Source organism: Corticium candelabrum, chromosome 1 (assembly GCF_963422355.1).
Source record: "Corticium candelabrum chromosome 1, ooCorCand1.1, whole genome shotgun sequence".
In the NCBI taxonomy this organism is placed as follows: domain Eukaryota; kingdom Metazoa; phylum Porifera; class Homoscleromorpha; order Homosclerophorida; family Plakinidae; genus Corticium; species Corticium candelabrum.
In genome coordinates, this window is record NC_085085.1 from 7,458,357 (window position 1) to 7,592,960 (window position 134,604).

Here is a 134,604-nt window from a genome sequence, read left to right on the forward strand (position 1 = left end):
TCGCAAGAAGCCATTACTAGTCTAGAGTAGATTCTAGGTGCTACACTTCTCGTACAAGAGGTGTACTTTTTGTCACAGGAAGGGCATCCGGGACTACTATCAATGGCAGCGCATCCGGGACTGCAATCAACTCAAGTACATGTCTGGAGCCAGGCTATTATCCTGCATTCTTTTGTAAGAGCCTGTATTTGTGGCTAATGTCACCTTTACTAAGTAATATAATAGCGTTGTGTTTCAGTAGTATGGAATTCTCATACATTCCTTAGCTGTCAAGCTTTGGACTACTGCTTACCGTTTCTAAGCGTGGTGCACTCTTACTGGAGTGTGGCACAGCGCCACGCTGCATCGCTGTAGCGAGAACCCTGATGCACTGTACGACTGTATTTATAGACTCCTGAGGCATAAGCAGAATATTTCCCACTTACTCTCACTACAAGCTGGCACAGATGAGTGCCAGCGGGTTGTGCCCAGTAGCTATGGGTGTTTACTAGTAACAGGCTAGGAGTTACTGCAGAACTACGTTACCGGCAAAAAGCTTCCAACCACCCTCTTTTTCTTCCATTTCACAAGACCATGTAATAAATTGTAAGTTGAAGTTACTCCTGAATATTATTCTGCAGTTGTCTGCATGTCTATTTAAAAAGAATACAAAAATATTTATGTAATAAATAAAGAATAAAGTAGGAATGGCTGTGTACTTTAAGCTAGTGCCTAGGGGTCGAAACTTTTGCAGACAAGTACTCATACTTTACATCTGAAACCAATCTCCCACAATTAAATCCCTACTTCACTTCTATTCAAGCAGCCAGCCACCTTCAAAGCAGACGTGAGTGAAGTAGGGGCAAGTTGATCAGCACTCAAATCTCGCGAGTAAATCGACGGGTGTTTCAAGTAACAGGCAAAGAACGGCAAAGCGAAGATCCTGTGAGCGACACGAAAATCCTGTGAGCGAAATGAAGATCCAAACTGGCAAGTCGATCTGCACTCAGGTCTCGTGAGTAGGCTAATTTGGCGAGTGTTTCTACCTATACTAAAACGTAAGGAATGAATGGAGAAGCGAAGATCCTGTGAGAGAAAGGCATGGCGAACGGTGTGTCAAATTTCACAGTAAAACTTCGTCCCAACGTTGTAGCGCCAAAGTGATAGTCAAAGATCTTAGCGCTTGCGTAGCCACGCAAGATGATATAAAAATTGTGGCATTTTGTGTAATTGCATTTAAATTTCATTATCCTTACAAGCAGCGACAACTACTAAGTGTAGTTGCTATTCTTTCCACTTGACTGTCATTTAGGGATGTTTACATTACACGAAAGGAGGTCTGTGTATGTCACGTACAATAAAGACACCTGGATGCTATTTTGACAGTCCCATTATATATATATATATATATATATATATATATATATATATATACTAGCCCACCATCTCGTTGTTCACACTGGCAGATTAGCTGTTTTTAATATTACTAATGGTTAGTAAATTTCTATTATGTGTCGTTATGCCCCTCCATAATGGGCAAGTGGGGTCTTTACCTCCATCTGGGCGCCCATCAACCCGGCAGGTAAGCCCAGCAGGGTACATGTTTCTGTGTAGTCCATACGGCAATCAATGACTAGCCAATTCGATATAGATTGCAGGCATTACGGTGACCGCGAACTCGTGGACAGCACATTATTGTGTGTGTCGTTATGCCCCTCCATAATGGGCAAGTGGGGTCTTTACCCCCATCTGGGCGCCCACCAACCCGGCAGGTAAGCCCAGCAGGGTACATGTTTCTGTGTAGTCCATACGGCAATCAATGACTAGCCAATTCGATATAGATTGCAGGCATTACGGTGACCGCGAACTCGTGGACAGCACATTATTGTGTGTGTCGTTATGCCCCTCCATAATGGGCAAGTGGGGTCTTTACCCCCATCTGGGCGCCCACCAACCCGGCAGGTAAGCCCAGCAGGGTACATGTTTCTGTGTAGTCCATACGGCAATCAATGACTAGCCAATTCGATATAGATTGCAGGCATTACGGTGACCGCGAACTCGTGGACAGCACATTATTGTGTGTGTCGTTATGCCCCTCCATAATGGGCAAGTGGGGTCTTTACCCCCATCTGGGTGCCCACCAACCCGGCAGGTGAGCCCAGCGGGGTACATGTTTCCATGTAGTCCATACGGCGATCAATGACTAGCCAATTCGATATAGATTGCAGGCATTACGGTGACCGCGTACTCGATACAGCACGCCTAGTGGATATCAACGACCACCAGGAAAGCACTGGACGTCATCATCAACAGACCGTTCGTCAGACCACAGAAACTTCTCAACGACTGAAACGAGTCATAGTCTCATGGATAAGCTAGAGAAACATGAGAAAGAAAGACAGACAAGTTTCACAATTTACTGTCGTCACTGGGGTTTGAACCCCCAAACCTTGGAGTGGTAGCCATTGTCGCTAACCACTAAGCCACAGCGGTGACTTTTATGTGTCGTTATGCCCCTCCATAATGGGCAAGTGGGGTCTTTACCCCCATCTGAGCGCCCACCAACCCGGCAGGTGAGCCCAGCGGGGTACATGTTTCTGTGTAGTCCATACGGCGATTATTATTATTATTATTATTATTATTAGTTGTTAGTAAATAATTTATTGTTGTATGCAAGTTTATGTCGTAGCATGATTTCACATGCATTTTTACTCCGTTCTGAAAAATTAGCAACCAGACAGAATTCTCATTCAGAATTATATCCCGTTCAATTATACCCTGTTCTGAGAAATTAGCAAGAATCAAGTATCCCAATATGCAAATTTATGTTGTTGCATGAGTATCCCGTTCTTATTTATCATCATGAATTGTATCTCTGAATTATTATCAACCAGACAGAATTCTCATAAAGAATTTGTTCAGAGTTATATCCCCATCAATAGTATCTCGTTCTGAGACTATTAATTGTTAGATATCTAGTATCCCGTGAAGACAGAAAATGTAACAGATTGTCCCGTTTCTAATAATCCTGTTGATTGGATTATGGATTGGTAGTATCCCGTTGAAGCCATTTGGACAGTCCCGTTGGACGCTGCGTTACTTCAAAGAGGTGTTGCTGCTGCCGTTGCCAGGAGCAGGTGTATGGAACTTGGCATCTATTTGACGCGAGTCCTGTTTGGAAATATATCCAAGCAGCAGGAACCTAGAAGTCACGTGCAGTTATGTACTCACTCGGATAATGTGTTCCCAGTATATATCAAGTCACGACTCGTGCTGACTCTCGCCATTTTGACAGTCTTGCTGAACGTTGTCACTTTGAAGGCATTGCTGGCATTGCAGGAACAGGGGTATGGAACGTGGCAGCTCTTGGACGATGTAGATGGGCAAACGACTGCAGGCGTTTTTTCAAGTCCCGGATATAAGCAAAAATATCTTCCCTTTCCTGACGTCGCCCCTACTAAACATAAACGACATGCTCTGCAAGTATCGTCCAACGTGGGGAACACTTGCAGTTTAAGTTCGGTGGAGATCATCCGATTGGCTGTTCCGGAGATATTCCTGCGTGAGGGAAGATCGGTTCCAGGCTGGTTCCCTCTGTAGGAATTCACGTAGTCTCCGGAGAAGTACAGAAGACGACAACGATCTGACTTTTGACATGGATGGATTCAGCATGCGCAAGCCAAATTTGGTGGAGATCAGACTCGCCCTTCTTTGGAGATCCTGATTTACACACAGATACACAAATGGACAAATGTCAAGCCCTCCACGTCTTCGACTTCGACCTTGAGGTCAGTTGCGGAGATATCTCCCCCCTGCCTCTAGAGACAGGACCTCCATGCGCTATGTGGCGGCTTAGGGCCAGCGTTACAATCCACTTGGAGCTTGGCCAGAGTCATCCAGGGGGCACTGACTATGGCGCAGCTCTGGGAGTGGACACCAAGGCCCACAAGTACCCATCTATTGCATGATGTTACTGCCAAGCCAGCGGTCATGTCCACCCCAGTCAATGACCAGGTACTCATTTATACTTCTGAGTCGAGAGAAGCAATTGTGTGTAGGTTTCTTGCTTAAGGAAATTATGCCATAGCTCGCCATCACTGAGACTTGAACCTGTAACCCTGCAAGGTTCCAGATGTTTCATTCTGCAAATGCACTCTCTAACCAATTGAGCTATAGCACACAGCTACACACACACACACACACACACACACACACACACACACACACACACACACACACACACACACACACACAACTCACCTTTATATACATATAGAGATGCCATAGAACAAGCATGCAGTTACCACTACAATTATTTACCTGGGCCACATGGGTGTGAATGTAATGATTGTCTTGTTGTGTAGGCTATAGTGACGGTGTTTGAAAATAAATTTTTTGCTTTAGATTTCATCTCCTGGGAGAAATGATGCAGACCAGAAACTGTTTGACCTGACTTCAAGATTTCAAGCCTTTAATCGATTTTGGTATTTACAAACATTAAAGTAAGGTCACCACTTTGTCTTTTTAACGTTCATTAGAGCTGTTGTATCTAGAGATGATGAAACTGACCCCATTGCTAATGGCTCTTCCAGCTTGACAGAAAGACGCCAATAACCTGCAAAGCTTGGTTCTATTTGGAGTTTGGAAATGTAATCGTAAAGAAGATCAGCTGCTGCATGTATCTATTTTCTGTACAGTTTAATTAATTGATATGGAGGAATAACATTAACATGAATCTCTTTGGTAATCTATATATATCGCTCCTATTCATTTCATGATGTATAAAGTTTGAAAAGAGAAATGTTTTATTGCAATATTGAAGGAGTCCGATGGATAAGTGTCCCGTTGCAAAAAAAGCCCGTTGGTTGGATATGGATTGTTAGTTAATATCCCGTTGAAGACAAATGAAACGTAACCGAGTGTCCCGTTCCGTTAGAGAGATCCAGAACGTAGAAGTCACGTGCAGTTACTTAGTCACCCGTATAATTAGTTTCCCGTATATGTGCAACTCACGCTGTCATTTCGACGGTCCCGTTGGACGTCGTCACTTCGAGATGTTGCGGGAACAGGTGTATCGAACGTAGCAGCGCTATTCGACGAGCGTAACGAGCAGACCTCTTTCAGGCATTTCGACAGTCCCGTTGGACGTTGTCACTTCGAAGACGTTGCTGGCGTTGCAGGGAACAAGCGTATCGAACGGGGCAATTATTCGACTCGCGCACACGAACAAGCTAGGCACCCATGTATACTCGAAATAATGCTTTTAGTCTTGCTTTTTCGACATCGCCGGCATTAGAACGACACGCTCTGCGCGTCCTTAGTTAGTATTAGTTATTAGATGGGTAGCTGGTGTTTATGGCATTTATTGACCCGAGGCCTCACGGGATTATCAACGAGATAATTGACCGAGCTGGAGGCGAGGTTCAATTATCGAGGTGATAAGCCCTGAGTCCGAGGTGTTGATAATGCCATAAACACCACATACCCATGTAATTCGGTCAATAAATCGGGTGGTATAACTGCCTGGGGCTACTGGTTTATCAAGACGAAAATGGTTTGTACAAGGATATCAACGCCTCAGCTGGGTGCTACAAGCCGGTTATAGACCTTCTGGCAAGTGTAGAAACGAATACACCCCGCTGCGCCCAGCTCGTTAGCACTCGGGCTTCGCCCTCGTGCCAACTTGTGGGCCGAGCGGGGTGTATGTAAAGGTTATCGCCCGCGTTCCAGGGCAATATCATATTTATTGCCGGAGCACCGTTTATTGGGCGAATGCGATAAACGGTGAGAGGGCAAGAAATATGATATTGCTCTGGAACAAGGGTGATAACCGACTTAGTTACCGGCACGTGGCCCTACCCAATGAGCGTTCGAGTAGCTGACCATATATAATAGTCAACGTAGTACGTTGTTGCGATGTTGTGGTTAGTGTAAGATTTAGTGTAAGGTTTCAGTATCAGGGACAGTCCCGTGGCAAGCATGCTATAATTATATAATTGTGAGAGCGGGCACTAACTACGGTATGTGTGCAATAACTAAACAATGCAGACACTTGGCCAAATACAGATATTATTGCACCGTCTACGAGAGCGCTCATTGGGTAGGGGCCACGTGCCGGTAACTAATTCGTTTAGACACTCACCAACGGTCTATAAACTATACTTATAGGGGCGTGGTCGGGTACGCAATATGAGCCAGTTACAGCGCTTGTACAGGTCACGTGGAGGTAGAATATAACAGATAATCCACCCACTGTCATAGCTACAGAATATACCCTGGGTATATTTTAGAGTAAACATCAGGCTCGAATACAATACACTAGATGCCATTTAGTCTATTAGTATCTTTTCCCTTAAACAAACTTTCACAAGCCACTAGCTACCAAACGTAACACAACACCCTTAGGGCACGGTGCCTGGAAGACCGACTCTAGTAGTTGAAGGTTATTCCGTGGATAAATAAAGCTTCATCATCATCATCATCATCATCATCATCATCATCATCATCATCATCATCATCATCATCATCAGGGCAGTCACATAACACCTATTACCTCTACTAATTACGTCAGCAAGGTTACAAGCACAAACAAGTTATTTATTGCTTGTTGCCCATGTAGAATGTAACGCTGCAATTTGAAAAGTGGAAGGGGAGTGCAGGTGTTGCTGTTTCACATGACCTGTCCCATTCAGCAGCATTGCTGGGGTTGTTCTCCTTGACGTCACTAGTGGGTGTTGGCTTCATGCAATCCACGCCCATACAATAAATTACATTCAAAATGTAGCGGAAGTGGAATATGTCACTTATTGTAAGCGAATACTGGACACTGATTGGCGCAGACGAAGCTAGGGTGCTACGAGTCGCAGTAATAGTGGCGGATTTAGATGGACGCCCTCAATAACAATTGCTCTGTCTAGTATTTCTGTCCGCAATCGCAGTCTAGCCTTGCAGGGATACTAAGATAAAACCAGGGCGTCGCGCCGTATAGCTTCTCTAGAGGTAATCCGTTTCCATGCTACGTCCTGGGAATGACCACATCCGAGATAAATCTAATAATCCTTAGCTAATACTCCATTGATTTTTTATTTGATCTAGCTAGTAAGTAGTAGCTAGAACCTAAACAGCGAATGAGCATTCCGTCTGCGGTTTTCACTCTTAATTATGTCTCTAGAAAGGATGACAGGACAGACTCATGCACAGTATACATGTACGTACGCACTGTAGTGACTATACCGTATTTGCCCGTAATAACGCCCTGGGCGTCTAGAAAAGAAACACTTTTTCTGGGCGTATACTAGGGCATGGGCGTTAGTTTGGTTCTAGGCGTATACATGGTCACAAAATGCTGTCGTTTGGCCAGTGATCATCTAGATACTTGAAGATAGAAATGTCACAAATGCTTGCAATTATCCTACACGCAGAAACTAAACTCTGTACAGGGAATGTGACACAAAACCCATCTTAACATGTGTTATACATGGGTTTCTGTAGATCGAGTTCGTAAAACCCATAGAAAACACTGCATGAAACGTTCCAAACACACATGGGTTTAATTCGACGCATGCGCAGCTGGTAATGCTGCATGAGAGACAGCATAGCTAGAATTCGTAGACATTTGTAGTTTGTAATCGCCTAGTCTAAGTAACTAATTATTTGATCTCAGTAGACCGCGTATATGGCTACGGCTATACGAAACACAAGGAATATGGGTTTCTAGGGTTCTGATGAAAGAACCCACATAACAATAGTTGGGAAATCTGAAACCCAGCCTGAGCAGAGAACTGATGCGTTTACAGTAGCTAAACGTGAGGAAAGCTGCGAATCAAAAGTGATGTAAAGTGCGTTTACGAATTAGAGCGACTGGTGGAAAGCAGGGTACACCCTAAGGCGTGGCGTAGTGGTTGTGTAAACGAATGTTATGTTGTCACAGGAGACAATTAACATCTATGTTTCAGAGCGTATGGTGTCAATAACAAATTAGGTAACTACATTGTTACGTGAAAGTGTACGTATGAACGTGTTGCCTCTGGCTGCCTCGCTGGCTTGAAACGCGGTTTGCTTCATGATGCAATGATATACTAAATATTGTACTTTTCCTATAACCCATGACAACAGACCTGGCGTTTCTATGCGCTCACTGGTTGTATGTGTCAGTTGCCTCTTTTAGGAACAGCTATATCTGTAAGGAGTGTTCTTAGTGTAATTAGATTATAGTCGTTATATACACTAGACAGTAGTTGTAATATATTATTATCGTTGATTCTTGCTACTTGCTTGCAACACAACGTTACATGATGTCAGGAGTGAACGATAATGGAGGAAGAAGCAAATCAGCCAGCAATAGTTGATCAGAATCAAGCCGACGCACCAGCAGCGCCAGCACTAGCAGCAGAAAACGAAGCCGCGGTTCCTCTTCTCATGCAAGGGCGAATACCCTTACCTAAGCAGCTACCAGTAACAGGGAATCTCGCTCAACACTGGCGTGAGTGGAAGCAAATCTGGACCAGTTACGAAATTCTCTCCAATCTACAGGTGCGCGACAACAAATACCGTATAGCGACCTTTATCACCTGTATAGGTGCTGATGCGCTACGAATCTATAATTCGTTACCATTTGCTAACGACGAGGACAAGTCTGAAATGGACAAAGTTTTGGCTGCTATGGAGGAATATTGTCTGGGAGAGACAAATGTAATCTATGAACGATTTGTCTTCAATCAAAGAGCCCAGCAAGAAGGAGAAACATTTGATCAGTTTCTTTACGGCATTGAAAGAGCTAGCGAAGACGTGCAACTTCGCAGCTATGCACGACGAGCTGGTACGAGACAGAATTGTGGTTGGAGTCAAGGACTACAGCGTGCGGAAACTCCTCCTACAGAAGAAGAACCTCACTCTCCAGGAATGCGCAGACATGTGTAGAGCGAGTGAATCGACAAATGAGCAAATGAAAGTCATGACTGCCAAAGACACAGTGCATGCCCTACAAGCACAGGCGCAACGCAAGAAGAAGAAGGCAGCAGAAAGTGGGAGACAGGAACGTGCCAAAGCGAGTGGCAAACCACAAGAATGCAAATATTGTGGCACGTCTCACCACAAAGGAGCAAGGTACTGCAAAGCATACGGCAAGCAATGCCAAGCATGCGGCAAAATGAACCATTACACACGCATGTGTAAATCTAAACCACTTGACAAGACAAACAGTACAAGGAAAATGTCAAGGTTGCACACTATGAAGCATGAATACGATTATCATAGTGAGAACGAGACCTACAGCAGCGACGCCTCTCATAATGAGTATGCTTTGACATTGACGGGAAACGAGCAGACGGTGAACACTCTCACTAATCAGCATCTGAATAGAATATACGCGACTATGGAAGTGGACGGACGCAGAACAAAATTTCAGCTAGATACAGGCGCGACATGCAATGTATTGAGGAAATCTGACCTCGGAAGAGACAAATCAAATCTTATCATTCTGACCGAAGCAAAAGTTTTTAGTGTCTTGGATGTTCGCAACGGATTCTGGCACATCGAATTGGACAAAGAATCAAGTCTATTGACAACGTTTGCTACACCCTTTGGGCGGTACCGATGGAAACGAACGCCCTTCAGCATTTCTGCAGCTCCTGAGATTCCAAAGAAGACTAGACGCTGCTATACAAAACCGGCCAGGAGTTTTTACTATCGCAGATGACATATTAGTAGTCGGAATGGGAGCTACCGAGCAAGACGCAAGGATGGATCATGATTCCAAGATTATCCAATTGCTGAACAGATGCAAAGAAAAAGGATTATAGCTGACCCAAGACAAATGCAAAATAGCAATGCCTCAAGTTGCATACATGGGACACATTTTGACCAACAATGGACTTAAGCCAGACCCTACAAAGGTGACAGCAATACAGAATATGCAGAAGCCACAGGACAGAGCAGGAGTTTAAAGACTCATGGGTATGATAAACTATCTGTCAAAATTTTTGGGCAATTTGTCAGATTTATGTGAGCCTAACAGACAGCTCACTCACCAGGAAGTGGAGTTTTGCTGGACAAGCAATTATGATGCAGTATTTGAAAAGATTAAAACAGCAGTCACGACAACTCCAGTCCTCAAGTATTTTGATCCAGCAGAAGAGATTACTGTGCAGTGCGACGCATCACAGACAGGCCTGGGTGCGGCACTAATGCAAAATGGACAACCCATTGCATACTCAAGCAGAGCCCTCACAGAAACTGAAAAGAACTATGCACAGATTGAAAAGGAGTTACTTTCTATTGTTTTCGGAATCGAGAAATTCCATTGCTACACCTATGGAAGGAAAGTAAATGTGGAAACAGACCACAAGCCACTGGAGACAATATATCGCAAGCCTCTCCAGTCTACACCGAAAAGGCTACAAAGAATGCTATTGCATCTACAGAAATACGAGATCAATGTTGTCTATAAGCAAGGTAAGCAGATGTACCTAGCAGACACATTGTCAAGAGCATACATGGATGGAACATCAGCAAGCAATGGCGACATTTCAGAAACAATACATCTACAGACGGAGCTAGAAAAGGAATTGGAATCTATAGACATGGTGCAGCACACACCAATACCAGTAACAGACCAACGGTTGCAGGAAATTAAACAGGCAACAGCACAGGATCCTGACATGCAACAATTGATTGACATTATCGTGCAAGGATGGCCAGAAGTAAAACATGAAATAACAAGTCATAGAGTACGACAATACTACAATGTCTGAGAGGACTTAGCTGTGCAAGATGGAGTGATTTTTCGTGGACAGAGAATTGTAATACCACAATCCTATCAAAGGAGAGTGTTGGAAAGGATACACAGCTCTCATATCGGAATAAATGGCTGCATTCGGAGGGCACGAGAATGCGTCTATTGGCCGGGGATGAACAGTGCAGTAAGGGAGTATGTGGAGAAATGTTCGATATGCCATTCATTTGAAAGAACTCAACAAAAGGAAACACTCCAAAACCAAGATGTGCCAACCCGACCATGGGCCAAGGTGGGAGCAGATCTCTTTACCTTCCAAGATCGAGAATACCTTGTCACTGTGGATTACTATAGTAATTTCTTTGAGGTTGATTGATTGGAATCAACAGCATCAGAGGAGGTAATCTATCAATTGAAGAAACATTTTGCTAGACATGGGATTACTAGTAACGGACAATGGTCCACAATTTTCATCAGCTATGTTTCAGAAATTCACTAGAACTTGGGACTTTTCTCATAGAACAAGCAGTCCAGGATATCCCAAATCGAATGGAAAGGTGGAAAACGCTGTCAAGACTTGCAAGGTATGTCTACAAGTCCAGCTCAACGATTAATGAATAGAAGAACAAAGACTTTGCTACCGACAGCAAGAGCCCTGCTGAAGCCTAAGGTTACAGAAGAATATCAGGCAATAAAGCAAGCAAAGGAAAAACAAAAGAGCTATTACGACAGAACAGCAAAAGATTTACCCGTAAGCCAAAGAGTCAGAATCCAGCCTTTTACTAAGTCAAAGACATGGCAAGAAGCCACTGTAAGAAAGAAATTGTCAGACAGATCATATGAAGTACAAACACCAGCTGGAACAACCGTACAGAACAAACCAAGTACATTTGAAAGCAACTAAAGCAGAAGTGAAGCCTATAGCACCTGGGAGGAATTCCAAAGATGAAACAACAAATACAACAGACAAAAGGAAACCAAGGACAGCACCAACATTGAAGAAAACAGCAGCTGCAGAAGACAAACAGAAAACACAACAAACGAAGAGGGGCAGAATTATCAAAAGGCCTAGTTATTTAAAAGACTACACTACATATATAACTGTTTTGTTTTGTTTACACATAGTTGGGTTTTCTTATAATTGAAACTATAAAGAAAGAGGGATGTAAGGAATGTTCTTAGTGTAATTAGATTATAGTCATTATATACACTAGACAGTAGTTGTAATATATTATTATCGTTGATTCTTGCCTACTTGCTTGCAACACAACCTTACAATATGTACCAGCTACATACACTCATTCACTTCTGGCTCAGAGAAGCGTCTGGAAACCACGAGAACTTGACTAATTTGACCATAACAGAACCAAACTGACCAGCCATTTAGTGCATTCTTGACTAATTTGACCATAACAGAACCAAACTGACCAGCCATTTAGTGCATTCTTGAGCGTTGATGACATCACTATGAGGACTTTGACCTTCCTGCTTCCTCTGACCTACAGTTATATGCTGCACAGCACAACACATAGGGATTGCTGGGTTTACGATGGAAAACATCAAGCGCCTGTGTAGAGAAGGTCTAGCAAACGTTACTGTGGAAAAGTGGGCAAACTGCGTGAGGCACGTAGGTGAGAAGGTGGAGAATCATTACAGGACAATACACGGTGTGTTAGACGATGTTGTAGAGCAGATGGTCATTGAAGTTGGTCCTGAATCAGAAGATTCGTCGTCATCTGAAACTGAAAGTTCCATGCAAGGATGAAGACTAGAAACTGATCCTAGACGCACTCTTTTTAGCTAACTGACACCCCAACTGGGAAGTGTACTGTGTTGGGTTACTGTTAACAGCCTGCTAGCTATGTCCAGACGCTAATATGATTCCAAAAGGAAGGTAAATTTTCGGTTCGTCACGCTGCATTATAAAATCCCGCTCTCGTCACCAATGTAGTGTACACGGTGATTGCAGGTAAAAAGACTGATGTACTGTAACGAAGAAGTGTGTATATAGTAAGTGGTATGCTAACGTGCGCTAAGTAATTATGACTACTATACTACATTACATTATTATCACCTTACTAAATATCATTGCAAGTGTGAGTGTCTCTTCACTAAGCAGAGAAGACATTTTTACTTGGAATATTGAGTGCTTCATACAAATCTATCGAAGATGGCTTTACTACTTGCTGGTCATCTTCAACATTCTGCAAGACAGTTCAAACTTGTGAGACCGTCAAGAAGGTACATTTGAAGTTGCAGCTGACATTGTCATATGATGTGTAAGCAAAGTAGCCTGTCCATCCACCACTACCACCTTCGTACATATACTGTTTCTGATATTTACACAGATCTCTCCATCCTACAGTCTTCTCCATTATCAAAACAATTTGTGCCCACTGCACACAACAAGCAAACCAGATTGCGTATAAATGAATTTTAACGTGTAGACTTTATGGATCTAGAAGCTTTAACGCATCCAGAAGCTTTACCTGTCGAGTCCATTCCTTTCTTGTATCGGCAACAGTTTGATATGTATTACCCATCATAGCAATCAGCATATTAACAAGCAATGTAAACATTAAAACCATCATGACAACAAATAGTGCCTGACAGGAAATAAACACTTCCACATATAAAAAGCACTCAGAATGCAACAAAGAGTACAGTTTCACCTTAGCAAGAAACTGATATGAAGATTGTGACATTTCATCATAGTGATCCTACACATACCAAAATACAAATTAAAGCTGTTGCATACTGACAACGCACATTTATTATTAGCACAACCTGAAATTCACCCAACGTCATGTGAAAAAGGCCAAGCATTGCTCCAGCAGGATGATTAAATAGCTCAGTTGATGTTCCAACAAACAGCACATACAATGCTATCAAACAATAACAATAGACTATTACTGGCCCTCATCTTTAATTATATTGACACCAATAGTAAGCAACTAACTGACCTTGTGAGAATCCCATCATAAAAATGGCATAAATAAGGATAAAACGAACAAGGTCTGCTTTGCACATTTTAAATATCATTACAACAAATGGTCCAACTAGTTTGAAACCTCTACAGACCACAGTAGCAGTACAGCAGTAATGTTGAAAAAGCGTGCCGATATTTAAGCAAACCTGTGGAAGAACATGTAGTATGGCCAAGCAAGGACTACTGCTAAAGTAAGGAGAATGTCTTCATAATCAGAGTGGCATGCAGCCCGCCCAGGAATGGCAAGAATGATCAGAAAACATGAAAGCAAAACCAACATTTCAGTTGGAGATTGCAGCTGCAACAAGAACATTCACATAGACACCACCAAGATGGCTTCAAATACAAATCAAGACATTGCAAGCACAAATAGCTAGGCCAACAAGCCACCATATATTGAAGCTGACAAGAGAGCGATGAATGGTAGCTACGCAACTAGATGAACATGACCAAGCCAAGTGGAAGACTTGAAATGACCAAGAAGGAAGACAGTAAGCACTGTGTATAGACAGCAGACAGACAAATAACAAACAACACCACAGACACTGCCTACAAGCTGACAAGTTCAAGAAAGATAGCTACATTGCCTTAATTGATTAGTATCGAACCAGAGTAGAGAACACCTTTTTCCATCCTTGAGTCTTCATGTGATACCCAAAAACTCCGAGAAAGATTAAGGCTACTATCAAAGCTCCAATCTCAGAGCAATATCGCCACTTAATTGAGACAAACACAGATCACATGATAAAGAAATGCATAATGACAGAAGCTGAATCAGTACTATGCAATTAGCATCATCCCAGCAGTCTCGTAGATAGCATGGATCACCAATCTGATTCATCACCAAGCTACTACAATTTCTGCTGATATTGCTTGCAATGCCTGTGCATGCACCTACGATGGTTTTGTTGACCATGAGTTGATTAGAGTCCTACAAAACAAACTACACATAAGATTATATTTCTTCATTCTTGCCATAAGCTCCTTAATTATTGCTGCTGGTCTAGCTTATGAGTGCACAAACAATGTCAGATGTCTGACTGTTATATATGGCGTCGTACGGTGTCGATACATAAAAGAAAAGAAAATCGCGAGAGAAAATTCCACTGTAAATGATTAAACAGAATGTAATTCTGAAACATTTCAACCCGAAGGCCTTTTTCAATCAGGTATAACCGTTATTGACTACTGTTTGTTGTTACCTAGTTTTTAAATGTTCTCCTGTTACATCACAAAATGTGACCACCAATCGTTAACTACATTAAGTACAGAATCTTAATTCATACTATGTCTATTTTTCTGATCATGTAGCCTCTTTTACTTTTCTTTGATAGTCTCCTCTTTCTGTAATGAGTTTTATTGCATCTTTCTCAGTCTATTTGATGTCCTAGTTTCCAACAATGTGCTGCCACTGCGTTTGTGTTTACATCTCCTTCTCTTGACTGAAGCTTGGTGTTGTTGTTCAAACGTTTTAAGTGTCTTACCAGTCTCTGATGTAGGTGGAGTTGCAGTCTCAACATGCTATTTGTTACACAGTGTCTATTTGTTGCATTGATGGAATTGAATCTTATGGATAGCTTATTATTGATGCAATGGTGGATTTGTATTTACAGACTAGGTGGACACTTAATTAAGCGTTTGCATAGACGATGAATCTTTTCTGTCATCCCAGGTATGTACGAAAGTTGTAACGTTAGTTGTGTTTCATTTTTGTCTATTGGATGTTTCTTCTGTTTGTCTAATTGTTGTTCTATAAATCTCCTTGGATATCCGTTTTTGGTAAACGTTCTTCCGATATATGAATTTTCTTTTTCTTTATCTGCTGATGTGGTGCAGATTGTCTCAGCTCTGTATTTAAGGCAGTTGATGATTCCAGCTTTGACAGAGTAGGCGCAGATTTGTAATGGAGATATTTGCTGGTGTGAGCTGCTTTTCTGAAACTACAATCAACTTCCCTTCTTAGACTGTATGATTAAAAGAGACACCGGTGGACGATTAACAACATCTATTTACAGAAAAGCAACTCACACCAACAAATATCTCCATTACAAATCTGCGCACACCTACTCTGTCAAATCTGGAATCATCAACTGCCTAAAACACAGGGCTGACACAATTCGCACCACATCAACAGATAAAGAAAAGAAAACTCATATAGAAGAACGTTTACCAAAAACAGATATCCAAGGAGATTTATAGAACAACAATTAGACAAACAGAACAAACATCCAATAGACAAAAATGAAACACAACCAATGTTACAACATTCGTACATTCCTGGGATGACAGAAGATTTGTCGCCTATGCAATTGCTTAAACGTCAACCTAGTCTGTAAATACAAATCCACCATTGCATCAATAATAAGCCATCCAAAAGATCCAATTCCATCAATGCAACAAATAGACACCGTTTAATAAATACCATGTTGAGACTGCAACTCCACCTACATGGGAGAGACCGGCAAGACACTTAAAATGTATAAACAACAACATCAAGCTTCAGTCAAGCGAGGAGACGTAAACACAAATGCAGTGGCAGCACATTGTTGGAAACAAGGACATCAAATTAACTGGGAAGATGCCAAAAACTCACTACAGAAGAAGGATACTATCGAAGAGTAAAAGAGGCTATAGGGATCAGAAAAATAGACATAGTATGAATCAGGATGCTAGACTTAAATGTAGTTAACGATTGGTGGTCACATTTTGTGACGTAACAGGAGAACATATTTAAAAACTACATAACAACAAACAGTAGTCAATTACGGTTATACCTGGTTGAAAAATGACCTTCGGTTTGAAACGTTTCAGAATTATATATATTATTAGTAGTTAGTTAATTAATTTATCATTGTATGCATTCATGCTTGATGAATAGCCATATATGACCACGCCCCTTCTGTTGTGCAACCCGCATTAGAAGCCTCACAATGCTCGGCAATAGAATACCCGGATATCCTACTCAAAAATATTTTGTCTTTTATGACGTCGCCGGTGTAGCGGCGGATTTGTTTGTTGGATGTAGTCGGCAATAAATGACATGCTCCGTGCATACAGTCAGAGGTAAGGAATGGGCAGTTTAATTTTGATGAAGATATGATGCGCACAAGTAGAGTTGGGTCCTCCTGGGATATTTTAGAATATACTCAGCACGTTTCCAACCAACCCACGCACTGAACAACATTTCTATTCGAAAGTCTTATCTCTTTGCTCTAGACACAGTTTCATGTTTAGGATAAGCAAAATCAACTACAGCTACAGTAGCTCAGATAATCAAGTCTGATGGGACTGCTAGATAGCTATAGCATTATGAAGTAACATTAATGGCATGTGAAGAAACAATAGATATTGAAAGTGAGCATTGCACACCTAGTTATGAGAAAACAAAATTACCCTAAAAGATTGAGCTCACGTCACAGAACTTCCGTCAAATTGAGTCCATCAGAAGCATGCAGTCTCCTTCCTGAATGACGAACAGCATTATGTCGTTCTATGTCGTTCTCCCAAAAAGGGACCCGACTAAAACTGAAAGCCGACGCCACCCTGCCTATGTTCTTATCCATGCCGAGTTACGCCTGTACCCCAAATTTTAGCGTCGTGGGTGATCTGGTCTATCAAATTAATACATACATACAGTAGTGGACAAAACTATTTGCCAGGCAAGAAATTTCAAGGGTTTTTCAGAATGTTTGTGTTTGGGTGGAAGCACAAAATACTAATAAAGCAACTTGTTGGTCAATGTTTGTCATGCAATGGCAAAATCGAGACAAATTGGTACAGAATTGAGTCTAAATCAGTTGGTTGTTGCAATTTAAGATTATCGTTACAACCTAGTTAAGAGTCGATTAAGTTTACATTACAACTTATCAAAGCATATTCAATGCAAACAATATTCCAACCGTTGAAAACAAACTACCTTATCAATTTATGCTCATATCAGCACTTATTTCCATTCTGTAGGCCAGAATATGATAAAAAAATCAACAAAAAAACTACCCGACAAATACTTTTGTCCACTACTGTACATACATACATACATACATACATACATATACATATATATATATATATATATATATATATATATTAATTTAACAGACTAATGGTGACCCAGTAGAGTCACCATAACTGTCATGATGCCATCTGATATAGACATGTCCCGGATATATACGGTAACGCTCACTAGTAGATGAGCTCCGGCTTTCATCAGTTTTTCGAGATAGATTTGTTTGCGATTGTTTTACTTTGGCTTCATTCAACTTGTTAATTGGCTTGTGTGGCATTCCTGTTGCTGTTTCTGCGTCTTTCGAACCAAGAGTTTCAAGTTTGAATTTGATCTGGACGTTTGACCATATTTTATCTCTATTCCATTTCATCTTCACTGTCTCTGACGTCAACGTTATTATCATTGTCATCAAGTACTACCTATGTTCCGCAATCAGCCGTTTCTTTTGTTTATCTTCAATCTCAAATGCAGAAGAAGGTCAATATGGAGATGGCATGCGTTGTTTGGGTTCTCAAGGTTGTGCACCTCATTCTGATCCTGATGCGTTTCAGGACCTTCTTCAACGTCACCCGCAGCATGATCTATCAGCTTTTTCTGAAGATTTACCAGCTCCTCTAGCAATTGATTCCATTGCTGTTCTTACTGCCCTCAGGGCATTTCCCAGAGGCAAAAGTCCAGGAACTCCCAACTTCAATCTCAGCATTTACTTGACGCACTTGCAGGATCTGTCTACCAGTTACGCAGACTTGTTTGGATCAGCTTACTAGATTAATGTGCTAATGTTTGTTTCTGGAAAGTTGAGTGCTAGCATATCTCCGTGGCTGGTAGGAGCTCCACTGACCGCCCTCCGCAAGAAAACGGGTGGTTACCGGCCAATAGCAGTGGGGGAGTTATCCGTTGTTTAGCTGGGTAGGCTTTGTTGTGCGGCTGCAAAATCTCGCCTTCCAGATTTATTGCTGCCATATGGTTAAGTGAGTGTTGGAACCAAGGGAGGATTGGAAGCTGCAATTCATACATTGCATATTGTCTTCAAGGAGGAAGGTCACAAAGATGATCTATGCTGTTTTAAAGTAGATATGCAAAATGCATTTAATGAATGTGATCGTTCATCATTTTTGGAGCGTGTCAAGGAAGACTTGCCTGATTTATTTCCCTATGTGCAGTGGTGTTACACAACTATTCTCGCTTGTAGTCCTTCAATTGTTGGATACAATAGGTCCAATCGATGGACTTGCCCTTCACGTTTGGTATCTTGATGATGGTACCTTTGTTGGGACCAGAGACACTGTTCCTCGTTCTTGAGTTCATTGATTACCAACGGACCGTCTTTTGGCTTAAAACTCAACCTGAAGAAGTGCAAAGTCTGTTGGCCGTCAGGTGGTCAATCATTTCCCAAATCTTCATCACAAATCCCCCACATCTGCATTGAAGATGCCGGAGTTGAGCTACTTGGGTCACTCGTCTGTGGAACAGATGATTTTTACAGTGCTGTTATAGGCAAAAGGCTTGACAGTGTGCTTAAAAATCAAAGCCTTCTGCCAGAATTGAACAACCCCCAAGTCGAGCATCATCTATTTCGTAGTTGCCTCAGCCTCTGCAAGATCAACAGTCTTCTCAGAACAGTTCCTCCGAGCACAGCTGATCACCACTGGACACACTTTGATACCAGGACACGACGTTCTCTAGACGTTGTAACCAAGACTTGTCTGCCTGATGCCTCTTGGCAGCAAGCTACTCTACCAATGCGCGTGGGAGGACTGGGGTTGAGACAGACAGTTACAACTTCAGCCGCGGCTTTTCTTGGTAGCTGTCAAGCTTCTCGGAAGCTTTCAACACACCTTCTAGTCCAGACAAGAAGTTGTCTACACGTGTTAGTTCCAGCGTCACCAATGTCTGTCAAATCATCTTGTACGCCGATAACCATCCCAGGTGAAGAAAACGTCCTTGCCCGCTATAGACAGGTTCTGGCTAGTTACAGCGCGGACGGTCATCCTAATAATAACTCGTCTGGTGAGTCTCAATGTGTATTACCGAGGCAGCTGGATGACGCATTGCTCTCCACCCTTATAGACACAAGCAGTCTTTGAAACAAGGCACATCTCAACACAGAGTCGTCAGTTCATGCTGCAGCATGGTTACAGGCCATTCCAAACGTTAGTTAGGCCTATCCATGGCCCCGCATGAATTTACAGTTGCTCTAAAGCTATGACTTGGAATTCCGATTCTTTCTCCTTTGCAATCAATCATTGTTCCTGTGGGCGTGTAATTGATTGCTTTGGCGACCATCTTCTTGGATGTGGTCACCGTTCTTTACGTTCTAAACGCCATGATGCACTGAGGGACATCATATGCATTACTGGTGGATAACGAAGGTGCTCAGCTCGAGCAACGCTGTGGTCCAGACACCAATAGCCGCTCTGGAGATATCTTTCATCCAGATTTCACTGATGGACGACCAGGTTATTTTGATGTTTCGATGAGAAACATCATGCAGCCACCGTACATCACTAAATCCGCCATTTCTGCTAGAGCCGCTGCAATGGCTGCTGAAGAAGAGAAAGACCCTCGACACGACAGCAAAGTCAATGCGGCAGAAGGCTACTTCTACCCAATAATAGTGGAGTCGTTTGGATTGTGGACGCCTTCCAGTCTTGCCACTTTGAAGGTTATCGCGTCCAAGACCACAGCAAAGAGCAGAATAATTATCTTTTAGTAGGACAGTCAGTAACTTACTGCAACAGCCTTCAGTTTGCTTATTTCAGTTTAACGCACTTTTGATTTGCACTAGTTTGCGATTTGACACTGAGTTTGACTTTTGGGATTTGCCAACTTTGGCAGGGGACGAGTAGTTAGTTGTTCTCTGCAATAAGAATATATTGATATATAAAAGTAATATATACTAGCACTAGTTTACTAAAAATTGTGGTTGTAAAGATCTGCTCTGATTAGCAATAGAGACTACATGACTCTACTTGTGTCTATCATCGACTTGACTCGATCGCAGGACTATGTACCTATGGAGTACCAAATGGACTTAATTGCTTCATTAATGACAACTAGGAAGTTGAGAAAATGTGATAGATGAGGTACCTCAACACAATGTGAGCAAAACTGCATGTAGATGTTCAATGGGTAGTTTGTCATTACATACTGTAAAGTGGGTTGCTGTAGTAACAAAGGAAGACAGCATGCAGAAACCTTCACTGTTCAATAGATAACAATATTCCATATAACCATTCATCTCCATTAACTACTGAGTATTAGAAACTTCCATGACAATTAATTTGGTTAAAAGCATCAAGCAATACACTTGCACCATGAATTTATTTTTGGTCTAGCAATTTGTAACTGTTAAATTTGAAATGAAAGTTGCATGTAAGTAGTACATGCAGTCATGTTTATAGTGCCATGCACAGTAGACTTCTCCCACTAGTGTGCCAAATTCCACAACTATTACCAAATTGCAGTGGACCCAAGTAAGGAAAAGACACACTTTAAAGGTGCCCACTCACGATTCACCACGCATGAGCAGGCACACCCACGTAAACGTGAAATCATGCCACGGTTGATTTCAAGTTGTGTCATAACGAAGCAGAACTAGGGACATCTTACATCACACCACATTCTATGACAAATCTCTATTCCGGCTATCAAGAGAAATACAAATTGCGTTCTTGCCCGCCACGGCAATTTTGCTCCCTGTACTTGACATTTTGAGAAAGCTAACGACGAGTGTGTTAGATTATTTACCACACATTTTACCATTTACCACCTTGAGATAGCTTGCAGTTGAACGACAAAGCGCTTTCTCGATCACTTTCTTGTTGCACGTGACCCGAAAATGGTGGAAACCTGAGCATTATCGCATGGCATCCAAAAATCGCGAGCGTGAAAAAACTTAGAAGCCGTGAAGAGGTGCCTCATGTCGTCAACAATGCAGATCGCACATCCATCTTTACCTGACAGCCGCAATAGAAAGCTAGAATTGGGCAATAGCCTACGCTAGCAACAGACAATGCGGTAGCAGTGTTTCTTCTACCGAAATTCACAACTGCAAGTCAGATGTATGCGTTGGTACATATAGAGCTCTAGACATGGTAGATGTTTCGGATGCCATCGTGATAATGCTATGCTCCACCCATTTTCAGGGCACGTGCAACAAGGACAGCTCAAGAAATTGTTTTGTCGTTCAACTGCAAACTGGTAAACAGTAAATGTGTGGATAAAGGCATGATTTCAAGTTTGCGTGGGTATGCCTGACTGTGCGCGGTGAATCGTGAGTGGGCACCTCTAAGAAAGCTAGCTTAATTTGGATTCACACAGCCAGTAGAGTACCGTCGGTCTAAAATGATCAATTTTGATCCATTTTGATCACTAATCAATCCCCTGCTTGTACAAAAGTTTAATTACATGCTTTGCTGATGCTTTATTTAAATAAGTTGTTAGAAATATTTGCAATAGCATGCTTTCTGCAAACAACAAATTTAGGCAAGATATATACTGCACTTTGCCAGCTAAATCTAACTCAAAAACACTATACAATTAATATAGCTTCATCAGCATTGGTACCTTTGATGGACGAAGATAAAGTGATGCTGTGAGGAGAACAATGTAAACAGTAAATACAGCTAACTGCCGAAAAAACCTAAAACAAAGTAACAGTACTATACAAATTAGTAGAGCTACTGAATTACGTGTGTTTGCTTGCTTATTGTGCATGCATGGGTATGGGGCTTGTGTGTGTGTGTGTGTGTGTGTGTGTGTGTGTGTGTGTGTGTGCGTGTGTGTGTGTGTGTGTGTGTGTGTGTGTGTGTGTGTGTGTGTGTGTGTGTGTGTCAACAGTAAAGTTGATGTGCATGCATGTACTATGCCATTAACCTCCACTTTGCATATAGTTTCCATTTCGCTTGGAGTATTGCATAAATGAGACCATCAATCATCTCAGAGTGAATAACTGTATTCTACACGCAAATAATTAACGTCAGTTCTTCTTAATTCCACCATCCTGACTTCTGCAATACCCGAGTGACAACATGACTAATAACAGACATCTGTTTCTCTTCTTTCCTACAAGACACCTAGCAATTCATATATCATTAGAATATTACACATATTTTATAGATATGGTATTTCCACAATAGAGCCCCATAAAGTTCCACTCTTTCAATTATCTGGACAGTCAGCATTATTTGAGCATGAGACACTATTCGAATAAAGTTCTACTAATTCTCTTGCTTTGCAGTAATATTTCAGGTAAGCCATGCTACCAGTAACTACAAACACACAGTTGATGTACTGCAAATCTCAGCCTTTTTTGGTGTCAGACAATTTTGCACTGCACCATCAAGATCATATATGGTGTTCTTGATCGATGACATATATTTGTTCAGGTGGCATGGTTGTTGTGGTCAGTTCTTGCACTTTCTTTTTGAATGTGTTCTGTCCTTCAGGGCAAGGTTTAATGATTAATACTCCATGGAGCTATATTTGAACATAGGGCTATATTTTCAAACAAAAAATTTTGGGCTTCTATCTGAAAATGCGGCTCTATTTACAAAATACGATGTTGCCACCACGCAACTGACCGTGTCTATCTCCTGAAGAGGATAGAGAGCACAGCAAGTTTTTCCATAGCTCCATAATGGAATGCATTTCAGCTTTAGTATGAAATGAAACATGTCACTTTTTCCCAAGTAAGCAGCTAAAGACAACGGTGTAAATCCTCTGTTATTGTGGTGTTGATCGTTGCAGTGACATTCCAACAACATAAACCGGTACATGTGCTAAAATCCACATCAAATTTGAAACAAGCTACGACAAAGATACTTTATAAGAAGACAGTGAACACACACACATACACACACACACACACACACACACACACACACACACACACACACACACACGCACGCACAGATGCATGCACACACGCACGCACACAAACACACACAGGTCTGTGTAAAAAGCGGAATGAAAAAATGTGTAAAAGGCGGAACGGAATGGCTCCCTTTGTTTACCTTGCTTTTTTACCTTTCAGTGAATCGTTCGTATTGTGATTCTGCAGATATTGCTTTCTTACAAAAAAAATTGCTATTAAAATTTGTTCTTATTATTCAAAATCACTATTATTATTTGTTATTATCATTATTTGTTATTATTATCACTGCAAAAGTTTGAAATTTTGTTTCCTTACCTGAAACGAAAGTTCGTGTTGACTACAGTACATAAAATTTATTCCCGCATCCTCAATTCTTTTCTGTTTGGGCTCCGCCTCCACACCTCTGCAAAACACTGCTATCTAGCCCGGCGACTGGCATCACCACAACCAAAGTGTTAACTTACCTGTTAAAAACAATTAACCAGTTAACCATTGCCGATAACGTGATTCATTGATAGTGATCTCATTGCAAATGTCCTCTAGCAACTTTGTGTAGTCATCATCTGATGAAGGACTGGATTGTTGATAATTATAGCTCTCTAGAAATGCCTTGATGATGCAGTGTTCATCACCATAAATGGGAATCCTCCCAAATCCACATTGAGACAAAGAGCTCTCAAGTGAGGCGGTTACATAGGATCAGAATCCTACCTAGTACTTTACATCACCACAAATAATCATTTTACACACCTTCCATAAAGGAAATGAAATGATAATCAGGGAAATGGCAGCTGACAAGATGACAATGATGCCCACGTGGAGCAGTATCCGTGAATTATAATATCCAAGAAACTATTGATTCGCTGTAATCCTGTCGTGAGCCTGCCGAAGGGTATTGGTAGAAAAAAGGTAAAAAACAAGGTAAACAAGGGGCGTTCTGTTCCGTTCCGCCTTTATACATTCTGCCATTTACACATTCAGTCATTCCGCCTTTACACATTCTGCCATTTACATTCAGTCATTCCGCCTTTTACACAGACCACACACACACACACACACACACACACACACACACACACACACGCACACACACACACACACACACACACACACACAGAGACCACACACACACACAGACCACACACACACAGACCACACACACAGACACACAGACACACAGACACACACACACACACACACACACACACACACACACACACACACACACACACACACACACACACACACACACACACACACACAACACAAGACACAAAAATAATTTATCTAAAAAATTTAACTACCTACGTATATTGTTTAATTAATATGCATCTGCCACTAGCATAGCTGCTGTCTGTCTATCTAGATCTTCTATACTGCATGTGTACTGTCACCCGCCTGTCTGTCATAGACAAATAGTTTCTGTTGACTGCAACATAAGATATAACAGCATCAATCCTATACTGTTTTCAGAAATATATATTATCACAGTGGTGAGATGAGCCTGTCTAAAAAAGAATCAAACTACAAAGTGCAACAGCAATGCATTGCTATCTTATTTATGTCATAAGAACAGTTCACAAACTTAAATGTTTAACCAATGACATGATAATGTGGTACACTAGAAACATGTAATTAAGTATTAAGCCATCGCTTTAACTAATTAACTAAGAAGGAATGTGTTGTTGTCTTGCAAATATGATTATAATAGATGAATGTGCTAATAACAATATAGTAAATGTTTGTCATTCGTGTACCCACTTGTATGCAAACAAATGACACCTTAGAAATCAGAATTCTAGCATTCTAAATTTAATTAGCATGCTATAAAAATATGAACACACTACTTCATTTACGCTGGTTTAATACGCCATAAATGAAAGCAGATCAATGACCAGCACCATAAAACTGGACAATAATATGCAACTAAAAGGTAATGAAAATTCATTGGTAGCTTGACAATACCGCAGGTCTCCCCTTGTAGGAAGGAGAATGGCTGCACCCTCGCACCTATCACTTACACAGACAGTGTGTTGCATGCAATTGCATGCATCATTCTTTTTCGAATAGTCACATACCTTCAAACCACTAATGACCATCATGTGCAATACATTATTTCCGTTGGCATCAAGCCAGTGTTGCATTGATTTCTTATCATGATGTTGTCTTTGATTTGAGTACTGCATAAGAAGGCGAACAATATTGAATTGGTTGTGACAAGCTGCAAACATCAGTGGATACTCTCCAAAATAGCAAGGTCTAAGAAATCAATGTACATTCATCGATTAATTAAAGTGGATCTACTGTAGATTAGTCTGTATTTCAATGCACATATACATTCCACACACCAAACACACAAGATATCTTTTAAATACAGGCACACAAATTTAACTAATGCACACACCTTAATCTCATCTCTCATTGTGGTGTGTATAAGGTCACATGGACGGTCACTAGACACATGCCAAGACATGTCTAATTAGATAAATTGCGGCATCCGCTGGTCACAAGAGCATATGCGTGGAGGCATGTCTACAGCCAAGTCCGTCGTCTACAGCCGGCATTACTGTCCCCTAGTGCTTCTGCACTTTGGGTAATAACAACTACTTTGGTCTATTGCAATTCTAGAAACCACCTCAGTTCTCCAGGGAGTCTTCACAGTCACTATTACAATGTTTAAAAGGGTTTGAAATTTCACAACCAAAGCTACTTTCATTCGCTATAGGTGTGACCAAATTGTTTTTACACATCAATGTTAATCAACAATAAACTGGTGGTCATTTAACTGTAAATCTCTGTGTTCATCATTGCAAAATATATGCTAGTTGTTGAATGTGATTCAAATACCTTATGAGCGTAATAAGATGTGTTGATACAAACTTAATTGTTGACAAATGAAATGACCGTTTGCAGATTGAAGATGTTTATCAATCAGTTAAACATCTTTGATAAATAGATAAACATGATCTTTGGTGTAGGCCTTCGTACCTATAGCACAGGGATTCTCACACAAAGAGGGCAAACTGAGTCAAAATCCTCATGGCTAATGTAGGAAATTCTGGTGCAGTTTTCAGAACCTCTTATTCAGCTTGTGGGATCGTACTCTTCCATCTGGGAATTGTTGATTTTGCATGGCTTGTTATCTACAGACAATCAAGAAGCCATGCTTGCACCTTGTATACATGTACTCTTCTCAATGAAAAGATGTCTGTCATAGACCATCAGAAGCCTTAACTCAATAGCCAAATGTTTCAGCAAAGCATCTCCCGAAAAGCCTAGAGCGTGTTCACACCAACATCTGAACTACTTATGAATAGCCTAATTATTATTAGACCAACATTAGCACAAGCACGTTCACACCACTAACTATGATTAGTAAGTCATGTGGGCATGTGAAGGTAATTTGCCTAGGCAGTTTTCATCTGTCATATCCTGCAAGAATTCGCGTGAATTGTCTTGACAAATCCATTGCTTTAGGTTTTGAAGAGAGAAACAGTTTGTTTGCTTTCTCTGGCAGCTCCTTCAGAAATGGCAGGAAGTTGTCACAGGCACGGAGGACACATCTGCATGCGCTTCCGTATACCTCGCCACGTTGTTGCTGCGTTTGTATATTTAATTAAACATACAACACCACATCAAAAACATCGGCGGCATGCTCTTCTTGTATACTACCTCATGTGTCAAAGTCACATGCAACCATTAACGCCTCTAATGCGGTTGTAATGTTACTCTCTACGACGTTAGAATCATGATTAGTGATCATGATTAGGCCTGGTGTGAACACACTCCTAGACTTGTGTACATGTAGTAGTGAGCTGGATCGAGCTGGTAGCTCTTGATGCAATGCTTTCTGAAAAGTTTAAAACAACTGACCAGTAGCAGTACATCTGTGCACAGATATGGGTTGTAATAGTCATCCATGGTCTGGGAGCTAAAGATTGACCAGACTTTCTATGTGTGTGGTTGTAGTCTGCATTGGTGATGCCTTTCTCACTCAGCACTGTAGAAGACATGCTTGCATGGGTGGTAATGTGAGATTTTTCATTGAATCATGTTCAGTCATCTATGTACCTGTAGGAATAGACACCATTCCTCAAGAGTACTTGACACTTCTCATCGTCTGGCTTGTATTGCCTCATCACATGCATGATAGTGAGTCCTGCACTTAACCAATTAATCCATGCAATGAGGTCAACAGCACTTGAAAGCTGTTGATAATGACAGTTGTCTTAGGAAGAATAGGATGTACTTCTCCATGTTGTTCAAAATGCAATTAATTGATCTTCTCTTCAACCTTGGAGATGGCTTGCATCAAGAGATGGATGTTGTATCCCTGGAGTGAATAACCATGAGAATTGTGGTGGGTTTTGGGGAAATCACAGCTTGAAGTCGCATGCAATGTATGTTTCTTTTGGGTATTGTCCTGCAATGGAGTAGTGATTGCAGATTGACAAGGTCACATTTAAGGGGTTCAGTGCAGATACAGCAATTTGCACTTTGGTAATATTTGGTGGTCTTGTTAAGTCATTTGTAAAGGTTTCGGGTAGAAAGGATAGTCTTGATGTTAACCTTCTTTCAAATCAGGCATTCCAAGACATACTGCATCAAGTACAAGTCGTTGGCTTTGAATATCATACCGAACACAGATGTACGAGAAGTCACAGACTGCGAGAAAACGTCTTTGAGTGTTCACACAGTTGCTCTTGTCAAACTGCATTCACAAGTCATTCAATCTTGTTGATAAGTACTTCAAAGTCAGCATAGAGCACGTAGGGGCTTGTAGCTAACTGTGCCAATTCTGGAACATGAGTTTGCTGTTGCATACTTTGGGCTTCTCCACTCAGATGCCTCTGTGTCTTTGGCATTCTGAGAAGTGTTGCTTGAAGAGGTCTTCTTTCCAGTGGAAGGCACCACTTCCTGAAGAACATGCAATGGTTGTGCTTGATCTGATTGTGGAGCAGGCAGATGATATTTTTGATCCAGGTGTAGCGCTGTTTGCCTTCCTTCTCTATGAAAAAGTTGATCCTGGTAGGAACCTCAGATTCGGAAATCTTGTACACAAACACGCCCTTGTTCCATCCGAAGATGTTGATAGCGAGTTTAAGGATTTGTTTTAAAAACAGAATCGGATTCGTAGAAAATTTGACATGAATATAGGTACATATTTTTAATTTTTCCTTTAACACCCTTTCTTAAACTAAAAACCACAGAACAAACTAGAAGACTAATAAAGCACTCTCTCTACAGTCCAACACTAATCTGTGTAAAATTATCTTGACATTATATAACCATAATGTAACAGATAGCTGTTTGTGCAAGTTAGTGGTAGTCTTGTTCATTGATATATTTCCTTGAAAGGCAAGTCTGCTAACAATCTTCTTGATGACCAGCAAACTATATATGACTGGTCCACAATCCAAAAGTCTCAAAGACCAGTATGTGAAATATGCCACCAGTAGCTTTCACAAAATTATCGTGATGGCTGTCTTTTTCAATCTGACCTGCTTCTGCTGCTGCACCTGCATAGTGTGCAGCTTTGATGATGTACTGTGGTTGAAAAGAATTCCGTACTGACATATCAAATACGTGGGTGACTCTTGTTCGAAATCAGGATGGAAGACATCACTTGAACGCATGTTGCTGTCGACTGAACAACGTTGTTCTCTTCAAAAGTTAGCATTGTCAACTGAAAAAGCGTGAAGGAAGACATCACACAGAGCATCATGACGGTGTGTGTTCTCCAAAGTGATCCAAACTCTAGTTGCAAAAGCATCGACTCTTTTTTAGGCAAAAAGTGGAACGCCAAGCCAAAAAGCGCAAAGATATCATGAACTCTTTCTGGGATATGGCAAGGCCAAGGCTGTTAGGTGTTGCCTATAGCCAAGCTCCTGCAACAAATATATATAACTAAAAAAATTAAAAATTAAAATTAAAAATACAAATAAATAAAATATATAATACACACACACCACACACACACACACACACACACACACACACACACACGCACACATGCACACACACACACACACACACACACACACACGCACACATGCACACACACACACACACACACACATATCTGATCTGTCTGTTTGTCTAAAGTAACAGTGTCACAACTACAACAACAGATTACACAACTACATAACAAGTAGAACTACAAACAAAACGCTAGACTCCACAGCTAAGTACAAGTTAAGCAAGTCAAAAGAAATGATAACATCAGAATCCAAAGAAGACCAAGAGATGATGATGACAGAATCCAGAGAAGACGCACTAGGCCACAAGGGCAAAGTAAAGCTGCAATAATCCCAGAAGCTGACGTCAGAATCTGGAGAAAACACACTAGGCCACACAGGCAAGGTAAGGCTGTGATAATCCCAGATGCTGAAGTCACAAGATGGATGATAAGAGGAAGACGAAGATAAGATGATGACGACAGAATCCAGAGAAGACGCACTAACCCATGAGAGAAAGGTAGAGCTGCAATAATCCCAGACGCTGAAGCCACAACAGTAAAGACAGAACGCAAACTCGATCACAACAAAAGAACATAAACCACAAAAACAACCAAAGCTGAAAAACAGCTCAACAAAAGCGTTCATTCCAGAAACGGGGACCACATGCAACCGAATAGGACTGACACAATTGACAAAAGCGGAAATAACCGCTGACGTCAAAAAGAATCCTGAATAAGCTCTCCTCTTCTGTTGATGACTTCAACTTTGCAGAAACTGTAAGTTGCAAGCACTGCTTCCATTCATCCGGGGTCTGCCTGTCTGTCTGTCTGTCTGTCTGTACCATCAATCATGCCAAAACTGCCGGGCCAATCACCACAAAACCATGGATGAAGACTGTGTTCCACACCACAATGCAAACGCATGCTTTGGTATTAAGACGGTTCCCTCAAGGAGTCGACCCCAAGTGAAATCTCGCGACAACATGACCACTGTGCAACTTCGAATTTTGACACATACGATCCCTATGCACATGCCATGAGAGACGGTCGATTTCTTACTGATTGAAACTATCTGTTTCATGCCTGGGTTTCGCTCTAGCGGCGCGGCGCCAGCGGATTGAGTGTACTCTCTACTAGCGAACGGAAGTGAGTCATGAATGGGACATCTGTTGCTATTACAATAGTAATCAAAACTATCTGGCTATCTTCTTATCACAATCACATTATCCACCAAGAAGGCTCTGCTACATGATTTTGCATTCAAATAGGCTGAGTGTGGTGTCATTTTACACACGCCCACCTAGCATTCCCAATTTCTTGCTTCCCCACTTCCATCTTCATGATGGACAGTTACTGTTCTGCTTCTGCACAAGCTATATATAGGAGCTGTGTGTGTGTGTGTGTGTGTGTGTGTGTGTGTGTGTGTGTATGTGTGTGTGTGTGTGTGTGTGTGTGTGTGTGTGTGTGTGTGTGTGTGTGTGTGTGTGTGTGTGTGTTGTTTGTTAGTGGTGTGATAGCTCAGTTGGTTAGAGAGTCATCGTATGGAGAGATTACATCTGGGACCTTAAAGGGTTGCAGGTTCAAGTCACAATGATGGCGAGCTATGGCATAATTTCCTTGGGCAAGAAACTTACACACAATTGCCTCTCTCGACTCAGGAGTATAATGAGTACCTGGTCTTCGACTGGGGTGGCAAGGCCTCCGACTGCGACAAAGTCCATCACCCACTGGGGTCTGGGTGGGACTTCGGGTGCCCACACCACAGTTGGCGTCGCGGTCAGTGCTCCTGGTTAGTGCACAGGAACCCAGACATCTGGCTGGGGCGCATTACCGTTTAACAGCAGCTCCTTATCCATTTGCCATTTCCCATTTTTGTGTTTGTTGATTATGTCCGGGTCTTTAGATAATTAGATAAAACATTTGGTCACATGCACTGAACGAATTATTCAGGGGTGATTTCTTTGCCCAGTAACTGAATTGCGTATAATAGAAATTGTGTTAATTACTTTTCCCGGATGAAGAACGGGTTAAGAACCTAATATATATATATATATATATATATATATATATATATATATTCAAACTCAAATAATCCCCCAAACAATCCCCCAAACAATCCCCCAAACAATCGCCCAAACACCCCCAAACTAACAAGTCTTAGATTACACTAGGTAGATGTCAACTATCAACGTCCTGTACTTTCAGCTGAATTCTCTTATGAATCATTCTCGAATTACATTTTCACAATTGAATAGAAAGTTGCTGCATCATATTTTGGAAAGCCTGGTGGAATTTAAGGCCACTGACTGCTGAGGTTTTAGAAGCAATAGCTTTCAGAGTTTTGATGCTGAATAATAACCAGAGCCCCAAGGTCTTAACCACTAAGGAGAAAAAGAGACCACCAGCTGCATGAACTCTGTCTTCATGGCGAATATCCTTTTGTTCTTCACCTGCCTCTGCTGCGGCTCCAGCCCTTACAGCTGATTTGTCACATATAACGGCTGCAAAGAGTTTCTAACTGTTACGTCAAAATAGGCAGGTCGAACCTCCAAGAAATCAGGGTGAAAAGCATCACCAGGACGGCTTTCAGTAGAACCATTGCACCTCATCTCCCTCATAATTTCTCTGTTCTCAATCAATAAGGCCTGGGAAATAACTTCTGCCAATGCATTGTGTTTACGTGTGCACACTGGACCAAACCACAACCAAGAAGGTGATCTCCAAAAAGTGTCAATGTGCTGACCACAACTGCACAGAACAGATAATCGTGAACTCAATCTAAAGACTGCAACTCAACATCAATTTCAAGGAGTTCTTGACTCCTCGCTGCAGAATGATACAAAGAAGTCAGCCAGTCTGCGAGACCTAGCTCGTATGAATTCAATATTAGCTCCTCATGTAAGGTCATGGCTTATGGCAATACCCAACCCCAATTTAGGCGTGGTCATGTCACCATCAGAATTCGTTGTTGACGTTCCGATTCGTCTAGGTTTTACCGTTCTTTCCATTCCCACCTGCTTCATCAAGATGTACCTGTGGTCAAGTCCTCGACTAGCCTTGAACTTCCAGACCAGAGAGCGTGCGAACTCTATTCTGGACCACAACGATACTAAAATGATTTCGGAAGTACTTATCAAAAAGTGATGCTAAATGGTAGTCTAACAGCCTACGATCATTTTACTAAGTTCAATAATGAGATGGGAAGATACCAAACTTTGGCATTACGGAAACATATCATTTGTAAATGCCACGCAATCTCACGAACAAAGAAGAGACGTCTGCCGTGTTTGCTGCGATATCTTGGTGGAAGGCATGAAACGACGACTCTTTCATTCTGCGGCAGAACCCTAGTTAGTCTAACAGGTCAACTAGCAACACTACCGCTTGGCCAGTTGTCAAAGGTGATGGTCTAGAAACGCTGCTGTGCATGTCCTGTCACCGTAAGCTTGAAAGATCGAAGAACTGAAGCTGAAACTAAAACTGAGACGTGTGCGTCCACCAGAGTCTATTCACGACTCTTGCATGCACTTGGCACCTCTGGCTTGCATTTAGCTGACAGAAGGATTTCACACACGCATATCAACGTTAATGCACTAAGCATAGCCAATTACTGTTAAACCAATCAGAATTTACAACTAACATTCCAGTTCTAAGACGCTGATTGGCTTAGAAGGCTATTTTCGAAATCATTTTAGTACCATCCTGATCCAGACCAGAGTTTGCACGCTTTGCGTGCTGTGCTCTCTGGTCTGAAAATTCAAGGCTAGTCCTCGACCACTTTGGTGACCACATCTTGGATTGCCATTACGGACTGTTACGTATAAAGAGACATGATGCCCTATGTGACACAATATTTCATGCCCTTATTACTGATAATTCTGGATGCCTTTGCAAACAACGCTGCAAGCAGCGACACAAATTTGACACCAGGGATTTGTTTCACAAGGAATTTCAACAAGGTCGTCCAGTGTATTTCGAGATAACTACGCAAAATTCTCTTCAGTCGAGTTATATCAGTATATCAGCTCAAGAAGCTGGAGCTGCAGCTTTAGCAGGAGAATCAGAGAAAGATGAGAAACATCAGGAAGCAGTGGAGACAACTAGCTGCATGTTCTTTCCATTAGCTGTTGAAACCTTTGGTGTATGGTCTGCCAACAGTCTCGAGACTTTGAAACGCATTGCAAGGACAATTTTAACAACAGGAAGAACTGTCAGCAAAGCCATCAGCAATGTACACCAACAACTTTCTGTTCGCTTGTGGCAATATAATGTAAGAATAATTTTAGAAAGACTAGCTATATGTAGTGTGGACTCAATCCTATCCAAGCAGCCAACTTGAAAGCAAAGTAGTGATTTAATTGTAAAGTATGAGTACTTGTCTGCAAAAGTTTTGTAATCGGCGTGTGAGTTCCAGTACCACACAACTTCCTTTTCTACCAGTTAGAAAGAACTGTCTCTATCACACGCAAATGCACATTTTCTGCGAAGATCTTGTGAGGGACACGGAGATCCTGTTTGCGGGCCCATGCAGAGAACGGTGTTTCAAGTAACAGGCAAAGAACGGTGTTTCAAGTAACAGGCAAAGAACGGTGTTTCAAGTAACAGGCAAAGAACGGTGTTTCAAGTAACAGGCAAAGAAAGGCACAGCGAAGATCCTGTGAGCGAGACAAAAATCCCGTGAGTGAAACGAAGATCCAAACTGGGAAGTTGATCGGCACTCAGGTCTTGTGAGTAGGCTAAATCGACAAGTGTTTCAAGTCTACCTACATACTAACACGTAAGGAATGATTGGAGAAGCAAAGATCCTGTGAGCAGCTTCGAGAATGGCGAAGATTCCATGAAACTGGCAAGTCGGCACGTGCATGCGACTCTATGTCACACGCAGAGAAAAGCGTGGCAAACAGCATGCCAAAATTTCACAGCAAAAAACTTGTCCCAACTTCGTCTGAACGTGCTAGCGCCAAAATGATAGTCAAAGTTCATGCCTCCTGCATAGCCATGCAAGACAATATAAAAATTGTGGCATTTTATAGAAGCATTTCAGAGCTAGGCTATCCCAAAGTGAAAATCAGAGTTAATATGAACTACTAGTGCCATCCCTACTTAGGGAGTGCTAGCGCACTCCCCAATAAAAACATTATTAATTAATAAATAATATATATATTTATACAGTGGGTAAATCCCACCGCTCTACATTGGAGCACCCCTCACTGCCTTATGCAAGAAGAATGGAGGTTACAGGTCAATTGCGGTGGGGAGTTTTACGACGTTTGGTAAGTCGTCTGTTGCGCAGCTGCAAACTCACGTTTTTTGCCTGATCTTTTTTTGCCATATGTACAAGTTCGAGTGGGAATAAAGGGGAGCATGGAAGTTGCTATATACACTTTACAAACTTTCATTGAAGAAAATGGTAATAACGAAGATCTATGGTGTGTGAAAGTTGACATGGCAAATGCATTTAATAATTGTGACCGCTCTTCATTTCTCAACCGTCTTTTAAAAAGAAATGCCTAATCTAGTGCTGTGGGTACAATGGTGTTATACATCTGCAGAGAAACTCAGATTTGGTTCACATCATATATTGTCTCCAGCAGGGGTTCAACAAGGTGATCCACTGGGTCCGTTTCTGTTTTCTTTGGTCATACTGCAACTCTTGGATGATATTGATCCTCTCTTGGGTATGCAATTGAATCTATGGTAGCTTGATGGCGGATCTCTTGTTGGATCTCGTCATGCGGTTTGCCAGTTATTGAACTCGATGTTGGAGAAAGGCCCTTCATTTGGTCTCAAGCTCAATTTAGACAAATGTGAAATATTTTCGTCAACAGGTGACCAGATGTTCTCAGAATTCCAACTGCAATACGTCGAATCTGTTTGATCAAAAGTAGAGCAGAACTTCTTGGTTCTCCAATAATTGGGTCTGATCACCTTTTTGATGAGTTTATTAGCAAATGTGTGAACAGTGTTCTTCAAATGCAGAGTCATTTACCTGATCTCAACAATTCACAAATTGAGTTCCATCTTCTTCGATCGTGTCTTGGTCTGTGCAAGATCAATTACATCCTTCGAACTGTCCATCCTAACCATACCATGTCTCGTTTTACTGCATTTAATGCAGGCCTTCGTCATTCTCTGGAAATATCGATACATGCTTCTTTACCTAATCATGCATGGCAAGAGGCGATTTTACCCATGCGTTTTGGAGGTCTTGGTTTCAGACAAGCAAAACAACTGCACCAGCAGCTTTCACTTCCTGTTGCAATTCTATCAGAGAATTTCATTTTCTTACTCCAACTATGTCAGACAATTGGTACGACCTACTTTACAACCACAACAACATCTGATGCCTCACTTTCTGGATACATACCTGGAGAAGATGAAGCTCACAGTCATTTTAGAAACATTCTTGCTGATTTTCATAAGGAGGTTACTACAGACTTGTCATCTATGTCTGAGAAGTCTCTACAGTCACAGATCCAGTTCTTCGCTAATCTCAAGGAATCTCGCAGCCTTCAAGATAATGCTCGCCTAAACACCGTATCATCGATTTATGCCGCAGCCTGGTTGCGGGCAATTCCCAACCCAAAGTTAGGCCTCGCTACGGCTTCGCATGAATTTGTGATTGCAGTCAAACTCTGGCTGGAAATTCCTATCTTTCCAGATTTTTCCAAGGCTATACGTTGTATGTGTGGACATACAATTGATTCATTTGGAGATCATCTCCTTGGATGTGGTCACGGTTCTCTACGATCCAGACGTCATAATGCTCTTCGAGACATCATCTATCACATGTTACTTGTTGATGATGCTGGTTCACACCTTGAGGAGCATTGCAGTACCACTTCTTTCAATCGTCCTGGGGATGTCTATCGTCCCAATTTCACAAACGGCAAGCCTGCTTATTTTGATGTTTCCATTTGGAACACCATGCAGCCTTCGTACATTATACCTGCTTCAACTTTGGCTGGAGCTGCTGCATTTACTGGAGAGGAAGAAAAAGATGCTCATCGCCAGACGAACGTGGAAGCTTCTACCCTTTGATAGTTGAAACGTTTGGTTTTTGGACACCTGCTAGTTTAGCTACACTAAGAATAGTTGTCTCTAAAATGATGACAAAAACTAGACTATCATTTAGTCAAGCGTTTAGTAATTTGTTAGAACAATTATCTGTTCGTCTTTGGCAGTTTAATGCTAAAATACTAAATAATAGATTATATTTAGCAGTGGATGTAGAGCGGTGGCATTTACCCACTGTATAAACAAATATAAAGATATATATATATATATATATATATATATTTATATTGTTTTTCTTTTTTAGATTGGTTAATTTTACACATACCCCTCATAGTTTGTCTCCTCTTCCTGCAGCCTGACATGCTCAGAATATTGGTCGTCTTCTCTTCCATTCTGCTGGTCAAGGGGATAAAAAAAGCTGCCAATGGCCATTTCATCAACCCATGCACCATTTTCAAGTAGAATTTTAACCATCTCATAATCCCCATTAACAATAGCAAGGTGCAGAGGTGACTCTCCTGTAAGGATTTGACATGCATCAAGAAGAACTAAATATTACATAAAATACGTACACACTGTCACATGTCACAATACCTACCATAGTACAGATCTCCAAGATATATGTCATTAACAAGTCCTGGACATTCTGCAATCATCTCTCTGGCAAGATCCTTGTACAGCGAGCTGTTGTTGAGTAAACACAAATGAAGAGCAGTCTCTCCAACAGCTCCCCGCTTGTCAGTATCCCACCAAACTCGCCGAGTTTGCGATTCCGGGACGTGTCCGGTTTCTATGACGACTTCAGGAAACACGGAGTTCTTCTTGACATATCGTTGTTTCTTTTTGTTCCCTTTCTCTTTGGACTCCCTGTATACCCGGCGTTTTCTCACCAAATCCCTTATTGACACTTCGTAACCCTCTCTTCCATTTCTGAGAAAAGGAGCCAACTTTTGTCGTAACAGACGTCTGAAATCGTCCATGGCGTCAGTCGTACCGTCCGTCTGCGCTTTTCTCAACCCTTCTACAAGCATGCCTCCTCCTTTCAGCTTTACTAGTGAATAGAGACCAGACTGATCGTCGCGGGAGTTCACTTGATCCACGTTGCTGCGTGAAGCTACTCCTGAAGTCTGAATGCGATGAATTTCACTCTCCTCTTCTTGTGAGAACAAGTTACCCATGATAGGTAATAAATTGCTGACCAGTTGGCCTAAAAGAGTGTTAGTTGTATACAGTCGTCGTCAGTGATGCACGGTCTAGCTGCGTTTCACGGCGACGCTGATTGTAATAATTTGCGTTAGATCCGGGAAATGACGAAGGCGCGGGATGTCTCAGTTCTAGAGATGAGGCGATCCCCGTGTCACAGGCTATAATTTCCCCGTGTGAATCCCCCGTGTGAATCCCCCGTGTGAACTCCCCGTGGGAATCCTGAACCTCTCCGTGTGAAGGCTCTCCCCGTGTGAAGGCTCTCCCCGTGTGAAGGCTCTCCCCGTGTGAAGGCTCTCCCCGTGTGAAGGCTCTCCCCGTGTGAAGGCTCTCCCCGTGTGAAGGCTCTCCCCGTGTGAAGGCTCTCCCCGTGTGAAGGCTCTCCCCGTGTGAAGACTCTCCCCGTGTGAAGTCTCCCCCCGTTGAACCTCCCCGTGTGAGCCTCCCCGTGTGAACTCTCCCGTGTGAATACTTCCCCTGTGAATCACCCCCTGTAAATCCTCTCCCTGTAAATCCTCTCCCTGTAAATCCTCTCCCTGTAAATCCTCTCCCTGTAAATCCTCTCCCTGTAAATCCTCTCCCTGTAAATCCTCTCCCTGTAAATCCTCTCCCTGTAAATCCTCTCCCTGTAAATCCTCTCCCTGTAAATCCTCTCCCTGTAAACCCTCTCCCTGTAAAACCACCCCTGTAAAACCACCCCTGTGAATCTACCCCGTTAACCCCTTGTGAATCCTACCCTGTGAATTATCCCCGTGTGGAACCCTCCCCCTGTGGAACCTCCCCCGTGTGGAACTCCCAAGTGTGAAACCGCCCCCGTGTGGAGCTCCCCATGTGGATCCTCCCCCGCGTGGATCCTCCTCCGAGTGGATCCTCCTCCGAGTGGATCCTCCTCCGAGTGGATCCTCCCCCGTGTGAACGTCCCACCGTGTGAATCCTCACTCCGTGTGAATTCTCCCCGTGTGAATTCTTCCCCGTGTGAATTTTCTCCCGTGTGTTAATCTCCCCCGTGTGAATTCTCCCCCGTGTGAATTCTCCCCCGTGTGAATTCTCCCCCGTGTGAATTCTCCCCCGTGTGAATTCTCCCCCGTGTAAATTTCCCCCATGTGAATCTTCCCGCGTGTGAATGTCCCACCGTGTAAATTCTACTACCCGTGTGAATTCTTCCCCCGTGTAAATTTTCCTACGTGTGAACCTCCCCCGTGTGAATCCTCCCCCGTGTGAATCCTCCCCCGTGTGAATCCTCCTCCGAGTGGATCCTCCCCCGTGTGAATTCTCTTCCAGAGGTCTCGCCCTACTGTCAAAACTTCCTCGGAGGTAAAATTCTAGCGTCATGCCTCCCCTCCTGGAGCTATTACGTTAGAGTCTAGCCTCCGTCCCTATGAGTAGAAACTCCGTTCCTTTGGAGGTTCTCTACGCTACTACAGTGCTCTACGCTACTACAGTGCTAGTAGCGTCGGAGCTCCCTGTCAGAACTAGGTGAAATATTAGCGCCAGAAATCCATATGAGGAAGAATCCTAGAGTCAAACACTGTTAAAGTTCTGGGTTGGCACTCTCAAATTAAATATCTATTTGTTATCTCTTAAACCTTTCATTTATATGAATATCAAACTTCAATAGCATGCCACATTATAACACAACTCTCACTAAACTCTAATCAAATTTTCAGTCTCTTACTTAGTTCTGCTTGACAGCTCTGCAAGAAAGACAACAAACTGTTTACCAGGCCGTTTTAAACCGACACACTTGAAATGAAACCACCTATTGCATAAGTCACATTGAACCATTTTCCTTGAAAATGTTCAGACATTCTGCACACACAGTAGACACAGAAAGTCAAAACAGTACTTCGACATCTTAAAACAGGTCTTTGTTTCCGTGAAGAAAAGGTCTTTGGAAAGGCAGTTATTACTCCTCATAGCAAACATATTTTAGATGTTTCCTCACTCCACTTTGTACCTAGGTAATGAGGGTCAACTCCCTGAGCAATATCTATTGCAAATGCAATTGCATTTACCTCACAGTCACTTCCTTCTTGTTGTTGTTGCGCTGCAGCTACAGATACACTAATCTATGGTTCATCTGTTCTGTATATGATTGAAATTTGTTGCTGCAGATCACTTGATATGCAGTCGCCAGTGTGTCTCCGACTGTCATAAAGGGTGATGGCTGCTGTCTACGTACTTGATGTTACAACCCAGTGATTCCGTGTTGCAACACAGTGCATGTGGATTGAGCAGCTATACCTCGAAACTGAAAATTTGCATCCTTGGGACAAAAGAGAATCTTGAAACCCACTTTGCTGGGGAAACTGTTTCTTCAAAAGTTGCTGAGCATGATTGATAATTCCGTCATCAAGTCAAAGTGCTGGGCTGTCCAAAACACTTAGATCAATAGCGTTGTTGCTGTTGCGTCTGTTGTTGTTGCTGGTCTTCATGGTCCTATTGCTGTTGTTGTTGTTGTTGTTGTTGCTGCTGCTGCTGGACCTCCTGTTCTTGTTCCTGTTGTTGCTGGTTCTCCTGTTTCTGTTCTGCTGCTGCTGCTGCTGCTGTTGTTCCTGCTATTGTTGACTGGAAACAAAGGACTTTTAGAAGTGTGCTATTGTAGACCTTTTTCATTACTTTCCCTTCAGCAATTCTCAAGCGATACCTTCCCTTTGGCAATACTTCAGCAATGTGGTATGGCCCTAGCCAAGCAGCATCCATTTTGCCACCCATTTGATGATTGAGTTTCACATTTCGTAGCAACAGAAGCGATCCAACGTCATATACCTGTCCACTTTAGAGCCTGGTGTTTGCTATCGTACTGTTGCTTCTGTCTGCTTTGAGCTCCCTTGATATTCTGCTCGGCTATCTAGTATACATTCTCAAGATGAAGCTCAATAGTTCTGTCAACCTGGTCTTCAAAAGTGAGTTCAACATGAACATCCATGTCTTCAACTCCTTTTGTGTATAGTAAATGCACAGTTACTGTTCTTGGATGTCGATCATAAAAAAGAAAGAAATGGAGAAATTTAGAAGCCCGCTGAGATATCCTAGAACAATACAATTATCACCATACATATATGTAGTGACAACCAACAGTTCCCAAACTAATTAATTAAGATACTTGATTGGATATACTTATATAGAGTACTGAATCGATTTTGTCATCCCAGTCATCACTCTGTTTATCAGTCACTTTCTTCAGACCATTCATGAGTGTCTGCTTGAACTGTTCAACAAGTTCATTAGTCTGTGGATGATATGGGCTACTTATTCTATGTTCAATTCCTGTCCTCTCACACAACTCTGCAGTAACTTGATTCACAAATTCACGAACCTGGTCAGATATGATAACCTCTGACCATCCATGACAGCAAAACGTTTCAAAGAGAAAAGTGGCCACAGATGCAGCTTTTTTGTCAGTAAGGCTGTGTTTCCACTAGCTGCACGTTAAACTAGTTTAGCTTAAACAGGTTTAAAAACTAAACCAGTTTAAGAGAGAGACTGTTTCCACTACGAACTTTCCTAGCCACGTGATGTGTGACATATCTGGGACAAATCCGTGTAGAGTAATGTTGCAATATTCTTGAATCGAAGCTTGTTCGGATGCGTTAGGCTGCTCTGTAGCCGAATCAGACCAACTTATAGCTGTTGCTAATGCAGCAGCCGCCTCCGGATCTACTACTAGGCATGAAGATGACCAAGGACATCGTCAAGCACGTGGGTCATCTTGGGCAGAGGATGAAAGTAGCACGTTGTTGAACATATGGGGACAAGCAGAAATACAGAGAAGATTTAGAGATTTGGAGGAATCAACCTATTTGGGAAGAGATTTCTCGAGATATGGCTGACAACAGATATGCAAGAACTTGGGAGCAGTAAGTAAGAGTCGAATTAAAATTTAGAAACGCAATACAAAAGATAAAAGATGGCACAATGGAAAAAAACAGGAAAAGGAGGCATACGCTGGCCATTCTATGATGTGATGACTAGGTATAGATAAAATTTTTCTAAAACTATCCTACTATTGGCTCAATTGTAATGACTCCCCTCCCCGTGTGATTTAATTACTAGATTATTGGCCAAAGAAGGTCAGGAGCTCCTTCCGTCTCAGTCAGCAGTTGGGATACATCTCTAGACACACAGGACAACCAAAATACCAAAGAGTTCAAGGACTGCAGCAACCTTGATAGCCCAGCCTCTCATGATCATGACCAAGAAAGGTCAGAAGAATCTGCCAACACTGTTGGAGTGGATTCAGACGTTGGTGCTATTGTGGAAGATGTGGGGAGTGCAGACTACAGAGAAATGAAGAGACCCTACTGGCCCATTGAATGGTAACTACAATATCCAAAATAAATAGATCAACTAGTCTGTACTGCAGGATTTCTTTGCAGCAAAGAAACGAAGTGCTAAAAGATCTAAGACTGAACAAGTTCTGTTCGTGATGACAAAGGCCCTGAAAGAACTGGATGATACAACAATGACCAGAGAGGAGGAAACAAGAAAAAAGAAGATAGAAGATTATGGGAGGAAGAGCAGGATAAAAAGCAGATGGAGTTTATGAATAACTTGACAGTGGGCAATACGATCAAGAACTCTCAGATTCATTTCACTGGTTGCTTTACATCATACTGATTGTGTAAAGCATTACAACCTCTTTACTTACATAATATAATGCACCACAGCCTGTCTAATAGGTTGCACATTTTCTTGTGTCATGCCTACAAAACTGTCAGTTTCTCTTGTTGCTGGCCAGCCAGGATTTGGAGAACAATTTACCCACTCATCTTCAACACCATCTCCATGACTTAGGCAATAGTTGTGGAGAGTTCAACAGGCAACAATATTTGTAATAGCATTTTCAACAGTTTCATTTAAGCATGCTCCCAGGCACCTCCACCTTCCCTTGAGCATTCCAAACGATCTCTCTACCACCATCTGAGTACTGCTATACTTGTAATTGAAATTTCGTTTTGCCTCTGACATGTCTATACTTCCTAGGAATGGTTTCAAGAGCCATGCAAGTAAAAGGATAAGCCGTATCTCCTAAAATAATTGCCAGAACATCAACTCCGAAGATTTAAACAGTGGGAACTTCAGGAAATACTCCTCCTTCCCTTTCAGCCAATTTATATTCCCTTTCAGCCAACTTTATACAAAGGACTATTCGAAATACTCGAGTGTCATGTACACTTCCAGGGTACTCTGCAAAAATGTCTGTAAACCTAATTGATGAGTTGACTAGTGCTTGAACTTGCAGAGAATGGTACCCTTTTCTGTTGACATAATCTTCAGGACAGTCAGTAGGTGCAGTTATCTCAATGTGTGTCCCATCAATAGCACCAGCTACTTGAGGTAGTCCACAAATATGCTCAAAACTTTCAATGATTTTCTGAAGCTCTCTCCCGGTTGGCTTTTTAATTTGCAAAAAAAGATGACTTGAAACAGCATCGCAAAACTCCCTTGCAATTCGATGAGCAATTGTCTTGCCAATGCCAAAAAGATGAGCTACTGTTCTATATTCTGTTGCTTCCGCCGGTGATACAGAAAAACGCCATCTTCTCTCTCTCAGTAGCTGCTGATCTCTCTCATTTCTTTTGCAATGCATCTTTTAATGCAATCCCATACCAACACAATAATAGTCAAAATCACCAAAACAACGTCATCAGAAGGCATCTTCAAGCACGCAGGCTACTGTCACGTGATAGTTAAACCTAAACCACTTTGCTAAACTTACTTTGAAGTAGGCTTAGGAAAGCGATTTAAGTTTAAAAATATAACTGGTTTAGTGCAGGTGGAAACAGGTCAATTCTTAAACCAGTTTAGCTTAAACTACTTCTTAAACCAGTTTAAGCACTAGTGGAAACGCGCCCCAACTGGTTTGCCTCAGGTCATTTAGACAAGTAAATAAACCAGTGTTATCATATACTTGTTTCCTTTGCTGGTGACAGGAAGTGGGCCAACCATATCAATGGCAACATGCTTCCACACATCACTGACTGAAATAGGATGAAATTCTGAGGTTGGCATTTGTCGCTGTGGATATTTTTGACATTTCTCACATTCCTTGCAATACACTTCCATGTCTCAAAACAATCATTTCCAGAAAAATCCTTTGATATCTACACAAATTGTAATTACGACTATTGATTCAATTGGATGATAGTCAACATACTGTAAAGACCTCCAATGTCAGACATAACCATTTGGTTTGTAATTGGCAACAGTGTCAAGACCTGGACTTACTTAGAGACCAATGGGAATTGGATAGGCGCCTATCAGATATAGAGATACCGTGGGATGCAATTCTTTTATTCAACCAGACCGGTGTTGTCACAAACCACTCTTGGAACCATACTGTGAAAGTACTACCCATGCACTACGTACTGCAGGGCAAAATAGTATTCCAAAGAAGAAGTACAGACGAGTTTGGCTCCATGGACGGGATAACAATATTCGACTAAGACAACAGGAAGCATACTGGAAATGGAAGCAAAGTGGAAAATGTCGATCTGGTAGACTCTTTGATGAAATGAGGGACGGCCGGAAAATATTCTGAAAAGAAGTCAAGAGAGTTAAGCAGGTGAGTGAAAAGAGAGAGAGTGAGATCCTCTTGGAAAAACTTTGTTCAGCAGACAAGAACAATTTCTGGAAAAGAATTAAGAAACAAGGTCGACCATCATGCAGTGGGTTCAGATAGGGATGGCAAGAACGGACAGAGACATTAGCAATTATTGGAAAGAGTATTACCAAAAATTAGGAAATATTCAAGATCAAACATTTTGCGATGTATTGAACAACCAGCTTGATAGAATGGTAGAAGAAGAAGATATGAGAAAAAGAACCTCGTGGTGACACTTTGTTATCAATGTTCCTTTGTTGTCTGACTGGGCTGATAGAGATGTCATCCCTTCCTTTACAACTTCAATTGACACAAGAGACGAGTTCTCCTTACTGATATTTAGCCAAGCAACACACAAGAGTGATTCTCACGGAAATTTGGCGTCTCCGTGTCCTGTGCTTGAACCAAGTTGGTAGAAGCACGAACAGACGGTCTGACAGCAACTGAAACAAAATACAAAATGTAGATCTTTACTGTGGAGGGATGGAGGGATTGTACAGGATTAGTGTCTTCTTTCATTCATGAACTGTTAGCCAATCAACTGTCTGTCTGTCTGTCTGTCCATCAGTCTGTATGTCCATCTCTCTGTCTGTCTGTCCATTGTTTGTCCATCTTTTTGTCTGTTTGTCTACTTGTCGGTCCATTGTCTGTCTGTCTGTCTGTCCATCAGTCTGTTTGTATGTCCATCTCTCTGTCTGTCTGTGTATTGTTTGTCCATCTTTTTGTCTGTTTGACTACTTGTCTATCCATTTGTCTGTCTGTATGTCCACCTGTCTATCTGTCTATCCATCTTTCTGTCTGTTTGTCTACTTGTCTGTCCATTGTCTGTCTGTCTGTAAGTCTGTCTGTCTGTCTGTCTGTTCATCTGTCTGTCTGTCCATGTCCATCTCTCTGTCTGTCCTTCTCTCCATCTGTCTGTCTGTCTGTCCGTTGTCTATCCATCCATCCAAACATCTATAGATAAGTGCCATTTTGTCCGTCCCGTCCATACGTGGAAGTTGCGTCATGCTGTACAGACAGGAAGTAGAGTCGGGACAGGTTGGAGGCTAGTCACTTTGATTCTCCATCTGTCTGTCTGCCTGCCTGTCCATCTGTCTGTCTGTCTGTCCATCTGTCTGTCCATCCATCCAAACATCTTTGATTCTCCATCTGTCTGTCTGTCTGGCTGTCTGTCTGTCTGTCCATCTGTCTGTCTGTCCATTTGCCTGTCTGTCTGTCTGTCTGTCTGTCTGCCCATCTGTCTGTCAATACATATATTTAAAATTTCAACACTATTACGTCTGTCCATCTGCCTGTCTGTCTGTCTGTCTGTCCATCTGTCTGTCCATCCATCCAAACATCTTTGATTCTCCATCTGTCTACACGTCTTCCCTTCCATCCAATCAACTTCCCATCATCCGTCTCTTTCCCTCTGTCTGTCTGTCAAGTCCAACCATTTGCCCACTTGTCTGTACATGCTGCTATCCCCTAAACTCTCCCATTAACACGTCATACCAACTGGCTGTATCGTTGACATCACCGGCATCGAGCTCGTTCCCAGTGTGCTCACATTTCCGGCTTGAAATGCTTGAAAGGACAGTTGGGCTTGAGGCAGCCACTCGGTTGAAGCTCAAAGCAACACAACAACTCACTCTTCAACGGCTAAACATTCAACATTCTCACAAGAATGTGAGAAATAGACGAAAGTGTCACCATTCACAGTGATATGCATATGTCTGAACGAACATGCTGATTGAAAGTACGATCCTTGTAGCCACAACGTACAGACAGTGTTGTTACCGAGTGCAGCTTGACCGTGACGGAAAGGGCATTGGTCACCCTGGAATAGAGACCACAGTCAAGACGTACAAATAATTTATATAAATAAAAATAACAAAAATAAAAAAATGTATACAATTAATTTATATAAATTAGTTATATGCAAATTATTAATTAATTTATTTTTATTTTTATTTATTAATTAATAAATCAATAATTTGCATACAATTAATTTATATTTATATTTATTTATATAAATTAATTGTATGCAATTTATTTATTTATTTATTATTTATTAATATAAATAAATAGCATACAATTAATTTATATTAATAAATTATTAATCAATAATTCACATGATTGGTGACTATATCAACTGTACCTTCAGACATTCAGTATTATAATAGAAATAACAATCGTCTCCTTTCGTAGCCATTCGATCGCCTCAACCCTGCAACACATATGAAATACATTCAAAACACATGAAGTAATCGACGTCATGCAACTTCTGTGTTTCACACCACAAAAAAGGACACAACAGACAAACAGAGACTTAAAATGAGTTTAGATGGAAAGTGCGTGGGTGTGGCAGATAGGTGTGTGTGTGTGTGTGTGTGTGTGTGTGTGTGTGTGTGTGTGTGTGTGTGTGTGTGTGTGTGTGTGTGTGTGTGGTGTATTTACCATTCATGATACATTTGTCATCTGTCGATAGTTTGTCCGTCGGTCTATCAATTGTTTGTCTGTGTGTCTGTCCATTGTTTGTCTGTGTGTCTGTCCATTGCTTGTCTGTGTCTGTCAATTGTTTGTCAACCTGTCTGTCAATTGTTTGTATATGTGTCTGTCCATTGTTTGTCTGTGTCTATCAATTGTTTGTCTACTTGTCTGTCCATTGCTTGCCTGTGTCTATCCATTGTTTGTTCACCTGTCTGTCCATTCCAACTGCATCTTTTTTGTGTGTTCCATTTCCTCCAAAGCATGTGGCGTTGGCTGTGGAGTGATAAGTCCAGGGTAACAGGAAATGACAGGGTAACTTGTATGCTGCTCACAAAGTGCCTTCTGTACTCATCTTCAGAGCAAGCCCTAATGAATGTAAAAGCTGAAATTGAAAGCAGTCAATTTCCTGTTTTCAAAAACGGATAGACAGTTACTGGCCGCGAAAAGAAGAATGGGCTTTATGCTTCCGGACACAATTCCCAACACGAGGAAACTACACGAATAATTATTCTGAGGCAAGCATAAGAATAATCAAAGATATTCTGTTTCAAAGGCAGAAGGCCTGGAATGCTGTACAGTTCTTCCAAATGGTGCATATAACAATGGAGTTGTAGTATCAGCGCCGCTTACTTTCACTGGCAAGTAACAGACTTGATCACTTCGTGTCATTAAATATACATTAGCTGGTGTGAAGCTTGGTAGCACTTCCTTCGATGATGTAACAGCCACAGAAGAAGACCCTGATGTATACATGGTTTGAAGCCACACAGATCCACACAACCACTGGATAGTAGACTTGCAACTAGGGAAATGCTCTTGCCCGGTAGGATACAATGGAACACCATGTAAACACCAGCTCGTTGCAGCAACAAAATACATGAAGTCCACCATCAACAAGATTCACTGATTCCCCAAAAGGACGCCAGCTCCTTGCAGGCGTAGCTCTGGGAAAAGATTGCCAACCCATTAGCTTCTATAGTAGTCTTCACCAAAAGTCAGATGAAGAGTACTTGCAGTCCCTCTCTGTTGATATTCAATGGCATAATGAAGACATACGGCATTCTTTCAAAGAATCAGCCATGCTGGATGATGATCTGTTCCAACAGAAAAGGCAGAAAACAACCATGAAGGAGACTGAAATACCCAGTAGTGGTGAAGACAAGAATCAGACAATCGAGACAGTCAAAACAAGTCTCAATGAAGTCATGGTTGACCTAGAAACTGGACTTGCCCCCAACATGACAAACAATGATGACTATCTGACAGCTGTTAAAAAGTTTTGTGAAAACTACTGGAAATGTCGAGGAAAATCAACACATCCACCGACCAAGCAGCAGCGTTTGGTTTCAGCATTACACACTTTTGGCAGTCATACAGGGATAACAAAGCACAGGCAAAGAATTCGGGTGCAGCCTACAGCCCTCAGCAGACGAAAACACATGAAAAATTCAAGCTCTGTTCCTGCAAAAGCTGGCTGCCCCGGTGTGTTTAATAGTAGGAGATCAACTCAAACAACTCCTTCTGTCAGTAGGTATGTGATGCCGAAGCGAATACAAAAGATAAAGAGACAGCACAGTCTGTCCGCCAGTATTCAGCAGAACAGCAAAAATGCTTGACAGAGTTTATTATAAACTTTATACTTAGAAGCATGTTTACTATAGATATACAATGTAAGGTATAGATTACGTGTAAGCCCATGCAATGTTCCTGAAGAACTAAAAAGTTAATCTATGTCTACGTGACTATACGTACCGTAGTCTAGCTACTAGTAGTCTGCATATTTTAATAGATAGATAGCTGTATTACGTGTACACCAGTTTGAAGAGGTCTCTGGTTGAACAGCTGAAAGTTGGAACAGCTCCTTTTGCGATGCAAGTGCACTGACGCAGATTTCTGCTGAATTATGAACTAAGAAAATAAGTTATCACAACGTAAGGTAGACGAAACGTCTAGCCTACCTGCTATAGCTACTTTGTGCGCATGTGCTTTGATGGCCCCCGAGTTCGAAAATTACGACGCAGCTACCGCTTCAGCAACGTCAATGGTGTGACGTCGCAAGGTGCGCAGTAGTCGAACGCAAACAACAATGTCACGTTCCTTCTGCCAACATCACGTGCAGATTACAGGGTATACGGGACGTTTATCCGGGTATTGAAGAAAGTGGGCCCCAAAAAAATTCGCATGACCACGGCATCCTTAGCCTCGAAGTTCCAGACCGTCTCCCAAAATAGACGATATTTGGGGAGGGGCCGAGTTCTCGAGGCGCACCCTTCGCCGTTCTCGCTGTACACAAAGTCACGTTTCCGGGTCTGCTTCTGAACCGTAGATCATCTTGCTGTTGACTAGGCTTTGTAAGTAAGTTCACTACTTACCATTTCGTACATCTTGTGAGAGACTTTGCCTGCGTAGAGACGCGTAGGAAGCCATTTCTTGAGTACGGCTTCTCGAGGGTAGGAGACTGCTGTTCAAGCTGAAGTCGCCTGATTCACACTCTGAACAGATGCACGTGAAGTGGAAAGACAGACTACTCAATGCCTAGCGACAGAAGTTTTGTTAGATGAAGATTGTGTGGTAGGGGAATCCATTTGGGGTAACCGAACGTGACGCACTGTTACTGTTTGTGTGGCTGAAAACTAGGACTACTTTTTCTCCATCTAGCGAACTACTCGAACTGTGGAACTGTGAAACTATGTATCTTGTCGAACTAGAGTCAGAAAAAGTTTATCTAGCTTATCCAACTCTTCATGGAAGGCGGTGAGCTCATGAGCTTTCAGTTGAACTCCACGCTGTATCAAGCACATTTCTGTACACAAAACCTGCATAACTTGGTTTCATCATTTGACAGTACGTGTGTTGAGTGAGAATGCCTTTCCTTGCAACTCAGACTCTGCAGATGCAAGTTCTTACTCGAGAAATCTAATCTTCTATTGAAGTTCCACTATTTCATTTGCTTGCTGTTCAATTATCCGGCGTAAACCATCAGCGACATTTTTGACAATCAACGTCTTCACTTTTGAGATCACTAGTATACACATGTCTTGATCAACTGCAGATGAGGTAGAACAGCCTCTACTTTCTGATTTAGACATTACAGCTATCGAATAGTGCGTATGTGTTGTTTTACTTTAGACATAAACTGTTGCTGGGACCAGTAGACTGGCAGTGCTAATTTATTTGTAAACAGACTACAGAGTACGTGTATTGTACTCTGATCCGCGTCAGTGTACTTATCCAGTGCAAGTTGTCACAGTAAGAACTTTGACTTGGCCAATCACATCTAGACAGAAGCAAGCTAGACAGAAGCAAGCTAGACTGCCCAGAAACAACGCGGAACGCCTACATGTCTGGTTACCCAAAATGGGTTCCCAAGTGGCATGATTTCACTCGCCAAAACTAATCCATCTCTAGGCAATGAGTAGTCTGTGCTTCCACTCCACGTTTATCTGTTCAGAGTGTGAATCAGGTGACTTCAGCTTGAACAGCAGTCTCTTTACCCTCGAGAAGCCGTACTCAAGAAATGGCTTCCTACGCGTCTCTACGCATGCATGCCACTACTGGCCCGCACGCTCGTAAATCGACGTAAATAGCACGTAAATCGAATTTACGATCATCGTATTGAAACCGTAAATTACGCCGATCCTACTCGTAAATAGACGTATTTATTCGTAAATGGCCACTTTACATTCATTTACGTAGCAATTACGGGTCATTTACGATTGTTTTACGTAGGGTTTACGACTCGATTTACTCTATTACTTACGTCAATTTACGTTTGTGAAAACGGTTCATATACTGGGCATTTACGTAAAATTTACGTCTAATTACGGTCATATACGTAGCTAGACTCGTACCCAGTCCTCCTCCTCGCGCGCTCCACGTGTTTTGGCACGTGCTTTTTGTGTCCGCTTGCCAGGAGAAGGAGAAGCCTTCTCCTGGCAAGCGGACACAAAAAGCCTTCTCCTGGCAAGCGGACACAAAAATCACGTGCCAAAACACGTGGAGCGCGCGAGGAGGAGGACTGGGTACGAGTCTAACGGTCTAGAACTTCAAGGCTACATTTTCTCTACCGCTAGCGCATGCGCGCCTTGGGTTAAAGACCCAAATCACGTGATTTATCCGTAAGGGTGGAGTCTTCGTATCAGCTAGCAACGAGAAGGTAGATCATCGTACGCGGTCTCGCTGCAGCGAACCCACTGACGTGCGCGTTTGGAAAGCTGTGATCAATCTAAGTGTCTATTTGCAAAGAAGATAACTTTTTACCACGCCTCTGCATCTTTCATGGTGGCCGATCTAATGAAACTCTGCTGGTCATGGCCTCACTTCTGACTATTCGGGAACGCAAAGCGCGTTGGAAGGAGCTGGAGAAGTTGATCACTACATACAACAGGCGACACAGACACAACTCTTTCCAATTCTCATTGCCCAACAAGGTAAATATTTTGAAATGTGATGAACCGTTAAATGGAAGCAGATGGTTTGGAAGGTTTGTGGTAGGTGTGTCTAACAAATTTCCACTTGATAAATTGGTTCTTAATTTGTAACACGCGCAAAACGTAAACATTGTAGGACATAGCATAGTAAGTCTGACGGACACCTCTAATGTTCACATTCATACAGATTTGTTACTCTGTCTGCCTGTCTGTCTAATAGTCTATGATCTGTCTGTCTGTCTGTCTGTCTGTCTGTATGTATGTATGTATGTATGTATGACGATGAGATCTGTTTGGCCTGCAACACGCAAAAAGATACATTTGACCATGTTTTCACCGGCTACTGCAAATGGCAGGATACTCAACAAATTGCACAAAAATATCTTTATCAACATGGGGTAAGAGTATCAAGAAGTACCAACATTTTCAAGCAACTTTTGCTAGCAAAAAGCCGAAGAGGGAAGATCTACATCAGTGTGCTGCTAACAACTTACTACATGAAGAGACAGACACTGAGGCCTCAAGCAATAGTGGCAACATATATTTATCAGTTACGATTAGTGGAACGAACATTGTAGTATACTAGTTTTGATGTAATCTGTATTATCACTGAGTCTTATGGACTCTTTTAATAAAACAGGAAAAAATGTATGTCTATGTTTGTCTGTCTGTCTGTCTGTCTGTCTGTCTGTCCAATACATATATTTTCAACATTGAAATCTACATACAACACAACTAAGCAATTCTACTGTCCCAATCGCACATAATCTTTACCAAACTAAAACTCTATACCAGCCCTATATAGGGCTGTACAGTGAAGCCCATTAATAATTGTGTATATTGTTCATTTTCTTGACTTTCCTTGTACGTTCCAGTAAGCGGGATATTTTTGTGGAAATCACTCTAGCGTTACATTGTTGTAACTAAACTGATAAACATTGTCTCCAATATGTTGTAAAATTGGATGCATTCTAACGACCGTTCTCATCATAAGACATGAGAGAAAGAGTCTTTAACAACTGTTGAGTCTCATCACCTCATCTGCCATAAATGATCATGCTTAAATACCAAAGGGATTGCTGTTGGTGCATACCCTCGTGGTAGCAGTTGGGAGTCATACTTTGTGTGTTTAATCTTTTCTCTTCTGGATGCGGCAGGCCCATCACTATAAGGAGCTCTGTTTGTCTGTCTGTCAATACATATATTTTTCATAAATGAACTATAGCACCAAAGTAATAGCTAATCTACGCGTCCATTACATCAAGTACATGCATTAAACTGGTAAAACTACAATGCACACTAGATAAGCACCAACTACACATACACTTTAGAATTAGACAGTAGGGACCTATCGTCCCAGTTTTTGTCTGTCTGTCTGTGCGTCTGTCTGTCTGTCTGTCTGTCTGTCTGTCTGTCTGTCTGTTTGTCTGTCTGTCTGTCAATACATATATTTTCAAAGAACAACACTATTACATTCTAGTCTGGCCCAAACAGCCGACGCCATAATTTAACTACTGTCTGTCTGTCTGTCTGTCTGTCTGTCTGTCTGTCTGTCTGTCTGTCTGTCTGTCTGTCTGTCTGTATACCAATAAGTATACAGGAGAAATTCTACTAGGAGGGACGTCATCAAAGTGTATCCCACTAGTGTTTGAGCACTTTGGTAGATGAGGCCTGCAAACTGATGTCTTCTTACACACTTTCTCAAAAAAGTGTAGCCGTATTGATGAAGACCCCTTTTGTAGTGCAGAACAATTCAAAACTTTTTGGAGGAAACGGTTCTCTTTGATTCTTCAAAGATGCAAATGCAAAAGTAATCCTCAAAAAGTTGTCAAGAGTTTCAGAAACAAAGACTGACATGGACAAGCATTTTGACTTTAATGTACAGATCCAAGTCCACTAATGTTTTAGAGTATCTCGCTGTGAAGGACTGGTTCATTATAGAAGTTTAGGATGTGTACAAGGAGAGGATCTGTAACAATAAAATAATCTGTCTGTCTGTCTGTCTGTCTGTCTTCATTTATTTCAATACATTTTAAGCACAATTACAAACACTAAATATCCAATAATCCTTGCGACAATGTCTCTGTCTCAAACTTAAAAAAAGACTAAAACCACCTATGCCATATACATCAAACGCAAAGAGTCTTAATTAAACTACAACTAAACTGTATGTAATTAATGAACTAGTGAACACTACATTGTACATCCAATTCTCTACCCATAACTCCATCTCCCCGACCTCCTGTTGTCCTCTTCATTTTTTTTAGTATCACTTTGGCATTAGCTTTCTGCACAGTTTCAGCTATTCGTTTCCTCTAGTAACAGACAAACTCAGAATGGTTTCTCTTCCTTTCACAGTCCCTTGCTCTGGACGGAAGAGTATTCAGGTATCTTTCTGCTTTTTGCCTCCATCTTCCAAAATGTTCAAAGACTAACGGGATGAGTGTTGGGTTAGTTGTACCTCGACCAGACAAAGCTAGCTTAGCATATTTCTTCCTCTTTTGCTCCTCCCTTGCTGAAACCGCAAATCCATCTTCTTCTGCTGATTTTGATAGGACTTCAGAGCTCCACGGATGAGCGAAGGCAACATCTAAATCAATATTCGATTCCTCATCAGTGTCAATCACCACAATCGGGTCTGCAATCGTTGTTTGTATATCTGTCTCTTGGTTCTTTTCTGTGACGTAATTTACGCAAGCATTCAGACCATTCACTCACAACAGAATCATGCTGCCATATAGGGCCTCCTTCATGTTTACAACTAAGAAGATGATATTTGTCTTTGTCAAGAACTTTCCAACATTCACAGTGTGTCAGCCAACCTCCAGATGGCATTGGGCAACCCATAGAGCTGCTGTCTGTCTGTCTGTCTGTCAATGGTAGTATATTTTCATAAATGAAGTTGGATACAATAGCAAGCAAAGGCTAAGTACAGTTCACATTGTCTAACTGCTCCGCAGGAACATACTTGCATTGTTTTCTGAAGCTGTCTGTCTGTCTGTCTGTGTCTGTGTCTGTTTGTCTGTCTGTCTGTCTGTCTGTGTCTGTGTCTGTTTGTCTGTCTGTCTGTCTGTCTGTCTGTCTGTCTGTCTGTCTGTCTGTCATCCCCACTTCTGCTAATCACGCTGTAAAAACAAACAAATTTCTTTAGCGTCTTACCTGAGGTTGGGAGTGGCTCTACCTTTCACCAGTTCAATTAAAAAGTGTGATTGTGGTCATGATTTGGATGAATACGGATACCATCTTTTATCCTGTAAATATGGGGGTGGACCTGTGTAGTCTCACAATTCAGTCTTAAATGGGTGGAGTGAATGCCAGTCTGACCTTCACCTTCCCCATCAAACAGAACCAAGGCATAAATGCATCAATACTGAAGACCGTCCAGACATTACAATGTTTGATCCGAATACTGGACAGAATTTGGATATTGATGTGTTGCTAGCTCACCTATGGAGTCAGGACATTATTAGGAGGGCTAGCAGGGAAAATGGTCATGCTGCCACGACAAGAGATGAAAAGAAAATGAAAAAATATTTAGAAGAGCTTGTTCCAAGAGGATATGTATCAAGATGTGTTCCTTTTGTGAGAAAACATTTTGGGAGGTGGGGCACAAAGGCAGAGAATTTTTTGCAGCATTTGTCACAACAGTCAGCAAATCCAGAAGTTAGTTTTAATGCCTCCATGTTCATGTCGTATTGGAGAAAAAGATTTTCTACAATTCTGCAAAGATGCAATGCCAAAGTTATTCTTAGAAATCTTTCAAAACTGTCACTTAATCATGGTGATTTAGATAGGTTATTTGATTTTGACATTTAATTAAAGTCAAGTCCATTAGTTAATTAATGACTTTGTTGTTTGCAAGGACTGATATGTATTTAAAAATTCTAGTATATGTACAAGTAGAATCTGTATGAGAATAAATTATCTGTCTGTCTGTCTGTCTGTCTGTCAAGATAGCATAATTATAGTTCCAAACATGAACTATCACAATACTGAACAGCAATATGTAACAGCTAAATAAATACTTATGTTCTTTATGTCCCTCCAAAACCTTAGAACAACTATTACTAAACTGTATAAACTAAACACTAAACTAAACCCATAACTGAAAATTATAGCATTCTTTCAAAGGGACGTACATGTCTTTGTCTAAATCATTGAATCGCAATCTTACTTCTGACTCTGACTCTGTGCTTCTGCAGTGGCACTGAAATTCTTTTTGCCAATAGTCTTTTAAAGTTTGCTGTATTTGGCCAGCCTGTCTTGACTTGTGATTTCTTGTTTAAAGAGTTCGAATAGTTCTCTGCCTTCCTCCCCCATTGCCCAAAGTGCTTAAGAAAATGGAATCACTTGCACGAACGTACTTCCAAGGTACGTCTCCCTGACACAAAGAGCCTTTCCTGATCTCTCTTCTTCTTGTCACAATGAGCCTCTTTGCTATCTTTCTCCTGGCAGCCGCAGCTCCATTACTTGTCACAGACAAAGGGAAAATATCTGAACTCCAAGATTGGCTACAGTCATGTCCAGCTGGACATTAGAACCAGCCCCAGTATCAAACACTATGATAACTGGGTGGCATTCAGAAGAAGCGTATCTGTTTGTTGTCTCCTTCCTGTGGTGTTTTTGTAGGCTGGCCAAACACTCTGGCCACATGGACATGATGGAGTTTATGTTCAGACTGGTCTGGCTCCAAGTGTACTTGAGATTCGATGGTAGCCACTAACATCAGAGATTGCCTTTTCACAAGCGTGGATGTCAAAGACTGAACTTCTATGCCACTTGTTGTGCATTTGCTGCTGTTACTTTATGCTGAAGTCTTTTTGTCTGAACAGAGATGTCTAGGGAATAAGAGGATAGAGAGTTGAAACAGAAGAATGTGAACATCATAATATCTGTTACACTGATGGCTTCAAGGACAAAATTGAAGGGGCAATTCATTCAGTAAATGTGACCATGATGCCAAGAAAGCAAACGTTGCTGTAACATCAACAACAGTCCAACCAAATCTTCCACATTTGACTGGTGACTTTAATGCTGCCAAAGAATCCTCCAATAAATTACAACCCAAAAGATTGGTAAATGTTGACCTGGCCTGAAGATCATGGAGACAGCAGCATTCACATAAGAGCAAGGAGCAACTGACCACATCAGGTGGTTGCTTCGTGGAGCAGTAACTCTGAATGTCATTCAGTTGGGCTGGCTTGTCATAAAGATTAGTTCCTGATCTGTACCTGTGAACTCGCAACATGAATCTTGCATGAATTGGGGGCCTTCAATTGGAATGCCTAAAATTGCTGTGCCATTACAAGTGATAGGTACAGCAGTGAAAGATCTGATCTCTGTTGGTACTAAACTGAGGCTGTAGATTTCACATTTGGAGTCAGAGATTTCAAGATGACTTGTGGTGAATTGAGCTTGAAGGCTTTGTAAGAACTAGATTTGGTAGCCCCAAGATAAAGACCTCATCTAGATGTGCCAAGATCCTAAGATCAGGATTCTCTGATTGGAGCTTCATCAAAATAGGATGACTGCCATTTGAAAACAAAAATTTGGACCAAGTGGATCCTCTTGATGGATGCTTTGCTGGGAGCTTGAAAGCATGGCTTTAGACCCTTGCAGGAAGACGAGGGAGGTTATGTTTCAAACAGTTGCTATGCATGACCGGAGATATCAAGAAATGATGTAGACACTTGTTCTAACAAATGACATCGGTCCAGAGAGTTGAACACATTCTTCACATCTGTTTAAAATTATCCACTCAGAATGGGATTCCAATAGCAATTGCACGTGTTGTGCTACGTAGAAGCTTTTTGCCACATTCTGTTTACACACCATGTTGTAGTGGATTGAAAAATCAGCGAATTCTTGTTTCTTATGTCTACTACTTTTACTGTTAGACAACGAAGTGCTTCTCCAATAGCAATAGGGCATACATCATTTGTTGACTTGCGAAGACCAATCATCCAGGATGTTGACAATAATTTTGCTGCTTCATCAGAAAGAATAGCTTGGTCAATAGCATTACGAGTATTATGGAAGAGACTATTGTTGCTGAGTGGACTGCTTACCTAAAGGAGCTGGGTATTCCTCATCAAACAGAACCAAGAAACAGATATGTACAAACTGATGGAAGACCAGACATTACATTCTACGACATTGATTGTGGTGTCGCCTATGAATGTGATGTTTTTTTGCTCACCCTCGGAGAAAAGACATAGTGAACGGAGCTGCAAAGGCCTGCAGACAAGCAGGGACAAAACAGGCATCAGAAAAGATGTCTATTGTTGCTGAGTGGTCTGCTTACCTAAAGGAGCTGGGTATTCCTCATCAAACAGAACCAAGAAACAGATATGTACAAACTGATGGAAGACCAGACATTACATTCTACGACATTGATTGTGGTGTCGCCTATGAATGTGATGTTTTTTGCTCACCCTCGGAGAAAAGACATAGTGAACGGAGCTGCAAAGGCCTGCAGACAAGCAGGGACAAAACAGGCATCAGAAAAGATGTTACAGATATTCAAAGGAAATCTTGCAAAATGGATCTAGCCCTGAAATTGTTCCGCTAGTTTTGAGCATTTCGGCACATGGGGATCACAAGTGGAAAATTTCTGCATGAACTGGGAAGAAAGGCAGGGCTCATTGAAGGAAGACGAGTAAATGCAGAGTTTGTGTCACATTGGTGACGTCGTTTTTCTGTGACTTTCCAAGAATGCAATGGTAAAGTTGTCTTGAGAAAGAGTCTAAGTTGTCAGCAAACAGACTACTGGAGGATAATGTAGTTAGCAGAGATAGATACATTCAGTGCTTTACACATTGAAATAGTTGAACTTGTTTATGAAGCACTTTCTTTTAATTATTAAAAAATTGTGTATTGTAGTGTGTAGAGATGCTGTATCCTAATAAAAAAACTGCCTGCCGCCTGCCTTGCCTGTCTGTCTATCTGTCTGTCTGCCTGTCTGTCTGTCTGTCTGTCTGTCTGTCTGTCAATAGATATATTTTCAAACATTGAACTATATACACCATCTAAGCGAAGCAACTAAATACTACCCAAGCCAATACGGATATATGGCTTGGTTCTACCTACAACTATTTATGTTTATGTGGCTGTCTCTTGAAGCAATCTTCTTTATATTTCTGTCAATCACTCTAGCATTTGATCGTTGTAGACGTACAGAAAACACAGATTTTAGTATGTCTTGAAGGTTGATACATTTGGCTTTTCGTCTTCGTCTCTTGATAGCTGTGACAGTTTCTTCAAATAGTCTTCAGCTTTCCCTCCCCAACAGCCAAATGTTCAAAGACTATAGACGCTAATGTTGGTTGAAAACCTCCAGGCAAGAGCTCCTGATGGTACTTTTTGATCTTCAGATTTTCTCTTCTGGTTGCTGCTGCTCTCTGGGTTGTAGCTGATAAACGCCTATGTCATTACTCCAGGGATGCGCTAGTGCAGTATCCAATTCAAGATTCCTCTCCCCCCTGATGTCGAATGAAATACGACTATGTCTGATCTGTCTTCAGAATTGACATACCTTCCTCTGGGTTCTTTACGTGATGTAACTGCAGTTAACGCAAACAGTCTGACCATACTGAAACTAATGGTTATGGCTGATTACCGGGCCGCCCTCAGTCTTACATGTTATTAGGTGGTTCCATCTGAGTCTAATTCTTTCCCACAGTCACGCTGACCAGAAGCCAAAGGCATTTGACCGATATATCTTAACAAATCTTGCTTTTCACGTGGTATATGGTTGTCATGTCTCTGTTAGAATGTTTTCAAATGGCATGTAAGTCTGTCTTGAATATACGCCTGTTTATAAAAGCCTGAATTCCAATTCGGCTTATGTAGAAATAAGCACGACTTTTATGTGTGACAATACGGTATGTATCAAACATGCAGGTTCTAAAAGAAGCTGCATATGTGACATATGTGGTCGTTCAGGGGGGGGGGGGGTTAGATAGGCTTATTTAGACATAGATGAAGTCATGGCTGAAGTTTTGTTTTGGCTACTCTACGTACCACTTGTGTATCATATTACCTCGCTTTCAATGGCTTGCCATTGTAAGCAGGGTTTAGCAGAAGTGGCAATCTCATGACTCTGCAACTAAAATGACATGCTGCTATAAGGTGGGGGAGTGCTGGAATAGGGTGAGGTGGTTTGATATTAACATTATCATAGTGTTGCAACTGCAGAGCGTTGGTAACTTTGCATACATGTGTTGATGAAAGGAAGAACCCTGTGGACGAGACACTTTCAGATCACACAATGGGTTGAGACTAGCAGTGACCATTCAGTAAGAGTCAGAAATCCTACACCGTGACATAAGATTGACAGATACTGAAGAAGATGAAGATCTTGAAGGAGGTGAAGATGAGCATGAAGAAGCTTTGGACTGAGCTACTGTAGGGATCTCTATAATATGCAAATGTTTAGGATATAGATTACTTCTTACTAGGCCACACCAAAAAATTGTTGAATTGGGGTAACATTTGAGAAAGAAAGACAGATGGGCAGGCGGTGTTTTTTGTGGTGCGCACTTGCGCACAGACACAACAGCTAAGAGACTCGTGTTGAATTGACAAAAGCTGTATAGCTGTTGTATCATTATTAGTGCCAACGAACATTGAAACTGCTTCTATGGGCAACGGTTGTCCAATATGTAAGACCACCTAGGCAAGAAGGTTTGAAATACGGCTCAATCAGCATTATGCGTAGTGTCAGTTGTCCACTTTCTCTTATTTCCTGCCTTAGCCGTTCTTGTGATTACCGGACTCTACATGCAGCTTTATTTTGTCCTTCAACTCTGCATCTTGTTTGTCGGCAGTGGTAGTGGTGCTAGTTCTCATTTTGATGACATAGTCCGCCCGATCATCATATCCCACCTCCTCCAATACGTCACAAAGTTTACAGTCTTTACGAACACAAAGAACCATCTCATCTTTCGAAACACTTGCTCAGATGAGGACATGCACAAAAAATACCGACGGACCTCCAAACACTGGCGGGTGGGTTACCCCAACCCAAAATTTTTGGGTGTGGTCCTATGTTAATATGTTGTGGCATGTGTTGGTGTTAAGACTCTTGTTTTAGTTACTTTCACTTATGCTAGTAGTTATGCAGTATAGTAGCTTCTCTGCGGTACCACTAATCATCACTGATTTGGTGTACATATACTGTTAACCAAACAATGAGACAATCTTTCCCCCTCGATGTACCAGCATGTCATAATTTGTCCTGGGGTATATCGGCATGCTGCGAAACCTTGCGTTATAATGGCATGCTATGTTGAAAGTGACCTAATATGGTATTTATATGTATGTTTCTGGCTGGGCTTCTGTTTTCTTACCTAGAATCAACATTTTGATGTGATTTAGGAGCTCATATTTAAAGGCATTATCAGAGTATTTTATGAACATATTGACAGCTGTGAACAAAGCAAGTGCTTTCAAGTCAACAGTCAGACATCCAGTGCTGAAATAGTTGCAAAGTTTATAGAGAAATTGGATGTTCGAGAAGACCCTATGAACTATGCTTTGTACCATGTGAACATGTCATCTAAATGTATGCATGCTAATGCAATGTATGTAGTGGCCTACAAACCTAATGTCTCAATTTTGTGTACAGGTGAACGTCTTATAGGTGATAGTGAATTTCCACTTACGTTTGTGTTATTCTATAATGAAAAAGAGCAGGAAGATCTAAGATTAGTGTTGAAAAGACAGGTGGTACTGTCTACGCATGAAAAGCGAAGAACACTGGCACCTCCACCAACTCCACAAAAGCAGAAGAACAGGAAAATTATTGCACCAAAGGATGCAGGTACACAGTCTGTCATACGGCTGTGAAATACTGTATTTATCAAGTGCCAACTGTAGGTAGTTTGTGATAACTGTCTGTTAATACCCTATCTGTAAAAATGTAATCCTTTAGATGCAGCTGACACACACACACACACACACACACACACACACACACACACACACACACACACACACACACACACACACACACACACACACGCACGCACGCACGCACACACATGCATGCATGGCATTACAACAGAAAAAAGCATTTATCAGCAAAGTAGAAGATTCTGTCTGGGATTATGATCGACATTTATGTCTTTTCATGTCACTTTGCCTTGTGAAAAGACGTCTGCAAATGTCACATTCGACTTCAGGTGTTGCCTGTTTTTCTTTTGTAGGACGAAACTTTCCTCTATCACAGTTGTGATTGAGCTTTCCAGACTGTGATTTGAAGATTCACTTGCAGTCAATACATGTAATGGTTGCTGGTTCATAACTTGAAATGCATTCTCTCTGATTTTTTAAATTTCTTACTCTGTTTATTTTCAGCCGTCACTCTTGCTTCAATAATTGATCTAACTTCTAACACACACACACACACACACACACACACACACACACACACACACACACACACACACACACACACACACACACACACACACACACACACACACCAAATTGCTGTCATAGACACACTACTTGGAAAAATATTGAGATACTTAGCAGATTTTAACATACCCTTGTATTGTTGAATCTGATATCATAAGGTAATTGTATTAGTGATGGTATGTTAGTGACTTGACCAGTGCTTATTTTGTGTTTTAGTAACAGACTACGGTATTATTTTATTGGAGGAAGCTGCAGAAGGTGAGATGTCCCTTCTTTCCTCAGAAACAGACAAAGTAAAAGAAGCAGCCAAAGGCAACTTTCTTTTTGTTATTCATATAAACAGTTGGAGTCATTAAGATTTGTTCATTAGATATGGTAAACATTGTCGCCAAAAATAGATCTCCAATGTATACAGTATCTTCCAGGGACCGCCTATGGCAATATCTGAGACCGAAGGTTGCGCAGGTATTGCAGTTATTGGTTTTCACACACACACACACACACACACACACACACACACACACACACACACACACACACACACACACACACACACACACACACACACACACACACACACGCCCTAAACATCAGGAACTGCCAATTTCTTTGTCCCAGCTAATAGTTAGGCTCCTGTGCACTGCTCAAGAGAACTCTCGACTTGCGCTAGCAATCTCATGGAGCCGGGCCAGGTGCTTGCAGGAGCACTGGCTTGTGAAATCAACCGTGGTGAGCACCCAAAGTCTCACCTGTACCCCAGTGGCTGATGTCACATCACAGCTAATAGCTGTTTAGGGCCCCAGTTAAGGACCGGGTACTCATTTATACTCCTGAGTAGCCGAGAGAAGCAATTGTGTGTAAGTTTCTTGCTTAGGAAAATTATGCCATAGCTCGCCATCACTGTGACTTGAACTTGCAACCCTCAAGGTCTCAATGTACTTACTCCATAGGATGACTCTCTAACCAATTGGGCTACAGCACCACACACACACACACACACACACACACACACACACACACACACACACACACACACACACACACACACACACACACACACACACACACACACACACCACACACACACACACACACACACCACACACACACACACACACACACACACACACACACACACACACACACACACACACACACACACAGATACACACACACACACACACACACACACACACACACACACACACACACACACACACACACACACACACACACACACACACACACACACACACACACACACACACACAATGGACAGATGTCAACCCCTCCACATCATTCATGAATGACGTCAACCCTAAGGTCAGTTGCGGAGATAGCTGCCCCTGCCTCTAGAGACAGGACCTCCATGCGCTACGTGGAGGCTTAGGGCCAGCGCTATAATCTACCTGGAGCTTGGCCAGAGTCATCCAGGTGCACTGACAATGGCGCAGCTATGGGACTGGACACCAAGTCCCACAAGTACCCGTCTGCTGCATGATATTACTGCCAAACCAGTGGTCATGTCCACCCCAGTCAATGACCAGGTACTCTTTTATACTCCTGAGTTGAGAGAAGCAATTGTGTGTAAGTTTCTTGCTTAAGGAAATTATGCATAGCTCGCCATCACTGTGACTTGAACTTGTAACCCTGCAAGGTCCCGGATGTTTTCATTCTCCAAATGCACTCTCTAACCAATTGAGCTACAGCACCACACACACACACACACACACACACACACACACACACACACACACACACACACACACACACAAACAAACAAACAAACAAAAAGAAATGGACAAATGTTAAGCCCTTCAGGTTGTTTGACGTCGACTTTAAGGTCAGTTGTGAAGATGGCTACCCCTGCCTTTAGAGACAGGGTTTTCATGCGCTATGTGGAGACTTAGGGCCAGTGCTACAATCCACTTGGAGCTTGGCCAGAGTCATCCAAGAACTGCCTAGTGTTAGACAGGGCTTTGGCACTACTTGAAGTTTCCAGCCGCATTAAAGTTTTCCTTTGGAGCTTGGTGGGATGTATCCAAGGGCACTGACTTTGACACAGCTCTAGAATTGTAACTCAAGCCCACAAGTGCATGTGTTCTTCGGGATGTTATATTGTGCTAACAGCAGCTGTTTGTCCATTCCCAGCCAAAGATCTCTTGTACTTGTTTCTACTCCTGAGTTAAGAGAGGTAACTGTGTGTGAGTTCTTTGCCCAAGGGAATTACGCTTGTCGTCATTTTTTACTTGAACCTGTGACCTAGAGATTCCGAATGTTTTGACTTTCCAATTGGAACTCTCTAATGATTGAGCCACAGACCACGTGCACACAATGGACAAAAAATGGACAAATGTTAAGTTTTTCACATCATTCGACGTCGACCTTAAGGTCAGTTGCGAAGATGGCTCTCCCTGCCTCTAGAGACAGGGCCTCCATGCGCTACATGGAGGCTTAGGGCCAGCGCTACAATCCACCTGAACCTTGACCAGAGTCATCCAGGGGAACTGAATGGTGCAGCTCTGAGACTGGACACCCAAGGCCCACAAGTACCCGTTTGCTGCATAATGTTACTGCCGAGTCAGCGGTCATGTCCACCCCAGTCAAAGACCAGGTACTCATTTATACTCCTGAGTCAAGAGAGGCAATTGTGCATGAGTTTCTTGCCTAAGGAAATTATGCCATTGCTCTCCATCACTGTGACATCACTGTGACTTGAACTTACAATCCTCTAGGCTTCCTGATGTACTCACTCCATAAGGTAACTCTTTAACCCACTGAGATATAGCGCCACACACACACACACACACACACACACACACACACACACACACACACACACACACACACACCACACCACACACACACACACACACACACACACACACACACACACACACACACACACACACACACACACACACACACACATGCACGCACACATGCATGCACACGTGCACACACACAGAGACAAACACAGACACATGCACGCACGTGTGTGCACACATACGCACACACACACACACACACACACACACACACACACACACACACACACACACACACACACACACACGTGCACAAGTGCACACACGCATGCACACACACCATCCACACATCATTGTAGTTTTGCTACAATACATTTTATGCATTCCTGGATGAAAATTGGGACTCAAATTGGGTGGCCAGTTGCTGTATGGAATTCTAGATACTGTGATAGTGATACGATCCATAGGGCAGTGAGTAATATTATATGAGAGGGTTCTCACTTGGATTACTCAGTACAGTACATTATAGAGTTGCTGTTGCTGATAAGACCGGTTTATAATTCAGTCCTGACCAATGTAATTGGCACTTGACAGGACTGCATTCCAAAAGTTCAGCATACTGTTGCCCAACAGTTGTTTATGTTTACAGGATGAGCCAGCAACCTTGTGGAAGTGGGAAACATCTTCCCAATGACTATTTTGCAGCAGTAGCAGCTGATTGATTAGCAACCGGGTCATTCCCTGATTGCATTGCCCATGCAGTTAAACCCGCAGATGATAAACTCAATTTTGATCTGCACTACCGTGACATATTGAATCAAATATTATATATATATATATATATATATATATATATATATATATATATATATACACAGACTTGGACAAAATTATAGGGACACCCCGTTGTGGGTATGTAGTAACACAATAATTAGGTCATAATTTACCAACTATCAATGTTCCTAAGAACTCAATAGTTACCTCGTTGATTGTTAGGTTTCTTGAGAATACTTTGACCCTAAATAGTTTTCTTTATGTTTCGCATTGCGGAAAACGAGAGCTAAAAGTGTATGACGTCATGATTGCGTAAGCGTCGTAAGTTAGACTCTCTCTGATTTCTGTAGTTGCTTTTTAAAAAGCCGGTTTTAGTAACGCGAAGGAAAATTGAAGCCCTTCACCAGTTCCTCAGTACCGAGTGTTCCCGCCTCTCGCCCTCCTGATTGCATCCAGACGTCGCGGAACACTTTCTGCCAAGTTCCGGACAAGCGCGACTGGAATCTGCTGCCACGCCTGTTGTACAGCATTCCAGAGCTCAGCTGCAGTTCTCGGTTGGTGACGGTTGGCAGCAGTTTTGATTTCATGCCACAAGTTCTCAATTGGATTTGCATCAGGTGATTTTGGCGGCCAGTCCAACAGTGTGACGTCATGCTGGCATAGCCATTGTCTTGTTGATCGAGACGTGTGGATTGGTGCGTTGTCCTGCTGGAAGACAAAGTTGTCTCCTATCAGTGCCGCTGCGTCTGTAAGCATGTGCTCCTCCAGAACCTGTTGGTATGCCGTGCTGTCCAAACGACCTTCCAGTTTCACCAGGGACCCCACACCATCACACTAGCTGCGTGCTGGACCGTACGGTCATATCATTCAGGGAGAAATTCCTCACCTTTGCGACGCCAAACGTACAGAGCACCATCGTTTCCTATGCTGATTTTAGACTCATTTGTAAAAAGAACAGATTTCCAGTCATCCAAAGTCCACGGTGTGTGAGTGGTTGCCCATCCCAGTCGCAAACGCCGATAGTTTTCTGTTAGCAGTGGCTTTTTTCTAGGCCTCTGAGCGTTCACTTCTGTCTCACTGAGACGACGACGGACTGTTCTACCTGGCACCTGCTTGCCGGTTTCTTCAGCCAGCTGATATGAGAGCAGTTGTGACGGTGCTCTGCAATTCTGCAGTGTCATCCTTTTCAGTCGATGATCTTCCCGGATTGTCGTTGCCTTCCCACGTCCATGTCATTTTTCATGATCGCTGCTGCCGTGGGAAAGCCATTGCAGGCACTGATGAACCGAATTCCTGGAGCGGCGGACAAACGCTGCAATCTGTCGCACAGAATGGCCAACTGAGTGAAGGGCTTCAATTTTCCCTCACGTTTTGGATTCAACTGTTTGCCTCGAGGCATTGCTGCAACTCGTCAAATATCGCACGGAACAAGACTCTGCAACTGCATGCAGCTGAACGTTCAGGCTAACTTATCGCATGAGTTTGGTGGTCTCAAGGGTAGCGGTTTTAGTGCAGCTGACATTTTGGCGGTAGCAGTTTGAGGTTTTGCTATGTAAAGGATGGACCAGAAGTGGCATGTCGGTGTTCTTTTGTCGCTGTAACTTTTTAGTTTTTGTCTTAGCAGGATTTTTTGTAAGTAATTAGTATCACATGATTTTTTGAATACGTTGACGTTTGTTTATTGCTGAAAATGGTAAAACACTTCAAATTGTGATGACATGCACGAAATCAATGCGCAAAAACAGATGATTCTTTCATAATGTAGCTAGGAGGACCCACAAAATTGCTTTCACTATCTACTACAGAGCATTCTTAGATTGCATGCCAAAATATGAGCGTCCAAGAGCGATGAGCGTGTACAAAGACAAGAAAAGTAAAAATGGCTGTCTTCCTTCTTCAAAGCAAACTAGATGTGCAGTAGGTAGTTAGTACAGCTGTAATCATGAACTCAAGCTATGTTAATACTAACAATGGCGCAATCCATGAAAAAAGAAATTCGACAAATATTTGGTTTTGCTAGAGAAAAATTCAGTGCCAAAGTTTTACTATACACAAAAATGCCAGGTGTCCCTATAATTTTGTCCAAGTCTGTATATTCATGATTTTTATGAATATTTATATACATATAAATGTATATATACATATATATATATATATATATATATATATATATATATATATATATATATCATGAATATATATATATATATATATATATATATATATATATATATATATATATATATATACATATACTAGGATCCATGGCCCATCCTTCGTACGGGCAAGATACTGTAGTGTAAAGATAGGTCTGTGGATACGTCACGTGCAATCTTTGTTGCGAGGTCCCGGATGTACTGAATGAATTCGAATTTTGCTCATCGCACTTGTTTCGATAGAAATCGACAGACTCCCCGTGTAGCGCTTGCTGCAGAAAACGTGTAGGTTGGAGTCGGTGCAAATGTAATCAGAATTTGGAGAGAAACGAAAGCGCTAGAAGAGTAAATTCCTTGGCAAGAGATATTCGATTGCTCGAAGCTTTGCGAAGGACAACGATGCATACAGTCTTCACGGGACTGGTGTGGGCATGTGTTTGAATGAACTGGAATGTGTAGCGTTTGCGTCATCAAGAAATTTTACGCGGGGTCGACTCCTCGAGAGGGGACCCGGTGCATATTTTTTTTAATTTTTTACGCAAACCTTCCCCTGTGCGTGCCAAGTGTGCGTGCCAAGTGTGCGTGCCGAGTGTGCGTGCCGATTTTGGTTGCGAACGGACAAAAGACGTGGCCGCCAAACGCGAACACACACACACACACACACACACACACACACACACACACACATACACACACACACACACAGACAATTTGAGCTTTATATATTAGATATATGTATGTATGTATGTATATATATATATATATATATATATATATATATATATATATATATATGTAGTCATGATTTTCAAGTTCAAGGCAAGAATGAAGCGTACAGTATTCTTGGAAAGAAATTGCCTGCAATGCACTCTTTGGATCTCAACACAGCTTCTCAGCAGAATATTCAGAAACAGATACATTACAATGTTTTCAACTCCGTAATGGAAAATGGGAGTTTATGAGACAAAGCTCGTCTGAACACAATTTTGTTGAACCAAGCAGAGCTTGGTTGCGAGCATTACCCAACCCCAATCTAGGCTTCACCATTCCCCCCCATGAATTCGTAATTGCGATCCAGACATGGCTTGGCATTCCGATGTTTCCTCTTCCACCATCTGTTTTAGGTTGTTGTGGCGCTACAATTGATCTATTTGGTGACCACCTAATCAGCTGCCCTAGAGGTCTGCTACATGTTCAACGTCACAATTCTCTTTATAAAGTAATATTCCAAGCGTTGCTTAGTGGAGGCAGGTTAAAAATGAACAGAACTGCTTGGTTATGATTCAAGCAGACCAGGAGACGTATATCATCCAGATTTCATGGATAGTCGACCTGGATATTTTGATGTTACAATCCGTAACTCTTTACAGCCTTCCTATATATTGAAAACAGCGATCTGTCTTGGTGCAGCAGCAGAAGCAGCAGAATTTGAAAAAGATGCCAGGCATGAAGCCAATGTTACCACAGCAGGTGGTCTATTCTATCCACTAGTTTTTGAATCTCTGGGCTACATATCATCTTTCACTCGAAAGACTTTGAAAGGAATATGTTCAAAGACATCATCAATCAGTGGGATACTGTTTCCTCGAGCTTTCAAGAACATATTAGAACAGTCGTCTTTAACACTAGGGTGCTACGATGCCAAGATGTTACATGCACGTATGCAATAAGAAGTTCTAGAAGTTTGTAGTTGGGATTTGCCTACTTGACTTGGGAGAGATCTTGGAAGGGATGTTGGGGTATTGGGGTATTGTAAAATATAATATATGTGAAGCTAAATATATATATATATATATATATATATATATATATATACATGTATATATATATGTGTATGTATATATATATATATATATATATATATATATATATATATATATATATATATATATATATATATATATGTTGAGCCTGCCTGTTTTACTTCATCGCGAAAGGCACTACAGTCGCAGCTGGATGTCATTCATTTTTAGTCTCTTAAGGACATGATGGGCAGTGTGAGAGACAGAGTAAAGCTTAATACAATCTCTTCCGCTTATGCTGGAGCATGGCTGAGGGTAGTCCCAAACCAAACTCTTGGCTTATCCATGCTTTAACATGAGTTTATTACCGTACTGACGCGATTAATACCCCACCCCCATGGTTGGCTAGCATTAAAGGTAAACTAGGGGATGGGACTTCACTCGAAACCTGACAACTGGAGATGTTAATTGGCAGAAGCAATTGACTTAATCAATTGACAAGTAATTAACCACCTGTCATGTGTCTCACGCAACCAGATAATTTGTCGGTGAAATGCGAGAAGGTCATCTTGATAATGCTCCTGAAGGGCTTGAGACTCATTCGTTTTGCACCGTAGTCCTACGTTAAAGCGTTGCTTCCACCTGACAAGCCATCCATTCCTTGCTTTAAATCCTACATACAATGTTTAGTTCTGCAGCAACTCGCTTTGCTTCCTCTATCAGTGCGACGTTAGAAACTGCCAGGCCAAAGTTTCGCCTCTGTTGCAAAAAGTCAAACACCCGGTCATCAAGCTGTACACTTAATGGTTCAAGTCCTTCGTGCATCTTTCTTGCTTTCTTTCCTTTCGGAGTTGCTTCGTGTTGCTTTAGCTCCTCGTACTTTGCATTCCAGTCCTCCACACACTTCCTGTCAATGCTAAATTGGCTGGCGGTTTTTGACATCACCAAGCCATTGCCTTGATGCCATTCAACAACGCTGATCTTGTATTCAACAGTGAAGCTATGATATCTCTTGGGCATAGCTGCCTAGAACACGTTGCCAAATTCGTAGGCAATTAAAGAAGCTAGTCTATATAGAAAGCACCAATTAGCACCAATTAAAGGACAAAAAGGTGTGAAAATCTTAGGACCTGGACCAAAGGTGGGGATGGGACTTTACTCGAGGCCTGGGGTATTAATCGCATCAGTATGGTATTGCTATTCCTCTGTTTCCGGATTCTCCTGACTCGCTCAGATGTGTTTGTGGCAGTATCATCGACCCTCATGGACATCATTTGCTGGGTTGTGGTTACAATTTAGCTCTTAACAGACATTATGATGCTTTATGTGACATTATTTGGCATGCCTTACTGATAGACAGCAAAGCAGCCAGGAGAGAACAGACATGTTCTTGAAACTCTAAGACTTGTCCTAGTGACATTTTTCATCCAGACTTTTTTGATGGCAGGCTTTCTTTCTTTGACATAACAGTTCATAACACTGTCCAAGCTAAGTAATTATGTGAAGCTGCAGAAATGACTGGAGCCGCTGCAGGGGCAGGAGAATTGGAAAAGGATTACAAACACGAGCAATTGGTATCAAAATGTGGAGGACTGTTCTACCCTCTGGCACTGGAATCTTTTGGCTTTTGGACTCAAGCAAGTCTTCAGACTTTGAGAACTACTGCAGCCAAAACTACGACCTATAATGGCATCGATTTACAACAAGCATTCTCCAACCTTTTGCAACAGCTCTCTGTTCGATTGTGGCAACACAATGCTAGAATGATAATTTGTGTATATTTCCTAGAAACTGAGTTTCACATGTGGGATTTGATTAGATATGTAGAATAAATTGGGGCTGTGGTTTTGTTGGGGATGTTGCTTGTTTGTTGGGGTCAGCCAGCTTGGGATGTGTGCGTGTGTGCATGCGTGTGTGTGTGTGCAGGCGTGCATGTGTGTGTGTGTGTGTGTGTGTGTGTGTGTGTGTGTGTGTGTGTGTGTATGTGTGTGTGTGTGTGTGTGTTTACTACCTTGCTAGAGCCAATCAGTGTTGATAACGGACTATGGCAAGGCTGTTGCATAGCTTCTGTGTTTTTTTTATCTATATGCGTGTTTTGTACTGGAACGCTGGAGTACAAGAGTACAGGATTGTAGTGTAGGCGTAGTGATCAATTACAAGTATGACAAGATCAGGGGCTATGAGAGCGGTGACTGAATATATGAAGACAAGTCAAGATTGTGATTTATCACTGACCATTCAGAAAACTAGGGTGATGGCTGCAGGTATGGAGGCATGTTCCAAAGATTGCAGTCCCATACATACTGAACATGATGACATTGAATATGTGTGTGATTTCACATATCTTGGATCCACAATTGAAGGAAAATTAGACTTGGATGTAGATTTCAGAATTATGAAATCATTTAAGACATTTGGAGCTTTACGTAAAGCTGTGTTTGAGGATAAGGACCTGAGTACATTGACAAAATGCAAAAAGTATATGATGCTTGTGTACACTCTACACTATTATTGGCTCTGAATCATGGACCCCTTTGAAGAAACATCTTCAGAAATTGAACTCTTTTCATAATAGATGTCTTCGGTCGTGTCTTGGAATCTCTATCACAACACAGTGGGAAAATCGTATCTCAAATGAAACTATAAGACAAATATGGCGAGATCCTGACACTATAAACATCAAACTTATAAGACGACGTATGCAATGGTTAGGGCATTTGGCTCGAATGCCCAACCATCGAATTCCCAAGATGTGCTTCTTTGGGTGGTTATTAGAAAAATGTCCACAAGGTGGCTGAAAGAAACGCTGGAAAGACATAATTAGGAAAGACCTAAATGATCTGAAGATTCCAGAAAGCTCTTGGTATGACTTAGCAATAGATCAAGATCTGCCTGGACAGACCATTACCATGCCTGCCTGGAGTCTAGTCAAGTGTCATCTGGCAATGCTGATTTACAAAGTCTGCCCTGAATGTCTCAGAGGTTTCAGACGCATTAGTGACTTGAAGAGACACAAACGCATTGCTGAAAGAGAAAACCTATAAATCAACAAAGAGGAGCCATTGAATGCCAGACCTGTAAGAAGTACTTTCGAAGCAGAGGAGGCTATGCCGTACACAAATGCATAAATATGCATGTGAAAGTTTTTTGTGACTTTGTCTTTGTCTCCACTGAAGGGGTAGCGTGTCCGTTTAGACGGAAGCAATACAGGAAGAAGAGGAGGAGGTGTGTGCATGTGTGTGTGCATGCGTGTGTGCGTACATGTGTGCATGTGTGTGTGTGTGTGTGTGTGTGTGTGTGTGTGTGTGTGCATGTGTGTGTGTGTGTGTGTGTGTGTGTGTGTGTGTGTGTGTGTGTGTGTGTGTGTGTGTGTGTGTGTGTTGTTTGTTGTATGGGGCGCAGTGGAGCAGATGGTAGAGCGTTTGTGATGAGATCCGGGATCTTGTATTCCGTGATGAGGGTTGAAGGTTTGATCCTGGTGGAGGCGACACTGTCACAGTTTCCTTGAGCAAGAAACTCACCCACACTTGCTTCTCTCGACTCAGGAGTATAAATGAGTACCTGGTCATTGACTAGGGTGGACAAGACCACTGGCTTGGCAGCAACATCATGCAGCAGATGGGTATGTGTGGGCCTTGGTGTCCAGTCCCAGAGCTGCGCCATTGTCAGTGCCCCCTGGATGACTCTGGCCAAGCTCCAGGTGGATTGTATCGCTGGCTTCAAGACTCCATGTAGCGCATGGAGGCCCTGTCTCTAGAGGCAGGGGGAGCTATCTCCGCAACTGACCTCAAGGTCGACGTCGAAAGACCTGGAGGGCTTAACATTTGTCCATTTGTGTGTTGTGTGTGTGTGATATAATTTTTCACACTTTGCTAGAAGATTATGGCACTCGCAGAGAACAACACTGTGGAAGCTATGACAACTCTCGCCCTGATGATGTCTACCACCCAGATTTCTTCTTGGCCGTCCAGGTTACTTTGACATCACAATAAGGAATTTTTCCAACCATCCTACGTCATCCAATCTGCACAATATGCAGGTGCTGCCGCTACAGCCGGAGAAATCAAGAAAGATTAGCAACATCTAAACAACTTGGAAACAGCAGGTGGTCTCTCCTACCCTCTGGTTGTCGAGTCGTACGGTTTGTGGTCCTTCAACAGCATGCAAATGTACTCAAAACTACTGCAAGATGATCTTCTCTTTGGAGTGGTGTCTCTGTTAGCAGAGCTGTTGTTGACTTGCATGGACGGCTCTCTCTCCATCTTTGCCAATTTAGTGCTGGATGGTTTTGGACCGTTTGTCATTGTTATGTTTAGATAGAGACTCTTTGTTCACTAATTATTAGTTATATTGTAGTGTTTCGTCCATCGTGCGGTTATAAACATATGTAAAAATGTTCCAAACTAGGGAGTTAAGGAGTTTTCTTTCAGATCTGGTTTGGGACACCAAGGTTTAGTTACAATCTTGAGGCTTCGTGTATTTGTTTTTTCACTTATCTGACTCCTTTTTGATATTGGTTGCTCAGAGGGAGTTGGATAAGTGGTGATATGTACTTCTTTAGACTTCTGCGTAGTACAGTTTCCAAAGAACTGTATTCTGTAGATGTATTTAAATAGAGATTATGTGGTGCTTACTTGGTAGTCACTAAAGTCTGTTGGGGTGCTGTTCAGAGCTGGCAAAAATTTGGGAGAATTATATGCCATAATATAATGAATGCCCAGTTGAGGGTGAACACTCTGCTTGCTTTTTGGAATGTGGTGATGACATATAGTTGAATATGATATGTTGTATACAGATTATAATGCACGTGAAGAAGCTGGTGGTGCAAGCTACTGAGACTGCAAGTCATTTCTGCCATCATCAATCTTGCCTCAGGGTTGTCTCTTTCTACGTCGACATCATTACTCAAACTGCCAAAGACGTAACTTTATGTTTTGTTGTGACTGCTTTGAATACTATATAGAGACTTGGTGCATTTGCTTATCACTATATTGATGTTTGTTTATGAACACATTGTCTGTAGTTTGATTTTCATTCTTGCCAGTCTTCTGTTTAATCTCTTGTTGGTGTGTGCGCACTGTTGTCTGTCTGTTTATCTGTCTGGCTGCCTGTTTGTCAAATACATACATTTTCAACATTGAAATCTACATACAGCACTAAGCAAATCTACTGTCCCAATCGCACATAACCACTAACAAACTAAAAATTGTTTGTCTCTCTGTCTGTCTATCTGTCTGTTTGTTGGTCTGTTTGTTTGCTGTTTATACTTGTATGTGTCTTTGTGTTTGTTGTATACACAAGGCTTTATGACATTTTGTGTTGTTACAGTTTACTTGTTGTTGTGACAGTTACTTTTATTACAATTACTGCAGTATGTTTTCATGTCAATCAACATACGTATGTTTTTCTATGATTTTTGGAACAAAGTTCTGTATAGGTGGTGTTGACAGCCAAGGGCATAGGAGGGGTTGCTGATGCAGAGCCAATTTCTAAGGAAGAGGCTGTCCACAGGCTTATTGTTCAAGTACTTACTTTAAATTATTGACACTGGTGGTTTGTGTCATCTAAAATGTGTTGATAACAGGCTGATGCACTATGTGATTGTGTGAGCAAGTGCAACAGGGTTGTGTACATGGTTTTCATTACTGGTTATCTTGCTGCTACACTACCTACTTGGAGAGATGATGACCCACTGAGGGTTAGACAAATTTAGCATTTTGTTTTGTGACTAGTCAAGTAGGATAATACTTACATTTGACGTTTGTTAATTCTCCTTCTCGACATGTTGGTAGACACCAGTGGGCTTACTTGGGAAGACAGCTTCTGGTTATCGAGGCTGATCTATGCTTAGCATGCCAAATAACGTCACTATGTACGTCACAAACTCTCATACACTGTCCCTCTTTAATGCTGTTGTCATATAGATAGTCTATAATGGCACTATGGACTAACTTAAGATATGACTTGACATTGAAATAGATTAACTGGCACAGAGCTTTTCTATGATAAAATTATATGACAGTATTATAGCTGCAGTTTTTCCACAAGCATAAATTTCTGCAAATCAAACCAAGCATTGAAAACAATTTTTGATTTCGTTTTGCAACTGCGATATACCACCATTGATATCCTACATAGCATTTTCTCTTCTGGTAGCTCTCCAGGGGTGACTATTCTAGTGGCCATAGCAACTAAATTTTTAGATGTTGACTAGATATAATGAGTCCAAGCACTCTTGACTAATAACTTTCTATAAAACAAACAAAATTGGTGAGATAATTAAACACCAGGATCATGTCATGGGAGACTTCATGCATGAGAAGGGCAAAGTGCATGCTCTCCAAAGGGAAGTAAATGTTTGCCTGTGGCTATGTTGTATTATGAAGCAGTGGCAGTAATTAGACAAGAAACCAAGTAGATGTAGGCAATGCTTAGACAGCATGTCTTTTAGCCCATGAATTTGATATGAAATCTTATAGCAAGTGGTATATGTAAGAGATTGAACAGTCTGAGAGAAGACAGGACATGCTGACAGTAGTTTTTATTACAAAGTTTGTATGCTAACGACATGTAATACTGGAATTGACTCGATCTATGAAAAGTGCTGTGTAGATTAAAAGCTCTTAAATGATATTTGTCTGCACAGCACTTTCCATAGATCAAGAGTCAATTCCAGTATTATTTGTCTTTAGACTAAAGGAGAGCCATCTGCTGAAGAGATTTCAATGCTAAAATTGATTATTTGTTTGACAAAATCACAGTTATCTCCAGCAAATATACCATGGCTATGGTACAATGTGGTAAAGAGGAGTGGCAGTATCGTGTCATTTGACTACACTGGAAGGTGGCTGGCAGGCATGTTGTATGGTAGACTTAGCTAATGCTTGTACTGCCTTTCATAAATTGTGGCTTTAATACTGTAATCCTGGAGAATTTAGTGACCAATCAATTTTTGTAAATTCGTATTGATGGCTTTTTGTATGCGAGAAACTTGTATAAGTTACGTCTTGTCGTGTGTTGTCTGTGCTTCTTTCTAATTTGCGATAAGCTTATGTTGCTCTCAGAACAAAGATCGACATTTCTGCCAACATGTGTGCAGTGTTGTTTCAGTGTTACAGTATTCTGATAGGGCACTCATGATAGCACTGGTCAGAAGCTGCTTCAGTATGCTAGTCATGTGTCTATATGATCGTACTGATGTCTTTGTTCTTGTGCCTGTCTTAGGCCAATTCAAGCATGCAGAACAAGTATCTACACCCTAGTGTACCATTTCTGCCTGACCCAAATGCAGAGGAAAGTGAAAACAAAATGGTTTGTGCATCAGCCAACATCATAATTGATCAGCTTGATGAGGAGCGCATGTGCAAGCGACCACAGAAGTCACACAGCTTGTATACCGATGAGCAACATAAAGTGGTTGGAAAATTTGCAAATGAGCATGGACTCAGAGCTGCCTTTTGCAAATTCTTTTAACGGTCTTCAGCATCCAAATTCCTGTGGCAACTGCACAGACTCAGACTCTGAGGAACACCTAATCCCCCCTAAAATTGACAACCACATACACATAAAAAATTTGTATCTTATTAAATATTGTAAGTTCCTCATTTTATGAAATTTACGAAAGTTTCTTGCTGACTAAAAATATTTTCAGGATTACAATTCGAGTACACGCTTTGTGGATGTGTTAAAGCCAGGCTTCTCTGTAATTTCAAAGTCACATTGTTTAGATGTAGTTGAAATAATTTAGTTCAGCTTCTCATGTTACACTTTACCCAGGTACAGAATAATTTTCAGAGCAGGTTTAAACAGGTGGCAAAACTTCAAACTGGGAATAGCATTAAGGAGTTTGCATGTGATTGCTAGCTCGTAACAGTGCTTTGAATCTAAGTGTAGAATTCTAACTGTTAGTTTACCCAGTAGTTGTCAACTTTTGCCATCAATATCCGTTAATATGATTATTCAGTGTTTATCTTTAATTCAGCAAAAGAATATTGAGGCTTTTTTGGAATGTATACAGGCTGGCAGTCACTTTACTACATAATTTTGCACTTTTCATTCAAAAAACTTTTGTTTGTGAAGACTATATTTTAAATGTTTCCATGGCAGCAACTTGGCATTATGGTAACCTTCCAAGAAGGTATATACCGTATAAAATGAAATATTAGCGGGGAATTTAGTTTGGCGGATTGGCGAATTTTTTAGCGAGCGCCAATATAAAATCTGCCATCAATTTTGCCACCGGGATATGTTGACGTCATCACCCAAGTGAATCAAGCATCATGCGATGTGGTGTGGATAAGGTTACCAGATGGTAACCACTGCTTGCTGTCTGTTGTGCCTATACCCTGTTAAACAGGGATGTCAAACATGAGAATGAGGCCATGCAGCTATCGATGAGTATAGGTAAAGTCATGCGGGTTAAATTTCGTAAAGCAAACTCTTCCATGAAGCAGCCACTTAGTTTAACTACATAGTGGGTGGGGAATATTGTACATATATCAATTATCTAGCAACGATGTCCAACCACTATAATAAAATTCACCAATATGCTTTTACATCAATTTTTAGCGAACCGCCAAAATGCATTCCCGTCAATGTTTCATCTTATTCGGTAGTGCCAGTTGTTGCATTTGAAAGGTCTGATGTCACGAATCACTCTGTAATCTTGAAGATAGTTGTGAAACACACCAGTAGCAAGCACATTAACAGGCATGCAGATTTGCAAGTGGTGAGTGGATTGTTAATAGATATGTGAGACTGAGCAGAATTTCAGTAACAGTTGAGTGAGTAGTAATTGGCTGGTGGTTTGACAAGCAACTGGGCGTGTGAATTTGCAGGTTTATTAGCAAGCTTACCAATTAGCATGTATGCCAACAGACAGACTATATATAATTATTAAAAACAATATTACCTTCTTAAACTGTAAAACCTGTTTAGGTAACAACAGTTGACATTTATTACTTCTGTTGACCCTAATTACAGAATTTTTTGTTACATACATTATTAGATTTTACAGGTGTCATAGTATGCTTGTTATATTTTGTGTTAGAATGACACACTTCTGAATGGCTCGTTGTCAGTATGCCGAGCATTGAACTTTAGCGTCGTATCAGCCACCATTCTGTATGTTACATAGTCAACATATTTCTTAGCACTACTTACTTTTTACTGTTGTATTGTCTTGTTCAGGTTGCTAGAATTTGTGTGTGAGAGGAGGAAAGACAAGTTTGCAGACTCTGCAGGTTGCGTGATAAGTAGCGCACAAATAGCTGTAGAAACAGTTCAAAGCCTCATTGAGTGAGTTACACACATATCATGATTTTGTGAGATTTGAATGTTATGGATATAGTAATTCATTTCTGAGTCATCCTCTAAAACAACGTCTTGATGATGTACAAAAATTAGTTGATCAGTCAACCACTGATCTTTTTCAAACTGTCAAAGTTGCGTCTGGTATTTGGGCACCTCAAGGTAGTGATTTTCAGTCGATGACACACTGTTTGTATTACTATGTAGTCTTGATTTTGCAATAGGCAGCAATGCAGACATGCTGCTGGCATCGTTTGGGGTGTTAATGGCAACTGTTTACTACACAATCGCAGCTCAGTGTTCATCTGTGCTGCACAATGCTTCTTTGACTGGCAGGGATCTTTTGCGTCATTCATGGGTTGTAGCCATGTTCAGAGGCAAGCATTCATTACTTAATAAGTGTATTAATTGAAAGTGTCACATATCCAGAGCTCAATATCATATTTGAGCTGGTCATTGGTCATTTGCCAATGGAAGTTTGCCAATGCTAAGCATTGAGTTTGACTAATGTAAAGTTCATGTGTTGTTTTGCACTCCACAAATCATTTTACTGTCTGTATTGATTTCTATTTCTTGAGACTGCTTTTAGTACTCTAGGGCATGTGACATGTTTCTCATAGGTGTTTGATTGCAGTTGCACTGACAACCGTTTCATTTGCCATTGGTAACATCAGCGCAGTTTTCAGCAAATGAATCAATAAGACAAATGCTCAATTTTGTCTACTGTCTTTCAGAACCACACAAAGCATTGTACTGCATGGAATACATTTTAGAAGGATGCATAGCATCCAGACAGACAGACAGGACAAAGTGCCATTTCTCAGTGACCTGAAGACTGTTGCTCAAGAAAAAGCTGCAAGGCATTGTGTCTTGTCAGTTGGTTTTGTCTGACTGTAACAGCTGCATCACACAGCCAGTTGTGCTTTGTTTTTAAGCGTTGCAATAGCAAAATCAGCTGTTAATTTTGAAGTTGATAATTGAAATTATTGGAATATGATGTAGAAATTGTTTAGGTAATTAGAATGAAAGGCTAAAGCGATGCTTGGAAATTTTGACTAGTAATTTGATAATTGGACAATTGTTTAAATCACAGAATGGTCAATCATACTTCCACATGATTGAACACATGACCAGCACTTTTTGAAGGATTCTATTGAGCTTTGTGTAACATGTCAGCAAGTCGTTATATAAATTAACTAAAGAGAATGAACTTGCATGTTTAGTGTTGAGGTAATGCATAGGTTTTAGTTTTTCAATTTGCTTGCTGCATTGTTGTATATGCTAATGTATTTTACTTACATTAGCTGTGTTTATTTCTTCACATACTCAAATGCCAGAGCAACTGCGTACACAGTATTTTTAGTTTTGTTTTGTATTTGTAAGTCTATCTTTAGATGCATTTATATAGCATTACAGTTATATGCAATACGTAGGACTGTGTATCTTTACGGTAGCTGTGAGTGATAAACTAAACAAAGCCTTTAGAACTAGTGCTTGTACAGTAGATATAATAGAAATGTGGCATCTATTACAGAGAAAAGTACAGATGAAGCTATCGAGTTTGTGTCTAAGTCTCTTACTATGGTCGACGAAGTCATGTCAGACGAAGAAGCTCGTGTAGAAAATGCAACTGTCGATTGTGAATTAAACGACACAAGTGGTTTTGGATCAGCAGAGCATTACACTGACATAATGGCAATGACTGTTGCACATCTTGGGAGAAACAATGAAGACTCAAGAGACAGAAGGTCAATAGATGTACTTGTTGCAAGCAATGCAAGCATGCTTGATGGAGATGAACGAGACAATGAATTTCTGGATGAAGCAGGTATCTATCAAGTCATTAATGGTGACTGCAGAAGCGTAGGCTGTGTGTTACCATATCACTTGAGTAGACTGGTGTATGTGAATTATGTGTACACACTTGATGCTAATTATTGGTTAAGAATAGATCTGTACTGGGTTCATATGGTAAGAAACATGTATTAGTCGTTAGTTTCGACTAAACTAGTAATCTGATGAATTTGACTAACACTAAATATGCAGAACACCACTTGAAAACTTACATGTGTGAAGGTATTAGTTTGTAATAATGTTTTTTTTATTGCTGCAAGATTTGCAAAATAGGTAGATACAAGAGCAGCTGACTTTAAAACTGTAGGAGAGATAAAAATGACAGATATGCAGATAGACAAGTAGACCGACAAGAATCATTTATTAGACGCAAAATTCTATGTACAGAGCACTAAAAGTTAAAAATATTATCTATGACTGACTGACTGACTGACTGACTGATTTCATTTATGTGTATCTTGATACGTAAGATGTAGACAGAGTGTAGTTACCACGTACTATATTTCTACTTCGCAAGCGCAACACATTCCACTATACTGCATCTTTTCCCTTACAAGAAATTAATTAACCCTAACTCAAACAATTTAACACTACTAGTCAGTAGCACACCTTTGTCTTACTACAACTACCACAATTTACAAGTCCAGTGTTTCTTGTGGTTTGATGATCTTTCTGATCGTTGCGGTTCATGAACAGCCTTGGAATTGCTGGCAGATGCCGTGTTGCTTCTGATGGTTGGGCTTGTTTCATCGTCGGTTTCGTCTGCCGTAATTTCGGGTGACACTGTTGATTAATGAGATTCCTGATTTCTCGGTATAGGTACTTGAATTGATGTAGGTTCTAGATCCAGTGACTTGTCTAGTACTACAGAGTGCCTACTAGTAGGTGGTGTGAACGCCTTGCTTGTGAGCCCTGGCCTTGCTTCTGTGACAGCATGTCGTAGCTGAAGTTGATCTGCGTGTCGTTTCTAAATTGTATCACTTTAAGGTATGTAGACATGGTATGTCAGAGGTTTTAACATCTGCCTGATTTCTCCATTGGCCCATTTCTGGCCATGGGTTCAGTAGTCCTTAGCGAACACAAGATCACTGATCATGAATTGTTGCATCCTTGTATGCCCATCATGAGACAACTTCTGCTGTAACTGCCGCTGACTCACCACTGATGTTAACTGTGGATAGAGCAGATCTAATCTTGTTCTCACCGTTCTTTGCATTAGTAGAGTCTGTCTTGTGCTCGTGTGTGGAGTCGTTCTGTAATGGAGTTGTGTTGTAATGAAGTAATAGCTGACTTCCTCATGCCTTGCTTGAATGATTGTATTGCCCGTTTAGCTGCTCCGTTTGTAGTAGGGTGGAATGGTGGGTTTCGAATGTGTCATATGCCATTTGGTTGCATGAAAATTGCAATTCCTCTGATGCAAATGGAGGGCCATTGTCAGAAATAGTTTCCACTAGAAAGCCATGTGTAGCAAAAATGTTCCGCAAGGCATTGATGGTAGCTGTCGCATTGGTGGTGTTGGGCATGTAGCAAACCTCTATCCATTTTGAGTGGGCGTCCACCAACATTGGAAAGTGTTTACTATCCCATGTTGCAAAATCAATATGTAGTCGGTACCAAGGCATCTCTGGCCATCTCCATGAATGGAGTGGTGCTGTAGCTCGGCTGGGTTGCTTTGCAGCTGCTGACACACATTACAATACTTACTAATTAGCCATGTCCTCCATGTCAGCATCCAGCTTGGGCCATCAAAAATGACTCGTTGCAATATTCTTCATTCTGGAGACTCTGCATGGTGAGTATGTAATTCTTGCAACATTCGAGAATGAGCAGTTGTAGGAATAACTACTCGACGTCCCCACAATAAGCAATCTTGTGAGACTGATAGCTCCCATTTTCTGTTGAAGTAAGGGCAAGAATTGGCATCTGGGCATTCCTGCAGCCATCCTGTTTGTGCCCAGTCAATGCTATCTGCTTGGCTGTCATTGGCAATCCTTGAAAATCATCAACAGCACAGGCTGATTCTGAGCGTATAATGAAGTCCTCCTTAAGTACTGGGCATGGCAAATGTGAGAAGGCATCTGCAGTTGCATTCTTTCTAGAATACCTAAACCTCATCGTGTATGAATATGATGACAACGTTAGGGTCCACCGCTGCAGCCATGCTGCTGCCATGGTTGGGACTTCTGTCTTTTTGGCTCAAAATAGTCATTAGAGGCTTGTGATAAGTTATTAGTGCAAATTTTCATCCGAACAAAAATTGATGGAACTTCTCAAAAATAATTGCGAGGGCCTCCTGTTCCAACTGTGCATATTTGTGTTCACTGCTGGTCAATGTTCTTGATGCGAACACAATAGGCCTTTCCGTGCCAACTGGCATTGTGTGAGTAATCACTGCTCCCACTCCATAAGGTGATGCATCCGTTGCTAGGTTAGCTACAGGTCTGGTTTGTAACATAGCTTAGTGCTGTTGCACTTGTCAGTTGCTCTTTGACTTTGTTGAAAGCTTCTTCGCATGCTGGAGTCCACATCCACTTCTTTCCTTTCTGCAGAAGTCTGTTCAATGGATGAAGTAGTGATGCCAGATTGGGAATGAAACGACTCTGATAACTGCATCATCTCGAAGAAGGACTAAAGTTGAGCCACATTGGTTGGTGCCTGACATTCTGTTATGTTTTCACCTTGGATGGACTTGCCCACACTTCACTAGCATCTATAGTGCCCCAGGTACTCTACTGATGGCTGTAGAAACTGACGCTTGTCACATTTTAAACGTATGCCATGCTCTTGCAATCAAGCGAGGACTTTGTCCAGATTCTGTAGATGTTGTTCAATTGTGTCTCCTGTCACCAGCAAGTTGTCTATGTAGACACCTACTTCGTCTATTGTATTGTTAGCGTCATGACTTTTTGAAACTTGGCAGGGGCACAGGCTATGCCAAATGGTGCTGTTGTAAACACAAAAGCCCTTGTGTGTATTGACAGTGGTGTAGCCCTTAGACTTTTCGTCAAGGCACATCTGTTGATAGGTGCGTGAAAGATCCAGGGTAGTCAATCTTGTTCCTCCTGCAAGTTTTTGTATTACTTTTTCTGGGCAAGGCAGTGGATACGTGTCAACTTTTATACATTGGTTTATGGTGATCTTGTAGTCTTTGCACAACCGAACAGTGTTGTCTTTTTTCCGAATACACACTAGAGGAGTTGCCCATTCACTTTTACAGTACTAAACTTTTCCAAGGTGCCTTCATGTTTTATGTGTGACAGCTCTTGTTCCATCGCTTCGTGCATGGCATATGAAACTGTTCTGTGTTTATAAAACTTGGGAGATGCATCCTGTCTAAGATTTATTGATGCTATGTCTGTCATCATACCCAATCCTGGCTCAAAAACCTTTGCATGCCTTGCCATTGTACTTTGTAGTGCGGTGTGCTGATCCACCTTCAGAGAATGTATGTCGTGCCAATCCAGTTGTATTTCAGACAGCCAATTCTGCCCGAGTAAGGCTGGTCCAGTACTTTCAACAATAAGAAGTGGAAAAACCTATTTCTGATTCCTGTGTACCACCTCTACCTGGACTTCTCCACATGTTAGAATCAGCTGTCCCTTATAGGTGCATCATACACCATGAGCTTGTTCCATTTTCATAAGTAGTTGCAACCTTTTCCACTGCTGTAATGGCATGAGGAGACACTAGCTCTGTATCCACTTCCATTGTGACATCCCGTCCACCTAACTTCAGTTGTGCTTTAATGGGCGGTGTACGACTATTGTCGATTGTTGGAACTTCTTCCGTTGTTGCTGCTTGTGATATACCTGGTTGTATCAAAGGGGGAAGATCTTATCTAGTTGGAGCGACACACGTCTGCCAAATGCTCCTTCTTACCACAAGAGTTACACCTTGTTTCTCTAAGTTTGCATTCGGGTGCCAAATGTGTCCCACTGCCACAATGATAACAGATTTGTCTTGCTGGTTTGCTTTGTACTGGTTCCCATTGCTCTGTTTTGTGTATTTCTTTCGGTGTCATCAGGGTTGACTATCCAGTCATTTGCAGTGTGGCCTTAGTTTCCATTGACAAAGCAATTTCCAATGTTTTTTGTACGGAATCTTATACTCTGTAAGTAAACACTTCTGTATGTGACTCGACTGCAATCCACAAACTAATCTGTCTCACAATGCATCATCCAGAAAACTGTCAAACTCGCAGTGTTGTGTTAGCTTTCATACAGCTGCTACATATTGGCTGATACTCTCATCCGGGCTTGATTTTGTTTGTTGAATTGGAAACGTTCCGCTATAACAAGCGGTTTTGGCCCAAATTAGCGAAGAAAACTGTCACAATCTCATCAAGTGAAAGAGTGCTCGGCTTGGTAGGCACAATGAGACTTCTCAGCGATCCATAGGTTTTGCTTCCTATGAGCAAAAGCAAGGTGGCAGCACGTGTGTCTTCCTTGACGTTATTTGCCAAACAGAATTGCTCCACGTGCTCTACGTAGGTGGGCCAGTCTTCCTTGTTTGCTTTAAAAGTTGACACTGATCTCACGAAAGCATCCCATCCCCGTTGTCACTGTGGTATCTTGGAACGTAAGACGTAGACAGAGTGTAGTTACCACGTACTATATTGCTACTGCGCAAGTGCAACGCATTCCACTATACTACAATTTATTAGACACAAACTTCTACATACAGAACACTAAAAGTTAAAAATGACAGTTCAAGTCAGTAGAATCACGGTCACAAGTTTAGACAATGCGTAAATAGTAGTTCTAGATCAATTCTAATGAACAGCAACTGACTGACTGACTGACAAAAATCATTTACTAGACACAAACTTCTACTTACAGAACATTAAAAGTTAAAACTATGCACAAATACTGTAGTAGGTCTGATCAATTTAATAAAGAACACTTTTAATGGCTGACTGACTGACATCGTTTATTAGACACGAACATCTATGTACAGAACACTAAAAGTTAAAGATATTTATCCATGACAGTTCAAGTCAGTAGAATCACGGTCACAGCAAAGTACAAGTTAAAACTGTGCACAACTAGTAGTTCTACATCAATTCTAATGTGCAGCGCCTTGAATGACTGGCTGACAGACTGACAATCATTTATTAGACACAAACTTCTACGTACAGAGTACAGTGTGTAAAAGTTCAAGTCAGTAGAATCATGGTCACAGACTGACTGACTGGCTGGCTGGCTGGCTGGCTGGCTGGCTGGCTGGCTGGCTGGCTGGCTGGCTGGCTGGCTGGCTGGCTTGCTGGCTGACTGACTGACATTTATTATACACAAATCTCTACGTACAAACACTAAAAGTAAAAATATTATCCATTACAGTTCAAGTCAGTGGAATCGCGGTTACAGCAAACTATAATATAAAACTATACGCATGCAAATAGTAGTTGAAGATCAATTCTAATGACAGTGCCGTGACTGGCACTCTCCAGCATAAATTCTTTCTCTTCTGTTGGAAGAAGACGTGACAACTTGTGTAGAATGACACTTGCATTTGATCTCTGTAGAAGAACAGAGAATCTCTTCCTCCAGTAACAACGAAACTCGGCTTTGTTGCAGCAACCTTCAATGTCTCTAGATCTCTTTGCCAAAGTATTAAGATATTTTGACTGAGTGACAAATACAAAGACATGTCAGAAACATGTATTGGCTAGCAAGTGAAGAATATAATATAGCCAAAGCGTAGGTAGTAATTTGTTCTCTTATAGTGTCACCCTTAAGTAATACGACAGACACCACAAGCAGGCGGACAACATGGTAGACAGGCAAACAGTTGGTTACTGTTTTAGATTATTACCAAGTGTCTTTGCTAATTTTTTCTTGGTGCCGCAGTTAGCTAAATGGCACCATTGAAGGATATTTACATTCTGAAATGGACTTGCTAACTATGGTTGTTATTTTGTGTTAGATGATGACACTATTAATGACAAACTAAAGAAGTCCAGAGGTTCATTTTGCAAACATGGACCTCAGGCAACAAGTCACCATCCATCTCAAGAATTAATTTTGAAAACAAACAGCAAGTCAGAAATGACAGAAGACATAACTGAAAGTAAAGAGCAAAGCTCAAGGGCAAGTCACATGAATTCAAAACCAGTTAGTGAATATAAGGAGAGCCAGGCAAGTGGCTCACTACGTAGCCAGAGAGCTGCTTTATTTGATCTTGTAGATCAAACTGCCAGATCAGTTGTTGATGAAAGCAGGAAAGCATCACAATTTTCACCTTTAGCAAATGAGCCAAAACTAATCAAAGGATCAGCTGACAGAGAACAACCAGAGAGAGATATAGTGAGATGTAAATCAGTTGATAATGTCGTAACTGGCAATGAAGCCTTTCAACAGAAAGCTATCGGTGCCATTGATCCTGTAAAACAACAAGTACTTGAAGCAGGTTATATCAAGACAAGAGGAAATCAAACGCCATCTCAAGTAGGACAGCAAGCGACGGACACCAGGTTTCTTTTTAATTCTCTGACGCAAGAGAAGCATGCTTCACATATTGATCGACGACTAAAGAAGAGCCTTCTGGTTCACACTTCAAGGATGTCACAGACACTAGCTGTGGAAGTATTACAATTTGAAACTTTACACTTTCTTCACTAATTGTACTGTTTCTTCTTTATTTCTGTATGTGTTGTTTTGCACTTCAGAATGTGGATAGTGAATATGAAGGTGCTGAAATGATGAGGCAAAGCTGTATTGTAAACAAGGTATGTAAATATGGCACATGTGATCAGTGTGTTGTTGATTTTTTTTGTGTAGGCAATCTGTAAAGTAATGGAAGGTTTGCTGTTTTCTGTTACACAAAAGGTATCTATTAAATTTGTAGTCACGGTCATTCATTCTTGTACTGAATTGTTTGTGTGTATGTTGGTTGCATACTATAGCTTAGGCCAGACCAACTAAATTTCTTGATTATTGGATTTGCCGGTCGGGTTTTAATAAAAATAGAATTTTGATGTGTGCACATGCGGTTACTTTTTTGTGGAAGGCTTTGTATTGCAAATTAGTGACTGCACCGGTGTAAACAGCATGTGTTTGTGCATCTCCTTCTGCATTTCACTTGTCTCTTTACAGCACTTGTTTCTGTGTCTGTTTCCGCATTTTGTTGGCTTTTTCATGGTACTTGTGTTCCTGCTCTGTTTCCACTCCTGCTTATCCTTTTAGTTCACAGCTTTCGCTTCTGTGTCTGTTTTTGCGTTTCACTGGCTCTTTCACAATGGATCAGTCTTGTCTCTTTTGGAAGTGCTCCTTTTTAGCGCCATTTCTTGGCTGTTAAGCACATGGCTACCGTATTCCCTCACATAAAGGTGCGTGCGCTTATAAGTGAACTGAATAAGCGCATGCGCCTATACCTCGAGTACAAGCGCATGCGCTTTTAGGCGAGGGATAATCGTGTTCGGACAGCATCTGTACATGCGACATGCATTGCAAGTCCTATTCCCTTGAATTTAAGCGTCAGCTTCTCGACTCTCTGAAAGTAAACGACGGAAATGTTTCAAAAACAGCAAAGCAGTACGGAGTCCATCGAAAAGTTGTGCAGAGGTGGCGACAGCAAGAGAGCAGGCTTGATGAAGCATCCGAGAGGCGAGACGTCCCTACACGCAAAAGAAGACGACCATTGCGAACCAAAAGCTCGCACGGAAGACATCCTGAGTTAGAAAAATCGCTCATGGAATGGATCAAAGCTAGAAGAGAGGAGCGAATAACAGTTAATGGTTCTGACGTACAATCAAAAGCACTGGAATTGTACAAAACGCTTAATGGAGTTTCTCCCGAAGGACAGTTCAAGGCGTCGAAAGGATGGCTTTGCAGGTTTTTGAAACGAAACGATTTGTGCACACGCGTCATTACGTCTGAGGGCCAAAAAATCCCTATTGATGCTCCCGATTTGGCAAAGAAATTCATGGATGAATGCCCAGTTTCCCTCGCAGAGAGAGACTACCCAATGTTTGCAATTGGGAATATGGACGAGACTCCCATGTGGTTCGACATGCCCTCAAACCGAAGCATTGATTTTAGAGGGGTGAAAACTGTTTTATCGAAAACGACAGGGAAAGAAAAAATGAGATACACTGTTGCTTTGGCCGCCCTTGCTGACGGAAGTAAGCTTCCTCCTATGCTGATTTTTCGTGGACTGAAGAATGTTCCGAAAGTTCAATTTCCCTCTGGTGTTGTGGTCCAGGTTTCGAAAGGCGGCTCAATGAACACGGAGCTTCTAGACTACTGGTTGCAAAATGTTTGGAAGCGCCGAAAGAATTCCATCTTTCGTCAACCAGCTGTTTTGGTTCTTGATCGTCACGCCAGTCATCTGCATGCTCGAATTCAAAATCATTTGATTCGAGAACATCAAACTAGAGCCATTTACGTCCCAGCCGGAATGACGCCACTACTGCAGCCGTGTGATTTGTCTTGGAACAAGCCATTCAAAGACGTGATGAGGAAGAAATGGAAGGATTGGCTAGCCGATGGGATTAGGGAATATACTTGGGCCGGTAACCAAAAATCTGCTTCGTACAAGCAGGTGGCAGAATGGGTGGTTGAATGCTGGAGGTCACTTGACGTGGAAATTATAGCAAATTCATTTAGGCAATGCAGCATTGTGCAAAGTTCCGCCAAAGCGATGTTATGCTGCACAGTCGACTGGCTGCAATGTTGGGTGGAGAAGATGTTAGCGAAGAATTATCGCAGTCTAGCGACTCGGAGTCGGACACTAGCACGTGCACTGATAGCGATGAAGAGACACTTTTAGAAACTGATGAAGACGACTAGGACCTGTTCTCACTGTATGTTTACTGATGCATTAGCAAATACAAAAATTAAACAAAAAATTTTATACAAACGCATGCGCTTATAAATGAGTTTTAAAAAGCGTTTACTTCGGCAAGAAAAAATGCACTTTCTCACTTATAAGCGCATGCGCCTTTATGTGAGGGAATACGGTACTGTCACTGCATCAGCTCATTTGTGTGTCAAACTGCTGTCGTCAACTCATTGTTCTTTTTTCAAATATTGTGCTGTCCCCTTTGGACCTGAGGTTTTATGCTGTCCTACATTTACTTATTTTTAGAATGCAAACCGAATTGCTAGTTTTTGTTTAGCTATCATGTATGTGGTCCTTAAGATTTTATAACTGAAGCGTTGTCTAAGGCTAGAAGCATTGTCTAAAGCTAGACAACAAAAAATTGTACATGCTTAAGTGTCACGTGGTCATGTTTTCTATTTTTGGTTGGTCAGTCAGGTTTTCAAGATCCGAGCATCAATAAATTTAGTTGGTCTGGCCTTATCTGTCTGTTTTACATTCTTTCCTTCTGTTAAGTTATGATTCTGTTTGTTGTCAATTAAATTGTTTTAATTGCTTGAAATTTCTCTATGTGTAGTTTAGATTGTCACTTGGTTACTGCATGTGTGTTGTTTCTGTACCCTTTGTCTGCCACAGGCTTATCAGCTGTTTGCAGAATGATGGGTACACTTAATTCCTAACAAAGAGGCCATGGCTTCTAGTTTGCTGTCTGAATAGCATTGATTGCACTGCAGTAAGATTTTCTTTGTTGAGTCATTAGATACAGTACTTGTTTAAAACTGGGTTTTGTATTTTTTATTAGTTTAGAATACACACTATTGACTTCTCAGTTTATTTGTAGAAGCTTTCTCAAACTATACATGCATATACCACTAGCAGAAAGACCCAACATTGCTCAGTAAATATTGGACAGGTGTGACACACCATGCCCTATTGCATCAAAATTAGGCTGACCTGTTTCACTCGAGTGTAGCTTCCAAATGTCAGAATGCAGACATTGTGTCACTTAATTAAAACCAGACCAGCACTGCCAGATCTTACTACTACAATCAGATGGGCTCTGTGTTTTACATCAGATGCCAAACGTCAACTCACAGGTTTGTCATGCCACTAACTAAGCAGCAATAGTCTCAGATTAACCCCGCCTTCAACATTCCAGCAGGGAAAAGTCTGGTGAGGTTTCTTTGATCTTGCCATGTTGCCGCATCATCAAATTCTGGTGAACTAAAGACCCTATAAATGTTATAAAGAGGCATAATAATATTACTGCTTCTATTGGTAGTGGTTGCTGCTGGGTGTTTACAAGATGTAGTCATCGATGCTATCTTTAGGCAAGCCACGAAAGAACGTTTCATGGTCTATCGTGAGGTTAGTTCTTGTCATAAACTGTCGTTGAAATTGATTATCACTTACTGGCAACTAGCATGTACGCGTTTGGCTAAAAGCAGGGTAGTCCAGTGAGAAGCTAGGCTATATGGCAAGTGCGAACTAAGTGAGTAATGAGGTAGAGGTCACACCAGGTGTGCTTAAGAGCTGTCAGTTGGACCATGTTACACCAGTTATCTTAAGTGGTTCCAGTTGCTGATCAGTTGGTCTTAACAAGATAATTGAAAATGACCATTGCTCCATTCCTTGTATCCTTCCGTTTCCTGTCTAGGAAGGACTTAGATAATTTGATAAACAGAAATGCCAGACCTAGCGGTTTCAAGCGATCACCCCCAAAGTCCAAAAAACAGCGAAGATATTGAAGATTTTTAAAGTTTACAGTTATCGGGAACAGACAGTGGTGCTCTGCATGTGTCATTGCTCAGATCACGGTCAGTTTGTGTTTGCCCTGTTTCAGGTGTACTTTTGAGAATCTAAGAGATGACAATAGTTGCAGTGTGGGGAAATTATCAGATCCTGGTATCCCGGGAACTTACAAACATGGAACTGATACCTCAGAACACACATGAGGAGGTGGAGACACTGGTGTATTGTAACAGTCAGAATGAGGCTCAGATACGTTAGAACGAGCAACTTCCACAATATTACGTATGTAGACTTCAACCTAGTCTGACATGGCCCATCCTATTCTAGCTAAACAGTAGATTTCATCACCTTAATTGCATTTCGTAGAACACATTAGACAGTCAGTTATCAATGACTGTCTTCAGAGTCACAAGGGAACTCATTCAGAGCCTGAGGAGACATCCGCACCTGCTTTTGTCAGTAGCGTTTTTTGCAGATATTCTAGAATGCCATCACCAAGCTTGTAAACTTGCGTTTACATTGTGTTTAGCAGAGTCATTGAAGTAGTTACGCTAATTCAATTTCCTATTTTTCCAATAGACAGCCCAAGCTGACAAAAGTCCAGTCCTCACTCCACAATTCCCACACTGCACCTACTATATTGTTGGAATGGACTTTTAGTTCCCCACTGGAATGTTGAGGGCGGGGTTAAGGTCTAGCTATAAGAGCATCCTTGTTATTAATTTTGGTTTCTTGACCTCAAAGGGTCCCTTTAAAAGCATTTCCCCATAAACCAAAATGGTCAGTTGCATTGAGGTGTGGAATGCAGTCTTCATGCATGGTTTTGTGGCGATTGGCCCAATAGTTTGGTGTGATTAATGTTACAGACGACAGACAGACAGACAGACAGATTAGTTTAGTTGATGAACACTACTAGTAATTGGACAGTACCCTGCATTGTGAAATGTATCGTAGATAAAAGTTCAAATATATGTGATTGACGGACAGACAGACAGATATCTTATTTGAACGCTTACTCTACCGATAATAAGCGCTAACTTTATGCAAAACAATAACAGTCAATGGACAGACAGACAAACAGACAGACAGACAGATTGTTATATTTGAACTCTTACTCTACCAATAACAATCGCTAACTTTACGTATGGATAAGAATAACAGTCAATGAACAAAATGTTGAACGTCTTTATCATACAGAAAATCATCAATATCGCACTTAGACAACTTCGACAACTTTTCAAAAAATCACACGAGAGTTGCAAGACTGTACAAGTACACTAGACAGACAGACAGACAGACAGACAGACCTGGATGAATGAATGTAGCTCTTGCAACCTATAGTTTCTGCAAAGTAGAAGTCATCAACAGAAGAGGACAACATCTTTTTGACATTTTTAGCGGTTATTTCTGCTTTTGTCAGTTGCGTCAGTCCAATTTGGTTGTATGATGCCTTCCTTTTTGGTATAAAATTTTTTGTTGAGTGAGTTGCTTTTCATTGTTTATTGTTTCTGTGGCTTATGTTCTTTGTTGTGATCGAGTTTGCATTTTGTCTTTACTGTTGTGGCTTGAGCGTCTGGGATTATTGCATCCTTTTCCAGATGCTTTTGTCATCATTATGTCTTAGTCTTAATCTTGTCGTCTATGTTGTGAGTTCAGCATCTGACACATTGATTATTACAACGTTGCCTTGCCCTCGTCGCCTAGTATGTTTACTCTGGATTTTAGTATCATCATCTCTTCTTTGTTTTCATCTTGTCATCCATCTTGTGATTTTTCATCTGCTATTATTGCAGCTTTACCTTGGCCTGTAGCTTATTGCATCTTGTGCAGATTCCGTTGTTGCCATCTTCTTGGCCTTTTTTGAATTCTGATGTTATCGGTTCTTTTGACTTTTTTATCTTGTACGTACCTTTAGAGTCTGGTCTCTTGTTTTCAGTGTGTAGTTTGTATGTTTCTTAATATCTGTTGGAATTTAGTAATGTACTTTGCAGGATGTTTGAAAATATATGCATTGATGGACAGACAGACATACAGACAGAGATATTACTTGTTAAGTTGTGTGTGGACTTGTAAATTTTGTGATTTAGCAGCAATGTATGATAGTTTGATGTTGGAAAATATATGACAGACAGACAGATAGACAGACAGACGGATAGATCAGGCTTTTTAGTTTACAAGTCATGAAGGACATTGCATGCTTCTATGAGGCAATTGAATCTTTCACAGCAGCACCATTGCATTGCATTTCTGCAGTTGAATCAAAAATCTTTCGTGCCAATGTTTTAGATTCTTTTCTGGCCTTCCAAAGTTATGTATGTCTGCATGTACATACATACGGACGGAAGCGGGGGTTGGCATGTTATAATATAGGATGCTGCTGGTTGTAGTTTACGCTGTTGTATTGTTGTATCAAATGCAACACAGGCATGACCTGTTGCTTGCTCCTCTTTTCCAAATAAAAGGACACACACACACACACACACACACACACACACACACACACACACACACACACACGTGTATATGTATATACATATGTATGTATGTATGTATGTATGTACAGTCCGCGTCAAAACTAATGACACATTTCCGGTTTACTTGTACTATTTTTGGAAAGTTTTCTAGTTTTGCTATTTATTAATTACTACTACTACTATTATTGTTACACTGGCATGCCTGCATACTGTATAACTAGAGACTTGTAGCAGTGGTGTTTCCTAAGTCACGCCCATGTGATGTGCTAGATCTCATAGATTTATGGCGCTGGCACATTGCATTTATAAGGATACAATTGCCTTACCTAGGCTTCTATGTTCTTCAGTTTGCTTTCTTACTTACAGAACATGACAAGCAGCCATTCCAGAAATGCTTCCGGCGTTTGTAAGTACATAGATACCAGTATAAAAACCACTTGCCACCCGAGGCGATGCGTGCAGTAGATATTACCGTATTTTCTCAAAAGAATGCCACAGCATTTATTCATTTCTAAAGGGCAGACCCTGCGGCGTTTATCTAAGGGCGGCATTCATCTAAGGGTGGCGTTCATTGAAGGGCGGCGTTCATTGAAGGGCGGCATTTATTTAAGTGCGGCATTCTTTCAATGTCATTTCCGTGTACCAAATGCAAACCAGTAGTTCGCAATCTACTGTTAAACTATTCATTATGTATATAGCTAACTTCTACTCACTTTTAACTATACTTCTACTCATCATTTATAACTATACTTCTACTCATCATGTATGACTGCTTCTACTCATCATCTCTAACTAGACTTCTACTCATAACTGTATGACTACTTGTACTCATCATCTATACCTATCCTTCTAGTTCTACTCATCATCTATAACTACATTAGTTTCTAGTTCTTCTGTGTCTTTCGTTGGAGTGTCTTCCTGCGCCAGAGCATCAGTTTCTTCTTGTAACAAAGTCATAATCTCTTCAGCAATTGCTGCTAGGCTGTCTTCAGCAACTTCTCTAGCTTTTGTGCAGTGTATCTGGTCATCTTCAGACCCATTAACAGCTACAGACACACCACAGCATTTGATTAAACGATTTTTTGATGACATCTACCGACAGGGCATCCCAACTCTCCTTGACCCACTGTGTGGTGGTTATTTTGTCAGGTGGTCTCATTTTGCCTTCCTTCGTGAAGGATTTTTCTCCTGACGCCATCCACTCATCATAACGTTTTCCATATTCAGCTTTGAAAGGCTTATTCCATGACACATCAGCAGGTTGTACAAGTGAGGTAAGGCCACCAGGAATTACAGCTAAGTCGGTCTTACATTTCTTATCTGCTCTTTCACAGAAGCCATAATATGATAGTAGTAGGCATTCCAAACTAGAAGTCGCCGACAAAATGCTAATTGACCCCAAACACGTTTGAGCCAATCTAGTGTAAGCTCTTCGTTCATCCACTTGTTTTTGCTAAGAGCGGTGACGACTCCCAGAAAAAGGTGCTGAATTGGCCGAACACCCTTAAATACTATGTAAGGTTTCAGCTTCTTTCCATCTGCAGTGGCTGATAGTGTAACAGTAAAACAGCTCTTTTCATGACCGGTAGTTAGGAGCAGAACCGACTTCTTACCACGATCAATAGTAGTCTGACCAGGCATTTTCATCCAACATGGAGTTTCGTCTGCGTTTCCAATGGCTCCAAGATCATAACTGTGAATCTTATTCAGTTTACGGATGTGCATCACAAACGATACGACTTTGGAGATCATATCAGCTGGCAAATGTTGACTAACGGTTGTCCTGCGCCTGATGGAAAACGAGTGCCTCTCCATGAAGTTCTGTAGCCGTCCTTGACTGGCTACAAAGTCATCACCATCACCGTTGTTTGGAGACTCTTTCCAAAACTGAAGCGCCTTGATTTGAATTGCTGAACGTGTAACTGTTAGCCTCATTTTTCTGTTAAGCTCAATTCACGAAACTAGCTGGTCTTTTGACATCTGGCCCTAACTTGATTTTTCTACCTCTTCCCTACATCTTTTTCGAGTCCCTACAGTGTGCCTGAGATTGTCTTGTTTTGCTCTCCACTCATGAACACGGCGCTCGTCTATTTTATGATTGCGTTTAGCCTGCCTGTTTTCGAAGCGATACGCGTATTCTACTACCTTCAGTTTGAAGGACCTTCAGTTTGAAGGCAGCTTCGTACAAGCGTTTCTTAGGACGCTGCTCCTCAGCTGTGGAAGTCAGCTGATTTAATTTGGTCAGGCGTCAAGCATACGCGCGGTATACGTAATGAATATCAATTACGTACCCAAGTGTGCTGAGTGTACTGTACCCTGAGGTGTTTATTAAGGACAGCATTTATTCAAATCAGTAGCTAGACTCTGCAGCGTTCTTTTAAGGGCAGCGTTCTTCAAGGAAATATAGTTATTATTTCAACAACGGACAACTTTCATGAGTGGCAACATTTTGAATTTTGTTAGTGACTATTTGGCTACTATTTACCATAAAAAAGCATTACTTGCGAGTTGGGGGCAGTGAAGTCGATTTCTAGGTTTCTATTTTAGACTTGGCTGATGGGCTATTTCTTCATTTTTAATGGAATGCTGTTATATATAAGTCAGTTTTATCAGAAATTACTGCAGCTAGCTTTAACTGCATGGAGCTATAAGGCGAGGTGCTGTATATAGAACAAGGTACGGTAGTCAAAGTAATTTGAGATTGTTTTGTAATATTATAATTACAGCAAGGACACGTTTGCTTGCTGATGTGGAGGATGATCCTGCATGTGGCCACCATTGAGGAGGTTGCAGTTGATAAACTTACACAACTTAATCAAAATCAGACCAAAACTCTAACTGAGAGAATGTTTGTGACTGCCGACTGTTCATGCTTGTCAGGTTTTGTTTTTGCTAATATGCTTGTTACATCTAAAGTAGCTAGTACATACACATCAAGCAGATCTAAGATCAGTTGTGCATTTTATGATCAAATAGTAGCAGTTGGCAGTGACTGAATTATGCTTTCTTATTGTGTGTCTTCTGCATACACACAGTACTAACTTTGTCTTAAACAGGCTTTATCCTTGGAGTCTGCTTGTCAGAATAATTTTCAGCATCATTATCAAAGCATTATAAGATTAATATCTGATGCTGCAAGACAAATGACAGAAGAGGTAAGTAATTTGTATTACCGGTGTAATAGCAGATTGGTATGCCAGGATATTGGGTACAGTCCTACCAAATTTCCTAGGAGAATAAGTACGTCTTTAGGAAATATGGTACGGTCTATCAGTAGCAGGAAGGAGCAAATTTACCTTTCCCCCAACCAGTCTTGTGAATGCTAATACCTCACTTGAGCAACAGAAACGTGTATATGTAACACCAGCTGCCGATTATAGTCCTTTCACCGACTGTAGACGGGATAGAAGCTGGCGCTTCCACCCCTACAAATTTGTCTCAACTTAGGCAACGCCAGCAAGGATGGTTCACAGTATACTGCTGACGGGTGCTCCCCCTCGCCCTAGAGCCTCCATTTTTAAATCGGCACGGTATGGAAGTAGGTACTACACCATTTACAGTTCAAAATCATCACTTGCCACATCAAATTCGTATTCTGTCAAATCAAAGTAGTTTATAGTCAGATTCAGTTCACAAGAAGTCAAATCAAATTTCTAGTATGTCAGATCAAGTGTGTAATCTGTGAAATCTGTGAAATCAAATTTACAATGTGTCAAATCAAACTTGTCATACCTCAAACCAAATTTGTAACTTGTCAGACCAACTTTGCTGTGTTGTCAGTCAAATCAAATCTGAAAGACGTCAAATCAAATTAATGCGCAGGACACATTCCAAGATGTTGACATAGCTGTTCATCCAACTCTCCACACTAAGTTCACACAAAATCCAAGTCAAAGGACGGAATTTTTATATCCATTAGCCTTAGCGGAGAGTAATCATGCAGATATGGACTGCATCTGGTACTGGCCCGCTGTGATGGAATTGGAAGATTTGTCAATTGGAAATTGACCTTAATTAATACGCAAATATGTCCGCTCACTTCTTTGTATCTCTGAGTGGTGTATACTTCACTGGGTTTGCTATGCTTTGATTTGCTTTGCTATAGGCGTAGTAGATCTACTTGAGATAACAACAATGATTGCCTGAAGTCTTACCTGTATTAGCTAGATGGGACAGTCTTTCCCATTTGATTAGGTATCTTGCTAATTAGATTTGACATCTTCCAGATTTGGTTTGACTGACAACACAGCAAAGTTGGTTTGACAAGTTACAAATTTGGTTTGAAGTATGACAAGTTTGGTTTGACACATTGTCAATTTGATTTCACAGATTACACACTTGATCTGACATACTACAAATTTGATTTGGCATCTTGTGAATTTGATCTGACTACAGACTACTTTGATTTGACAGAATACGAATTTGATGTGGCAATTGACACTTTTGAACTGTAAATGGTATAGATACGGACTTGACTTCCTAGGCTGAACAAACAGGTGTACAGAATATTTGGTACAGAGTACTTGTTATTCTTAGGATATTAGGCACGGCTGTACCTCTTAACCACGTACCCAATTTTGCACTACACCGGTAATAGCCAAATGATTGGGAGTGGCAAATTTTTGTTCAAAGGTCAGTGGGATGGAAGTAGCATTAGTTGCTAGTGAAGATCGTGAACTAAGAGACAACATTCATCGCCAAACTACTCCAATTTTGTTGGCCATTAGAGAAGCAGATGCTGCTGCAGCTATGGCATCAGGTCAGAATGTGATGAACAAATGCATTTATTGATTCATTTAGACATAGTTGGGTGAATGCTCAAAGGCAAATGGGCTTCAACGACTTCTGTTTCTGATTTGCTTTCTTCGGTTCATCATGTCAAGGGCCTGTGTTTTCAGATGGTACGTCTAGCACTGACTTTGCTGTCATGATGGTCTGTTACTTTATGTACATTTCATTGTGATTGTGTAGGTATCTGCTGCTTTAAAGGCAACAGCAGCATACAGTCAAATGGTTGAAAGTTTGGCAACAACACACAGGGTAGCTATGCAACAGTAATTAGATTTGATTGGTTTAGGTTGCCTTGAGTTGCAAACAAGTTAAGCCTAGTTTCTGTATTTTATTGGTGGCTTGAACTTAGAAGATTTTATGATGACTTTGGTGTGTTGTGCACTAAGCATAAAGAGCACCTATTTTACATTGCACAAGCAAAGCAAGTGAATCTTGTCACTATAGTGGGTTAATTATTTGGCTAATTGTATATCCATACTAGCTAGCATGTGGTTATAATTTCTTTATTATTGCAGAGGGTCATTTTAGACAATTTTTTCAATAGTTTTTCTTGATTTTGTTTATACATACAGTTGTGCTCAAAAGTTTGTGAACCCCGGGTCAATCGTAATTAATACATTATTATCTACCTTACGTCAACAGCATATCGTACTTGTAGCAGCTGTATTTTTTAACAAGAACTTCTAAGGAGCATGATTTTAGTGAATATAATAAGATAACTTCTTTTTTTCACAAAGGAGAATTTAATAAAATCCTTCAGAAAGCCTTGAGCAAAAGTAGTTAACCTTTGCGGGAACTCGTTCGTGTCTCAAAAAGAAATCAAATTTGTTTGCGTGTCATTTTGTCAACTGACCACAATTTTAAGCTGGAAGTAGGAGGATAAACGACGCAGATTGCTCAGCAAGATTCCTTACATTGTACGTTTTACTGTGTGCAAGAGCTTTCACGATGCTTGAGACAACAAATTGTGCAGCTGCACAGGGACGGGGACGGGGACGGGGACGGGGACGGGGACGGGGACGGGGACGGGGACGGGGACGGGAACGGGGACGGGGACGGGGACGGGGACGGGGACGGGGACGGGGACGGGGACGGGGACGGGGACGGGGACGGGGACGGGGACGGGGACACCTTGGCGTTCACATCTCAACCGTTCGACAGGTTATTTACAAGTGATGGTATCTAAAAACAATGGCAACCCTACCAAGGTCTGGTCAACCTTCAAAGTTGTCACATGGTACTCTCCGTCATGTGCTTCGGGAAGTTACCTACACACCTTGGATGTCATCAAAAAGACGTTCAGAATTCTTTGAAAGCAGCTAAAGTCAATGTTCACAGATGCACAATCCGAAGAGCCTTAAACAAAGAAGGCTTCAACAGTCATGTGGCAAGAAGGAAGCCACTGTTGTCCCAAAAGCATCGCAAAATGTGATTACAGTTTGCTACGACAAACTTGGACCAATCAGCAATCTTCTGGAAGAACCTCCTCTGGACGGACGAAACGAAAATCGAACTGTTTGGTCACACTAGTCAACGTTACGTTTGGCGTCGAAAGAACGAACTTTTTAGCTGACAAAAACATCATCTCAACAGTAAAGCATGGCAGTGGTAGTATCATGCTTTGGGGCTGCTTTGCAGCGTCTGGCACGGCACTGTGTAACGAGGTCGCGTGTATCGCGTACACACCCTAGCTTACATGTGGCTTACACGTGATTTGTGAATGTAAGCTGTATTTACACGAGTTTACATTTAGTCTGACCGCGTGTAAGCGCATGAGAATGAATGTAAGTGGCGTAAATACAGTATCGAATGCGTGGAAACATTGGGGTACACGCATTGTACGTTATGGCGACAAGATAACCATGCATTACCATGGAGTTTAAATTTGGTATCACGCAGATGTGAGCAAAGTTTACATGCAATGTACATCCATGATCGAAACACAGTAGGGCAACTTGATTTTGTTGAAGGAAGAATGAATTCAGAACAATACCAGCTCATTTTGGGAAAAAATGTTAGTCCTTCTGTCCAGAAGCTTAGGCTTAACCGGTCTTGGACCTTTCAGCAAGACAACGATCCTAAACACAAGCCGGTCCACACATTCCTGGCTTCAGGAGCAACATTACAACATACTGGCCTGGCCTAGCCAAAGTCCAGACCTCAATCCTATTGAAATGCTTTGGGGTGATTTAGAGAAAGCGGTTCATCTTTGCCATCCCAAAACCTTGGCTAAATTAAAGGTATTTTCGCAAGAAGAGTGGACGAAAATTCCAGCACAAAGATGCCAAAATCTCATTGAATCGTGCAAGAACAGATTACTATCAGTAATTGAAGCAAAGGGTGGTCCAACCAAATATTAAAGATGGGTTCACGTACTTTTGCTCATAGCCCATTTTAGATTTGGCTCAATTGATCATTGTAAAAGTCGGCTATTGTCATCAAACGACTTTATTCGTAAATTTTGACCGTTTTCCACTATATGCAGTGTTGTTACGAGTACGATATTGTTGATTTAAGGTAAATAATAATGTATTAATTAAGATTGATCTGGGTTCATAAACTTTAGACCACAACTGTATAGTTTAATTGGCTTGAATAGCTGAATAAGGGCAAGAATGCAGTTTTATGAGTTTGTGTGCACCATAGTCTCGTTTGACTGATGTAATGAAACTCAAGTATTAATTAAAAGGACTTTCAGAGTCAAAAGGAAGTAATTATAACATGGAACCTACTGAAACACTTGTTTTATCAGTGTTATGCCAATTTGAATGCACAACAGCTTGTTGTACATAACTTAATTAACAGACAACTGTTGGTGTTGTAATTATTATACTACCTGTAAGACTTGTCATTGTTTGAGAGGTTGAAAGTGCATATTGTACAGAAATTGGTACAGCAGTGGATAGGGGATAGAAGGAAATGATAAGAGTTATAGAATGTATATTAAAAGTGTAATATTGAAATTTTAGTGACATTTTGTTAATGGATTCTACTGGACTATTGAATTAATTTCAGAAATTAAATAGTACTTAATATTTGGATTTTATGGTAGTTTATGTGCAACCTTGTTGCCAAAACTACTAAGGCTGTGTCTCCACTTGTTGCTCTTTAAACATGTTTAAGGTTAAACATGTTTAAACTTTAAACATGTTTAGCTAGACAGCATCTCCACTTGTCCATGTTATCTGGGCTATTATAACAATATCCAGGACTTCGTTGTATCGCGCGAATTTGTTCCTTGTGCACCAGACAGTCAGAGATTGTTCTCTGGTCGTCTCAAGAACAATCAGAGCCGAGACACAAGTCTCTGTCTTTGCCGAAATTGCTCTCTCTGAACACTGCATCAGTCTCCTCCGTCTCTAATTCTGTCTTCTTCCAATATTCTTCAAACAAAGAGAAAGAACAGCACGAAAGAACTAACATACATAGTCCTGGAAAGCACGTTGCTATCACGTGACCGTTAAACCTAAACCATTACGTTCAACTACCTCTGAAACATGTTTAGCAAATGCTGTTTAGGCTTACAGTTAACAAGGTTTAATGCTAGTGGAGACGCCATTATTCTTAAACATGTACAGACTTAAACAGGTTTTAAAACACATTTACACTCTAGTGGAGACGTGCCCTAAGACTAGAAAGCATGGATGCAATTAACGTTAACAGACATATGTTGTAAGAGTTTAGTCGTAAACACAGAAATGACTTCATGTTTAATTTTAATTCAACATTTTGTGACAGTTGTTTTGATTTTAGCATGTTTTTTTTCTATTATTCAAATGTTTTGTGTGCTATTTAGTTTATAGCGTTTTGGTTGTCATTAACAGAAAGGTTACGAGAGATCTAAACAAACAGCACTTCAATCTGTTTCTGCAAGAGCTACTCCAACTACTGCTTTTGTATTACATGATGGTGGCCGTGGTTCACGAAGAAGCAAAACATCTCCAGTGAGCAGGGTATTGTTATTGTTTTTACACCTGATGTTTCGTCATCTTACAATTGTGGTAGATCCTATTCGAAGAGAAGGACGATGATGGCTTAGTCTTTATGGATAAACCTGGAGTTAAAGTATGAAAATAAGCATGTTGTAAATGATGTGTTCTACTGTGGACACATGAAAATATGTATAGCAACTCAAAATATTTTAGAGCAAGCTGCATGAATTTGAACTTTGTGGACTCAACTTGATTGTTTGTATGTGTACAGTGTGGAATTGCTTCAGAGTGAAATAGATAGTGAAATTTAAGTGAGGTTTTCATACATAAAATATAGATAGGTTTGAATTTAGGAATAGCACAAAGAACATTTGTCAAACTGAGGATAACTTCTGTTGCTATTTATGGAAGAGTTTACATGTTGTTTTCATGTTATTGTATTACAAGGAATGATTTAAAACTTCACATGCTGACAGACATATTGTATTAACTTTGAGTATATTCAATTGCTGTTAGACTTCATTTTGCTTGGACAGCATTATAATAAATGTGATTATCACATTTGCACATTAGTTTGTGTTTACTAACAATTTAGTTTAATTAAAGACTACTGAAAAGTTAAAAGTTTTACTTTTACTGTGAGTTAATAGCGAGTAAGTTTACTAGTATCAAATATGATGTGTAGTTTGTAGTATTGTTTTTGTTTGTAACAAACATTGAACCATAAAACAACCAAGTTTCTTATTTAATTAAATTTGTTGCACTCAAGAATAGAATTTTTGCTAGTTTTATTTTATGAATAGTTAGGGCTTACTTGTACAGACTGCACTGTGTTATTCTGAAAGTTTTTGTGAACCTCTTTAGTGAATGTGATGATGAAAGACAATGAAGCTAATGTACTTCAAATTAGCTTTTGTCTTATCAGTTACTACAATAAATTGTAGTTTGTTGCAATTGTTTACACTTTTTTTCAGGATGGATATGCAAGTCTACGTTGTGTCAAGGGCGATACTCCAGTGGTGAAAGGTGGGACTTTCCCTCATCTTATTCAGAGACTCACATATCATAAAATTGTTGGTCAGTTTTCAAATATGTAGCTGTAAAAAGTTTATGTTAGTAGACTCTAATTATATGATGCAATTACACATGTGACTTTCTTCTACTTTAGACACTGATTATACTGACTGTTTCTTGCTCACATTTCATTCTTTCACGACTCCACATGAGTTGATGGATGCTCTGATTGTTTGGTATAACCAAGTGTAATAAAGTGTATTATTTGGTTGATTGAGTAGTTTTGTTAACTGAAGTTATAACATTGATCCACCAGAAGGTCTTACAGTTGAAGAGGAGAATCAGTTGTATGCTGAAGTTGTTGTTCCAATTCGACTTCGGTTGGTATACCGTGATGGAGGTTGTTTCTGTACGTTCCATTATGTTTTTATTATTTAGGGTTTGCAATGTACTTCGAACATGGGTCAGTAAGCAGTGTGATGATTTTCTTGATAAAGAACTAGCAGAACGCTTAGAGAAATTTATTGTCATCATTAGTCGGTATGCATTCTTGTTTGTACTTCCAAATACCTTGTATGTAGTGGTGCTGGATTTGCATGGCCTTGTTGGGTGTTGTTGGATTTAAGGCTGGAAATAGACGAAAACGCTAGTGTGATTTCAGCTTGAGATATTTAAGATTTGTGCACATGCTATGTTCATATGTAAGATTATTCTGTTTTGCAGCTCACTTCCAAGTTGTGCGAAGCAACTTCGAAGTGCTATTAAGCGTGGTCCTGAATTTCCAAGATCAAGATTGTCTACAAAAGCTCAGATGCCCAGGCGTGTTCCTTCTGAAGCTATCAACTCATTCGTAAGGAAATCAGCTTTCTTGGATGCATGCATATGCACTTGGTTTGGCCTTTATGGTGAACAGTTATGAAATTATAGAATATTCTTGGAGTTGACTCTCTGGAATTGGCACGCCAGGTCACGATCATTGACTGGAATATATTTGAGAAGATCAGGGTGTGTTTGTTTCCTTTTGTTATAATGTTCACTGTTTGTGTACTGTACTGCAATGTATGCTTAACTGTTTGCCTTTTATACGTTTGTTCCATCCTGTAGTTTCCTGTCTGTCTAATGTATCTGTTATGCATTTGTCTGTTTGTTTGTGCTTTACTTTGTCTATGTATCAGGTTAGTTGTCATTAATGAAATATGGCTTAGAGTTACATTGAAGATCTCTTTTGCAGCCGCAAGAGTGTATGGGATGCTTTTGGCAGTGTGCTAAACGTCATCAGCTAGCTCCAAACATAGCAACATTGATTGACAGTGCCAATACGGTACAGAATGGAAATTAAACTACAGTCCAAGCTCTGTGCATTGTGATTTCTAGCTGTCGTTATGGGTTATTGGCACTATTGTGATTGCAAATTCACCTGAACTGAGGGGTCAATACATTGCACACTTTATCAAGACAGCAAAGGTTGTATTTCTCGTATGTCTTGTGCTACTTTATTTGACCTGCTTATAGAGATAATTTTGGGTTTAGAAATGTTATAAACTGAAGAATTACAATGCTATGTTTACCATCATAGCTGCACTCAAATCAGGACCTGTGTATCGACTTGAAGCCTCCTGGGAGGTTAGATAATAAGACTTTAATTGTATCTTCTTGTCATAGACTTGAAAGAGTTGGGCAGGTTACCATTTGTCAAACTGGTATTTAACTAGTGCTGTAAATTCCATATTGGGCAGACAAACTAGAGACCACCTTGCACAGAGGACATAATACACTTGTTGAAATGCAACGTTGACAACACACGAAGAGTACAGTTTCTAATCTATTAAGAAAGACTTAAGTAGAAATGGAATTTAAGCTATACACATTGGAAGATGGATGCATCGATCAGTGAAGTGGGATTAGACAAATTCAAGTGGTTGGTTGGGTAATTAATTTAATACTAATCAACTTCTAGTCTCACATAACCAGACCCTCTCCTGCCATGTCATACTTCCTGGTGCATGGTACAGGCATACTGGGCTGGACAGTTGTGTTAAAATACAGTTTGCGCTAAACATGTTCTATTCTAGTCGCATCTAGTGTTCTAGCAAGGACCATCTGTGTTGTCAACTTACAGGTATAAACGTTGATAGTAATATATGAATATGAAATGTTGTTTCTGATGCAGCTGAAAGGCATATATAGACATAGATGTAGTCAATCCCTAGCCTCGTCCCCAGGTGTTCGCCTCGCTCCTCCGTGCAGCACTCACTCGTCACGTAACTAGGCTGACTTCACAACAGTCATGTGACACGCAAGAGCTGCAAGGAGGAGCGAGGCGAATGCCTGGGGATAAGTCTAGTCAACCCCGTAATTAACTATTGCATCTTTAAGCACAGCTTTATTGTTAACATTTGCATCATTGCAGCACATATATGATAACACTAATAGGTTAGAAGGATAAAAGCAGAACACTAGCATTATTAATTTAGTGTTCAATTTAATTTCCACGTCTCTCAACAGGCTGATGTGCATAAAACACGTCTTACAACACTTGCTATTGTTGATTTATCATTGGAATCTTTGAATTACAGTCGCGTGTCACTTATCCGACCCCCTTGTGACCGGACCCCTGTTGGATAAGTGAAAATGTTGGATAACTGAAGCTGTACGAACTCAACTATTATTCATATTAAACAGCATTTTTTCCACATTAGGTATACTAAATGTAGATGTAGAATGAATGTAGATGTAGATAAATGTAGAATACAACGAAAAGCAACGCTTGAACTCACTCTCAAACTTGTTTCAAGAAACAACTGACATGCACGTGGATGTACATGTACGTACACGTGTGCAGCTGACCAGCCACGTGATTACCCACGTGACAAGCTTGAACCGTCGGATAACCGGCATGTCAGATAAGTGACACACGACTGTAGATTGAACATTTGCGTTCTAATAAAAGAATGGCTGTTGATGTGCAAAACTGTATCCAGACATGGTTCTGTCTATGAAGTTTGCTCTAATTCTGGACAAATGTGTGATTTTATGCACTTTTGAATGATACACCAAGGTCACCGTGAAGTTACAAAATATGGTAGTTGTTATATTAAATTTTGAAAGTCTAAAGTGAATGTGGAACAGTCACTTATCGACATCAGTGTTTATAAACAACTTGGTCACGGTATACCACTTCCCCAGACTCAATTGAGTATTTCCTGTATACAGACTCTTGATACTGTATATTGAAGGTATGTGTTTTCATGCCGCTAGCTAGCTGCTAGAACGTGTCTTAATTAATTAAGTACCGGTTTACTATAAACATTATTAATTAAACTTCATGCATGTCTTGTGCATGTGCTCATTATGAGAGACTTGACTCAAAGTGTTAGCTAGAGCTCTGTTATCTAGTTGCGATTGTGGTGTCACTTTAGCACTATTATGGTTGGTCAGGTTACCCTCATTTGATATGGCTCTATGTTACATTTAGCATGTCGCCAAAGCAACAAAATCTACATTTGGTCAGTTGTACCGATTAATGGATGGTGAGGACAATTATGCTACATACAGACAAGAACTCAACTTGATTATTCAGCAACCTGCTGTACCATTCTTAGGTAATAAAGTAAATGGTTTGGTGCCTTACACGTAGGTATACATGGTGTCAGTAACTTGAAATTTGTGTTGGAAGGAGCATATTTGAATGATCTTGCTCTCATTGAAGAAAGTTTTTCTGACTTTCTACCTGGGCAACCACAGTTTATCAATTTTCACAAACGACGATTATATGCTCGAACTATACGGCAAATACGCCAGCACCAGCAAGTTGCATACAATTTGACTGAAGTCACTGTAAATTTCTGTACTTGATGACTACTAGTATATGTGGTTTACTGACTAGATGTCTCTTTCTGGTGCAGACTGTTCTTGACTTCTTGAAGTGTCTGGAGCCACCTGTAAGTGAGAAGGACCTTTACCACTGCTCTGTTACTAATGAACCAAATCAGAAATCTTGAAACTATATTTTCTAGTTATTCTGATTATTATATTACTATTTATTTATCGGTGGACGTTGTTTGAATGGAATTTTTGTATATTTTCTTTTCATACTTCATTCACATGAGTGCAGTTACAAGCCGAGCTGAGCCAGAGCCATGGCAAATAGTTAAGCCATCCTCCATTCACACAATTGTCCTAGAAAGCTGGCCTAATTGGTGGCTGTGTTAGCTTGTAAGCTAATTTTTGGTTAGGTGTATCAAAGAGGTATGCGTATACGCACTGCACCTTAACTCCTTTTGCATGGTCTGGAACTCTAACAAAGCGTACCAAATATGGGAATCATAAACCAAGCTAGAAGCTGGAGGATAGTCAGCAACAATTTTACTATTCTTGGAAACAATAGGTTTATAGAACCCTTTGCTTCCAAGGAAGGTCAGAAGCGAAGGCATTTTTGTGACTGAGAAGCAGTTTGGTTGAGAGATGCCACTGTATAGCACGTAATGAAACTTATAATGTACTGTTTCATATGTTTTGCTTAAATTTACCCATGCAACAGAACCATGCACTCTGAACCTATCACCAAGTCATTTTGTGACTGGAAAACGCATGTGGAAGAGAAAAGAGACCCCAAACTGTCATAAGAATCTTTATTACAATTTGTTTGATAAGAAAAGTCAATTAATTAAATAAATCTGTCTCAAGCATATATTCTGAGCGTAAGCTATGCTCCGAGGAACAGCTAAAGCATGCAGATCTATGTAGTATCTATTCTGACTGTGAGGAAAGAAATGAAGATAGCAATTCTGTGGTCTAAATTCATAATCTTACCTTGTGATAAAATATATCATATCGCCAGTGTATTTTATCAGTTTGTGATACACCTATGACTCGCCTCCTGTATCTTTCAGGTCTGGCTACGGCCCTCACTGCCCCAGTCAAATAAAGTAGGGAAAACCATGTTATTTCCACGGAATTTTTGTGGTAATTTAGCATGGAAACACGGGCTTTTCATGGAAAGCATGTGAGAAACATTCCATAGAAAGCATGTCAGAAATACCATGGTTTTCCATGTCTTTCATGGTTTTACGAATTCGAATCCATGGTTTCGATGATCACAGTGTTGTTTAAATAAAACTGTGTTTACGCTTTCGCTTCAGTGTGTGTGTGTGTGTGTGTGTGTGTGTGTGTGTGTGTGCACACGCGTGCGCTGTGGCTCAATTGGGTGGAGAATGGAAATATCCGGGACCTTGCAAAGTTGCAAGTTCGAGTCACAGTGATGGCGACCTATGGCATAATTTTCTTGGGCAACAAACCTACAGACAATTGCCTCTCTTGCCTCAGGACTATTAATGAGTACCTGGTCTTTGACTGGGGTGGCAAAGGCTCCCAACTGCGACAAAGTCCATCAGCCACTGAGGTCCAGGTGGAACTTCGGGTGCCAACACCACAGTTGGCGATGCAGTCGGTGCTCCTGCGAGCACCTGGCCAGACTCCAGGAGATTGCTTAGCATGGCCCATAGCTCCTACTTAGTGCACAGGAACCCAACCATCTGGCTGGGGGCATTACCGTTTAACGGCAGCTCCTTATCCATTTGCCATTTGCCATTGTGTGTGTGTGTGTGTGTGTGTGTGTGTGTGTGTGTGTGTGTGTGTGTGTGTGTGTGTGTGTGTGTGTACATTTGGTGTGTGTGTGGTGTGTATTTATTGTGAATATCAATGTAAATATTATTAATTCTTGTCTATTTATTGTCATTATCATTATTTAATCATTAGCTTGTTGCTAGAATGTATAATTCTTTGAAAACACAGAGATGCGTCGATGTGATTAAAAATAATTAACTAAATATCATTAATGTTCCACACTACACTTCGAATTCAGTACATGCACATGCGTAACAGCTGCGTCTCTTGCAGGGCTTGTTATCCACGTTATTTCTCAATTCTGCATGTAGCGCTCTTGCTTGCATCACTTGAGGTGGACACGATTATCATGCTTTCGTTGAGCCATTGCTATCATCTTTCGTTGAGCCGTTGCTATCATCTTTCGTTGAGCTGTTGCTATCATCTTTCGTTGAGCCTTTGCTATCATCTTTCGTTCCGTTAATTAAAATTAATTCGTTGTAGCTAAAGATCGATGTATGTGAACGGGAAATACTGTAAAGCGACATGTATGTGTAGCGACCGGATCCAGAAGTAAGCATGCAGCGCAACGTTTCCTATGAATCTTTCTTGCAAGACGACGTCGATCGTTCATCATCAGTCCTACTTGCACCTGTAAATATATTCTGTAGCATCACTTGCAGTTAACTACTAACATGGACGAGATTATCATGCTTTCGTTGAGCCGTACCTTGCTAGCATCTTTCGTTCCGATGATAATTCGTCGTAGCTAGATAAAGATTGATCTCGTACGTCTCCTAGAAATACTATGATACGACATTTAATGAGCGGATCCAGAAGAAAGCAGCGCTAGCGTTTCCTACGAATATTTCTTGCAAGACGACGCCGATCGTTCATACTAGAAGATCGCGGATGACATGTTGGCCGTGCGCAACGGTACACATGCATGGTCCCATGGGACCTTCGCTTGGCTTCTTGAAGAACGATGAATTCGTTTGTTTTGCGATTCTTCTGTAAAAAGTAACAGATTTGTTACGTCACCCACTGTTGGTGTCCCAAAGGACTGCTGATTGGCTCAACAAATTCTTGAGAGTGATTCACGCCGATATGCTATATGACATCCGGACAGACAGATCGGAAGTCAATTCAGCCCGTTTTAGAGTGAGCTTCTCGCGAAGCAGTCCACCACTCATTGCCGTGTCCTTTTACTCTCGTAGCTTAATAACACACACAGTCTAATAGTCACTAAGTCACTGTTTCTTTTGCTGACACAGCTTCATTAATTTCACTTCCTTTACAGTTTGGATGGTACATTTTGACTAGTGCTAAACACTAAGAACAATTTAACTTACACAACACTGAAACATCAGAAACATTGAAATACGGTTACAATGCAGAACTTCCAGTCTCTGATGGCACAGGCTGCACGGTTGTAAGTGACACATTTGCAGATGTTGAAAAGCTAAGATAATAACTAAACTTCAGAGAAGCTTTGATAAGAATAGCAGATTGACCTCTTTGTTAAAATTAATTAACATAGGTGGTTCAAAACTCATAACTGTAATAAAGCCAAAACTGGTCATTTCTTGATTTTCGAAACTATTTCAAAATGGCGGCTTTATACTGTTCCCCTAGGCGGCCTAATAAAGAAAGTCACCACATCATCATTTCAATTACTGACAAACATTTGATTATCCAGACAATTTGGCTTCTGCCGAAAAAGACCTGATATTATATAAATCAATGACGTCAGGGCTGACAAACAAAAAAGTCTCCGTTGATTGGAGAAATTAATTTTATGCAGCTGTGAACACACATTACAAGCAAATTGGAGTAAATTTGCAATAAAGTAAAATTTTGAATAGACAGCTATTTTGAGTGTTGTCTCATCTTTAGATTAGAAGTTTGATAAAGTACAGTGGGTACTGGTTGGAGAAAAGCAATTGGCAAGGGATTGGACATACAATCGCGTGAATCAATTTGTGAAAGATTGAAAAGTTGGTTTAGAGAAGGCAGTGAACAGATCCACTTCTTGCATCGCGCTCTTCATAGTACAAACGAAACAGGCCATCGTGGTCAGAGAACAAAAACTCTAACTACTAGGCTGCGGTGGCTTTATGTATGGTGCTCAACCAGATCAGTCTAGTTCGTAAGGTCTCTCTTAAGCACTGGAAGTAAACCCTCCTGCCTCAGAGGTGCTTAGACCATCATGGCTGTCTAGAAAGAAGACATAACTTTACACAGGATCCGTCTGGATCCAAAGAGCACTGTTTTCTGTAAGTGCTGCAGGTTGTGATGACCTGGAATAATGTCCAGCCACCGTGCAATACCTGTGTGCACTGTACCCAATGCTACAAACACCACCGAAACAACTAGTGTCCAACACTGCCACATGTGGCTTACGTCCACCCGCAAGTCACTGTACTTCACGAACTTCGCAGCCTGTTTCCTGGCGATGTTGCCATTAGCAGGACAGCTGATAACAATAAGACAAGTGTTTCTCTTCCTATTTCTGAAATATATGTCAGGCGATTGGCACCGATCTTCCTAGCAGTAAGGATGGCTGTATCCCACAAAATAGGGATGTCGTCCATCCCCACAAGCCTATCAGAATGATGCCAGTACCATCTACTCTCCACTGGAAACACAAAATGACAACAAATGTCCCAGTGGATAATGGAGGCCACCTGATTGTGTCGATCAGTGTAGTCCATCGGTGCCAAGGCACTACAGCCTGCCACAATGTGGTCGACTGTCTCCAGGTGTGCACTGCACGAGTGGCAAGTGGGACTGACATCTCGATGCAGATTGTTGCTGTCATAATACCAAGTCGGAAGAGCTTGGTCTTAAGCAGCAACAACCAGTCCCTCGGTTGCAGCAGAAAAATTGGAGACTTCAGCCATCCGTTGGTCTCTTTCATGTCCACAGGAGGTCTCAGTAAACGGTGATACTGACCATGAATAGGTTTTCTGCCCCAGGACTGTACACAAAGAGAACTGCTGCACGTGCGGAAATGTTTCTCATCCCTCTAAGGCGCTTGCTCCAAGACACAACACAGGAAGATCCCACCTCCAAGCAGGCTCTGCGACTTGTTTTCCCTAGAGAGACTCCCCCGCAGCTGTGCAGTACACTGATGGCTATGTGTCGGATCGAATGAGAGGACCTCCTAGCATCACACTCCTGCACTATTCGCTTTAAACGATCAGAGCTGCTACAAAGGCAACAGTGCAGCTCCACAATACAAGACTGATACGTCAACTTGATCCGTTGTAACCCCCGGGCCCCCTCCCCGCCAGCAGAGCATGGCACGTAAGAGCAACGTCTGCCGCCGAAGGTGCTGGTCAGCCGATCAAGCTGCTGCAGGACCGTGGCCCTCCATTGAATGGCATCAAAACCGTATGTGAGAACCAGCAGTGCAAACCCGTTGATAGCCAGAATCTTGTTCCGACTGTCCAACTCGGTCCGAAGACCCATCTTCACTCTACAAACGTACTCACGACAGAGCGTCTCCCGCATAGTGCTGTGCTGGATACCGTTACTCTTTTCCACACCCAAATACTTGTAAACTTGACCCGGTTCCAGACAGTTGATGGTGTCCGTTTTTCCTACCTCCACCTCAGAATTATGTCCAGACAGCTTGCCGTTGACAAAGTGTGCAGAAGCACACTTGTCCAGGCCAAAATTCATCTGAATGTCATCAAAGAAGGTACGAACCATGTGCAACAACCTTTTCTTTTGACCAGGATTTCTGCCATACAGCTTCATATCATCCATGTAAAGTAGATAACGGACAAGCTGACGTTTGGCAGTCTCACCACGGCCAGTGCTCAACCAATAGCCATAACCAGTTCTGAGTAACTCCACGCTGAGAGGATTAAGCCATACAGAAGAGAAGAGGAGATAGTGAATCACCTTGAAATACCTTACCTGATCAGCATGAGCCTCATGTTGATGGTACCGTTCCTGGAAAGCACCATCAATGTCTTCAAACTCTTCCATCACACGTGACAGGAACCTGCACAAGACTGGACTAATCTTATGCTTAAGACATCGGAGTAACCAGTTGTGTGGCAGGCTGTTATGAGCTCTCTGGTAGTCCACCCAAGCCATGCTCAAGCTCCTGTGCCTGGTCTTACAGTCTGTGGTAAGCAGTTTGTTAATCAACAGCTGATCCTTTGCACCAAAGGAACCCTGCTGACAACAACCCTTCGGCTCCGATGTCATGAAGTTCGCTGAACGAAAAGTCCAGTAATCTGTCTGATTGCTCAGGTGAGGATCATGTAGAAAACAAATAGACACGTGATAGGCCGGTAATTTTTGACCTGGTCAGTCTTGTCATTCTTAGGTATCAAGGTGGCTGTTCCCTAAGATAACTAGTTGGGCACAGAGTCCGGGTCCTGAGAGCAGGTTGTAGTTACGAGTCAAGTCACCGTAAAGACACGTGATGCGCTTGACCCAGAAACTATAAACCTGATCTGGTCCAGGCGACTTCTAGTTCCCTATCCTCTTGAGACACAATGTCACCTCATCGCCTGAGATAGGTGGCCACTGCTGCTCAGCTGTCCAGTATGTCACCATTGGTTTGACGCCTCAGCCAGAAGGCAGACTCATTATGACGCACCTCGCTTTCTAAGATATCACTGCTTAATCTCAGACTCGGATGGTGGGAAAGTGATCTGGATAGTCTGCTAACCAATTCCCTGTAAAACCACCCAGCATCCTGTTGAAACAAACCATTCTGGTGAAGTCTCTTACGATTGTTTTCCAGCCGATTTATGGTGACCTGACAAGTCTTCGAATGAGGAATGCTCAACTAATGCCAAAGTAGTTGGAGCTCATGTAACAAACGAATGCTTGATGAGCCTCTCCCAACTTCCTGCAACAGAGCTATCGCCCGCTGAAGTGCAAGAATCTCCATATCCAGTGTTCGTCTCCATGTCGGTGTTTGAGAGTTAATTGACTTCGCCATCTTTGAGCCCCGCCTTGTGGACACTAGTGAAGCAGCAGTGTACACCAGGTACTGATTTCACTCATATCTGGTTCACCCTTTACTAAATTGATGATTGCATTAAGAGTATCAATAAGGTTCAGGGTCACGCTGTTCTACAGAGATCCTTGGAAGGCATTGTCTCTCACAGACGAGAATTTGCCTGACTTTCTGTAGCTTATCAAGAAACTCAAAACAGAGCACATAGTCTACAGCAGCATCACCATCAAATTAAGTAAAAGACCGTCCTTAGTCTGGCAGTAAACTGTTCTTTTCTAGCTGAGAGGCTATACTAGGATGTGTGGTCATAAGGTCACAGTCCACAGAGTCACAAGAAGATGGTGATTCTTTACTAGCTCTACACTAAACTGAATCCAAAGTGCCATCCATAGATGTGCAGTCTCCAAACAGAACAGCGACTGTCTGATCAAAGAAGCCATTTCCAAATTTGTAGCTAGACTGATGATCTTCTTGCATCATTAGCACCACAGGTTTCTCACAAGTCGTGCAACAGGCGCCTTCCTAACCGAAGCCATACTATGTGATACAGAATTGACATGTGAGGGCGTGAGAGCTAACAGAGACTCGGAGTTAGACGCATCCAGTGTCCACATCTGCACACAAGCACAAACGTCAGTTGTAACAGATGACAAACTTGAGACGTGTTCTTTCCTGTTTGGCCTCGCGCTTGATCTCTTCCAACTCTGATTCAGTCAGTTTTCCAGAAGTTAGGAAATATCCCTTAATTCTGGTCTGCCAAACGCTGTTCAGAGACGTCAGTCAGAGAAAAAGGCCGTTCACACCACAGCTGATGCATGCATGAGTTTTCTGAAACCAGACAACTTGTATGACAATTTACCGCACGTGGTAGTAACAATGTAATACTTCCTTGTCAGATGTTGCATCCACTTCGGTCTAGTTGGATTGCCGCTCCTGTTAGACGATATAGTAGGTTCGTCAAGAACAATGGGCACAGTAGTCTTGCTAGCGGACTTTGAAGCCAAATTGAAACCAGCTAGACGCAGCGAGAGATTATTCAACCAGTCGCCCTACTCGTTTCTTTGTTGTAACCAGTCGCAATGTATTGAGAATAAAGATTTTAGCTAAAAGTTTGTTTATCAGATGACATTGTAGATTGATTTGATGGTACCGATCAATTTTCTCTTATTACAAAAGAGTCGTTGACACTTATTTGACCACTCTCAGTCACGAATACATTCAGATCGAGTATGCTCATGAAGTGTGTTAGTTTTTGTAGTAACCATTCGGCAGCTTAAATACTATGCCATTTGAAAGCTGTATCGAATGTTGACGTCAAGTGAAATAATTATAAAGCGTCAGTTAATGACGTACTGATCTTCGACTCTGATCAAGCCTCTGTCACCAGTCTCTCTAGACAGGTACAGCCTTGGGACTGAAGATTTCAGATGATGGCAGCGGTACTTGGTCATAGCAGTTCTGACTGATCTGTCCAAAGCAGCAAGATCTGTTGTAGACCAGTTGATTATTTCAAAGAATACGTGAGCACAGTGCAGCAAACACAGACAAGCATCTGCTTTCATTCACAGACGAGAGACATAACTTCCAAATAAGAGAAGATCTGCATTTGAATTCGTTAGAAATGATTGGTTTCACTTCAGCATGATCAGGCGTCAGGCATTGCCTCACTCCTACAGGCACATGCCTAGGAACTGGTCCGGTCGGTCGAGTTTTGGCCAGACCATCTTTCAATAATGTTACCTATGTGCACTGGGTTCAGCACTGGTATTATATTTCCTTGTAATAAACTCTATACGCACAGACAACTAGGCACTAGCTCTACTAAGCTCGTACAGCTCTAGCTTCCAATCTCTAACAACCAATACACGTCTTTAGTAGTAACTCAATCCATATTAATGACTCCTCCTACTAATTAGTCTCAATACACCATACCTTCCCTACCTTATTGTTTACTACTACCGGTAACATTGTCTACAAATCTAAACGTTCAGGAGGATGTCTATTCTGAGCCGAATTTCTCCTTGTCATCTGAGGTGTAACTTCGGCTTGGCGAGTCAGATCCTCTCAATCTTCTAATTCAATAAGTGAGGGTTGGTATTTTTCTGAGCGGTCCACTGAAATATCTGGACCCACGGTCGTAGGTCTTTCATCTCTTTTCAGTTGATCAGCATGTCTGTGTACAACTCCTCCTTTGCTTTGTATATGGTAATCGACAGCTCTTGGTTTTTTGATAACCGTTCCATCTAACCATTTATCTGTTCCTCGATAATCCCTTAACCAAACTTTCTCTCCAACGTCAAAATCTCCTTTGCTTTGGGGAGCTTGTTCTTGCTTCCTAAGTTGCTTATTTTTGTGTTGCTGGCTAAAGCGGGTTGTAACATGCTCAACCTTGAATGTATTCTCCTTCTCGGAAATAGCTCGGTTGGTGGTGCTCCAGTTGTAGAGTGGGGCGTGTTCCTATACTGAAATAGAAAGGTTGCTAGTTTCTCCTTGACCTTCTCTGGTTCTTTGCTCATGGCCTTCATTGCGCTTTTAAATGTTTGGACACACCTCTCGACCGCACGACTTCACTTTGGGTGATAGGGTGCCAACCTCGGATTCAACTGATGTAAATTGTGGTCCGTTGTCAGACACTAAGATTTCAGGGATTCCATATCTAGCAAAAACATCTTGAAGTGCTTGAATCGTAGCCTCGGTGGTGGTTCTAGGCATTGGTAGACCTCCACCCATTTCGAATAAGCGTCCACCACAAGGAAAAATTCTTCTCTAAGAATGGTCCTGCGAAATCCACATCGATCCTTTGGAATGGGTATCCGACCACACCCAAGGATGTAAAGTAACCATTCCTGGGTCTTTGCTCGATCTTTGACATGCACTACATCTCTTTGCGACTTCTTCTATGGCCCTATCTATTCCAGGCCACCAAATATGTCTCCATATCTTCCACGGTGATCTCCAATCTCCTTGCAAAATATGGTCGTAATTCTTCATCAACTTTTACTGGCCATCGACGTAAAATGTATTTATCACTTTGGACAATAATGTGTACTTTCTGGTAGCTGCATTAAATTGACCTTGCTTGCTTGAGCTGAACTGTTCTCGTCAGCGTGACTCTCTTTCCACGGTAATCTTGATCATCCACTTGCATTGCAGTCTTGGTTCATGGATCAAAACTCGATTTGGTATTGATATGCCACGAGTAGTATTGGCGATCTTTGCAATCTAGCTGCGGTTGCACTCGGTATTCCCTTTTTAGATCCAAAGATGGTAGTCAAGGGCTTGTGGTCTGCAACCATAGTGAATGGTCTTCTCTAGAGAAATCGGTGAAACTTTTCACACCAAAGACTAGGCTAAGGGCTTCTTTCTCTATTTGGCTATAACGTTACTCTGCTTTACTCAAGGTTCTTGACCCATAAGCAATAGGACGTTCACTTCCATCAGGCATAGGATGTGATAAAACTGATCTAATTCCATATGTTAAAGCATCGCATGCTAGCCGTAACGGTAACTCACTGTTGCAGTAAACTAATTAATACTTGAGCTGAAACAAGTTGTTCCCTCAACTTGTAAAAGACTTCTTTGCTCTCCTTGCTCCATTTCCATGGTTGACTCTTTCCTAGCAGTTGGTTCAGTGGTCTACAAATCATTGAAAGATTCTTCAAGAAACGGCCGTAATAGTTTACCAGTCCCAAGAACAACTTCAGCTCTTGTACATTGCATGGTACTGGTGCTTCCTTGATTGCTTGGATTTTCTGAGGGGCAGTACTGAGTCCTCATGCTTGTATGCAATAACCCAGATATTCCACTTTGGTCTGCATCTATTGGCACTTGTTTCATTTCAATCTCAGACCAAAATCTTGCAATCGCTTTAGAACTGCTTCCAAATTAGTCAAATGCTCTTGATCATCCTTCTCTGTGATGAGGATGTCGTCCAAATAACAAATGACTCTAGGAATTCCTTGCAACACACGTTCCATAATGTGCTGAACACTGCTGGGGCACTGGCCACTCCAAACAGTAATCTTGTATACTGGTACAATCCTCGATGTGTATTTACCACAACAAAAGACTTCGATTCTTCTTCCAACAAGACCTGTTGGTAAGCTTGGGCCAGATCTAGTTTTGTAAATTCTCTCCCCCTGCAATTTCTGCAAACATATCCTCAGGCTTCGGTAATGGATACTGATCCACATACATACTAGGATTTATTGACACTTTGCAGTCTCCACAAATCCTTACTGAGCCGTTCGATTTTGGAACAGCCACTATGGGTGATGCATATTCACTCCATGATATTCTTTCCAATACTCCTTCAGTTTCAAATTGGTCAAGTTCCTTTCAATAACCGTTTTCATTGCATGGGGTACACTCAGTGCCTTGAAGAACTTGGGCACTGCTCCCTGGTTCAAGGAAAGCTTTGCTTTATACCCTTTCAAAGTTCCAACCCCTGGCTGAAACAGTTTCTCATACTTCTTGATCAGGTTCTCCACTGTTTGTGTGTCTTTGGCTACTCGCTGTATTTTCAAGCTTTTCCAGTCTATTTGGATTTTTCCAACCAATTCCAAATAAAGTTGGACCATTTCCTGCTACTAAAATCAACGGCAAGGTTTCCTCTTGGCAATCATATTTTACTTGCACCGTGGTCTGGCCACGTTGATTTTTTCATTGGAGTAGGTTGTAAGCAACAAATTTGATTTCTCAAGTGGCCTATCAAAACATCTCTGAAATATTGCATAAAAGACAATTGATACCGCTGCGTCAGTATCCAATTCCATAGGAAGCATGACTCGTCCACTTGCATGTGTACGCTTAGGCTTGGCCTTGCCTTCACTTTAAATATATGCGTCATACTCTTCACTGTCAACAGGACAGCATTTCCACTCGGTTTGTTTTCACAGGTTTGTAACCTTCCGCTGCTCTCTTTTGCTGGACTGACACAGAAGTCTTGTAAACTCAAGCAATATGACCACGTTTACCGCATTTTCTTCAGCCTTTGTCACAATGCCAACATTCCTGCACTGCATGACCTTTCTTCCTGCATCAAGGACATGCATTCTTGGAATCTCTGGAGGTCTTCTGAACTTCTGTAGATCTCTTCATCCTTGCTCTGTAACGTACCACGTCCAAGGCGTCACTACTTTGGTTGTCATCCTTTCGCTCTGTCATCGTGCCTAGCAGGTGACCAGCTTCCATTTCCGCTATCTCCATAGCTTTGACAATTTCCATAGCTTTCGACATGGTGAGATTGCGTTTTGACAGCAGCTTCCTCTGTGTTGCAGCATTCTGTAATCCCGACACTAGCTGATCCGTTAGCTGTTCCTCTAATTTCTCGCCAAATTCACAATGCTCTGCGAGACATCTCAGCACTGCTGTGACCTCTGCAACACTCTCTCCTTCCTTTTGATGTCGCTTCCTGAACTTGAACTTCTCCGCAGTCGCCAATGGCTTGGGAGCTAGCTGGTCAAACAACATTTTCATTAGTTCATCGTAAGTTTTCGTTGCTGGCAATTCAGGTGCTGGTAATTCAGGGTGCTGTCAGGCTACGAAGAAGCCTGTACGCTCTGCTGCCAATAATAGTAAGGAATACTGCCACCCTCTTCTCTTCTACACCGTCACCATCACCTGCAAGACCATTTGCCTTCAGATACTGATCTACTCTTTCTTTGTGTTCTGTGCATTCTGTCATGTCTTGATCACATTCTTCTACTCTTCCCAGCATACGACCTGCTTGCAGCATCCTCGGTCGCCAGTTGTTACATACATGCACGGGGTTCAGCACTGGTATTATATTTCCTTACAATAAACTCTATACGCACAGACAGACTAGGCACTAGCTCTACTAGGCTCGTACAGCTCTTCTAAACTCTAACCACCAATACAAGTCTTTAGTAGTAACTCAATCCATATTAATAACTCCTCCTACTAATGAGTCTCAATACACCACAAATAACTGTACTTCTCGCCTAAAACTTCCGGTTGAAGGTATAGGCAATTAAATAACCAATATATTTATAGCTTGAACCATCTTGACTCAATTGGAGCGTGGAGACTCCCCAGTAGAAATTCATTGCGTGGCCACGTATTACAGTAATTGTAGGTAAACGAAAATAATTTTTCACACCAGTACCGGATGCTGGAAGACTGCTCTCTCGGCGGGCTATCCTTGAGCCATACCCTCTTAACGCGCGTTAGTAGAATGCTTCAATTCAACTTACAGTATGTCAAATCAAATTTACAGTATCATAAATTTACCTGTGCATGCAAACTTAGTCCAAACTTGCGTTTCTCGCCTCTGGAGTAGTCTTTGTTAGCACCAGTAGTTTGTAGAACTCAAATTTATCATTTCCAAAGTTTTCGCAGCACTACTTGTTCCGACGCCTAAATCTTCGTGCAGGCGACGAAATTTAGATTGTTCTTTGCGCATGCGTAGACGGGCTAGTAGGTTTGCGCACGATTCTGGGAGCATAGGCTGTAGACGCCGCTGACGGGTCTACTAGATCGTGTACCAGAGGCATACGAGAAGACGACTTTGAACCGCATATGTATCATGGAGTTTCAACCGGTAATAATGGCGGCTGGAAGCGGATCTCGGATGTTTCCTTTGACTGAAACCATTCCAAAGGCTTTGCTTCCAGTCGGTAAGAGTACTAGTGCTCTAAAAGTTAGAAGCTAGAGAGCTCTACAATGTTGGTGTTTTCAGGAAATCTGCCCATGATATACTATCCAGTGAATATGATAGAGAAAGCCGGCTTTACAGGTACACATTATACACTTCAATTGGTCATGTCCTTGTCGCTGATGTGTAATTTAACAAATTCCGTATTTGACATTTTGTCATGCGAAAATCAGGCCATTCGATGTTAATTGACTATTTGTGTTTCACTTCTATCATTATTTGGGGCACAGTGTAATCCTGTAGGGTAGGTGTGCCTAATTCGGGACAGTATCCCGGCTGTTGGTGCTTCTATTGCCATAAATGTACCAGTCTCTTACCTACAAAATCGCACTTGTTTGATCTGAATTTGATAGCAACAGAAAGACCAACGATGACTTATACAGGCTACGCCCAGGACTTCTGCAAGTTGCGCAGGTGGCCTAATTTGGGGACAGGTGATTTTGGCGCAATGGAAAGACGGTTGTGCAGTCTGATGCCAGTTATGGGCAGGCAATAGGTTGGCTATCCAGACATGAGACAGAGTGATCGGGTTTTAATGTTTCCGGAAGCCATCAGTCTACCTCATTTTCGGCTCAGAAGACTTTCTAATACAGCACGGTCAAGAAAGCATTATATTTAAGTAAGAGGATTGTTGGAACAATGAGACTGTAGCTGTGTTAACCAATGTTGCATGTATTTGATACATCCATTTCTTCACGGGTTATTGCTTCTGATGCGTAGACCTGGAATCGTCGTTCTCAAAACATCAGCCAGTGTAGAATAGGCCTGTGTGAAGCATATGGAGAGTGTAAATATTAACTGATGGTTACGTCTGATACTGCCATTTGTTTAGACATCACAATTGAGTTGAGAACGCATTTCCACTTTATAAAGAAGACGAAGTCTTTAACTGATTTCTTTTGCCATTGTCAAGGAGCTGAGGAGAATAGAAATCTCTGTTTGCAGGAGGGTCTAACCAGCGTAGAACTGACATATGTAGACAATGACATAACCACTGAGGTTATGTCATTTGGTTTCACTCCTCTGAGAAGACTCAAGAGTGAAGTCAAATTTACTCTACACCATTGGATAACATTGCTGTTATGGTTGGAAATTTATTTAATTGTTAAATATTGGAAATTTAGTGTAAAGTGTTTGTTTATTTAGTACTTATTCGACTCTCTTGGGACGGGACCCCTGTTGGATAAGAGAAAATGGTGGATACTGAAGCTGTTACGAACTCAACTATTGTTCATGTTATACGGCATTTTTTCCACATTAGGTATACTGAATGTAGATGTAGAATGAATGTAGATGTAGACGAATGTAGAATACAACGAGAAGAAACGTTTGAACTCACTCTCAAACTTGTTTCAAGAAACAATTGACATGCACGTGGATGTACAAGTACGTACACGTATGCAGCTGACTAGCCACGTGATCACCCATGTGACAAGCTTGACCTGTTGGATAACCGGCGTGTCGGATAAGTGAACGTCATACGTGACACGCGACTGTACTTCTCAATTAAATTTATGCTATTGTACAACATTATCAGAAAGACATTGTGTAGAACATTTAGAATTGCTGCCATCTTCAATTAGACTATTTTACCTCAGGCATAATTGCTGTGTTCGGCAGGAATGAACACTTGCTAATTATCTGAGCAATGGGGCAGATCCAGTAGTCAGTTGCAGAGTGGCATATAAGGCAAAATTTTTGGTCGGACATCATGCTCTAGCAAAGAGGTTGACCCAATATTTTAAATCTTAGGTATTCATTCTTATTTGATTTCTGTATTAATTTGCTATCAAAATCATAAAATTTGGCTTGTTTGTTGTTGTTTTGTTGCTTTGTTGACAAAGGATGGTTGTCGTGGTGGTTACAATTCATTGTGAGTCAAGCAAGACCTGTAAAGCAATAACATGAACTGATCAAGAGATGAGGAAGCTAATTAAGAGCATGTTGTTGTTCAACAAACAATTTAGTTACTGGCACGTGGCCCTCCCATTGTTTATCCTATAATCTACTGCAGCTAGTGCAATAAATGGTGCTTGTGGCAATAAATATGATACCAGTATTGTTCTAAAACATCATTTGCACTCACACATCCGGAGGTCATCAGCTCTTCTAGATCTTGCCTTCTTCCGTCAGTTGTGACTTTTGTGTCGCTCATTGATTCCCTACCATCCATTATACCTTGACCAATCATGTAGGTATATGTCCAATCAAAGCAAAATTGTTTTCGGTCATGAACACCAGTTGGTTGGGCAATGACCGATGACCGACCGTTATATTCCACTCTGCAGTTGGGTCTTGAAGGTCTGTAAAACCACCACACTAAAAGTTGTACCAACACCAACATCCATGATTATCACAGCCAATCCAGTTCTGCTGGTCTTCTTTCTTGTCGTTACTTTTTGATTTGGTTGATTTAGCTTGCTCTTGAGCTCTTTTCTTTTTTCGCTCTTCTCGTTTCTGAATTATTTCTATTGCATCATTGCTAGTCAGTGGTTGTCCATAATAATTTGGTTTTATTCTTTCTTTTTGTGGTTTCTTTAGTTGAAGCTTTACTTGAAAGTGATCAGTAAGAATTTTGTTATTTTTATTGTAATTGATGTTGCTAAAAAGTGACTGGATTCTGTTGTGGTGGTTGCTTTGAGTGGAATGGAATTTCGGTTTGAACCTTTTTATTTTTATGGCATTCCTATTCAATGGATGCAGTCCTGTTGCTCTAAAACCTGAAACAAGATGTTCAGGGTGCATACTTTCATCCCAAAGTCGGGCGAGAAGGGAGGGAAATACCTGCTTGGTGACAGTTGCATCACAGACACTTGATTTATAGTCTTTTAAAATTTTCCCCCAAGCCCGTTTTACAGCTGCAAATACACTTACATCCACTGATTGGAGGATATGGGTGGTATGAGGTGGCAAACAGCACAATATTACATTTTCTTGCTGGCTTTGGTAACAATGTCCATTCCTATGTGTGAGCCATGCCCATAAAAACATGAAAACAAGACCACTCTTACGGAGATCTGGTGTAGCAGGCAAACATAGAAATAAACCATTCAGAGAATTGTCTTTTTAGTCTGAATCGCTGACAGCAAATCGGGCATTGGCTGGGCCATTTTCTGTCTAAGCAACAATGAGATTCTGAACTCTATACACCACATATGGAGCAATTTCTTTCACCTATGCTAACACAGTGATGTTGTCTTTTCCTGAGCCACTTCAAATTTCGCTAACAACTCTCTCTCCTCGTTTGCAGATCACTTTCTTTGAAGTGACAGACGTGCACAGCCCAATCTCATCACAGTTCCACATCCTGCGTCCTATCTCACTGTATGATAGCTCTAGAATGCCTTCAGCCATCAGCAAGTGTTGCAGATTGCTAAAAAATTGGTCTACCACTGCTGGAGTACAGGCAGTGACTCTTTGAATTTAGTTGCTTCGGTTTTCTTTCACTTAACTCTCCTTTAATTTACATGGGTTTATTCTGCTGCTATCTTAAAGGAAGTGGGAACAACAGCTCCAATGACTCTAGCTGGGTATCCAAAACAGTGTTTTCCCCAGAATATCTCAAAGGCATGGTGGTATAGGCGTGGCTAAATGGAACACACTTGTGGGCGTGGTTGTTTCAAGCGTGAGCGTGGTCATCTGAGTGGGGTTTGCTGGCTTTGCAGTGCAGTGCTAGAGCAACATAGGGTGCTTGTGTTTGGTCTAAAATGTTAGCTGTACAACATTTCTATGCGTGGACAGAGTACAACACAAGCAGGCTATCACTAACCCTATATTGCCCCGCTTTTCATCCGGGCTACTTTCTAATCTGCATACATGTCGAAAACCTGCCCCTCACAATATATTCCAAGCCAATAGAAATCACAAAATCAGTTGTAATAGCTTTAGTTAGTAGACAAGTTCGCTAAGCAGTTGGTTACAATTTCCCTGCCGATATCGACGCTAGATAGATGTGCGCAGCGTATCGGCATGCTCTCCGAGATGGACAAGTTTTTCGAAACTGCGAACTTGTCTACACTAACCTGAGCAATGCTTTCGCTAACTTTGGCTTTGGGCCGATGCTGTTCAAGCGTGTTTTGGCGTTTGTAATCAGTGCATTGTCTTACATCCTGTGCAGGGTAACGCCTCCCAGATCGGGTTCCGTTAGGTGCCAAAAATGCCACTAGAAGAACGAGAAATTGGGCTATCACTTCAACAACAGAATTCGACACATTGATGTACTTTGTCTTGCGACTTTGTATTCTCTCAACGCACCAATAAAGACTCCACGACACAGACGACTGCCAAGGGCGCGACTCACATATCGATTGGAATGTGGGCGAATACTCCACCAAATGATGTCGGATCGGATTCGAAACAACATCGTAAGTATATTTTGGACATAGCGATCTCTATGATGTTGCTTTTGAACTTTCACAGCAACAACAGGTGTTCTATTCATACAAGAATCCAAACCACTGGTCTCCCAATAGCACATAGATAGTAAGGCGTGGTGGGCATAAGTCAAGGCGTGGCGGCGTTAGCCAACAGATGGCGGGAATGGGTGTATCCTTGTAAAATTTAGCCAACGCATGGCAGGCCGCCACATCTTGAGATGCCTGGGGAGAACACTGCAAAACTAGCTAGTGCCAAGCAACAACGTACAATAACAGTCTCTTCTAAATCACTGAGAACACGCGGGTGACTGTAAATGATTGTGTCACCACTTGATGGACATGACTGTAGATGGTGTTTCTAGGCACGCCGTATGCTGCAGCAGTCTTGCGATAACTCATTTTCCCAGTCTTTACAGCCTCGACTGCAGTTTGCAGAGCAACACACTTGCTTTCCACACGAGTACAACTTGTTTCAATGCTACTTGACATCTTCGAATCTATTGACACCTATTGACCCCTCCCCACACATGCTGTTTATCTGTTTACCTCTAAAAGTAGCCTTCCTACAGCTTAAACTAACGCTTGTGTACGTTTTGTAGGTTTTTGGTTGACTTGTAAGCCTATCTAAGCCTTACGACTACCAGACTCAATCAGACACCCTTGATAATAATAACTAGATCTACAACAACCCTACTCCTTAGTGAGTGGAAAGCCAGTTGCCAATGCAGGCAGCTTCACTTGTGAAATTGTATGTTTTGTTAATTGCACTTTTTCAAACATCTTGACAACAAAGATTTGAGACATGAACACTTGAAGCAACAATCAAGGCAGGAATAATGGCATAGATAGACACGGTTGCTTTGTTTTAGTGTAAATTTGTTGTTCTCACAGTGTCCACACTTCACTGTAATATTCTGTTGCCTGTATTCTATCGGAAGCTGTTCCAGAAGTTGAAAAATGATTAGACCTATTAACTTCCAAGAACGATTGTTAGCACAACCGTTTGATCACTCTGCCACATGTCTAAAATATTCTAGGTAACAAACTTTATTGCCTTATTTATAACTGCCTTTCGACGCCTCAACCGTCTTTTCAGTGCACCAAGAACGCCTGTCTCGAATTAGGACCACCTGCAAGGCTTGTCGAAGTCCCGGGCATAGCCCATATAAGTAGTCGTTTGACCTCTGTTGTTCTTGGATTTAGATGAAACAAGTGTGATTTTGTAATCAAGAGACTAATACATTTATCATAAATTTTTGAAATGTTTGCTGTTAAGTGATTGCAGAGTATCAGGTGACAGAAGCATCAACAGTTGGGATACTGTCCCGAATTAGGCACACCTACCCTACACATTTGCCTTCGGTGACTTGTATTTCTAAACAACCTGTTGTTCTTCTTGTTGTATGTGCCCTCAGCTTTGACCACTGCACATACAGGAAACTTTGTGGTCATGTCCTTGCTCACTTAAGTAGAAACAGGATCTTACGTCAGCGAAGGGTCACATTGGGTGGGTGGGGCAATTGTGTACACATAGCACAATACTTGCTTTTTCAAAGGTTTGGGTTCTAACACTGGCCAACTTGCACTAACACTTACAAATTGAGTCTGCTTATCTTTCTGGTATATGCAATATGCATTCTAGTCAACATAGCGTAAAATACATCAGTGTATTAGAATGGTAGGATGTTAATTGGCTGTGACTTCTTTTTAAGAAGAACACTACTGTTCATAGTGTTTCAAAGGGCGATCTAACCCGACACACCAGAAGTGAAACCATCACCAGCAGGTGTCACAGCCCAGCCAGTCTTCTCAAAACTGTGACTCTCTCGACCTGGAACACTTGTTTCTTCACAGCTGAACTTGCTGCTAACTCTTTTGAGGACTTAAAGGAGCACTGTCCAGATGTTTTGCGTGCTGGTGCCTCGGATACCGGATTGAAAGTGTATACATGAAATCAAAATCTCAAAACCGGAGAAACTTAGCACGACAACGCTAGTGATACTCTAACACAAACTCTACATTCTTACCACACAGAGATTTTGGACTTGCTTAACGTAACGCGAGTTTGGGTTGTGCGCAAACAGCGATCGCCAGAGACATCTTATTTTACTGATCCTGCATGTGGAAATGTGTGAAAATGCCATTCAGAAAGTAAATGTTCAAAACGGTGTTTGTTTGTGCACTTCATATTGCATTCAGGACAGAAACGATGGAAATATTGTATTCCGCAATGACACGCGAGTGGAAGCAGAACTGCAAGGGCCATGACAATGTTTCTACACAGAAGCTGTACAGCTGAAAAGAACTCCCACATTGACTGTAGTTCAATCTTCACACGTCCATAGTGCCTAGGCAACAATTGTGGTAGACATAAACTAGGTGATGACTACATTCTAGCGCTAGCTTGAGTACTGGTACAATCCTCATCTACACATTCAGATTCTGTATAGTGAACAGCCTAGCAGAACACATTGCACTCTATTTCTTGATTCACAGCCTCTTGTTCTTGTCTATCTCGTGCACTAGAAGGGCGTGTCTTCGAGCATGCGCGTAATCTGGACAGTGCTCCTTTGTTTAAGACAGGGCTGCACGGTGTGAGTAAATCACTCGCATTGGTGAGTGATTTCTTGAACTGGCGAATAGAACATTTATTTTATTCGCCTCGTGCGAATGAATTTTGTGAGATGGTTCGCATAGTCACCAGTTTTTACATTGGTAATTGACCAGTGCCTTTCAGTTTGTAAACAATAGTAAACTTGACACCAAACTTGAACCCAACCCATGGGCAGTCTGTGGGAACATGCCAATAAATAGATAAATAACACTCTGAAGGCATATGGCACGTGTGCTCTAGAAAGTTTAGGTGATTGGTAAGTGTCCTAAACACGTGAGTCTAATAACAAGTCCACCAGCAGGGCAGAGAAGTGTTAACTATTAGGAGCATATCTACATTGCAAGTTGTGGCTGTATAAACATGTGACGCATGTGTAATTGCCTAGTGTAGTAGTTGTGCAATGTCGTTAGTTTTCGGTGAGCTTGCCAACCTTAGTGGGAAGACTTATGATGTTGATCCGCTTGCTATTCGACTCTACCCTAGTGACAGACCAAAAGACTTAAGACCTGTGAAGGTGACAGGAGATGGCGACTGCCTATTCCAAGCTGCTAGCTTGTTCGCCACTGGAAGTGAGGATTCTGGTTGTGGAGAACTGCGTTGTTTAACAGCTAGAGAATTGGCAGAAAACGCTCCATTCTACGCACATGTGTGTTTCACGAGCAGATGCATGTGCAAAGAAAGAGGTTTTTTTTTTCTGTTGTCACACTTATTTAGTCAAGTTTTAGATTCCAGCTCTGATGTTATTTTAACAAATCGCTCAGTAGTGGTGCTCCTTGTTTGCAAGCATTTAGCAATGCTATTGAAAACATTGCCAAGAGGTGCCGCCGTGCAGGTACGTAAGCTAGCCTTCCAGAGATCTGCACACTCAGCAGTGTGATGGGTGTCAGCCTGCACATGATTTATCCAGAGTTGTGTTGCTTAGCCTATCGCCATTTCCTAGATTGCGCCTTTTGTTCTAGGAATGCATCTGCTGCACCTAACACTGCTTGCATAATATGGTCCTGCTTCTCTCCAGACCAGCTTACAGAATTTCAGTTACGTACGAACCACTTTGTTGCGGTTGTACTTGCAGTAAATGCAAGGTCAAAGTCTGTTTTAGAGCCTGAGGGTTCTAGCAGCAAGAGAGCAAAGATGTCAGTTGAAGGAATAGGCATGAAGACCACTAGCAAGTCTAGGCAACCACTGATTTCACAGTATAATACGCTAGATAGAATACAGAGCTACTATAGCACAACCAACGTTGTCCAATTTTCTTTTTCAAGACAAAGAGGAGGCGTAGGATCTCAGAAAAGAGCTAGACCAAGGTGACATCACAAAGAACGAGCAAGGAAGCGTGACCTGTGAAGAAGCTGTTTCTGAGGAATTTTCAGAAATTTCAAAATGCAAATGTGAGCTGTGCTCTGAGCTGTGATGAGGTACAAGGACATGACAAGGAGTATGCGACAATCAATGTTAGTGGCAGTAGTGTGAGTGGTAGGAAAAGCACATTTCAAGGTACTTGGCTAGAAGATTTTGAATGAGTGGAGTATGACAGCCAGGCTGAAAAAATGACTTGCAAATATGGTTGTCAGTACCCTCATGTTGCGGGCAAAACTGATTTGTTACTGGGAGATCGATTTGCAAATGAGAAACATTAGTGTTTCATGGCAGCAGTATACCCCATCAGAAATGCAGAGATAAGTCTCTTTACAGCACAAATGAAAGTGAGTCAACTCTTGGCAGAATATTTCAAATGCAATGCCTCACAAAGCAAGGCAAGGAAGGCGTTGAACTAGCAGTCAAAGTAAATACCGCCTGCTTCATTGCTAAGGAAGATGAAGCCCCTTCTCCTTTTGCAGAAAAAGAATGGTCTTAATATATCCCCAACCTATGTCAACCACACTAGGTGTGCCGAAATTGTTTCCACCATAGCAGAAGATCTGTGACAAGAAGGGTTACGAAATCTGGAGCAGTGTAGGTATTTCTCAAATGTAGCTGAGTGTCCCGTTTTGAAAATTCCGTTCTGAGTGTCCTACCAGTGAATTTTCTGCTCAGAATCATATGTGGGCAGTAAAATGTTGGATGTGCTTGGCCACCCGTATATGGCTTGACACAAATGCAGATGATGAATTGGAATCTTGCTCTTCTTAGATTTTTCGGTAGAAATCGACACTCTCCACGTGTATCGCTTGGTGCTGGAAACGCTTAGGTCGGATTCAGTGCAAATGCAATGAGAATTTGGAGAGAAACACAAGCTCTAAAAGAACGGCTTTCGTCGGCAACAAATCGTCGATCGCTGGAAGGGTTGCAAAGGACGGCGACGCATACAGTCCACATGAGTGCGGTCGTGCACTCGAATGAACAGGAAAGTGTAGAGTTTGCATTGTTGAGAAATTCTACGCGGGGCTTGACCCCTAGAGAGGGGACCTTGTGCACTCCGGAGAAATCTGGCCACTTTACTGTCGGCTCGAACAGGTTCGGCGTGCGTGAGCCAAATTTGGCAGAGTTCGGACTTGTCGTCTTAGAGAAACGATTTTACGAATACACACACAGACAGCTGTCTTTTGTATATACGAGCCCACCACCCCGTTCTCCGCACGGGCATTAGCTATTAACATTACTAATGTTTAGTAAATTTCTATTATTATTAGTCATGAAGTATATCTCATTCACAGAATTAGCAGCCTCTGACAGAATTCTCATAAAGTTAATTAGTTTACTATCGCTGTATGGAAATTTCTGTTGTTGCATGAGTAGTCATGTAGTCACGTTCAGTTACGTACTCACCCGGATAATCTGTTCCTCGTACATGTACCAAGTCACGCGTCTAATAATTGCCATTTTGACAGTCCCGTGTAATGTTGTCACTTCGAAGACATTGCTAGCATTGCGGGGAACAGGTGTATCGAATGTGGCAGCTCTTCAATGGGCATAGACGGGCAAACGGCTGTGGGCATTTTTATCAAGACCCGGATATTCACAATAATATCTTCCCTTTCCCGACATTGCCCGCAATAAATGACACGCTCCAAGCGTACCGTCCAGTGTCGGGAATTTGCAGTTTAACTTCGGTGCAGATTCGATTGACTGTTATGGAGATATTCGCGCGCGAACGGAGGTGGGTTTTGTCGGGAGGAAATTGCGTCGTCATGGCAAAAGTACGGAAGACGACGACACGCACACCACCACCACCACCACACCACTACACAGCTCTCCTTTATATATATAGATAGATAATCAAATCAAAAGGGGACCTTCACGTTGTGATGATGAGCTTGGAAGATACCAGATGGTCTTCTTGCTCTAACGAGTGAAGCTGTGACGTCAGCCTAGTCATGCGATGTGCGAGCGCTGCACGGAGGAGTGAGGCGAACGCCTGGGGACGAGGATAGGGTCTGAACAACTTTCGAATTGAAAAGTACAAAATGGCATAATTTCTGCTTTACTGTCTACTTGTTTGAATATGAGTCTACAATCTACTCTCATTGTCTGAGAAAATCACAGCTAGGTGCAGCTTTAATATGTGCAAAAATGCGAAACTTTCTTAGAACAATGAAGTGTTGCACAATATGCCAAGTGGTGCAGAGTGTTAAGTGCTGATGTTTCCATGGTAGTGTTGTAGCCCTGGCAGTGTGTGTCAAGCATGTCTGGTCAGCTCTACCTCTTCAGAAAGCCTATTTCTCGTCGGAAACCTGTGTACCATCTCTCCAAGGAACAAATACGAAAAGTTTGTAAATGCATTTGCAGTGTGTCGTGCCTTTGTTCCTTTTGTCTGCATGGAGTCAAACATCGTGCAGATGACACTTGGATTGCTAGTGGCAAGTGAGCTATCAAGAACAGATCACCAAGGTTACTTCTGTGTGTGTCACTATCTCCAAGACCAGAAACTATCTGGGTAAACCAATGTGTATCACTTCTACTTTCATTGTTCCGTGCTCATCATCATGGCAATTAATGACAGAACAACACGCATTGTCAATCAAGAGTGCGGAGACACAGATATATAAATGTGCAATAATGGTTGTAATAGAAGGGGATGTAGTGTGTTAATTAAGGCCTATTTGAAATGCGTTAAATTTTGAAAATGAAGAAGCACTATAGTGCTAACCCTCGGCTGCTAGCTTACTAACTAGTAGGTATACAGAATGCAAGTACATCATGAGATACAAGGTCACATGGATGTCACTAGACACCACGTGCCAAGACATGTCTAATTAGCTAACAGGTTGTGTTGTGGTATTGACATAGCAACACTAATCATCTGTTCGTCATTGTAAACATAGATAATTGGTGGCATCTGCTCTTATAACAATGCGCTCATGTGTGGAGACGTGGTGAGTTGGCAAGTCGTATGTACCATGGTCTACGCCAGTGTTACTGTACCCAGCACTTCTTCGCCTCGTGTAATAAGTGTGAACTAATGGGATTCTCTCTTATCTCTAACCTCAATCCAACTCAACCCTAACCAATACCTTAACCATAACTCTAGGTATTTTGACACAGGTTAAGCAGGTACAGTTTAATCCACGGTTATAGTGCAAAGATTCAAGGTCTAAGCAGGATAATCTCTGGATTCTTGACATCCATGCTTTGTGCATGACATACTATAGAAGTAATTACACTATAGAAATTTTTTTGTTTATCTAACTCTCTTTTAATGATCGAGTGACCGTTAATATCACTGATTAGTGTGACTGTTAATATCAATTGCCAAATGGGTTATCTGTCAGTATAGCCTCGGTATTCCAAACTGCTTTCTGCACGTGATGGGAGGGAAGGGTGGGAGGAGAGAAAAAAGCAGTCTGGGGACAGCTCTATTGTAAGTGACTTTGGTAGAGGCACGACTGCTCAAGTTCAGAAACATCCACTCCAATCAAAACCACTGCTCAAAAAACGGCCAACCAGCACTGTAGACAACTGCTGACACCAATGAGTACTTTGTAATTACCTCTAAGCGATTCTCAGACGACTGTAATAGCACAGTGGGGTGCAGCTAACACAAATGTGACGCACTACTTGTTTTGCTCCTGATGGCATGATAACTCAGCGAATGCTTGTCAGACGTTACCGGACGATAAAGCCATTGCAGCGGCTGTTTCGAATATTTTGTCTACTTTTGGTGTTGAAGCCTTGAAGACCCTTCAACCGCTTGCTAAGCGATTTTAGTACGGGGTCTTGACATCTTTGCCTTCTCTCTACCGGATTCGGTAAAGTCACTCATTTTCTACGTTCTCCTGTTTGTTTGTAGTCGGCTAGTAGCAAACAGCTTCTGGCAATATCCCATGAGCCATCTGGTGCTTGTTACTGTTCTTAATAAACGCGAGTAATTATCGAGTAAGACGAACACCGCCTATTCGAAGTCACTTACAATAGAGCTGTCCCCAGACTGCTTTCTTCTCTCCTCCCACTCTCTCCTCCCATCACGTGCAGAAAGTCTGGAATACCAAGGCTACTGTCAGTATTGCTTACAAAGCAAGCATCAACTGTTTATGTGTTTGTAAGTTGCTGCTCAAAGGCTGGTAGCTTTAATTAATGTGTTCATGGTCTTTGTTATGTGCTGCATGCATCGTAGAATTAGTTTAGCCAAAGTGTGTGTGTGTGTGTGTGTGTGTGTGTGTGTGCGCGCGCGTGCGTGCGTGCGTGCGTGCGTGCGTGCGTGCGTGCGTGCGTGCGTGTGTGTGTGTGTGTGTGACTACTAAATAATGGCTTACACATGTACATATATGCACTTAATGTATATGAACAATCATCAAGAATGAAGTAGGCATTTGCTGTATACTGGGTTCTTGTGGCATCTGATTAGGAGGTGGTGAGAAAGCTTTTAGTGTCATGGCTCATGTTTCATGGTGCCAAGAGGTTTTCAATTTGTTTAGAAGTCTTATCTGCAATCTAATAGTGCTATTTATAATTCTTGTGAAGATGTAACAGTTTTTGTAGTGCCTTTTACAGTATTTCCACGTATTTAGCTGCAGGGCTCTTATTAGAACATTTTGGTACTATGTGCCTTTGTACAGTGTGGTTAGGGAATAGGGTAGAAGCCACGGAATCCCTGGAGGATTGCAGACAAAGGAAGACATCACTGATGGCCTTATTTTTGATTTTGATTTGGTTGCTTCCTTCACAGATAAATTGTCAGTAGGAACTGACCTCATTCATTAGTCGCACATGCTGCAGACTTTCATCAACTGTATAACGGTGATGTCGTCCTTTGTCTACACTATCCTCTACGGAATTCCATGGCTTCTACCCTATTCCCTAACTACACTGTACAAGGGCACATAGAACCAAAATGTTCTAATACAAGCCTTGCCGTTAAATGCGTAGAAACACTGTGCATTCTTTAGAACTCACTTTGGTTTCTGACAAAAATACTTTGCATACATGTTCTATATTGTCTTCCCGATGTGTGTCCAGAAAGATTGAAATGATATGCTGCTGCAAGTACACAGGTACACTCATACTTGCCAACCTCTGGATGTGAAAACCCGGGACTTGGACGCCAAATTCCCTGGATTTAGCATACATTCCCTGGATTTAGCATACATTCCCTGGACACCACTGGATTTAGCGTACCTTCCTGGGACACCACATACCAACTGCCACACTCCGTACGATGGTGTCTTCTAACAATACAGTTCTATAGTGTTTCAGAGTCTACCTTGGCCTCTTCAACGGCTTGTTTCTACGGGTTTGTGACATTGATTCTTGACGCATGCGCAGAAGGCACGGCCTCACAGTTCTCATCGATATTCACGCTTACTGTAACTGCATGTGCTGTAGAAAATCGAAACCACTAGGCCACAGGCCAGAAAATAACTCAAAAGATCATTAGAATCAGGATGGGAACGTGTGGATGACTTTGACTTTGCTATTGACTCTCTCGGTTGTATTCGTCTGTTCAAGGAAATCCCGGGACGCCGGGACAGAGGGCCAAATCTTGGGACAATCCAGGGAATCCCTGGAGGGTTAGCAGCTATATACACGGCCTGGCGGAAACAAATCCAAAGTGCTACAGTCTAACACTCCTAGGAGGCATGGTCAACATATGCATAATTAAGACTGATCGATTGCATGGCAACGCACTGTTTACATGTGCGTCACATACAGTGTCCCAGACAATTCGTTTGGAACTCGGACCATAACGTACTGTCAGAAAATTGTTGAGGATTTTCAAAAAGTGCTATAACCATGGCAGTAACAACGTTGCTATTTCGCAGGCCCTGATAATTTATGACACTTATGGTGTTGCACATAAGTGTGAGTTGTGATATTTGACATACTGGAAATC

At 41.5% G+C, this 134,604-nt stretch overlaps 6 protein-coding genes and 3 long non-coding RNA genes across 15 annotated transcripts; 4 read left to right on the plus strand and 5 right to left on the minus strand.

Moving 5' to 3' along the window:
• Positions 1-12,595: 12,595 nt before the first annotated feature.
• Positions 12,596-26,038, minus strand: LOC134193412 (transient receptor potential cation channel subfamily V member 6-like). 4 transcript variants are annotated; one of them, XM_062662254.1, is made up of 15 exons: positions 25,989-26,038; positions 25,663-25,843; positions 23,292-23,489; positions 22,728-22,784; positions 22,585-22,667; positions 22,276-22,351; positions 14,482-14,631; positions 14,324-14,416; positions 13,847-13,998; positions 13,675-13,784; positions 13,499-13,596; positions 13,384-13,431; positions 13,201-13,317; positions 12,976-13,107; positions 12,596-12,915 (listed from the first exon to the last, which is right to left on the minus strand). In XM_062662254.1, exons 1-15 carry the CDS (start codon positions 25,997-25,999, stop codon positions 12,823-12,825), a joined length of 1,599 nt encoding a protein of 532 aa, XP_062518238.1. In that variant the 5' UTR covers positions 26,000-26,038; the 3' UTR covers positions 12,596-12,822. The 4 variants fall into 4 exon arrangements, with proteins under 4 accessions (XP_062518238.1, XP_062518232.1, XP_062518245.1 ...); XM_062662248.1 differs by having other exon boundaries at positions 14,309-14,416; XM_062662261.1 differs by lacking the exons at positions 25,663-25,843; positions 25,989-26,038 and adding exons at positions 23,900-23,987; positions 24,049-24,680 and having other exon boundaries at positions 14,309-14,416.
• A 2,469-nt stretch (positions 26,039-28,507) lies between these two features.
• On the minus strand, positions 28,508-37,848 carry LOC134191585 (uncharacterized). The gene is made up of 3 exons (XM_062660210.1): positions 37,159-37,848; positions 36,886-37,078; positions 28,508-29,472 (listed from the first exon to the last, which is right to left on the minus strand). The coding sequence occupies exons 1-3, from the start codon at positions 37,736-37,738 to the stop codon at positions 29,448-29,450; spliced, it is 798 nt and encodes a 265-aa protein (XP_062516194.1). The 5' UTR covers positions 37,739-37,848; the 3' UTR covers positions 28,508-29,447.
• A 1,473-nt stretch (positions 37,849-39,321) lies between these two features.
• LOC134184939 (uncharacterized) lies at positions 39,322-44,384 on the minus strand. Its single transcript, XR_009970710.1, has 2 exons — positions 39,779-44,384; positions 39,322-39,720 (listed from the first exon to the last, which is right to left on the minus strand). It is a non-coding gene; the product is annotated as an uncharacterized LOC134184939 (long non-coding RNA).
• Positions 44,385-44,540: 156 nt separating this feature from the next.
• On the minus strand, positions 44,541-48,942 carry LOC134184933 (uncharacterized). The gene is made up of 6 exons (XR_009970708.1): positions 48,801-48,942; positions 48,649-48,750; positions 47,051-47,208; positions 46,511-46,579; positions 45,865-46,189; positions 44,541-44,813 (listed from the first exon to the last, which is right to left on the minus strand). It is a non-coding gene; the product is annotated as an uncharacterized LOC134184933 (long non-coding RNA).
• On the plus strand, positions 47,783-48,655 carry LOC134184922 (uncharacterized). Its single transcript, XM_062652696.1, has one exon. It carries the CDS (start codon positions 47,922-47,924, stop codon positions 48,456-48,458), a length of 537 nt encoding a protein of 178 aa, XP_062508680.1. The 5' UTR covers positions 47,783-47,921; the 3' UTR covers positions 48,459-48,655.
• Positions 48,943-50,959: 2,017 nt separating the features above from the next.
• LOC134184747 (uncharacterized) lies at positions 50,960-70,674 on the plus strand. Its single transcript, XM_062652494.1, has 6 exons — positions 50,960-51,272; positions 60,651-60,837; positions 60,901-61,095; positions 61,911-62,006; positions 62,065-62,159; positions 70,582-70,674. Exons 1-6 carry the CDS (start codon positions 51,153-51,155, stop codon positions 70,594-70,596), a joined length of 708 nt encoding a protein of 235 aa, XP_062508478.1. The 5' UTR covers positions 50,960-51,152; the 3' UTR covers positions 70,597-70,674.
• Positions 70,675-73,221: 2,547 nt separating this feature from the next.
• Positions 73,222-109,103, plus strand: LOC134179499 (uncharacterized). Of its 3 annotated transcripts, XM_062646421.1 has the most exons (30): positions 73,222-74,055; positions 74,572-74,658; positions 74,719-74,832; positions 78,184-78,257; positions 78,324-78,431; positions 78,484-78,605; positions 78,668-78,820; positions 79,978-80,271; positions 86,223-86,881; positions 86,965-87,024; positions 87,077-87,124; positions 96,400-96,498; positions 97,976-98,102; positions 98,168-98,244; positions 98,315-98,383; positions 101,959-102,087; positions 102,140-102,199; positions 103,041-103,143; positions 103,235-103,316; positions 103,377-103,460; positions 103,519-103,620; positions 103,804-103,930; positions 104,008-104,085; positions 104,312-104,401; positions 104,455-104,544; positions 104,611-104,703; positions 106,556-106,682; positions 106,757-106,917; positions 106,986-107,021; positions 108,979-109,103. In XM_062646421.1, exons 1-30 carry the CDS (start codon positions 73,912-73,914, stop codon positions 109,036-109,038), a joined length of 3,657 nt encoding a protein of 1,218 aa, XP_062502405.1. In that variant the 5' UTR covers positions 73,222-73,911; the 3' UTR covers positions 109,039-109,103. The 3 variants fall into 3 exon arrangements, with proteins under 3 accessions (XP_062502405.1, XP_062502414.1, XP_062502397.1); XM_062646430.1 differs by lacking the exon at positions 108,979-109,103 and having other exon boundaries at positions 73,240-74,055; positions 101,959-102,078; positions 106,986-107,174; XM_062646413.1 differs by lacking the exon at positions 108,979-109,103 and having other exon boundaries at positions 73,243-74,055; positions 106,986-107,174.
• An 823-nt stretch (positions 109,104-109,926) lies between these two features.
• LOC134179518 (uncharacterized) lies at positions 109,927-120,054 on the minus strand. The gene is made up of 3 exons (XR_009969882.1): positions 119,924-120,054; positions 110,075-110,146; positions 109,927-110,016 (listed from the first exon to the last, which is right to left on the minus strand). It is a non-coding gene; the product is annotated as an uncharacterized LOC134179518 (long non-coding RNA).
• A 60-nt stretch (positions 120,055-120,114) lies between these two features.
• On the plus strand, positions 120,115-121,678 carry LOC134191932 (UTP--glucose-1-phosphate uridylyltransferase-like). 2 transcript variants are annotated; one of them, XM_062660584.1, is made up of 4 exons: positions 120,115-120,309; positions 120,372-120,428; positions 121,180-121,432; positions 121,494-121,678. In XM_062660584.1, the coding sequence occupies exons 1-4, from the start codon at positions 120,219-120,221 to the stop codon at positions 121,552-121,554; spliced, it is 462 nt and encodes a 153-aa protein (XP_062516568.1). In that variant the 5' UTR covers positions 120,115-120,218; the 3' UTR covers positions 121,555-121,678. The 2 variants fall into 2 exon arrangements, with proteins under 2 accessions (XP_062516568.1, XP_062516575.1); XM_062660591.1 differs by having other exon boundaries at positions 120,116-120,233.
• The last annotated feature ends 12,926 nt before the right edge of the window (positions 121,679-134,604 follow it).

Coding starts and splice junctions, on each gene's coding strand:
- LOC134191585 (XM_062660210.1), bottom strand. CDS start 37,738: ATGGGTAACTTGTTCTCACAAGAAGAGGAGAGTGAAATTCATCGCATT. Junction 37,079..37,158: donor TCTTGGAGATCTGTACTATG/GTAGGTATTGTG, acceptor AAATCCTTACAG/GAGAGTCACCTCTGCACCTT. Junction 29,473..36,885: donor GAGGAGACAAACTATGAGGG/GTATGTGTAAAA, acceptor TATTTGTTGCAG/GAGCTTGGCTATAGGCAACA.
- LOC134184747 (XM_062652494.1), top strand. CDS start 51,153: ATGGCCTCACTTCTGACTATTCGGGAACGCAAAGCGCGTTGGAAGGAG. Junction 61,096..61,910: donor TATTGCACCAAAGGATGCAG/GTACACAGTCTG, acceptor TTTGTGTTTTAG/TAACAGACTACGGTATTATT. Junction 62,007..62,064: donor AGTAAAAGAAGCAGCCAAAG/GCAACTTTCTTT, acceptor TTTGTTCATTAG/ATATGGTAAACATTGTCGCC.
- LOC134179499 (XM_062646421.1), top strand. CDS start 73,912: ATGATATGTTGTATACAGATTATAATGCACGTGAAGAAGCTGGTGGTG. Junction 74,833..78,183: donor GAGATGATGACCCACTGAGG/GTTAGACAAATT, acceptor ATTTTGTGTTAG/AATGACACACTTCTGAATGG. Junction 107,022..108,978: donor TGAAGTGTCTGGAGCCACCT/GTAAGTGAGAAG, acceptor CGTCTCTTGCAG/GGCTTGTTATCCACGTTATT.
- LOC134184922 (XM_062652696.1), top strand. CDS start 47,922: ATGCTGGATGATGATCTGTTCCAACAGAAAAGGCAGAAAACAACCATG.
- LOC134193412 (XM_062662248.1), bottom strand. Junction 22,668..22,727: donor TTAGTCATGTTGTCACTCGG/GTATTGCAGAAG, acceptor ATTTGCGTGTAG/AATACAGTTATTCACTCTGA. Junction 14,417..14,481: donor GGGATGATGCTAATTGCATA/GTACTGATTCAG, acceptor GTCTCAATTAAG/TGGCGATATTGCTCTGAGAT.
- LOC134191932 (XM_062660584.1), top strand. CDS start 120,219: ATGGAGTTTCAACCGGTAATAATGGCGGCTGGAAGCGGATCTCGGATG. Junction 120,310..120,371: donor AAAGGCTTTGCTTCCAGTCG/GTAAGAGTACTA, acceptor TGGTGTTTTCAG/GAAATCTGCCCATGATATAC. Junction 120,429..121,179: donor AGAGAAAGCCGGCTTTACAG/GTACACATTATA, acceptor CCATTTGTTTAG/ACATCACAATTGAGTTGAGA.